General features: G+C 37.8%; 5 protein-coding genes across 11 annotated transcripts; 2 read left to right on the top strand and 3 right to left on the bottom strand.

The window, feature by feature from the left end:
• Positions 1 to 2,277: 2,277 nt before the first annotated feature.
• Positions 2,278 to 64,099, bottom strand: LOC116250105 (uncharacterized). The gene is made up of 21 exons (XM_031623498.2): positions 63,751 to 64,099; positions 61,944 to 63,094; positions 50,948 to 51,602; positions 36,232 to 36,318; positions 34,336 to 34,382; positions 33,717 to 33,826; positions 33,435 to 33,535; positions 32,596 to 32,688; positions 32,367 to 32,450; positions 31,278 to 31,361; positions 31,078 to 31,146; positions 30,701 to 30,760; positions 26,246 to 26,317; positions 8,278 to 8,385; positions 8,010 to 8,086; positions 6,885 to 6,968; positions 6,415 to 6,523; positions 6,220 to 6,309; positions 4,395 to 4,460; positions 4,130 to 4,225; positions 2,278 to 2,588 (listed from the first exon to the last, which is right to left on the bottom strand). The coding sequence occupies exons 1-21, from the start codon at positions 63,832 to 63,834 to the stop codon at positions 2,475 to 2,477; spliced, it is 3,441 nt and encodes a 1,146-aa protein (XP_031479358.1). The 5' UTR covers positions 63,835 to 64,099; the 3' UTR covers positions 2,278 to 2,474.
• On the top strand, positions 54,371 to 57,424 carry LOC126409898 (uncharacterized). The gene is made up of 2 exons (XM_050076682.1): positions 54,371 to 56,335; positions 56,617 to 57,424. Exons 1-2 carry the CDS (start codon positions 55,252 to 55,254, stop codon positions 56,652 to 56,654), a joined length of 1,122 nt encoding a protein of 373 aa, XP_049932639.1. The 5' UTR covers positions 54,371 to 55,251; the 3' UTR covers positions 56,655 to 57,424.
• Positions 64,100 to 66,349: 2,250 nt separating the features above from the next.
• LOC116250106 (uncharacterized) lies at positions 66,350 to 73,917 on the bottom strand. 5 transcript variants are annotated; one of them, XM_031623500.2, is made up of 7 exons: positions 73,285 to 73,917; positions 71,909 to 71,940; positions 70,468 to 70,679; positions 70,309 to 70,356; positions 67,488 to 67,936; positions 67,240 to 67,325; positions 66,350 to 67,018 (listed from the first exon to the last, which is right to left on the bottom strand). In XM_031623500.2, exons 1-7 carry the CDS (start codon positions 73,584 to 73,586, stop codon positions 66,858 to 66,860), a joined length of 1,290 nt encoding a protein of 429 aa, XP_031479360.1. In that variant the 5' UTR covers positions 73,587 to 73,917; the 3' UTR covers positions 66,350 to 66,857. The 5 variants fall into 5 exon arrangements, with proteins under 5 accessions (XP_031479360.1, XP_031479361.1, XP_031479359.1 ...); XM_031623501.2 differs by having other exon boundaries at positions 66,350 to 66,914; positions 70,468 to 70,704; positions 71,904 to 71,940; XM_031623499.2 differs by having other exon boundaries at positions 70,468 to 70,704; positions 71,904 to 71,940.
• Positions 73,918 to 114,207: 40,290 nt separating this feature from the next.
• LOC116250933 (GDSL esterase/lipase 7-like) lies at positions 114,208 to 120,574 on the bottom strand. Of its 3 annotated transcripts, XR_004171545.2 has the most exons (7): positions 120,456 to 120,574; positions 118,212 to 118,531; positions 117,972 to 118,099; positions 116,367 to 116,615; positions 115,347 to 115,599; positions 114,537 to 115,086; positions 114,208 to 114,229 (listed from the first exon to the last, which is right to left on the bottom strand). XR_004171545.2 is itself a non-coding variant. In XM_050076577.1 (6 exons), the coding sequence occupies exons 2-6, from the start codon at positions 118,447 to 118,449 to the stop codon at positions 114,866 to 114,868; spliced, it is 1,089 nt and encodes a 362-aa protein (XP_049932534.1). In that variant the 5' UTR covers positions 118,450 to 118,531; positions 120,456 to 120,574; the 3' UTR covers positions 114,396 to 114,865. The 3 variants fall into 3 exon arrangements, 2 of the variants coding, with proteins under 2 accessions (XP_049932534.1, XP_031480789.1); XM_050076577.1 differs by lacking the exon at positions 114,208 to 114,229 and having other exon boundaries at positions 114,396 to 115,086; XM_031624929.2 differs by lacking the exons at positions 114,208 to 114,229; positions 120,456 to 120,574 and having other exon boundaries at positions 114,396 to 115,086; positions 118,212 to 118,548.
• A 16,294-nt stretch (positions 120,575 to 136,868) lies between these two features.
• LOC116251453 (uncharacterized) lies at positions 136,869 to 139,107 on the top strand. The gene is made up of 5 exons (XM_031625741.1): positions 136,869 to 136,982; positions 137,113 to 137,171; positions 137,715 to 137,835; positions 138,415 to 138,494; positions 138,678 to 139,107. Exons 1-5 carry the CDS (start codon positions 136,889 to 136,891, stop codon positions 138,954 to 138,956), a joined length of 633 nt encoding a protein of 210 aa, XP_031481601.1. The 5' UTR covers positions 136,869 to 136,888; the 3' UTR covers positions 138,957 to 139,107.
• The last annotated feature ends 5,072 nt before the right edge of the window (positions 139,108 to 144,179 follow it).

Raw genomic sequence — 144,179 nt, forward strand, 5'->3', positions numbered from 1 at the left:
GATGGAGACAAAAATTGGCCACGTTGTGAATGTAGGGATACAGATATTTGCAATTTGCAGCTTGAACATGTTGGGAAGCCATGGAGCTCAATGGCTCTTATACCGTAACAGAAATAAGGAATCAAGAGAAAGAGGCATTTACATGATTCGGTGGTGTGTCCACCTAGGTCCATGAGAAACTGAACGATCTCTCATTAGAGTTTGAAAGTGAATATATTTCTGTTATATAGTTTTTTTTTTACAACACCACTAATATTGCCCACAAAATAGGCTGAGTCGTTTCCATTACAATCTTCCTCAACGCTCTTGGATTTGTTTCCTTTAGGAGTGGAAACCTTATCTTAATCGCTAGCACTGAATTTTTCTCCACTGAATTCATCCTCAGCGCTCTTGGATCGTGCAATTTTGATATACTCTTATCAAAATGACTCTATTGTTTGGTTTCTAATGATGTTAAAAAACTTACTGCTGACAAGATTTTTAATGATATCAGTTTTAGACGACAAGAAGAGAGCTGGCAAACAGAGATTTAGAATCCCAAATTCCCTCAAGGGAGAACAAGTTTGTATATATAGCATGTGAGAAGAGAATGACTACGGTAGATAGGCTCAAAAAGTACAAAGTGAGTAATGCCAATGCCTACTTCATGTGCATAAAGGAGGAGGAGAATAGCCTGTTAAGACAGGTCAATCAACTGATGGAAAGGCCATCTTCAATGAAGGAAACCTCTATCTCACAAGCGAAGACATCATGAATTACAAAAAAGGCAAGAAGCCAAAATTGCATGCCGTCAACCAGAAAAGCAAGAAGTAAAAGAAGGAAAATTATTTTCCGACCGTTATTGCAACATCTCAAAATTCCCAACGTTACAAAATGAGAGTCATAGTTAAAATGTAAAAGTAAATCGCTCTTAGAAGATAAGACCAATTGTATTCCAAGAATGAATAGAGAGAATTGATATCCTGTAAACATAGGTAATGACTGACCGAACCACGTAAATTTGTGTGTGTGTGTGTGTCTCTCTCTCTCTCTCTATATATATATATATATATATATCTTTCTCTCTCTCTTTTATCTCTCTTTCAATTTTGCTTTTATGGTATCAGAGACGACATTTTCAATCTGTGAAGATCCGTCACTATTATAGTCATTAAAGAGTGGTGCTCCTCTCCGACCAAGTTCATCTTGTGGTCTACGGTCATAGCATCTTCATCAGCAAATGAGAATGTAGAAGCCACCCTAAGGCGTCCAAACAAGAAATAGGTCACACCTTCGTGTTAAACTATCTTTTGAACAAAATCAAGAAGCTAACTGCTAAAATAAAAGCCACCCTAAGGCGCCCAAACATACCAAGAGATTTGAACCTTCCTATCCTGTCGGTTTTGGAAGGTCTTAAAGCAAGCAAGCAGAAGGGTGGGGTGTTCTCGTTATAAAAACTATTTTGTCATACCGATGACCTATGTGTATAAAATGAAAAAGAATGTTTTGGATGTAAAAAAATAAAAGAAACGTCTTTGTTGTACAAATATTGATTACAAAATTTGTATGCTAATTATCACTAAAGCCGTTTCTAACACACAAATCCTTTTACGCGATCCACGTTTTCTGCAGTTGACAAACGACACCAACAAGCATATTATGCATTCCCAACTTGCTTTTCGTGTCCTTATCATACTCTTATTACAAGAGATTATGATAATACATCATTTTCTATTCTATTGTAATATGAACTCTCACGGACTATGGGTCACATTTTGTTTTCTCTTGCGGATGTGTGTGTGTGTGTGGGCGCCCACAAAAAAGAGGGGGAGAGCGAGAGCAATTCGAAAATCACTGAATAGAAAAATGACAACTGAAAAGAATTCTCTCTGCGGGGATGGTGCAGTGCACTTAGTTCAAGAGAATAAAGTACATTAAAACGGATTCTAAACTTATCTGTCTGCATTAATTCCTTTATTTATATCCAATAATATTAATACATGTGTAAATTTTATCTAAATTAGTCAGTTTTCCATTAATATTCAAATTAAGGAAAGTTGGATAGAGAGCTTCCCAAGAAAGTTAGATGTATTAAGGAAGTTGTATATATTGTTCACTTCATTTGCTCAGAAGGCAAAACGTATACCTGATTAAGTAGAAAACGCAATTTTTTAAGTTAACGATGAAATCTTTTTATTATCACCAAATCTCTGTGGTCTTTAAAAATTTATATTTCTTTCCAGGGAGCTGAAATAAAGTATACAAGTCCTGATTTAAGTAATATCGCTGTTCAGAACGGAGAAAAAGGACCTTATTTCCATCATCTATTGCAATTTATTTAAGAAGATTACAACAGCTGTTACAAAATTTCAACAGATTATTTACATGAACTAAATGGAATTCATTCCTCCGATTTCTCTTCTAATGGACTAAATGTTACAAAAGAATCGGTGCTCTATTCTCCAAAAAAAATGATATTCCACAGTATGTCTTCATTAAGCTTCGCTCATGACCAAGTTTTTGGTTTTAGGTCGACCAATTTGTTTGGCAAACCTGCCGGTCAAAAACTTCAATGCCATTTCAATTGTGATGCGCTCTGGGTCTACATTCTGTTCATGCCAACGCAGAAAAATTAGAGCTGCCTTCCAAGATAACCACATTACGGAATAAACAATATAGTCAATGCATCTCCTTCTAAAATCAGTACGTAAATTGAACCTCAAGGAATAAAATGAATTAGAAAGCACTGAAGACAGCTAGATGCATAAAGTCTGCCAAGATACGCAGCTGAAGCTTAACAGCTAACTATCATGATAGTCTACTTTATACGATAAACTAACTTGCAGCTAATTCTACAGAGACACAATTTTTACGCATCTACGTATCTTTGATATATTAAACTGGAAAATAGGCTCCACATAGTGCCAGAACAGGCAACTGACGAGGGAGAAGTGTGAACACAGCAGTGTGTGTGTGTGTGTGTGTGTGTCTGTGTGCCTATGTGTAATCACTAATACTATGTGTGTGTGAGAGAGAGAGAGAGAGAAAGAGAGAGAGATCCACGGCATAATCATTGATTCATTAATCTATTCTCAGGAAATTACTAAAAAAAGACTTTTGAAAAACTATTCCTATTTTATTTTTACCAGGAAAATCTCAGGCAAACTTGAATCATTCAAATAATGTAAGATGAAAAAACCACAATAGCAGAAAAAGTTACAAACTTATGAATTTTCTACTATTTTCCTTACAACAATATTAATAAAGATTCATAACTTTTTAGTTCTAAAAGAATCAAAAGATGAAAAAACGCACTTAAAATATATATGAGTTATGACAAAAGTTTTCTTCTGAAAGGGAAAATATCACATTACTTAATCTTGGAAATATTTTGAAATTTCACAGTATTTTGTCAACATCATCCTTTGGAGCTATTTTTGCAATATTGACGTTGTCAATATTGGTGACTAATCTAAACCACCCAAAAAATTCAAACCATGAAGCAAAGCCCACTGCATGTCTAGCACCGGGACTAGGTAAGCCAGATGGTTCATTTCCCAGTAGTGTGCGGCCACGAAATGGCCTAAAAAGGCTTCTTTCTTTTTAAAAAACAAAATATTTAGAAGTCCAGAACATGGGAAAAAATGAACCAGGTATTTATTCATTAGACCTGGAATAAAATCTGCCTTAGCAAAATCCAGATTTTCAGCCCTTATTACCTAAACAGGCCCCAAAAGGCTAAAGTATTAGGGATATTGCACCTTAGTTGTAAGGGCGATGATAATCCCATTTCTGCAAGGCCTGCGCACATTTGCTTATGATAGGTAAAAAGAAGAATCAACAACCTTACAACCTCAAGGGGCTCAATACAAGTGTCGTTATAATACAGCTGTTCCACCCACAGAATTAATCATTTTCTTATTTTTTTTAAAACCATATAGCAGTTCTATTACATGGATGGCATGTACTATTATAGTCGTCAACTTAGAAGGTACAAGAGAATTAGTAAAATAAGACAAACAACAAAGGTTTGTCATATAATTGCCCCAATAGCTTTCAGGAACAGCTTAAAGTCCAAACAAGCCATACCGTGAGCTTGATTACATTTTGACAGAAGATACCATATCTAGAAAAAAGAACAGATAAATACCTTTGGCACAGGAGCACAAGTGCGTCTATGTCTAACAGAAAATCCATATTTAGAGATTTTTAATATGATTGGCTTCTTATCTTCAGGATGATTACCCTGTAACCACAAAACCAATATAATTTAAAGCCAAGGTGAATGCACAGTTTAAAATAGGAGCATAAAAAGTTAATGAAGAGACAAAATTGGAGATCAGCTTATTTTCTTCATTGCCCCCATTATTTTTAGATAAACAACTAGTACACAAGTATGATAACTTTAAAGGTACCAGAATCTTAGGGTACTGCAGAAGCTTCAGAGCATCATCTAAGCCAATGGATTCCACATCCTTAACCTGTACAAAATCAATAAGTCATTTTTCCTTTGGTAGAAAAAAAAAGGATACAGAATCAGTTGCAGCTAGCAATATGAAGCATAAAGAAAAAAAAAACATATGCTAGATAAATACAAACAGCAATTAGCCAAAAAAAAAAAAACAACTAGTGGTTCTACCATTTCCTAACATGAAGTTTGCTTCTCAAACTAAAGGCTGTCTAACTGTACGTCAAACTTAGGAGATGGAATCCCATTGCACAAAATTGTGTGTGAAAATAAGTACCAAAAAAGAGAAGGCTAACAACAATTTTTGCCATCATACAAAGAAAGACATTCATAGATGACAAATATCTCACCAACCATAAAAGCAAGAGCATATGCCCCCTCACCAATATATGATCCCTCCAGGAAGGACGGGCCTCCCTTATAAGGTAAAATAACTCAGCCTCAACTAGTTGAAATAACACAACAACCTAGAACAACAAATTTGTTAAAAAAGAAACAACTTAGACTTTAGTTCAGATTAGAACTTGGTGGCGAAATTTTCAATCTTTTTGCTAATCTTCTGCAATCCAAAAGACTCCTTTCAATTGAATACGTGATAGCAAACACATCCAGTTATTCACATGGGGAGATGTTTTAGGAGTTCCAGATTTCAATACAGATCAATTTCTAGGTTAGCCTCGGACTACAATAAGAATCAGATAAGAAAAGAAAATTGTGTATCCATATTTGTGAAAACCCAAGACAAATAACATAATCTATGAATTGGAAGAAACATACTAGAACTCAGTTAGAGGTTATGCAAGATTGTCTTTGATTTTCTGCAATCCAAAAGACTCCTTTCCATTAAATACGTGATAGCAAACCCATCCAGTTATTCACATGGGGAGAAATTTTAGGAGTTCCAGATTTAAACACAGATCAATTTCTAGATTAGCCTTGGACTACAATATGAAAACCTCTAATGGTTATGCTAGAATGTCTTTGAACCTGAGCAATTTCAGTTTTTGCATTCTTAAAATAAAGTACTGGCTTCTGACATCTCCAAAAAGTATATATGGCCAAAGTCAAATAAGGTGCTACATGGTCTATAAACACCTGTCTCGAAGACAGACTGTGAAATTGATCTGGCAATTAGAAAAAAAACCTAGTACATTGGTCACTAGAACCATAGCTGGCATAACATATTTAGAAAAATTTCTCAACCATGAAACAGAATGATGTACCATAGATGTAGGAAAGATAAGAAAATCACATCTATAAATATGCAACTATGAAGCATAAAAATTAGGAGGCTCACAAGTAACCTTGGTAATCAAAAGTGCTACAAAAAGAAGAGAGTTAAAAGAGAGAGAGAGAGAGAGAGAGAACAAGAAAATTTAAGACTTTTCTTCACTTGGGCACCTAGGTGGCCCAGCCTAATTGCAGGGTAGTCACCTAGGGCCTAGGTGGGCGCCTAAGTGCTCTTTTGAGTTTTGACTACTAAGCAAGTAGCAACATTTTGAGAATCCAGACATCAATGTGAATCTCATGACTGCAAAGTGTTAACCAATATGTAAAAATATAGCACAGCAGACACTGTCCTTTATTCTAATGTAGGCCCAAGGGAAATTGTAATTGCTGGCATAGGGAACAAATATATATGCACCATGCATGTTTGAGTACAAATGGCATTGACAGCTGCCAAATGTTATCAATTCATCAAAAAAAGGAATGTAAACTTTGAACGAAAGTCTGAATAAAACAAACAAAATTTGATTACAATGACTACATGCCTGCGCAAGGCTAGCTCTTTTTGGTGAATAGCCTTTTCTATCCTCACCGAGTTGGATATAAAACCCATATGGTCCATTTTTCAACAAAATCTGCAAAGAGAAAACAATATGCATGACAAACAACAGTCACAAAGAAAATGAACTCCCCATGGATTTCATTTGTCAGAATCCGAGGCACCAACATGAAATACCAACCTTTTCATTAGAGGTTGGGTGCAAACCTATTAACTTTGGTTGGAAGCACGAGTCTGGTTTATCAACCACATCATCATCTTCATCACCAATAACTGTTTTAGCAATGTACCTACGAAGGACATCGCATATTGTTCAGCTTGGCTAGATTGCTCAACAGTGTTCGGTAGCACAGATAGCATTATACTTTTACAGTTTTCACTAGCAGCTCTGACAAGGCCAAACAGATGCACATGAATGTAACATGTAGGTGTGTGGGGGAGAGGGAGAGTTGTACTATATCAAACTATAGCTCATGAACAAAAATAGGGATTCAAACGCTACTTGCAGGCAACAAAAGCTGGTCTAGCATAAAATGGACAAAAAATAAAATCTTGGTTGTTATATTTGACCAATATGAAATAAAGAACAACTAGTTTTACATGTAAAATCTGCAAGAGAAAAAGCAGGAGTAATTTTTCTAAAAAACTCACGAGCATTTTGGATGTTGATCGCAACCAATGAAGTATCCGGAACCATGTCTGCTGACTTTAAAGATCAAGCTCCCAACTAGACAACTGTAACAAAGGTCAGAGATTTAATTGTACAGAATATGACATTTCTTTGCCAATACAATAATACTTGATTCCTTCTTCAAAAGCAGAAAAAGGAAACAGACAAGCAGAACACAGGGCCATATACAAGCTAAGGGCCCCAGCATTGGCCTCTATCAAGCTCATATCAATAATGACAAATCCCAGACAAGCATGTAACAAGATCAATAATTCAACACTAAATTTTCCTTTATTTTTTCAAAAAATGGAAATATGATTTTGCTCGGTTATTTTGATGAGTTGCTGCATATGCTGATAACTCAATCTCTCAAACGCAGAGGATAATTGTCATTACCAGATAAGCAAATTCTGTAAGCTATAATTTTTACATATATTTTTTTGTTTTACTTTGTGATTCACTTAAAGATGGAGAGAGAGAGAGAGAGAGAGAGAGAGAGAGGAACCCTGAATCATCGATACATCCAAGATCATTTTCTGCACACAGTCCTGTGTCTGTGTGACAAGCAACACACAGCCACACTAGTGTCATTTTATATGACAGCATTTTTCATTATAAACATACTTTTGTGCATATTCTATCAGTTCTTGAGTACCTTGCTCTTTTCTAATTGTCTGTCCTTTCATGTTTAACTTGGTCACACACAAAATTCCTTAGCGCTGGTCGGAAACTTCTCAAGCAAATTTTGCAAATAGCTTAATAATATTTACCATATCAGCACATTACAAATATGAAAGTGTTTTCATGTCCATTCGTTTCCTTGTACATGCATTGGCCTGTGGGGCTCTGACTAGACCTCCTTGAGCACCCCAAAAGAAAAGCAAGATTGAATGCATTAGCCCATTCAGCAAACTCCCAACTCAGCAAGCTGAGCTGTTAGTATCAAATCTCCCTCTGCTCATCTTTGGTCATTCATGAAAGGTTGGTAGAAATTAGGTGAAGGAAATTATATCTGAAAAGCCAGATAACTGTGCAATAGGGTACTAGTTGAACCCAAAAAAAAAAAAAAAAAAAAAGAAGGAAGAAGTGTACACCAGCATAAGTACCTAGGACAAGTTCTGTGTTTAATAAGTAGAGAAGAGAATAATTGATCCTTAAAAGTCTCTCCCAACATCTGTTCCACCTGCAAGAAGAGTGGCCAATCAGAGAAGAGCAAGAAGCAGAGGTAATTACAACTTGCACCTTTGCCCTATTCAGGCATTTTCATACCATACAACTATCTGAAATGCCTAATATGAGTTTTACAAAGATTCAAATAGAAAAATAAATTTATAAGCAACAGCCTAAAAAAATTATCTTGGAAACAAGGAATACCTGTCGAATATCAACTTTGGTCACATGGTCACAGTACTTGCTAAACCGTGTCCAGTAATTGTTCAAAAGACTCTTCCATTCAGTCATACCCGCAGAAACATTGTCCAACTGATGAGATGAAAATAAAGTTAACACTATGTTGGCATTCAATGGGCAGTAAAACATAGGAGCAGCATAAAACAGAGAAGAATCTCAAAGCAAAAAAGATAACCAAATACAAGAGCGATGAGAAAAACAGACATGCAAGAGACCACTAATTGTTTAAGAGACTCCATTCTTTAGCTGGTGAGATGATGCAAAGAGACAGAATGTTGGCATACAATGGCCAACTAAATGTAAAGAGCCACAACAGGCATGAAACAGAGAAAATTTCAATATAAGAATGATAGCCAATTATATAGAGTCATAAGAAAAACTGGCACACAAAAGAGAAGAATCCCAAGCCAAGCTCCTCTTATTATGGCTCCTCCTACTATGGCCTATAATCTATACACAGCAGAAAGCCACATTCATTATACATGAATATCTAAATGCAGCCATGTATATTCCAGAAGTTTGTTCCAGTTATATAAAGTATAAACTGGATCCCAAACAACAATTTGTTCCGCATTCTTAGCAAGCATGACAGTGTCTCAATTTTTTTGAATCCTGTGAGAGAGTCCCACTAAGAAGACATCAATAAGATACAGTAGCAGTAAGCATCTGACCAATGAGACCATCAACACTCATGAGCAAGATAAATTATAAACATGGATCTTCAAACTGTACCACACTAAGCCTAACAATGTATTAATGTTTATCAGAGGTGGCTCCACATGAGTCCATCAGAAAAAAAAAAAAATTATGTAAGGCATCAAGCTTAGTATTTCACAAGACATTCACTCTTTCGAGTAGGAAACCCTAATTTTTACCTTAAGTTGTAAGAAAGCCTGCAAATAATTGTCCACAGAGAAGAATATTCTTTTCTTGCTTAGTAGCCTCAACATGCCTTACCTACCTAAAAATTACCATGAGAAAAATTCATCCTCGAAAATCATAAGGACACCATCTTTTTATTGCACCAATAAACAGATGATATAGGCTTACGGCCTACCTCTTGATTTAGTAAGGAAACAAATTCAGGCTCTCAAAGAACACAGACCATGTGGGGAAACACTTAACAGAAGGCCTTAGCAAAAGGAAGCCCTATTTGGGGATATTATACAGTATAATATCCATGTCTATAATGGAACCAGCATCCATCCCAAGGAATGCCACTAAAAGTCTCTCCTTTTTCATCCCTAATTGGCACAGGACTGCAGAAGGCCCAAAGTTGTGTCCCCTGGTGACGTAAGGTTTGACCTAGACCATTCTAGTCTCCTTGAAACCTCTACGGGCGCTTCTTATGCAGTGTGATATTATTTTCCTTGTGACCAATCACCAAACATCACCAGTTAACATGGCTCCTTCAGTCATTAGCAAGTCCTAGTCGTCATAGAAAATCATCACAAAGATGCATTCTTGGTAAAACCCTTAATTACTCCTGCTACCATCCAGTGACATCTTGACTATATAGAAGCTATATGGATCTATGTGATAGGATTTCTTACCCATCCACACACTTCACAAATGCGACCAGCATGCAACCATACATCAATTTTCTGAAGAACCAACTCACCCAGTTTAACTTTAGGAAAGCCAACTCACAGGATTTCTAGACCTCATGCTTCAGTCCTCAGCTCTGTCCTTGCCTCTAATCTGCATTGTTCTGGTATCCAAATTCTCCAAACAGACTCCCATGTCCCAATGTGAGAGTGAGAAGCCCATCCGCCACTTGAGTACATCTAACAATGAATGAAATGGAAGCGATTCCTACTGAATTTAATGACTGCATGTCTCTAGAAGTCAGCTCAGGCTGAGAATTTGAAGAAGTGGTGATCCACGTCGTTCCGCTCCTTGTGGCACTTGTACTGCCATACTGATACCAAACTGCCCATCTTTCATTGGCTGACAAATTGACAATCTATTCTGGCATCCTAGACAATGAGTCCTGCACACTTGCATGAATCCATTATGACTCAGTGACAATCTGTTGTTTAGTCATTATCATCATGAGGAATTGTTACCATTTAGAGAATTATCGCTACACATGCATCATGGACCATCCTCGTTACTTATGATCATCAACAGTCCTACTTGTCTTCATTCAATATGGGCATCACCAGAGCCTCAAACATCAATACTGACTATGTCACACGGGTACTCCTCCTTAAGAAGAGTACCCGCAAGATACCGGTATGGTACCGGTACCGGTACGGCCTTGGGTGCGGCAAAGGTGTGGTCAACGCAGCACCGGGTATGATCAACGTACCTGGGATCATTTTTGTCCATTTTCGGACTCGATCAACTTTGGCAGAGTCCAAAGTTGTCCAGTTTTGATTTAACGCTTTTAAGATTTTAACGTTTTAAACCATTCTAACGTTAAAATCTTCGAAAACCCTAAACCCCTGCGAGCGATATCCTTTGTCTTCTTCACTCACCGACTGAGCACCGTGAGCAGCGATCTCTCTCTGGGGCGGCAACCAGCGACTACAGTAGACGAACGGCGACGACAGGCGGCTACCGGCGACGGCAGGTGGCGAACAGCAACAGTATTTGCTTGCGTTTTATCATTTTTCATTTTCTATCAATGCGCTGAGCCTTTCATCGTCTCCGGTGCCAGCAGACGGCGCTTTCCATCATCTCCGGTGCCGGCATACAGCGCTTTTCCGGCAGCTTTCTCTGGTTCTTCAAATCCCATCTTACAGTCCCTTTCTTTGTTTTATTTATCTATTGTGTGTCGTATTGATTCCGTTTTTACGTTTTTCATTTTCTTTTTGTTCGTTTTCTCATTACATGTTAGTTTAAAATTTTTAACGATGCATCTTAATTTGGTATGTCTTCTGAATAAGTGAATGTTCCATTGACTGTTTTTATTTGTTTTCTGTCTCTGTTTTTTTGGTTTCGGTCATCAAGACTCAGCCAGACAGCCACTCAAGGCTTATGAGTGCTGCTAAGCCTGCGATAATGCTATTTTTCTGTTCTAACTGTTATGTTTTAATTTTTTAACATTAAAATGATTAAATCAGTATTTTTTGGCTGCAGCCTGTACCGACTTTTACCGTTTTACAGTTTGACTTGTTTAGCTTGTTTTGTTTACCTGTTTAGCATTTCCTCTTTAGCCATGGCGTGACCTGTTGTCCGACTTTCTGATAACTGTGCTTGTGGTCCAGATTCGGCTAAACTCGACAGGTTGCTTCTGCGCTTTCACCATTCACACGACCTACCAGTCCGAATAGATCCAGCTGATTCTACGAATTGTTTGTCATAATGTTATTTGTTAATCTATTTCAGTATTTCTCTTATGCCCGAGAGCGGTCGATGGGAGGCTGACGGGAATCGTCGACGGGCAGAAGATTTTTCCAGCGGTGAGCATTAATCAGGCATTCGACAAAGGCTGGCGGGCGTGGCGGTGAGCAGTGACAACAACCTAAATCAGTGATTTTGACTTTGGATAACTGGGTTTGTGTTTTACAAATCTTTCATTTTTTTTGTTTCTTACAAATGTTTTCATGCTTAAGAATGTTTCTAAATTTGTATTCATTTTATTACTACATCAATAGATAAGAATGTCAAGAAAGCTTGATCAGTCAATCAATGGCTGAAGGTACTGGTGATCACCGTGCTTGTGGTCCAGATTCGACTAAACTCGACAGGTTGCTTCTGCGCTTTCACCATTCACACGCCCTACCAGTCCGAATAGATCCAGCTGATCTTACGAATTGTTTGTTATAATGTTATTTGTTAATCTATTTCAGTATTTCTCTTATGCCCGAGAGCAGTCGACGGGAGGCTGACGGGAGGCTGACGGGAATCGTCGATGGGCAGAAGATTTTTCTTCGACAAAGGCTGGCGGGCGTGGCGGTGAGCAGTGACAACAACCTAAATCAGTGATTTTAACTTTGGGTAACTGGGTTTGTATTTTACAAATCTTTCATTTTTTTTTGTTTCTTACAAATGTTTTCATGCTTAAGAATGTTTACAAATCTGTATTCATTTTATTACTACATCAATAGATAAGAATGTCAAGAAAGCTTGATCAGTCGATCAATGGCTGAAGGTACTGGTGATCACTGTGCTTGTGGTCCAGATTCGGCTAAACTCGACAGGTTGCTTCTGCGCTTTCACCATTCACACGCCCTACCAGTCCGAATAGATCCAGATGATCTTACGAATTGTTTGTTATAATGTTATTTATTAATCTATTTCAGTATTTCTCTTCTCGAGCCATGCTTTTTCTGTTGCGGATGTTGTTCTTAGTTATATGTCAGTTATTAGTTAATTCCATTTCTCCACATAAATTTTTTTGTCTTAAGTTTTACTTTTTAATTTTACAAAATGCCGGTTTTAGTTTTTTGTTTTACAATTATCAATCTCTCATTGCTTGCTGCAAGAATTATCTAGCAGTCGTGCAATACACTGTCTGCACATGTAGGAAACTAGGTAGATTGGAAAAGGATAAGATGATGCATGGCTACATTTTGAGTATTTGACATATTTTTATGATTATATTTATTGACTAGTTATATGTTAAAAATTAAGAATTGCAGAATGCTAAATTTTATAATGCAAAATTCTGTCTAGCTAATTTTAATTTGTTGCTTATCTAGTCATTTTTCAATGTTTTTTTTAATTTCTCATTTTATTTTTATATAATTATTAGGATTTTTTATTTATTTTTTAAAAATTTGCCGTCTTTTTCCCATTTTATTCCCGAGATATACAACTTTGCCGTATTATACCCATCTTTTTTCTCACCATATAATACCCGTACACGTTTATACGGCGAAAAATTTCTCGGGTATAATACGGCAAAGTTGTATATCTCAGGAATAAAACGGGAAAATCGAAGCAAATTTTTAAAAAATTTAAAACATTTAATAAATCCTAAAAATAATAGAAAAGTAAAAAACCATAAAAATACGAAAAAAAGAAAAAAAAAATACGTATAATATGCATATAATACACATTTTTTTCATGTTTTTTATTTTCTGGTGTTTTTTTAAAAAAGACGTGTTTTTTTTACGTTTAATGCGGCTGACACTGTTTTGGCGTATTATACGCGTCTTTTTCCAATAAGATGCGTTTTTTGTGACAGTGGACTCTGTTCCTCCTATCAATTGTTTCATGTTCATTTCATGTTGAAGCAGCTTGCCCTAAAGTTCACTGAAGGAGGGCAAGATAGGCAAAACTTCAAGAGCAATAGTGAAGGCATAAAAATCTGGTCCAAGACCGCTAAGAGTCTGCTGTGATTGACAATCGACATTGACCCTTTGCTGATATTCTGACATTCCTTCTTCACATATTAAATACATGCCTCTGAAATCTGAGAATAGGTTTCGGCAAGTCTGACCCATAATTGTCTTGTTGTATAGTGACTATAGTCATCAGAAAGAGAAATCAACACTTCTTGAGAAAGCGTTGATGTGATATCTGCAACAAGACTTTGATCTTGTTTCATCCATGTTGTAAATTGAGGATTACGAATTTCTTGAATGGAAATTGTCTCCCCTCTCTCATTCTTGATCTCTTGTTGAATGAACTATGGTGGGATAGGAATGGACCCATCAAGATGCCCGTACAGATCTTGACTCCTCATGAAATGAGTGATCTGCCTTTTCCAAGTAAGGTAGTTGGAGTGGTTCAGTTTTTCAGAAATAAAGTGTGGTAAGAAGTTGGATGACATACTGGATTGGGAGAAAATATCCATGATAATTTATATATCTATCAATGTAGACATATACTAAGTACTAACAGAAATATAAGAATGTTGTCAAGATAGATGAAGGATTAGGAACAGAATGTTAGAAGGGGTATAAGAGAAAACGAATCAGGAGATTTCAAGTCTGCTTAAACATTCACTTCGATAGAACCAGCCAAATCTTGCTCTGATACCATGTAAGATTTTGGGTATCGAACTATAACCCACAATAAGTTTCAGCAAAGAAATGTTTAAGAGAGAGAACAAGAAAAGAAAAATGAGAAAGGAAGGTGAGTCTTTACATTCTCACGCAACCCACTTATATAATGATCCCTCTACACAATTTACAAGAATCTAGAATGAAACATCACAATAATCTAGAGACTAAACTAAAGCAGCAGACTAATCTAGAGTCTAGAAAAAAACAATTACAAAAATTACAATCATAACCCTGCGTAGATAAATGTGATCAGACATAGGTGTGTTGGATCTGGATGAGATTAGATCCAACATCTTATCACACAGGCCTAAGAAAATGAAGTTGAACAAACGACATATACAAACTGAAATATAAACTGAGTAAGAGAAGGTGGTCCAAATTAACATCTTTGATAAAGACTGGAAGAGTCAAAAGAAGTCATAATTTTTCATAAGGAACGTCCAAGAGAACTCTTTCTTTTGCACCAAAACTACAAAGAAAATTTAAGAGGTTATTTTCAAGTAGTGCTCATGGTAAACAGTAACAAAGTTTCCTTAATAACAGAGTTCACCATCATTGTTTCTGTTGCCCATGTAATCCAATCCTTCAAGGAAGTTATACTGCTTGAGTTTAGCGGTTGATTTATATGGATGTAGGGATGACACTGAACAAGTTAGCCTTGAGGTGGAGAGATACAAACCAGGAAACTGGAAAGAAAGTTGGAAAATTTCATTAAAACTTAGTAGTTGCAAAGTAAAAAAGAGAAAAATCAAAAGCCAAGCGAATGGCCATGAAAGCAATGCATAAGTATTATGATATGACTAGAGGAATCTGAAAGTTCTGCAGTACCACTTAATTCATCTTTAAGAGGCTTTGTACTAGCTTATAAAACAAAAATTGACAATACTCCATGAAAGTTTTGTTAAAATATAAATCCTTCACCAGCACGTTGAAGAGGAGTCTCTTAGGATTCCACCTCCTTGTAGAATGTGTTAAAATATTTAATGTCCTTGTAACATGTGAAGAGTCTCCTAGGATTCTATGTTATAGTTAATATCCTTGTTATATGGGAAGTCTCCTAAGATTCTATGTTGTAGTTAATATCCTTGTAATATGTGAAGTCTCTTAGGTTTCTATGATGTAATTAATGTCCTTGGAGCTTGTGAAATCTCCTAGGATTCTACGATTGGAGACTCTTAGAATTCTGAAAATGAGATTATAAATAGAGGCCGTGCAAACCATTTTGGCTACGGCTTCTTCTCCTCAGTTTCTTCTTGTTTTCATTCTCTCTCTCTCTCTCTCTCTCTCTCTCTCTCTCTCTCTCTCTCTCTCTTCCTGCGTGAGTGTTGTTTTCGGGTTACAGATATTGGTGCTACATTTCTATCATGGTATCAGAGCGCCAGGTTACGTTATCTCTACCAAACAAAATGCCCAAACAGGTCTGATCTGGTTAGAACTCTTTTCTCATCTTGTCTCTATCCTGAATTTACTTTTCTCTTGCGCAATTCTTGTTCCTTTTTCTTCTTGCTTACCAAGGACACATCTTGTTATATCGTGTCTTCTTTCCCTCTCATCTTCTACCTATATACCATTCCTTTCTGCTGTCATGGAAAACCTTTCGCATTCTGGCATGTCCTCAAGTTTTCTTCCTCACCTTATTACCGAAAAACTCAACCATGAGAATTATCTGATCTGGAAAAGGCAAATCATGCCTTTCATAAGAAGTCAAGGCCTCTTTGGACATCTCGATGGTTCAACAAAGGCTCCACCAATATCCGTCTTACAGGAAATAAAAAATGAGGCAGGAGAAGTTATTGATGTTCATGAAGACAACAATCCTGAACATGCTATGTGGATGAGACGTGATCAAAGTCTGGTTGCGTATATTTTGTCAACTTTATCTCAACAAGTGTTACTTTCAGTTTCTGATGATTGTACTGCAGAAGAATTATGGGAAACCCTTGCTGATACCTTTTCCCAAATATCAGAAGCTCGAATTATGTACTTAAAGAAAGAATTTCAGAATTTGAGCAAAGGTTCAACGTCTATCATGGATTATTTGGGGCGTATTAAGGCCGTCGCAGACCAACTTGCTGCCTCAGGGAATAACATTTCTGATAAGGAAAAGGTGCAGCAAACCTTGAATGGACTTGGGCATGATTATCATGCTTTTATTACAGCTCTTGAGGTCCTTCCTGTTCTGCCTTCCTTCAACGAACTACAAGGTAAACTTCTCCAACATGAAATGAATATGAAAAGAGTCATTGAAAGGACTGATCAAGGGAACTCCCAAAATGTGTTGGCTATGAATGTAAAGTTTGGTAAGAGCCATGGGAACTCCAACCATGGTGGTCGTGGCATTCTACCAACACCACATAACCAAGGTATGTCTCCTTTGGATACTTCAAGAAAAATACCAATTTGTTTTCAGTGCAACAAGAAAGGACACATGAAGGCACAATGTTGGTTTAATCCTCAAAATAAAAACAAAGGGGTAAGACATGATTATAAACAAGGAGGACAAAGTTCTAAATCCACCGCTGAAGATATGCAACAGCTATTGATGGCCGCATTCTCAAAGATGACTATAAAGCAAAATGAGCAGGGAGAATGGTTCTTGGATTCAGGTGCAGCTACCCATGTGACAGGAAATGCAGGTAAATTGACTAACTTATCCCCTCATTACGGTAGAAGTTGCATTATAACAGGTGATGGAAAATCTCATCCTATTACACATATTGGAAATGCACATATTCCATTGTCATCCTCGTCTCTATCACTGTCTAATGTTGTTCTTGCTCCCAATATCAAAAAGAACATCATATCCATTTCTAAACTCATTGATGATACAAGCTCTTCTGTTGAATTCACACCTTCTTCTGTCTATGTCAAGGACCTCCAAACGAAGAAAATGTTCGCTAGAGGGGAGCGTCAAGGGAATATGTACGTCCTCAAGGAATGTCTACCCAAGGATTCATCCACTTTTGATATAGGATTGAAGACATTTTCTCTTTCTCATAATGCGTCATCAGTGCCAAGTTCTTGCCATTTTCAATCAAAAGTAAGGGGCCCTAACCAATTTTTGGAGTCTGATTTGTGGCATAGTCGGCTAGGACACTGTGGTCGACATTTCATTGAAAAACTTGTCACAGATAGTCTCATTCCAAGATCAAGTTTACCTCTTACTTCAAGTGTCAAAAAATGTTCAAGTTGTGGACTTTGTAAGAGTCATGTTTTACCTTTCCATAATATAAATCAAAGGGCTTCCAAACCTTTTGAAACTATTTTTTCTGATGTATGGGGGTCAGCCCCTATTGATTCCATGTCTGGGTCAAGATATTATGTCTTATTCATTGACTCTTATTCACGTTTCACCTGGATTTACTTCATGAAACACAAATCAGAAGTACCTCACATATTTCGAAACTTCTATGCCATGATTCAAACTAAATTTTCATCCAATGTGGTGCATTTTCAATGTGATGGAGGGGGAGAATATTCCTCGCTTGATTTTATTGAATTTCTACGTGAAAAAGGGATAACTAGACAAATTTCCTGCCCTTACACACCACAACAAAATGGTGTAGTTGAGCGGAAACATCGACATATAGTTGAAAGCGCCATGAGCATGATGCATGATACTAATGTTAAGAAATATGATTTCTTATTGTTGTTATCTCTTAATTAGGTATTATCTTAGTTAAGAGCTAGTTTAGGATTAGTTAGGAATTAGTTTAGGATTTAGTTTATTTCTTTCTTTTCTCTTTATTTTTTATTTTTTATTTTTTTATTTTTTTATTATTTCTGCCAAACTAGCCGTTGGCAGTTCCAACAGCTCTATTAAGAGCTGTTGGAACTAGCCCAACGGCTAGTTTAGCTCATCTCTTCTTATTCTCTCTTATAAATATCCTTGTAACAGTCTTTGTAAAGGAGAAGCTGTGTTTTACAGCCTTTATATTGTTTATTGAATGAGTATTACTCTTCTTCACTTGGCCTTAGTGCCTTTTTGGTATTGTATGTATTCTTTGTGACTGTTATAGTCACTTTTCACATGGTATCAGAGACATTGGGCTGATTCTCAAAGCTTGTTAAAGGCTGCTGCTGAGATTTTATGTTGCTGGTTTGATTGAAGAGATTCTTTGCTGGAGGATATAATTTCTTGAAGGCCTTTTTGCTGCGGTTGCTCACCAACTGTTTGGTGAAATTTCTAGAAGAGTTTTTTCTTGACTTCCTTGGAGATTATTGTTTCAAGTATTGCTCTCATGGAAGACTCCAAAGTTTCAATTGAAGGAGGAAGCTATTATGCTCCATACAAGCTTGACGGAACCAATTATACACTATGGGCAAAATGTTTGGAAATGCATATCAAAGGAAAATATTTATGGGGCTTCATAAGAGGTACGTCTATCCCTCCCACTCTCAAGTTGACCAAAATAGAAAATGGGATTGAAAAACAACTAGATGGAGTGGAAAGACAAAATGCTATGAATGAATATTACAAAAAATTAGACGATTGGGAAGCTAAAAATTCTAGGATTAAAGAATGGATTTATGGAAGTATTGAACCTAGAATTGCCCAAAATCTTATGTATTATGAAAAGGCTAGTGAAGTTTGGGAATATCTTAAGGGAATGTTCACCCAAAAAGATATGGCCCGAAAGTATCTTTTGATTCAAAAGGCCCAAAGTATCAAGCAAGGAGAGAAAAATGTTAGAGAATTTTTCATGGAAATCTCTAGTGTATGGAATGAGTTAGATCAACTAAGTCCCGAACTAGGGTTGGACTGCAAATGCCATGAGATTAGAAGAAATGAAATAGATGAATTTCGGTTTTTTCAATTCCTTCAAGGGCTACGGCCCGAATTTGAACAAATAAGGTCAGCCCTTCTTTCTTCATCCTCTCCTCCACTCATTCATGAACTTCTTACAAAGCTAAGTGGAGAGGAAACTAGAATGAAATTATCCAAAGAAATGGATAAAGATAGTGTTCTTGTCTCAAAACAAGAAGAAGAAAGAGCCTTAGCCGCCTCTAGACCTGGAAACAACATCAAGTCTTTTAGACCTCCTCACTTTAAGAATCAAATTAGAGGAGAATATAAAGTTATTTGCCACTTTTGTCATGAACCGGGTCACATAAGACCTAGTTGCCCAAAGTTGAACAACAATGAAGGACAATCGCGGAATCTTGGAGGAAATTTTCTCAAAGGAGGAACTTCATATCCACAAGGAGGGCAACACAACCGGGGAATTTCATTTCCTCAAGGTGGACATTACAACATTAGACAATTTGATCAAAGAAAGGCCGCAAATGTCACAAATGAAGGATGTGATCTATCATCTATATCCACAACGTTGAATCAAATCATGACAGCCCTTCAACCCATGATCAAGGAGTCAAATTCCGGAGCACTAGCAACAACGGCATCCATCTCCAACACTCCTGGTATGTTTTCTTGGCTTTTAGATTCTGGTGCATCTTTTCATATGACACCAAATATATCATCTTTGACCAAATTTGAAAGAACAAGAAAAGAATCAAATGTTGTTACCGCCGATGGAACTTCTTTAAGTGTTAAAGGGATTGGGAATTTTGAAAAAGAATTTGGAAAACAAAAATTTTTTGTTCCAAAAGTTAGTTATGTTCCTAAACTTAATCTTAACTTACTTTCTGTGTCACAAATCTCAGATCTTGGATTTGATGTTGTTTTCTCATCAAATAAATGTTTGGTGCAGGATCACCAAACCGGGAGATTGATTGGGGAAGGTTTTAGAAAAGGGGACCTTTACTACATGGACAATTTATGCATCCCCAAAGAAAAGTTTTGTCACTATGTTGAAAATGTGGACATCAATGTTTGGCACCAAAGATTAGGTCATCCAAATGTTAGAAAATTGTCTATGATGAACCCTACCAAGAATATTTGTATTGAAAATTTTAAATGTAATGATTGTATACATGGAAAAATGAAATCTTTATCTTTTGGAGAAAGGAACTTCTTCTCTTCTTTGCCTTTTGAGCTTGTTCATTCCGATGTATGGGGACCCTCTCCTATCATGTCAAAAGGAGGGCTATCATATTATGTGATCTTTGTTGATGACTTCACTAGGTATTGTTGGATATATTTCCTAAAACATAAATCCGAAGTTTTTGAGATATTCAAAAATTTTCACATGTTAGTACAAACACAATTCAATGCTAAATTAAAAATTTTAAGGACTGATTCCGGAGGTGAATACATTTCAAATGAGTTCGAAAGATATTTGAAAAACTATGGGATAGTCCACCAAAAATCTTGTCCAAGAACACCTCAACAAAATGGACTTTCAGAAAGAAAACATAGGCACATAATTGAAACAACAAGAACCCTTCTTATTTCCAAAAATGTGCCTAAAAACTTTTGGGCTGAAACCGCACTTGCCTCTGTTTATCTTATAAACAGAATGCCTTCAAAAGTTTTACATAATACCACTCCGTTTGAAAAATTATTCAAGTATGAACCCGATTTCAATAGACTTCGTATTTTTGGATGCAAATGTTTTGTTCTTAATGACAAGGCTGATAAGCTAAGTTCAAAAGTTATTGAATGTGCTTTTATTGGTTATTCTGAAACCCAAAAAGGCTACAAATGTTATGACTCAATTAAAGACAAGATCATTGTCTCAAGGAATGTAAGGTTTTGTGAAGATGAAAGTGGTTTTAAAAATTGTGGGGAGTCACAACACAATAATGATTATTCCTTTTTATTTAAGTTCCTTTCTCAATGTGATGATGAAATGCATGATGGTGATGATAGCAACACTGGTGGTAATGATAGTAGAATGGCCAAGGATATAATCACTTATCATAGAAGAAACCGGCAACAAGAAGTTGGTGAAGAAGAACATCATGAGACCATTGATCTCCAACCAACTCAAAGTGGAGAAAACCTTAGGAGATCCACTAGAAATGTAAGACAACCCAATAGGTTTGTGTCTTATGAAACTTTTACTCCATCTCATAGAGCTAGAATTAATGCCATTCACTCTCACTTTGAACCTTCTACTTTTAATGAAGCATCCAAATATATTGAGTGGAAGAATGCCATGTTAGAAGAATTGGATGCCTTGAGAAAAGCCCAAACTTGGGAAATACAAGATTTACCTATAGGGAAAAAGACTATTGGATGCAAGTGGGTATACAAGGTGAAAACTAAAAGTGATGGATCCCTAGAAAGGTATAAAGCAAGGCTTGTTGCCAAAGGTTACACTCAAGAATATGGTATTGACTATGAGGAAACATTTGCCCCTGTAGCTAGAATGACTACTGTTAGGACCCTTATTGCTTTAGCATCTGTTAAAAACTGGAATATCTATCAAATGGATGTTAAAAATGCCTTTTTAAATGGGGATCTTATGGAAGAGGTTTATATGGAAGTACCACCAGGGTTGTCTGTTCCTCAAAGGAAAGTTCTTAGACTTAAGAAGGCTCTTTATGGCCTCAAACAAGCTCCTAAAGCTTGGTTTGACCGTTTTAATTCTGTTATTTCTGATTATGGGTTTCATTCTTGCTTAACTGACACTGCCTTGTTTGTTAAGTATACTACTGCAGGTATCATAATTCTTCTACTGTATGTTGATGATATGATCATTACAGGTAGTGATAAGGAAGGTATTAAAGAATGTAAGAAATTACTACAAGAAACTTTTGAAATGAAAGATTTAGGTTTTCTAACGTACTTCTTGGGTATTGAGGTTGCATACTCTACTAGAGGATATTTTTTGTCACAAACTAAGTTTGCTGCAGAGATCATTGCTAAATCAGGCATAACAGATGATAAGGTCACAGAAACTCCTGAAGCAGTAGGAAGCAAGATGAAGATTGATGATGGAGTTCCACTTGCCAATCCCACTCCTTACCGACAACTTGTGGGATCCTTGATGTACCTTAGCATCACTCGGCCTGACATTGCTCATGCAGTTCATACTGTGAGTCAATTTCAACATGCTCCATCAACCGTTCATATGGGAGCTGTTCTTCGTATCATCAGATATATTAAGGGAACAATAAACAAGGGAGTATTTATGTCTTCCTCTTCCTCCTTGAACTTGATTGCTTATACTGATGCTGATTGGGGAGGAGATCCTAATGATAGACACTCAACTACTGGATTTTGTGTTTTTCTAGGAGAATCACTCATCTCATGGAAATGCAAAAAGCAACAGAAAGTCTCACTATCCTCTACTGAAGCTGAATATCGAGCCATGGCTTCTACAACTATGGAAATTGTCTGGCTTCGCCAAATGCTCCTTGATATGGGAATAAAGATAGAAGAACCCACTGATTTATGCTGCGACAACAAGAGTTCTATCTACATTGCCAAGAATCAAACATTCCATGAACGAACAAAGCATATAGAAATGGACTGTCACTATGTTCGTGAAGAATTTTTGAAGAAGACTATCAAACTTCCATATGTCTCCTCCGAGTTCCAGCTGGCTGATTTCTTCACAAAGCCTCTATGTTCTCCCAGATTCAACTTTCTTTTAGATAAACTTTCGGTGATAGCACCGTAAGTTTAAGGGGGGTGTTAAGAAATATGATTTCTTATTGTTGTTATCTCTTAATTAGGTATTATCTTAGTTAAGAGCTAGTTTAGGATTAGTTAGGAATTAGTTTAGGATTTAGTTTATTTCTTTCTTTTCTCTTTATTTTTTATTTTTTATTTTTTTATTTTTTTATTATTTCTGCCAAACTAGCCGTTGGCAGTTCCAACAGCTCTATTAAGAGCTGTTGGAACTAGCCCAACGGCTAGTTTAGCTCATCTCTTCTTATTCTCTCTTATAAATATCCTTGTAACAGTCTTTGTAAAGGAGAAGCTGTGTTTTACAGCCTTTATATTGTTTATTGAATGAGTATTACTCTTCTTCACTTGGCCTTAGTGCCTTTTTGGTATTGTATGTATTCTTTGTGACTGTTATAGTCACTTTTCACAACTAATGTGCCCATTTCCTTGTGGACTGAAGCCTTCCATACTGCTGTATACATAATAAATTGTTTGCCTATGACACTCTTGATGTCTAAATCGCCATATTTTACACTCTTAGGCAAACAACCTGATTACAAGAACTTGAAGGTTTTTGGTTGTGTATGCTATGTTCACGTTGATGCTGCCTTGAGGAACAAGTTTCAAGACAAAGCTATTCAATGTAGATTTGTTGGATATGCTGATGAATATAAAGGTTTTCGATGCTATGATCCAACAACTAAACGTATCAAAACTTCAAGAAATGTCATTTTTGATGAACATAGTTTTGATAATACAAATGAAATGCCTATGACCATTGAATCTTATGATCCCTGGACCAGTACACAGTTATTCAATGCAGATCCTGTTATAGAAAATGATGTGCCTCAAAGTGAAGATTCAGAGAGAGCAATACAACCGTCGGATATGGCTCAAAGTGAAAATCAAGAAGATCCAACACAGACATTAAGTCATCACGAAAACAATAATGAACAGAGCAACGATGCACATCGGTATTCGGGTCTTATCTACAGTCGACGACTAAGGGACAGAGATGCTCACAGTGAAGAAGACAACATGCCCCACCTTAGAAGATCCCAACGCATTCGTCATCCCATTCACAGGTGGGTTAGCTATGATTCTTTATCACTTGATTTTCAGTTATTCATGGCAAAAGTTGGCAAGGAGGAAGAACCTACTTCATTTGATGAAGCATCAAAATCACATCATTGGAGAAAGGCTATGAAAGAAGAAATGGATGCCTTGCATGAATGTGGAACATGGGAGATCGTTCCGAGGCCACACGAAAAGAACGTAGTGGGCTCCAAATGGGTATACAAAATTAAATACAAACCTGACGGCAGCATAGAAAGACACAAAGCAAGGTTAGTAGCAAAAGGGTTTACACAACAATATGGAGAAGATTATGATGAGACATTCAGCCCTGTGATCAAAATGGGAACAATTCGCGTGATTATATCATTGGCAGTTGAATATGGATGGAGACTACATCAAATGGACGTAAAGAATGCTTTTCTTCATGGTGATTTAAGGGAGGAAGTATATATGGAACAACCTCCAGGATACACGAAAGGAGACTCTCATGCATGGGTTTGCAAACTAAGAAAATCTATTTATGGACTTAAACAGGCCTCACGTTCGTGGTTTGACAGTTTCTCTTGCAAGGTTCAAGAATGTGGTTTTCGGAGATGTCCTCTAGATCACTCTCTTTTCATTTATCGAAAGGAAAACATATTTACTTTACTTCTTATATATGTTGATGATATTGTTATCACAGGCAATTCAGAAAAACACATAGAAGAAGCTAAAGTTTTGATGATGCAAAACTTCAAAATGAAAGAGCTTGGTGATTTACGATTCTTTCTTGGAGTGGAGATTGATAGGCACAATAATCGCCTCACATTGACACAACAGAAATACACGTTGGATTTGTTGAAAAAGTCAGGTATGTCTGATTGTAAGCCTGTTGGAACTCCTAGTGTTCTAAATCAAAGACTAAGTGCTCAAGATGGGGAGTTATATGAAGATCCTACGCAATATCGAAGTATTGTTGGGGCACTTCAATATCTTACATTTACTAGACCAGATATTATATATGCTGTGAATCAAGTATCCCAATTTATGCATGCACCTAGAGATACTCACATGGATGCTGTCAAAAGAATATTAAGATATCTTAAAGGGACAGCAGGAGATGGCTTAGTTTATGGTAAGAGTGAAAATATAACTACTGGACATCAACTTATGACATTCACAGATGCAGATTGGGCTGGAGATCCCGATCAAAGAAAGTCCATTTCTGGTTTTTGTATTTTCATTGGACGTAATCTTGTGTCTTGGAGTTGTCGAAAGCAAAAGGCAGTAGCAAGATCCAGCACTGAAGCTGAATACAGATGCATGGCTGCAGGTACTGCTGAAGTTACATGGGTTAGACATTTGCTAGAAGACATTGGAGAAAAGATTAAAACATCAATGTTAATGTGCGATAATCAAAGCGCTATTAACATTGCCTTTAATCCCGTACAACATGGTCGAACAAAGCACATTGAGATTGATCAACACTTTGTTAGACAAAAGGTGGAAGACAAGGAAATTCAGCCTATTTATGTTCGTACAAATGAACAAGTTGCAGACTTATTTACAAAAGGATTAACAAAGGAACGATTCTGGTTTCTAAAAGGCAAGTTGTACATGGTGCAAAACCATGCACAACTTGAGGGAGGGTGTTAAAATATAAATCCTTCACCAGCACGTTGAAGAGGAGTCTCTTAGGATTCCACCTCCTTGTAGAATGTGTTAAAATATTTAATGTCCTTGTAACATGTGAAGAGTCTCCTAGGATTCTATGTTATAGTTAATATCCTTGTTATATGGGAAGTCTCCTAAGATTCTATGTTGTAGTTAATATCCTTGTAATATGTGAAGTCTCTTAGGTTTCTATGATGTAATTAATGTCCTTGGAGCTTGTGAAATCTCCTAGGATTCTACGATTGGAGACTCTTAGAATTCTGAAAATGAGATTATAAATAGAGGCCGTGCAAACCATTTTGGCTACGGCTTCTTCTCCTCAGTTTCTTCTTGTTTTCATTCTCTCTCTCTCTCTCTCTCTCTCTCTCTCTCTCTCTCTCTCTCTCTTCCTGCGTGAGTGTTGTTTTCGGGTTACAGATATTGGTGCTACATTTCTATCAAGTTTGAGAAGAATTCAGGATTAGCATCCAAAGTTACTAGCATCTACTGGAAAGTAAGAGGAAAATAAATAAATAAAAACTTAAAGATTAATGTTGTGCATAATTGGAATTTGGAACAGACAAGAAGTCAAAACAATCAAAGGAGGAGATAGATGAATAAATGACTTGATGTGGAAGCAGAACAGGTAAAAACAGGAGGCTTCTGCAACAGTGGTTAATTCATCGAATACATAAATATGATCAAATGATGCTGAACATGAAAAGGACATTGAGAGCACCTCATTTTCCATGTCAGATGTGAAGCCATACTCTGTCACCTCTGAGAAGTAATGTGAAAGAAATGCAGAAACCTTAAATAACAAGACATAGATCAGATATAAGCAAATTAAAGTGAATAAATTCAAATGAATTCAAACTGAGGAATAAATTCAAATAAATACGTTTGCATTGGTAGGACTGGAAGACTGCATCGATCAAACAAGCAACCAAGAAGGAAAAGGAAACACACAATAAAGGCGAAAGCATCTAGGCAAATTTTACATCAAAAGACCAAACCTTCTATTAGTTCAACATAAACAGAGAAGCTAGACAAGTGAGAACCATGCAACACACCACGATCTTGTTCTTTTTGTGACAACAAAAGACTATTTATAGTTGACGTACAACCAAAATGAAGCTACTCTGTTTAACATTACCATCTGAGAAAAGGAATGGAATCAAAGGACTGTCTTCCTGAAATATATACAGATAAAGAGGTACCACATATTATAACTCTTAAGAAGCTGAATACAGGTCAAGACATCAAATGATGCCAAGAGTGAAGAATCTATGAGATATATCCAAGCTAAACACTTATTTCATAAGTATAGTGTGCTGCTGTCCTCAAACCTGGTTGGTCTTCTCATCACATTCAATCATGTAAGGAAGTCTAATTTGATTTCCACTAACATAGAGCTAAATAGTCACAAACATTCTCATATATTCTAAGCGTATTAAGTAAGCTGTTTTACTGTAATGATGTTTAATGCAAAAGCTTGTAACAAGAAAAAAAAAGCACAAAAAAAAATTTGAACCTTTTAACAGACAGGATGTGAAATGAATCACAATTTTCCTTTAAAGATACACCATTTATTGACCATGACAACACAACAATGACTACATACATATGAAAAATATCTTATCCAGTTCATCTTAATTCGTAATTCTCATAATCACATAAGGGTGCTTTCTATGTCACATGGGTACGGGTACAATTCAGGTACTGGTACAAAGATACGGGTACAGACACTACAATTTTATAAAATGTGGGTACAGGGGTACGGTACGATATACATATGTATATATATGCAAAATAACACAAAAAAAAAATCAAAACACAAGCAAAATTTAAATAAACAAGTGATTTAAATTTTAAAATAAAAACATTACATGTTAATGAACAATCTAAAAACAGAATGAAATTGAGTTGGAAAAATTAAATCACGTAAAGTTAAGCAATTTGGATCGGTTTTGGTCTAAAAGTACCCAAGTGTGTCTAAGTACCCACTTTCGGTACGGGTACGGTGACACGGGTACGTGGACCTTATTGAAGTATCCATGTGACTTAGGGTGCTTTCAATAACTTGTAGAATTATTCAATAACTTGTAGAATTATACTATTGGGAAACTGTCAAAGTTATTTCCAGGAAAATCAAGTGATCCCAGCTGATTGAGCTGCTACAAATAATGTGCAATAAATTATTGAATAAGGTACACATTTAATGTTTTTTGTTGGGCCGAAGAAAAGAGGTGGTCAATTTATTCTGTAAGTGAAGGAGGCCGAGTGGAACAGAAGATAGAGCCGACACTTTTTCCAGTACGGGAGCTAGAGGAGAGACCTGCGACTTCAAACGAGAATCTCCCTTTTTGTTGGTGTCTAACCGCAGCAAGCAAGTAGAGCCGTGAAGTCAGCAGTTACAGGCGAGGTTGATTTCTCAAAGAGAATTCCTTTAACGGCTAGGGGCTAGTGATAGAGTCTATTTTCCGTCCCAGTGCAGTTCCTTACCGTCTTGGCAATTCCACTTTCCATCTCGAAAAAGCCATCTCGACTCACGACTACTTGAAAGTCAAGCTAACAAAACTTACTGTGGCCAACTCTCAACTTGGTTACCAAACCACCTACTAGTCTGTGGGACTAGTCGACTAGCCGGTGGTCTAGCAGCTAAGTCCTGGCCGAAAAGTAACCAGGGTTTAGTTGGGAGATTAGCGCAGCAACTAAGTTGACTAGTTGCTGGCTAGTTATTGACCAAACTGGTTTGAGACCATGCAATTTACATCTGGTTAGTCCTTTTCTTTTTTTTATCCCTTTTTAAGTAGGACAACTAGTTTTGTTCTATGTCACATAGGTACAGGTACGGGTGCCAGTACAGGTATGGACCGTTTTCAAAAAATTTGCGTCGAGGGTACGGCCGTGTATATATATAGAAACTTAATAAGAAATGATAAACAAGTAAACAACATAAGATTATCTATGACAAGTAAACAACATAGAAAACATATGTCAACATAAACAAGTAAACAACATAGAAGATATATACTAATGGCTCTTCGGGTGAGCAAGGGGTATTAATCCCACCGCCCGAAAAAGGCCCGAAGGCCCCCCCATTCCCCCTGCCTCCAGGGTCCTGAGCTGCGTCGGTGTCAGCGATAGCAACGGTGCACCCTTCAGCTTAGATGCCGCGCCCTACCGCCTTAAGACACAGGAACATAACGCCCACGGGAATCGAACTAGAGACCTGCCTTAGTACAGGCCCCTAGCTCAACCAGCTACGCTAGCAGTAGTGTGTTTAAGAAACGTATGAAAAACTTTAAGCATAGGGACAAAATACATATCAACCTCAAAGTCATTTGTTGCATATATTGCAAAGTATCAATGGAATGAGGAAAATCATCTACCAAACATCTGAGCAGCCCCTTAGACAATCAAATACGAACCACGACTCAGCATTGTCGAACTAGAATCTAAGTGCTAAATGTTGAAATGTAATGGGCAGTTACATAAAACGACATAGGAGCATGCACAGACACATGGTTATCTGAAATATATATATATATATATATATATATATATATATATATATAGTTGCATATAAATGTAAAAGAGAAAGGGCAGACAATACGATTTTCGAAGAAGAAAAAGAAGAATAGTTGATGCAGGTCATAGAGAAGGGCAGACAATTCTAAACATGTCGTTGAAAGTAAACGGATAGACTGCATATATATATATATAGTTGCATATAAATGTAAAAGAGAAAGGGCAGACAATACGATTTTCAAAGAAGAAAAAGAAGAATAGTTGATGCAGGTCATAGAGAAGGGCAGACAATTCTAAACATGTCGTTGAAAGTAAACGGATAGACTGCTGGACGACAGGAGACTACCGGGAAAAAAAAAAGCTTAAATATGAAGCTTTGACAAAGAATGCCCAAATCAGTCGACGGAGAAGTCGCTGAACAACAGCAGCTGCGTCGCCCTTCGCCAAAGATGTTGCCTCTCGCTGGAAACTGCTGAAACCAGTCGACGGACCTATATCTATGACAGAACTGCATGAAACTGATGCCTAGGGGAAAAAGTCATACCCTGCCACATAGATACTACTGATGCCATTCAGGTCTAGCTATCCTGAACTACAAGCACTTGAACAGTGCCTAAGACCAGCAGGGTCACACACTTAACAATATATTGCTTCAACTCTATGCAAGTAGAACCCAAAATGCACCATGAGAGCGCCTATTAAAACATGGTCCAACTCAGAAGCACCAAATCTATCTAGAAGAATATGCCCCTAGAAATATCCAAAACATGCTCACCCAGTTTGAACCATGTAGTTGCTCACATAGGCTTAAGCTGAGTGCAAACATTCACACTTGCAGCACAGCACAGTCACCAATATCATTTTCAGCAACATTTTCTTAAGTTTTTTAGAATGTGTTTTTCCTGAGAAAGTTCTTGGTAAATTTTTGGAAATTCTAAAATTGAATAAGGAAAAGATCGAAAGAGAAGCTCTTCAAGAAAATAACAATATACAATGTGTTTGACAATATCTTGAAAATATGACCATATCTTCCAGATACTATTGGTCGCAATTTTATCAAAGTTGGTCTGGATCAACCAATCGAACCCGAAGCAGTGCAATCGCAATTCAATGCACCACCAAATTTAATCATGCCATGTGTCATCCTTTTTATTTTCTATTACTATATTTTCATTTTCAAATTTTCTAAATTTTAAATCTTCTGCCTCTAATAATATTCATATTTTGCCACTTCAAAAATAATCTTCATTTCTGTCTGATTCTGCCAATTCATTGAGCTTTCTTGCTACATCAATCGCTTCAGAAACCGATTTTGACAGCATTCATTGGCAGGCTCTGACATAAAACACATACTCTGAATGCACATGTACCTAAGTAAACACACTGACTTGCAAAGAAGTAGACACAATCTCATAAAATGTGCACCATTCTGAAACTGTTCATAACATACTAATCAAATTAAGAGCATTGCAAGCACATGAATTATACATAAAGTCAGAGATACAAATAAATTTAACGTGAAATACACATCAGAGAAAGATCAAAATGGTGACCAGCAACATAGAATTATGAATTGCAAAAAAAGCACCACATAATCTCCATTGGCCTCAACAAAATTAACAGCTGGACACATAATGGTGAGCTACAGATCCTCACAAACCATGCGGCCACGAAATTCTGGAAACACCCGCTGGGTCTTCACTGTGATGTAGTTTCTTTCCTACATTACCACATTAACAACCAGAGATCAATACCAAAAGAGGAAAAATCATGTCTGGAAAAGCAAAGAGTTCAAAATTCTCAGGAATTTGACCATGCTAACTTCTATTTTATTCTTAAAACTAGAAGAGGTGAGTTATACTGATGTAAAGATTATATGCCAAGTCAGAAAAGTCTCAGATCAAAGTATCAAACAAATAACTTTACAGCAATAGTAGCATGTGCACATCACCTGAAAAAAAAGGCACACATACACAAAAATAGGAAAGAACAGAAGCATACTCCTATTTGTGCACACACACACACAGGGAGATCTACCTGCAATATTTTCAATATGGTAGCATAAGTTGATGGTCTTCCAATCCCAAGTTCTTCCAACTTCCTAACCTTTGATGTGCAATTTGAAGAAAAAGAGCATTCATAAAAAATTTGCTTTTATGCTGGAAAAAGTTTGCAACTATAACAGAAACATAAAACAAAGCCTAAAAATAGAGAAATTAGATCATTGCTAAACTCACCAGTGTCCCCTCCGAATACCGTGGCGGGGGCTCTGTGGAGTGCTGCTTTGGCTCCACCTTAGCAAAAGTTACTTGTTCTCCAGGCTAAAGTACATGCTTAAGTCAATTAATATGAATAACATGTTTTCAGAAATGATACACATTAAACTTCAAAAGTAAAAGCACCAATTGGAGCTTCATGTGCAACATAACTAACGTAAAAGACAAATGGATACAAGTATACAACAAATAAAAAACCATTTAACACTGACATGACTCTGACGGTTTTTTATTATCCTATTTGCAATAAAATTATATATTATGCCCATCTGACCCAAACAAGACTTGCAAAATGTGATATTAAAATGAAGATTAATGCTGAAACATCCTGCAGGGTTTTAATATCTCATTGAGCATGATACAAAGAATATTTTCCTTAAATGAGGTAGGCAAGCAATTCTTCCAAGTCAGTATCACAAGCATATAATAAACATCATAGACATCCCACATTCCAAAAGAATATGCAGTGTTCCAAACTTGCTCAAACAATCCAAGTGGATTGCAGGAGTTCAATTTTCCAGTAACTAATCACGTACAATCCTGGATGCAGCCATGAATATTTTAAATAGAAAATAGCCAAGATTAGTAGTAAATTTTCTAAATTGATGAGCAACTATCCTTTTGTTAAATAGTACAAACACGACAGCAGGATAGGCTTGCTTCTGGTGGCACATGGTACCTTTGCTAGATCCAAGCAGGGCCCTTAAGTGCCTGCAAAGCTTATGAAGAAGCAAAATCAGTGGCTGGCTGATTATCATAAGGTTTTGGCTGCACTTAGACCAGTCACAAGCCACACCAAGCTCATTAATTTTAATGCAAAACCTAAACAATAATCGAGCACGGATCAGCCTATTTCATCTGGCATCTTCATACTTTTGTGGCCAAGACTGAAGGTGCCCAAAGCCTGAGGCATGCCTTACTCAACGTCCATCCATATCTTGTCAGTCCCGTCAATAGAATCCATAGATGTAAGCTTGATTTGCTAAACATGATCCTAACCCTATGAAAATTGGGAAGTGCCATGTCATGGTTAAGGATATGAATGCATACCTTAAAAATAGAAAGCAAGTGAAAAGCATCCCCTCCATCAACATCATGTTCATCAGCTTGACCAAGAACAGTAGCTTCTTCATCCTAGAGAAAAAGGTTGTCACTAAATAGGCATTCAAAGGCTACACACACACGCATATATATATATACATATATATATATATATATATATAGAGAGAGAGAGAGAGAGAAAGGAGAGACATTTAGACAAGCAAAATCTTTAGGTTACCTTGTAAACAGCCTGACTTCCAAGGAAATCAATTTTAGAATCAGTTGAACGAAGTCTCAGGCTTTCTCCTGGGTCCAAAAAATCAACTTGCACCTGTTGCAAAAATTTGTCAAGAGGTAGAAAGAAACAGATAAGATATCAGCTAACAGGGAAACTTCCCTGCCAAAAGTTACCGTTCATAAGAAACAAAAAAAAATTACTTCAACAAGAAGCAGACAACTAGTTCAAGAAAAAGGATAAATTACGTCTGCCTGGCAAGATAATGTATCCATATAGGAAATTTTTTTCTTACAGTAAAATGATGCATAAGTTTCCCCATTGTGGCCAATAACAAAGTGATTCAACTTTAGTATACAAATCCTGTGTTTTCTTATTATTTTCCATTTCTTTCCTAATATTTTCTGAAAATATATTCTGTGAGGTATGTGACTCTCCCTTATGAGTTTACCCGTGTTCACATAAATTCCACTAACTATTCTATTTAATCAGTATCAGGCAATCAGCTCTTAATTTGGCAGCTCTTGATTGCTTCCAGAGATTTGCAGTAAAAATATGTGTAGCATTTCCAGCAAATAAAGGTGATGTGCTACATGTGTAGTATTTCCAGCTAGTGAAGGTTGATCCTCCTGCATATCTACAATGCAACATATATCTTCTTATCTTTTTCTATTTATCTTTCACTTCCAAAGATTCACAATGAGAAGTAATTATGCAACATATGCAGCAACAATTAATAATTCAATTTCGATTAGAAAACAGGATGAGCTAAAAGTGGAACTTGAGATAGAGAAATACAAACTAAGAGTATAAAATGCATACAAAGGACAGAAGATACCCACCTTCAAATAGATAGCAGGTTCCATCTGGCATGCCATGGTGCGGCACCATATAAGTGTATAAAGCTTCAAAGAATCTTCATCAAGCACACCAGACAAGGCAGCTAATAAAAAAAAAAATTATAGAATCACGGAATTAGGCAAGTGACTCAGTGTGTGTACATGTATACCTGCTTGCATATGTGCCCTTTGTGTGTGTGTGTGTGTGTGTGTGTATGAAAGAGAAAGAGAGAGATCAATGAAATTCTAGCCATGTGGAGCTGACTGAATATGACAAATGTATACATGGTAAACGCTGTATTTCAGTTGGTCTTATAGCTTCATGAGCCTCTTGAGCATTTTTCACCTTCTTCAGAAATTTTCGAATGCACGTTGAAGCAAAACCCTTCCCATATCTAGACAAGAAAAAACAAAGTTCACTAAATTGTTAGTGAAAATTAACAGGTAGGAAAGGAAATCAGCAACATATGTAATTCATACACTGAAGCATTATCAGTAGGTATAATAAGTTCAAACCTATTAATTACTAGCATATTTTTACGCTAACACATGCAAAGAAACTTTGATCACTATTACTAAGTAAAAAAGTTTGTAAGGATTCTAGAAATCAGAGGATATAGAACATCGACATGCTATGTGAAACATATATATACACACACACACACACACACACATATAATATATATATATAAATAGTGTACATCAATGCTCACCACTCACTTTTGCTTTATAAGAGGTCATGAATCAGCCCGCATTTCATAAAGGAAACATGGGTCATGGGTATGGGTGGGTAACATTTTTATCTTCATAAAATTTTTGCACTTAAGAGGAAATTGGATAGCCACATGAAGCAATGGAACACTAAGAACAAATGGACAAGCAAGGCAATGACTCAGACATTCACCTTTCAGAAACAAATTCAAGGATGGATTTTGCAGCTTCATCAGAAACCTAGAAAAACAACAGTCAAAAACAGTAAGAACATGAACAGAGTGCAAACTGTTGATGCAGATAACAAGATTTCAATATTGAGAGACACAGCATCAAGCCTCTGAACACCCAATTAATGAACATAAAGTCAAGTTGGCCAAGAAAAGAGAACAAACAGATCGGCCATGAAACCTTTATCTGTAACAAAGCTTTCACAGTTTATCTTTCTTCCTTTTCCTTTCTCCAAGAACTGGGTTCTGATGTGGTATTCTTTTTACATATTAGCCGCACACATGCACCGACTACGTAACTGCCTTCAGAGTAATGGGATGTGAGAAACACATACATCCTTCTAACTAACTATATCTGTTGTAAAATACCATATAAAACGTGGACTTCAGAAACCAAAACCATTGGTAAAAGAAAACATGAACACAGTCCTCCAGCTTGTGAACTTTGTGTCTAGGTAAAAATCTTCAATTTTCCGTCTAATTAAGTTCTTATCAATCTCAAATTACTATTTCTGCTGCTATAGTAGATCAGATTAGAAGAGATCTTAGTAGCATTTTGGCTGTCATGGGGAAGAGCAATTTTGAACCTTTTCTTTACAACTCAGCCGCCGTCTAATCCAACTAATCTCAAAATAGTTCTCATCATTGAGCTTTATTATCACCAATACTAGATCTGGCCGCCATTTGATGCCTTTGGCTGCCTCACGATGGGCCTGTCATCAATCAAATTCAATAACCTGGAGTATATCTTTTCTCTTCTGGATCTCTCTCTCAATCTGCACACAAGTGGGCCATAATGACCAGCGTGCCACATTATGTGAATTTGTCATAAACTTGGGTGGCAACTTATCTGCTCAAGTATCTAAGAAACTATTTTTATAGCTTCCATGTGTATAAATTCAAAAACACCATTTTATTACAAGGTAACATCAGGCCTTGCAAAGGTGAGATATCGATACCCTTGCTCATACTTATGTGGCTTAAGTGGTGAAAACGCAAGGCTCATCAGGCTTGCTTTTGGCAACAGATTAATGGTGTTTCTATATTGAGTCAAGAAAAGAAGATTTAAGTTTATCATCCACTAGCACAACCAGAAACTCTTTAAGCCACCATAGGCCTTCCACCTGGAATTCTTGCCCATGTGCTATTTGACTGCTCTAGTTTTGGCCCTAAGAATGACCTTTGATAAAAATGTGTAACATGTATTCATATACCAGCCAGAGGAGTGAGTTTAAAAATCACACCATAGATACGACCAATGATTGGTAGTCTCAACTGCCAAATCAAAGTGAAAATTTGCAATGCATGTCAATGTCACATATATCCTAATTTTGAAGACTTACAAAATTATGATAAATAGTGGTCAAGTTTAAAAATTTATCGATTACAGGAATATAATTGCAGAATATGCTATTCAAGGCATCAACCAGTGTCAGGAAAATCATATTCACTCCATTTTCTTCTCAAGCAGCAATAGCCTCACAGGTGTAGATAAAGACTTTCAGGTCCAGTCATATGCAATAATCTTTCCAAAAGAAAAGATAGACACAAAAGATCATAAGATGAAGATACATAAAGAAAAAAACAATTTAACACGCACATACTGTGGTAGAGAAAGATGGACTAAAAGAACTACTCAATATCTAGTTTCTATATTAAATTAGTATCAATTTAATTAAAATCAGTAAAACTAGGAAAAGAGCCTCCCATGGAGATGTACAAAAGTTGTCAACCAAGAAAATTAGCAGCTTACATAAATCACCAGACAAATGAACATAATTTCACCATAAAGTGTTTCTTCTGAACTATCTTTTTTATTCACAAACAGGATAATAAAAAGACTTCAAGAGTGTACCAACATGAAAGCTATCAGTACGGATATATGTTATCAGACCAGTTGCTTCATCATTCAATAACTTCACTCCCTCATAAAGCTTTTGGGCCAGCTGTAATCAAGTAACAAAAGATCAGGGATCTCAAACATATGTATCACAATAATAATAAAGAGAAACAACAACAAAAAAAAAAAGGAAGAACTTGGCCAATCTTCTAATTCTATACTTAGTAAACACATTACTTTATTTTAAAAATGTAGATCTAATAAACAAATGATCCAATGGTATTTGATAAGAAATGACAACAAGAATTATTTCTGGAGCATAAAAAGAGATTTCTCATTTCATTTTATACCCAAGTTTCGAGGCAAAATGATGCAGGGCAGGACCAGACCCGTCACTCTCCTGGGTGCAGTTCTTCGCCTCAGGTTCCACTTTCGGGCATCAATACAGTTCATGAACCTTCAACCGTGGGATTCCCTGTGGACCCAGAGCACACACGAGAGGAGGTGCCTCTGCGTAGGTATTCGAAGCAGACCAAGGGTTGAATTGTAATTTTGAGTTATGTAGAAATACGAACAAGATGAGGAAGAGAAACAACGATCACGATGTAACGTGGAAAACCCTCAACACGAGGGAGAAAAAACCACGAATGAGGAGGAGTTGGTGCCCACTAGCAACCAGACTCTCTCTCCCCTTAGATTATCATTAACTCATAAGGATTAGGGTTACATGACTTAAGTAGTGCCCAAAACGGGCTACAAGGCGGGTCGGGTATGGATCCGGACCCGAAACATACAATCTATCAACACTCCCCCTCAAGTTGGGCATACATATCAAACATGCCCAACTTGGATACATTCCTCTCAAATGAAGCTGAAGGAAGAGCTTTCGTCAGAACATCAGCAGTTTGGTCTTCAGACTTCATGTAAGGTAAGATCAACTCTTTCGCATCAATTCTTTTCCGAATGAAGTGACGATCAATTTCAACATGTTTTGTTCTGTCGTGAAGAACAGGATTGTTGGCTAAGTTGATTGCAGACTTGTTATCACAGTACATCTTCATAGGTCCTTCAATCTCTATTCCAATGTCAGTCAACAATATCTTCAACCATAGTAACTCTGACACTCCCATAGCAACTGCCCTATATTCTGCCTCTGCACTGGATCTAGAGCAAACATCCTGTCTCTTGCTCCTCCATACAACAAGGTTTTCTCCCAAGTAGACATAGTACCCTGTAGTAGATCATCTGGTATCACCACAACCTGCCCAACCCGCATCAGAATAGCCCTCGATGTCCACAGTCTCTTGTTTCACATACAGGAGTCCCTTGCCAGGATTTTTCTTCAGGTAGCATAGCACTCTGTCCACAGCCTTCAGATGTGCATCAGTTGGTGCATGCATGAATTGGCTCAAAACATTCACTGCAAAGGTGATATCAGGTCTCGTGAGGGTAAGATAAATCAGCTTCCCAACCAGACGTTGATATCTTCCCTTGTCTTCTTCACAGAGAGGCTCTCCATCTCTAAGACTCAACTTGTGCCCAGTGTCAAATGGGGTAGGAGTAGGTCTACATCCCAATTTACCAGTTTCTTCCAGCAGATCTAATGTGTATTTCCTTTGGTTTAGTACAAGACCAGTACTAGACCTAGCAACCTCCATACCAAGAAAATACCTTAGCTTGCCAAGATCTTTGAGATCGAATTCTGTAGCCAGTAACCCTTTTAGCTTGATAATCTCCTCCTCATCCTCATCATCTCCTGTGACAATCATGTCATCAACGTAGACCAGCAGGAGAGTAACCCTGCTCTCCTTCTTCTTCACAAACAGAGTGTGATCTCCATTTCCTTGTTTGTATCCATGACGTATCATCACTCTTCTCAGTCGTTCGAACCACGCTCTGGGCGATTGCTGAAGGCCATATAAGGCCTTTTTCAGCTTACAACATTTTTCTGGTTCTTCATATCCTGGAGGCATATGCATATATACTTCTTCTTCGAGGTCACCATTGAGGAATGCATTCTTAACATCCAGTTGATACATCTTCCACTCCTTCATCACAGCTAGGGATATAACCAACCTCACAGTCTTCATTTTCGCAACAGGAGCAAAGGTTTCCAAGTAATCAATTCCATATTTCTGGCTAAATCCCTTGGCTACAAGTCGAGCTTTATATCTTTCAACACTCCCATCTGGTTTGTACTTGATGGTATACACCCATTTGGATCCAACTAAGTGAGCGGCTTCAGGAATCTTCACCACTTCCCATGTCAAATTTCTTCTCAGGGCATCTATTTCTTCTTTCATTGCATCAGCCCACTTGGAGTCACTTTGAGCTTCAACAACAGTCCTGGGAATCACAGCCAAAGAAAGAATAGAAACAAAACACTTGTAATCTTTTTCAAGTCTGAAATAAGAAACAAAATTACCAATGGGGTGTTGAGTACATGACCTGACACCCTTTCTCAGGGCAATGGGAAGATCTTCATTCTTCTTTTCAACCTCATCATGAGTCTCCACGGTCTCCACGGTAGGACTTGGTTCATCCAGGGAAGGAGTGGCATTGGGATTGGAAGTAGATCTAGCATCACAAGTCATCATCTTTGTCTGAGTACCTCGTCTAGAGTAGAACTGTCCAAACAACTGAGGGCCTTCCTTCTCAATGCTAGTGTCACACCTTTCCTCCTTCTCAGGCACATCAACAGTAGTAAGTGATTCTGCTTTCTTGTAGTCCAAAAAATCTATAAACTGAAGTTCCTGTCTCTGAGAATACTCTTCCCTGCCCACAGACTGCTCCCCCTGAAGAGGATTCTCACCAAAGTAAGAGGCATGTTCCAAGAAGGTAACATCTCTCGTAACATAAACTCGACCAGTAATAGGATCAATACATTTGTATCCTTTTTGCGTAGGAGAGTATCCAACAAAGACACCTTTGATAGACCTAGGATCAAGTTTCTTGACATTTGGACTGTGATCATGGATAAAACATACACAACCAAAAACACAAGGAGGAAGAGGAAATGGTGGACGACTGCCAGGAAGCACCGAGTGGGGAGTCCTACCATTCAAAACATGACTGGGCATGCGGTTAATAAGATAGGCACTAGTAAGAACTGCATCACCCCAATAGTGTTTAGGAAGATTTCTCTGAAACAAAAGAGCCCTAGTGACATTAAGAAGTTGACGATTTTTCCTTTCAGCTACCCCATTTTGAGGGGGGGTGTAACTACAAGATGTCTCATGAACAATCCCCCATTGTCTAAGAAACTCTTCAACAGGCTGACACATGTATTCACGGGCATTATCGGACCTGAAAGTTTTAACATTCGCACCATATTGGGTATGCACAAGAAGAATGAATGTCTCGATGATACGAGGAACCTCACTGCGGTCTTTTAACAAGTACACAAATGTAGCACGAGAGAAATCATCAATGAAAGTGATAAAATACTGGAAACCTTGACGGGTATGAATTCCCGAAAGGTCCCCATACATCAGAGTGAATCAGGGAAAAAGCTTCATTAACACAACTAGAAGAAAGAGGGTACGAAGCCCTCACATGTTTGGCAAACTGACAAACATCACAAGAAATGGAAGACAAATCAAAGGAGGAACACAAGTCTGGAAACAAATGTTTCAAAATCCCAAAAGGTAAATGCCCAAAACATTCATGCCAGTACATAAAAGACTGAAGACAATCTTCTCTTCTCTTATCTGTCTTGCGGATCGCTGTCAACAGAGCAGTAGCCACACGTATGGGAAGACGATATAATCCATCAGAAGCTAAACCAATCACAATCCTCTTCCCTGTCACCAAGTCCTGCAAAACACAGCGATCGACAGAGAATATAAGTTCACAATTCAATTCTTTAGTAAGTCTACTGACTGACAAGAGATTTAAAGGAAACTGGGGAACATGTAAAGCGCCCTGCACATGAAATTTGTCCAACAAGGACAGAGTGCCTTCGCCTGCCACACAGGTAGAGGAACCATCTGCAAGAGAAACACGTTCCTTTCCTGAGGACAACTTATACTCATGAAACAATTTTGGATTACTTGTCATGTGATGAGTAGCACCACTATCGACAATCCATTCCCCCACAGAAGAGTTACCTTGATTGCCAATAACTGCAAGAGCATGATTAGCTGTAGTTTCCTCTGAGGTCTCAATCTTGTTGACATCGATCCTGCCCAAATAAGCCCTTAGTTCACGAAGTTGGTCAGCAGAAATGGAGACTTTTTCTCCACTGAATGCTTGCACCTCAGACACAGGCGTCCTCCCAATAGAAGACCTCCCTTTGTTTCCCTTCTTCTCTGGATGAAGATCCCAACAATAATCCACGGTGTGACCTGTCTTCTTACAGTGAGTGCACCGGCGAAGGGATCTAGACGGGCCGCCAGGACCACGACTCACGAGAGCGGATCTCTCGTGATAGGGTACAAGTTCCCTCTTCCCTTCCTTTGTAACAAGCCGTCTCTGTTCTTCCGCTTCAACACAGGAGTACACATCTTCAATACTAGACACCTCCCCTGAATTCAGAATCTGGCTGCTAACACCTTCAAATTCATCATTTAAACCTGCTAAAAAGAGGAACACCCTGTTTTACCATTCATGAGCAACATAAAGTGCCTGATCATGGGGACAATGCCAAGGAATATCAGAATGATAGTCAAGCTCTTCCCAAAGCCCCATAGTACTCTGCAACAGAAGAGTTCCCTTGTCGAATGCCATAGACTGTCTTCATTACTTGGTAAGTACGAATTGCCGTTTTCTTTTGGCCATACATTTGCTCTAGGACCACCCACATGTCTCTAGCAGTCTTCTTCTGAAGGATAAGGGGCTGAATATCGGCGGAAACGGAATTGACAATCCAAGTTTTCACTTGATTATCCTCAAGAAACCAAGTATGCCACACATCACTTGTTCTTGCTGGTTCGGGGTTGCTCCCATCGATATAGGCCATCCGACCACGGCCAGCAATCCCCATAGTCATAGCAGGCGACCACAAGAAATAGTTCTCCTTTGTAAGGCGAAGAGTGATGACCTGCATGGGAACATTCTCAGTTCTAAAAGCCCCGATTTCAGTTTGATTTGTGTTGACGGTTGACAAGGAAGAAGCTGCGATAATCACAGACCAGTCTAGCAACGGGCGAAGTCCGGTCGGCAGCAAGGGCAGCAGGGAGCAAGGCTCGGCAACGAGGGAGGCAGGAAGCAGCAGCACAATACAGCACAAAAATAGGCAGAGAGCAGGCAACGAACAAAAAACGGAGAACGCCGAAACCTCACCGGCAGTAGAGACAGCAAGAGGGCGGCGCTGGAAAAAAAAAACGAGAGCGGCGCTGGGCGGGTCGTCAGACCAGGCGGAGTCAGACCGCCGGAACAGGCGGAGGAAGAGGCAGAGCGGCGCTAGATCGCCGGAAAACGGGCGGCGCTGGGCGATGCGTCGGGTGACAGAAAGCGGAAGAGAGGAACGCCGCTGGGCAGGTCGTCGCTGGGCGGAGGCGGCCGGAACCTGAGCGGCACTGATCAGGGCGTCGCTGGGCCGGTCGTCGCTAGGCGGAGGCGGCGGGAACCTGAGCGGCGCTGATCAGGGCGTCGCTGGGCGGAGGCGGTGGCTGGTGCGACGGACGAAGCTCGGGCACGAGCGTCGGGCACGGGCGATGAACAGTGCCGGGCGAGACAATGAACAGTGCTTGGGCGAGCCAATGAACAGTGCCACGATGAATAGTGTCGGGCGAATCCTCCTCCAACACGGGCAAAAAACAAACCAGTAACGCCGGAACTTCACGGCTCTGATACCATGTAGAAATACGAACAAGATGAGGAAGAGAAACAACGATCACGATGTAACGTGGAAAACCCTCAACACGAGGGAGAAAAAACCACGAATGAGGAGGAGTTGGTGCCCACTAGCAGCCAGACTCTCTCTCTCCTTAGATTATCATTAACTCATAAGGATTAGGGTTACATGACTTAAGTAGTGACCAAAACGGGCTACAAGGCGGGTCGGGTATGGATCCGGACCCGAAACATACAATCTATCAACAAGTTACATATGCTATTTTGTGATTCACTTTGTACATATGTTCATGTGATATCTATGTGGGTCTATTTGGGTCGGGCACTTGTATAGGACCCGACCCGTTGCTACTCTCGCCCATATAAATGGGTGACGATTCTATTTTGCATACACTGGATGTTGAATGAAGTTAAAAGTTACTTTTGTTTTATGTTGTCTTCTAGTGTAAGTACCTTAGTTTGAAGTTTCGTTCATCTGCAAGTTAGATTACATCAGATTGGTATCAGAGCGAGGTTTCGTCCCTGCCGTGTCATGCCATGGCTACAAAAGAAACAAAAGAAAAGGAAAAGGCAAACGACTCTACTGTTACAGAAAAAAACTTTGCAAAGTTTACTTCCAAAGTAAATGAAGGAAATCCTGCAGAAGTCATGCAGTCTAAAGAAGAAAATCAAGAAAACTTACAGCAGACTGTGGCAAAGCACGGATTTGAAATCACCCGCATGAGACAAGATCTTGCTATCGTAACCAGAAACATTGATGAAATCAGAGGAATGCTCTGCTTGGTTTTGCAGAAAGCACAAAATAAAGATGAGAATCACCAGGCGTTTCCTGCTGCAAACAATGTTCCCAACTTCTGCGCAATAGGAGCTGAAGGAGGTGAACAGTCACGGAACCACCTTGCGAGAGACATTGACATTTTGGGGGAACTGCGTCAGGTGGGAGTTCAATCGGAGCTCCATCGCTGGGTGGCGAACCCTATCCGACATGAAGACCTCTCGTTGTTCCTCTGCATTCGTCTGGAGCGTCTTCCTTCCATCGTCAAGTGGAGGCGACAACCCTGCCCACCAGTCAGCAGGCGATGATGCTCTGTCCGGCGAAGGGAGCAACGGCGACGACAGCTCTTCCCATCACGATGGGTGGACCAGGTGAAACGCGGCGGGCTTGGCCATTTCCGTCGCCGGCCGGTGGTGGAGATGGAGACGTTGCAAGCAGCTCCGCTCGACAAAAGGGGGCAAACCTGGTGGCGCCTCCTTCCGACCGGCTGCCACCCGTCGCCCTGCCTCCCGCCGCAGATCATGGACCGAGGGAGAGTCGCCCTTCCCCTGCCGTTGGTTTCCCCTCTCTGCCTCACGCAGAAAGGGGAAACCTCGACCCCGACCACTCGAATTCTTTCGAGCGCCCCGACGGTCGAGCCGGTCTCTCATGAGACCGGTTCAAACTGAATCGGGAAATGACCCTGATTCGGATCCATATCGCCTGATTCATGGGTATATGGGTTCGAATCTGGGTCCAGTTTACATAAACACCCCTTTTCAACCCAGCTTGGATCCGATATTGTCTTCAAATCCAACCCCGCCCTACATATTTGGCTTTGAACCTATTCCAAGATCCAACCAAGACCATAATCGAACCCGGAACCCACCCATTTTGTTTCTTGGACCGGGTCGGACCAAACTCATTCTCTTATGGATTCTGGATCGAGTTCAAACCTAGCCTTCTATCCACAAAACCCGATCCACAATCCAACCAAACCACTCTGGGTCCGACGAATAGTTTAGGAGCAAACCCAATCCAACCCAAACCTTTATCCAAACCCCTATCCAAATCCATCCTTAAACTCATACCCAAATCCACATGTGAATCCTTTTGACGCCTCATACCCATTCCCAAATCCATACTCATATCCCTATCCAACTGCCCATGTGACCCAAGCCCCAGATCCAGTTCCATTTTGTGCAAGCACAGTTAGGGAACCGCCACTTCCTCAGGCTCCACAACAAAGGTGTCAGCGGATGGGTCCCCTTGCAAATCGGACCCACCCGAGGCCACCTCATGTTGAGCCGTACCGACACCATGCGCCAGCCGAGAATGACAGCAACTCAGCCTATTCAGATGATGACAAGTTTTGGCGCGCACATCCAGCAGGACCAGTTGACCATCGACACAAGCGTACCACAGATCGTCCAGATCGCGCCACCAAATATGGGGTGAGGTTGGACCTTCCGGAGTTTGTTGGGCGATTCGACGCACAGGAGTACTTTGACTGGGCATATGCAGTCCAGTTCTTCTTCGATTACCACCAGGTGGAGGAGCATCACAGAGTGCCACTTGCTGCGACTAGACTTCGTGGGCTTGCACAGACACGGTGGTTTGAGCTTCAGAGATCGTATGAGCGGCGCGGTCAGCGACCAGTGCAGGCTTCGGGCGAGATGCAGAGGCTGATGCAAACCAAATTTGTACCTTCGGACCACACTGAGAGGGCATACAAGGAGTACCTCAACCTTCGTCATGGCTCGAGATCTGTAGCGGATTACACGGCAGAGTTTCATCGACTGTCACTGCGTCTCCAGATTGTGGAGACTGAGCGTCAACAGGTTACCAGGTACGTTTCTGGTCTTCGTCCCTCTATTTCTGATGAATTTAATTGTACCAGAGTAGATACTCTAGATCAGGCAAGCAGTTATGCAATTTACATAGAAGAAACCTTGAAACGTAAGCATGAAACCCGATTGTCTATGGGTGACGCCTCACATCACCCCAAGTCAAGTTTTCCAACTAGGGGAGCTAGCTCCTCGAAACCTGTTGAGTCCAGGCCCGTACCACCTTCCTCTGGTAAAGGCGAGCAATCAGGTCCAGCCTATAACACCCGGTCTAAAACTCGTAATTCAGACCAGACCATCTGTTGTTTAGGTGTCATGAGTTAGGACACTTAGCTTCAAAATGCCCAAATTCCAAAAAAAAAAACTCATTTGGCAGAGACTATAGAGGAACCGCCAGATTCTGGCGGTAAGGAAGCCTCAAGTGGCTCGTTTGATGTGAGTTCTGATCCGGATGATGTTGTACACTTTGATGGTGATGACATAAGCAACCTTTTATCAATATGTCACGTCTTGACTGCACCCAAGGAAAAGTCAGATTCTTCATGGTTGCGTAGTAACATTTTCAGGACTCGATGCAAGTGTGGGATATATTTGTGATGTGATTATTGACAGTGGTGCGTGTGAGAACCTAGTTTCACAAGAAGCAGTTACTACCCTAGGTCTGAAGCTCGAGAAGTGCACTCAACCTTACAAGATGGCTTGGTTTAAAAAGGGAGAAGAAGTTAACGTCACCCAACGGCGCCTAATAAAATTTTCTATGGGACAACATTACCTGGATGAAGTGTGGTGCGACGTTGTTCCAATCAATGCATGTCACGTTCTTCTTGGTCGACCTTGGCAGTATGATCGAAAAACTATTCATAATGGGCACAAGAATACTTATTCATTTAGATTTAAGAGCGGTTGTCTTGCTACCCACTAAGGAAACCACAACACAATGAGTTGGTCGTCCAGTGCAACCATCCAGTTTTGTGGGACTATCTCATAAAGAATTCTTAGATCATTGTGACGAAGATGGGTTTTGCTATGCTTTGGTTGTTAAACTTGTGTCTATGATCTCATCAGACATTCCAAAAGAGGTAGTGCCACTCATTTCTGAGTTTCAAGACATTATGCCAGATGATCTGCCTCCAAGATTGCCGCCAAACCGAGATGTTCAACATGCAATAGACTTTTTCCCGGGAAGTAGTTTACCCAACCTACCTGCTTATCGGATCAACCCCATTGAGCATGCTGAGTTGCAGAGGCAAGTGAATGAACTGTTGCAAAAGGGTCACATTCGAAAGTGTTAGTCCATGTGCAGTTCCAGCTTTACTGACCCCAAAGAAAGATGGCACGAAACAGATGTGCATGGATAGTCGAGCTATCAATAAAATCACCATTAAGTACCGTTTTCTCATTCCGAGATTGGATGATATGTTGGATATGCTAGCGGGAGCTCAAGTGTTCTTGATGATTGATTCGAAAAGCGGATACCATTAGATAAGAATTCGAGAAGGAGATGAGTAGAAAACTGCGTTTAAGACACGAGATGGGCTCTATGAGTGGCTAGTCATGCCATTTGGATTATCCAATGCACCCAGCACTTTCATGAGTGTCATGACGCAAGTCCTTCGGCCGTACACTGAAAAGTTTGTTGTAGTGCACTTTGATGACATTTTGGTTTTTAGCCTCATAATTTCTGATCATCTTGGTCATCTGTGTCAAGTCCTGGAGACCTTGCGCAAGGAAAAGTTGTTTGTTAATGCCAAGAAATGTAGTTTCCTCACTTCGAACCTTGTCTTCTTGGGGTTTATTGTTTCGTCAGAAGGAGTGCAAGTTGATCCCTCTAAGGTGCAAGCTATCATAAATTGGCCAACGCCGAGAACAGTGAGCAATGTCAGGGGTTTTCATGGTTTAGCCACTTTCTACAGGAGATTCATAAAAAACTTCAGCACCATTATGGCTCCTATCAAGAGTGTCTCAAGGGTGAAACTTTTAAGTGGACCCAAGCGGATGAGGATGCCTTTTGCAATATCAATGATCGTATAACTCATGCCCCTGTATTGGCTTTACCAGACTTCACTAAGGTATTTGAGGTAGAATGTGATGCCTTCAAGGTTGGAATTGGAGTTGTGCTTAGTCAGAACAAGAGGTCAGTCGCTTTCTATAGCGAGAAGCTAAGCGGAGCAAAATGTCAGTACTCTACCTATGACTTGGAGTTCTACGCTATTGTACGAGCCCTTCGATATTGGAGACAGTATTTAATCTACAAAGAATTTGTTTTGTATACAGATCATGAGGCACTTAAGTATCTACATAGTCAAAAGAAGATGAGTGCTCGTCATGTCAAGTGGGTTAATTTCATGCAAGAGTATACATTCTCCATTCGCCACCAATCAGGGAAGATCAATAGAGTTGCAGATGCCCTCAGTAGAAAGAACAACCTACTGATGTCGTCCATGTCTGTGGAGGTAATCAGATTTGAAAATTGCAAGGACATGTATCATGCTGACCCAGACTTCAGCCACATTTGGTCTGAGTGCCCTAGTGCGTCTCAACCCCTAGACTCTAAATTTTCCATTCACAATGGCTACCTTTTCCGTGGGAATAAGTTGTGTATCCCTCAATATTCATTACGATTACAACTTATTGCAAAACTCCATGGTAATGGAATGTCGGGGCATTTTGGACAGGACAAGACATACTCTTTGATGGATGAACGCTACTATTGGCCCAAGATGAGGAAGGATGTCATCAAGTTTGTTCAATGTTGTCGTACTTGCCAAATCGCAAAGGAGCATAGTCAGAATAGTGGCTTGTATACTCCCCTGCCTATTCTAGATAGGCCCTGGGAGCACGTTTCTATCGATTTCATTGTTGGACTTCTCAAGACGGTCCGTAGAGTAGATTCAATCTTGGTAGTTGTGGACAGATTTTCAAAGATGGTCGTTTTCATTCCATGCAAGAGGACGACAGATGCGTCATTAGTTGTCTCTTACTATTTCAAAGATGTGACAAGGTTTCATGGACTTCCTCGCTCAATCACATCAGATCGAGATACGAAGTTCTTGAGTCATTTCTGGCGTTCACTATGGTCTCTGCTTAATACTAAACTTCAGTTCAGTAGTGCTTACCATCCTCAGACCGATGGACAAACCGAAGTAGTCAATAGAATTTTAGGAAATTTACTCAGGTGTCTTGTAGGAGAAAATACCAAAACCTCGGACTTAGTATTACCAATAGCTGAGTTTGCATATAATAACTCAGTCAACCGTTCCACTAGGAAGACTCCTTTTCAAGTGGTATATGGTCGGTCCCCAAACCATGTTGTTGACTTATCCCCAGTACCAGGTGCTGGAGAACATGCTCCAGCGGCACTTGATGCTATTGAGTATATGTGTGATGTCCACAGTCAAGTGAAGCAGAAGCTCCAAGAGAGCTATGAATTCTACAAGTCTCGTGTTGATCAGAGTCGTCGAGATGTCAACTTTGAAGTGGGTCAACAAGTTTGGGTCTACCTACGACCCGAGCGATGTCCTCTTGCTACCTATAGTAAGTTAAATCCTAGGAAATATGGCCCTTTCCGTATCAGTCGTCGTCTAGGAACAAATGCTTATCTGCTTGAGCTTCCTGAGGATTGGCATATTTCGCCGATTTTCAATGTTTTTGATCTGTTTCCTTACTCTGGTAACAATGATTCGTTAGATACAACTTCTCTCCAACCAAAGGAGAATGATGCAGGGCAGGACCAGACCCGTCACTCTCCTGGGTCCAGTTCTTCGCCTCAGGTTCCACCTTCGAGCATCAGTACAGTTCATGAACCTTCAACCATGGGATCCCCTGTGGACCTAGAGCACACACGAGAGGAGGTGCCTCTGCGTAGATACTCGAGGCAGACCAAGGGTTGAATTGTAATTTTGAGTTACATATGTTATTTTGTGATTCACTTTGTACGTATGTTCATGTGATGTCTATGTGGGTCTGTTTGGGTCGGGCACTTGTACAGGACCTGACCCATTGCTACTCTCGCCCATATAAATGGGCAACAATTCTATTTTGCATACATTGGATGTTGAATGAAGTTAAAAGTTACTTTTGTTTTATGTTGTCTTCCTTGTTGTCTTCTAGTGTAAGTACCTTAGTTTGAAGTTTCGTTCATCTACAAGTTAGATTACATCACTCAAAAATCTACATTCAAAACATAAGAAAGATATGATTGATGACAGTCTAGCACCAGCACCAGTCCACCTGGGGGTGTTCCAAGAAAAAGAAAGATCCTCATTTCTTTCAGGAGGATGACATGGCTCAAATCGAGCAAGGAATCCAGGCTATTGAAATGACTGAAGGTTTAGATATGTCGAGAATGCAATATAAATGTTTAAAGTTAATAATCATAGCTATGAAATGTCTAGAATCATTGATCTCCCGACTCTCCCGATGTTAACGGCATATAGATCAGGTACATCAAGACTCTTGCTTAAAGCTCCCCATGGATGAGAATCTATGACCCAGTCAAGTGGGAGCAGACATAAATAGATGGAGTATTACTCTTTTCTGGACGTTTCTCATGGTTATAGCATACTCACCGATATCACTCTCAGCAAGATATCTTCTGGAGAATTTTATTTTTCCTTCAGGAAATCTAGAAAATTTTAAAACTCAATAATTTTAAGAATATGAATAGTAGGTGAGTTCTGCAACGTGGGGCCTACGGGTGAGTGTGCATGGCATGAAGGGAAAAAGAGGTTACTGACATTCAGTTTGAGGATATTTCCACAAGGATATCTATTTGCATTGATGCATTAAGAGCCACAACAGTTTCTATAATTTCATCATTATTTAAAAATAATAATAAAAAAGCACTCCCAGTTTCCTGCAGCAAGCAAAATTATGTATAAATAAAGCAGGAAAATTTCTTGCATCAGGAATTCCTCTAAAAGAAAGCATAAGCATCAAGTAGTCAACAGAAAGTGCCTAAAATAGGAAACCTGAATCTTAGAAATGACAAGCGGAACCTGTAAAGAACCCAAATCCTAAAAACCACTGTTCCCTTGCTCTTGTCTTTTTCATGGACCCTTGATATCAAATTTCGATGACAATCATAGTTCCTAAGGTACTACTCTTAGTTTCACCCTTATCAGTATCTTACATGATTTTAGACATCACTTCCTCAAACATTTTTTATGTTGCTGTCAGTTTTTGAACTTTGCCTTTACCAAGTCTACTTTAGTTTTAAGAATTACTCATGAACTTAGAATTAACCAATTAAGTAAACAGAAGGAGATGTGGACTTGGCATATTCTTTTGCCATTGTGATATGGCTGGGATGCTTCTTGCTATCCCATTATTCAGACTTGATAATGCAACTCAAGCTCTGCTTTGAGCCAATGCATTAAGTTCTGCACTTAAGACAATATGGAATTAAAAAAGTTCCACAAACAAGAACTAACAAGTCTATGACCCTGCCTTCTAACAAAGAAAATACATCTAGACATATAGCTACTTAGCCATTGACAGTATTCATCAATACCACTTAATGTTGCCTAACAGTTTGTGGCTAAGAATTCCAAGTGGTCTAAAGGGGTATAGCCACTAGGCCGACTGATGATATGCAGTGGGAGAAATGTCCGATAAAGTAGCATGAGAGAGAAATGGCTAAGCACTAGGCAAAACAAGATTATGCTATCAATGTCTGATAAATACAGGAGCAATTTACATTTTTTTATGCCAAATAATTTCTCTTTTACTTTAGTTGCTTCTGGTGTCTGCTAGACCCAGCCTGACAATAAAAATAAACCAATAAACATAAAAAGCCATTTCATATTCATCTGTGTAAATATGTGGGCAATAGTAGGGAACCACCACACAGAATAAAGACTATTTTCCATAAAATTCCTCCACATTCACAACATGAAATCTGAAATGGACCAAGCTGCCAAGTCTAACAAGTGCAAATATGAAAAGAAAAGTGGAAAAGGTGATAAAACATCTCACAGGTCAGGAAATTGTAACACCATATTTGAGTTCAACATAAACTCTCAAGTTTTTCATTTGTTAAAGTCAAATGCTAGAAGAGCAATCTCTTAAGAACATCGTAAGTTAAAGTTAGATATTAAATACAAAGACATTATCAGGTCTCTGCACCACATATTCATCACGTGTCAACAAGGATCACCTACCTCTTGGCTAAAGGCTAACAAATATATGAATATGTGATGTGTTCATAGGGAGGAATTAAGATTAGTATATGCATAATAACACAAGTAGTTACGTCGAGGGTTGCAGGTTACTACTACTTATAAGCAACATATAACATGAAAAAAACAATAAAAATTAAGGTCAGAAGCATGTATGACCTTCATTGTGTATGCTGCAGAAAATGACAGCCTGTTTGCAGCATCCTGCTGAAGCGTAGATGTAATATATGGTGGAAGAGGATTTTTATGCATTTTACTGAAATTAACACCTTCAACTCTGAAGTTAGAAGCAGAAACATTCTGCACGATGCTATCCGCCTCTTCTTGAGAAGTAATAGAGAACTTCTCGAGCTTTTTTGAATTGAAGTGGGTCAAGCGTGCCTTTAGACAAGTGGCTTTGCTCAAGGAAGGTACTTCAATGGAAGATGACTCAGCTTCAACCGTCCAGTACTCTTGAGCTTTAAATTGCTCGATTTCTCTTTCCCTGTCACAGACAAGAGCCAAAGCAGCAGACTGAACTCTACCAGCTGATTGGCATCCAGGTAACTTCCTCCATAGAATAGGTGAAACATTGAAACCAATCAGATAATCAAGAGCAGAACGTGCAAGATAAGCATTAACCAAGTTCATGCTTATATCTCGGGGAGCCTGCAGTGCAGCTTTAATGGCTGACTCGGTTATCTCATGAAAGACAACTCTAGCAACTCTAATGTTTTCATGTAATGAACCCTGCTGGCGTAACATTTCAGCAATATGCCAAGCAATTGCCTCTCCTTCACGATCAGGATCCGTTGCAAGGATAAGATTCACTGCACTGATAAAAGCATATTACAAGAAAGAGGAAAAATCATTAGCAATGAGAGACATGAACAGAACTTCAAAATTATTAACAAAAGTATTTGGGCTTCCACAAAAAGTTACGGACAGAAAATTCCCAACTATAAATGCCAAAAAACAAGAAAATTAAGAGTTGTAAATTTGGAATCTGGAACCAAAAGAAACCGGAAAAGGTCAGCAAGCTGCTCCACTTTCTCTTATTCAAGCATGCATTAGGCATTTTAAATGATGAAGTGCTACTAACTGGTAAGCCAGATACAAGGTAGGCACTTAATAAAAGAAACTGTTGCAGATCTAAAGTCAGTGATCTCGAAGTACAAAGATTGCTGCCATCGGATAAATCTCCCATTTTGATTCGAATCCTGCATCCCCTTGTATAGAACTCATGCCGGAAACTTCACGAAATGGACATTAATGTATCTTCAACATTATCCATTTGACAAAGGTATTATGCCAAATGATCCAGAAAACAACTTGGAACCCCAAAACAGGCTAGCCACAATTCCACAATTAGCACTCATATGCTAAAACACATTCAAGCTAGAACATGTGGAAAATATAGAGAAAACAGTAAACTTTCCCCAACAGTGGCACTGTGGCACTGAGCATATGTTAGCAAATTTGCAATTTCATGCAGCTGAAGATGACGCACACTGCAAGAATGCTGGAGCTGACTATCCCTTGCAAAGAGACTTAAAGATGTACAAGCCACACATCAAGCATCAAAAATTTTTAGGTGAGACAACTTTGAGGTGCAATGTGCTCATGTGGAGATAAATAGGATGACTCCTCCTCATCAATGTACAATATGTTCATCTCGTGTGAGAAGGGGCAATCAAAGAGTGTGAACTGTTATCCACTTGAACCTTCTTACTCTACATTGGATTGTTCTCTTTGTGTTTGTGCTCTTATCTTCTAGATTGGCAAGTTCTAGAAAACCAAATTCTAGTAAAAAATTATACGAAGGGATAGTATCATGGACATTTATGGATTTTTTAGGATTTTATTTTTTATATTGTCAAGCTATAGAATCCTAGCAGTTTATGCCATGTAATGCACTTGAGAGTCAACACCTCAACCACCTTCAGTTTGAAGGACTCAAGCCAACCATTTGGCCTAGTGGGAAGAACTCATTGTGGCTTCTATGTAAGATGCTGCATTACACTAAGAGGCACATAAACTCATAAAGTATACGCTGGAGAACCAAAAGGATGTTAGCGCATTTTTACATTATGACAGAAATTTTGTCCTTACTAAACAAGGATCAAGATGAGTTGTTCAATCAACCAAAGTCAGTGTTGTATGTATCATATGATACAGGGCCGTATCATACGATACATACCATCGCACTTGGAAAACACAATACAATACACCACTTGTATCGTAAATAGGTGGTGTATCGTAACGTTTGATATAGGATCCGTAACATACGATACAAGGATACGGGTCGATTTCGAAAATAAGGTGTCTTAACCCCTTTTTTCATGAAACGTTTTTGAAAAATTGCCCTTTCATTTCTAACCTTATTCTAGAGTTGGAGGAGAGAGAGAGAGAGAGACTTTGCCACTTAGATGGAAAATCATCAATTTTTACTGTAGAATTGTCAATTAAACCATAGATTTGTGCATGGCTGGCTGATTCCTGTTGGGAGGAAATGGGATTTTTCGATTCCTTCTCTGTAAGATATGAAATCTCTTGTTTTTAGATTCATATATTTTTACCATAGGATTTCATTTTTTTGTGAAGATATCATTGTCTGACCCCACATAGTAGTGATACAAAAGGGTAAAGGAGAATGACCGGCTAAGAATCAAATATAGGTTTTTGAGACAACATATTTTAAGGAGGGATTATTAGAATGAAGCACCATTTTGCAAGGACACATTTTGATGTAGCTCCATGCAGTCATGCACTGGAAAACCAAAAAAACCTTTGCCTCAATTTATGTGTCAGCAATGTTCAGATATAGTTAATGTTTACATCAAAAGAAGGTACAAAAACAAATGGAAGAAGCAAATCAAGGCTATACTGAACAGATGTGAAGAGTTCAAGAGGTAAAGGGAAAAGAATCATGTATAAAGAACGTAGATCTGGTCCTTCAGGGAGGAAGAAAAGAGGTGCACCAGATATTAAGCGTGGTCGTGGACTTTGTGGTAGAGTTCCTGGTGGCAGGTTTAGTGTTGGTTCCATTGGGAACATTTTCTCTTCTTATACTGGCTCATGTTCTCAGCCTCATATTTGTGTTGCTATGTCATCTAAAGATATGTTATATCAAGCATAACTGACAGTAGGGAAATGGTTTTATAATACATGTATTCCCTTCAATGTAGCTAATTCCTTTCAGTTTCAGGCCATGGCAGATGTGATAGTTTCTAGGTCGTTGTATCATTAGTTGAGGGGCAAAATTCTTCAAGCTACGGTAAAAGAAGTAACAAAATATTGCGACGAATTGAAATTAAGCTGGAAAGAAATAGGTCACACCATGATGGCAAATGGATAGATTGATACACGGTCAAGAACACTTCTGAATTTTCTTGTTTATTGCCCTAAAAGTACAATGTTCTTGAAATCTTTTGATTTGTCTGATGTCCCTAAGACTGTTGAGATTTTGTTCAATGTTCCTGATAATATCGTACAAGAGGTTGGACCTGCAAGCATTGTACAGTTTATTACAAACAATGCAACAAATTATAGAGTTGTAGGTTTTATGTTGTTTCAAAAGTGTTAAAGATACAAAAAAGGGGTTTTCTGAAATATTAGGAAGTTAGGGAAGGTCTCTTTAAATGTTTTGTTACTTTTAGTGGACTTCTCTTGTAATTTTCCCTAACCCTAATCTCTTAATAGAGATTAGGGTCACGTAATGCAAGACAACTTTTTGCTGCCTCTCTCTCTCTCTCGTAACATGGTATCAGAGCGGGTGTGGGCGTCGACGGCAGAGTGCACTTTCCGGTGACCTTCTCCGGCGATCACCATCTTCTCCGACGAACAGCCAAGTGAGTTCGTTCCTTTTTTTTTTTTTTCTCTCGTTCTCTCCCTTGTCACCGCTACTCCTTATTCCCTCTTATCACCCAATAAGGAGACAGTGAGGGAATAGGGGTTGGGCGTGCCGTGAGAAGGAGGACCTGATCACGCCTATGTGGAAGGCGTGATCAGATCCTCATATTGGTCGTATGAAGAGACTATTGTGGATGCAGCGTGACGTGTGACGCTGTGGTTTGTGATGATCGTAAATACAGTTTCGGTAAAGTCAAGCTGCGTGAGGTGTTGTGGATGCTTTGTGGAGTCTATGTGCTGCTTATAAATTCAGGTTTTTGAATATGATCAGATTTTTTCTATAGATCGTGGATACAAATTCAGTAAAGAAAGGCTGCGTGAGGACTGTTGCTGATCCTTAGTACAAGTTTTTGTTTGATTTCGTGGCTTTCTTTGACACGTGGACAGGAAGTTTTATGAGAACTAGCTGCTGTTATAAGTGGCAGCAGTCTTCAGTCGTTGGGAGCAACAGTCTTCAGTCGTTGGGAGTTCATTCTTGTTTTTGTCATCGGCTAAATCAGATCTGAAGTGACAGTAATTTCCTAGCCCTCCTTCTTTAAACGTTTGCGTCAATCTGGTCTTCTTTATTTACTATGGCTGAAAACAGTAAATCTGAAGGGTCTACTGACTACAAGATGGCTGGGAATTCATTCTCTTATGGAACCACGATGAAACTTAATGGCTCAAATTATGAAATATGGTCTAGGGTATTCATAATGTCGGTGGCTGGTCATAGGAAGAAATATATTCTTGAGGAGGATGAACCTATTGAGAAAAAAGGAATATATGCTGCGTGGGATGAAGATAATTATATTGTTATGTCTTGGATTATGAATAGTGTGGAGTCTCATATAGCCCCAACTATTGCATATTATACCAAGGCCAAGGATATGTGGTCTTTCTTGAGAAAGACATACTCGCATGCCACTAATGTAATCAAGATCCTACAACTAGAAGAGGAGTTATGCAACATTCGACAAGGGGATCAGGACCTATCTCAATATTTTGCTACTTTGACTGCTGCATATGAACGGTTAAAGGCTCTTCGCCCACCTTGCCAGCATTGTTATGCATCACACGTTGAGACTGGTATGGTGGCAAAGTTCTTATCTGGCCTATCTTCAGAATACTCTGTGGCAAAGTCTCAAATTCTAACAGGCAGTGAACTTCCAGATTTAGCAGACACGTATAATAGGCTGAGTCGCTTTGCAGCCACTCTTTCTCAGACTACGCATGACATACCAGTCTCTGCACTTGTGATATCAGGAGGACGGGGCCCTAGTTCTTTTGGAGGCACTAGGGGGCGTGGTACGGGCCGTGGTGCTGGACGTGGCAGATTTCAGTGCTCTTATTGTGGCAAAATTGGTCATCTAGAGGACCGTTGTTGGGACAAACATCCTCACCTCAGGTCTAATGTTTCCTCTGGACGTGGTGGAGGTAGAATCACCACAAGCAGAGGTCCTTCTTCATCCCAGGCAACTCATTCAAAGGCAACAATATCTATGGTTGAGTCTTCTACTGATCCTTCTATATTTATGTCATATTCTCTTAACCTAAGTAAGGATGAATATGATCGTGTTCTTGCTCAGAGGTCTGGCTCTACATCTGCCTCTACATCTACCAATGCTGCTGTTGTAGATTCAGCATTCTCTGTTGGTGCTCCTACTGCTGATCCAGGTATGACATGGATGATAGACTCGGGCGCTTCTAGACATTGTTGTAATCAACCACAAAATTTTTCATCATTTGTCAGATTTTCTACACCACAGTATGTTAAGCTGGCCGATGGCAAGTTGTCCCCTGTTTTGGGTAGCGGTGATATTTATCTTCCACATTTAGGCACTATTACACATGTGCTATATGCACCTCAGTTTCCTGTTAATTTGATATCTGTGAAGCAGCTAGCTATCGACTTACAATGTAAAGTCATTTTTGAATCTGACTCTTGTTCTTTTCAGGACTTACCAACTGGGAAGATGATTGGTGGCGGCCATGAGCGTGAGGGCCTTTATTTTTTGTCAATCCCAGTTGATGTTGCTGCATCTTCAGTCCCTTCCAAGCCTTCTCCCTTCCAATGGCATCTCAGATTGGGTCATCCGTCCGTACCAAAACTTCGTCGCATGTTTCCAGACATTCCTGCATCAGAGTCCTTCTTATGTGATGCCTGCCAGTTGGGCAAGCATACACGGAGCAGCTTTCCTTCGAGTCAGAGTCCATCGAGTCAGAGTCCTTTTGATCTCATTCATGTGGATGTATGGGGTCCTAGTCGGGTTCCTTTTCGATCATGTTTTCGATATTATCTTGTTCTAGTTGATGATTTTACTAGAGTCAGTTGGGTTTTCTTGTTAAGGGAAAGATCTGAAGTCATATGTATTCTTCAAAAATTTATCAAGGAAATAAAAACTCAGTTTGGATTCATTGTCAAAAATATTCGCACTGATAATGCTCTTGAATTCAAGTCTTCCATTCTACTTCAGTTTTATGCCGACCATGGAATTCGACCTCAATATACTTGTCCACATACGTCCCAACAGAATGGTGTAGCCGAACGCAAACATCGGCAACTCCTAAACGTAGCTCGTACCCTCATGTTACATTCTCACATGCCTGCCTATTTTTGGGGTGATGCTATCCTTACTGCGTGTTACCTCATTAATAGATTACCCTCTTCCTCCATTCAAGACCGTATTCCAATTCAAATTCTATATCCAGGGCGTTCATTATTTCATTTACCTCCCAAAGTTTTTGGATGCACTTGCTTCGCACATATCCTAGCCCGAACAAAAGCAAACTGGCTGCCCAAGCTATCAAATGTATCTTTATTGGCTATTCAGCTAATCAAAAGGGATACAAATGCTTTGATCCCGTGACCAAGAAAGACATTATCAGTGCGGATGTTACCTTCTTTGAGTCTCGTCCTTATTTCCCTCCGTCAAGTCCCTCTTCATCTGAGATGCATGCACCTATACCTCTTCCTATTCCACCAGTGTCACTTGAGTCATTTCCATCATCTCAACCTAGGTCACATGAACGTTTTCTTGAGCCTCCGTTGGTTTACACTCGTCGTCTAGGTCCCTCTCTCGACCGTCCACCAGCATCGTCTCAAGAGGTAAGCTCTACTGATAAGACTGACTCAGGTTTAAGTGATGACTATTCTGCAGCAGATCTCCCTATTGCTATTCGCAAGGGCAAGCGACAGTGTACCTTACATCCTATATCTAATTCGGTCTCTACTGCTCATCTGAGTACACACTTAGTACAGTTTGATCAAGCTTTATCTAGTCATGTTATCCCGTCCTCGCACCATCACGCCCTGTTAGATCCACGTTGGCGACAAGCTATGCAGGAGGAAATGGATGCTCTTCTTTCTCGGGAGACTTGGGATTTGGTAGACCCCCCAACACGCTGTGATGTGGTTGGCTCACGATGGGTATTCACCATCAAGTATCATTCTGATGGGTCAGTTGAAAGGTTCAAGGCCCGTCTTGTCGCAAAAGGTTATACTCAGACTTATGGTGTTGACTTCTTTGAGACCTTTTCGCCTGTGGCCCGGTTGGGCACTATTCGCTTGATTATCTCTCTTGCTGTCCAACGAGAGTGGCCTCTTTTTCAATTGGATGTCAAAAATGCCTTTCTGTATGGAGACCTTTCTGAAATTGTTTATATGCATCAACCACCTGGTTTTGAGCGACAAGGGGAGTGTTCCAAGGTATGCAAGTTAAAGAAGGCTATTTATGGACTCAAACAGAGTCCCCGTGCATGGTTCCAAAAGCTTACTGAAGTGTTATCTAAGTGTGGATTTAGCCGATCCCAACTTGATCACTCATTGTTTATCAAGCGAGGCTCAGCAGGACTTGTGATATTGATTGTCTACGTGGATGATATTGTTCTTACAGGGGAAAATGATCAAGAGATAGCTCAAACAAAGGAGTTTTTACAGCAACACTTTGTTACGAAAGACCTTGGACAACTTCGTTATTTTCTTGGTATTGAGGTGGCTCGTAGTAATAAAGGAGTTGTAGTGTCTCAAAGGAAATATGCTCTTGATCTTCTACAGGAAACAGGACTATTGGGGGCTAAACCTGCCACACTTCCCATGAATCCTCGCATTCATATACATGATGATGACTCAGAGCCGTTTGACTCTAGATCTTACAGATCTCTGATAGGGAAACTGTTATATTTGACTGTCACTCGTCCCGACATTAGCTTTGCTGTGAATAAGTTGAGCCAATTCATGGAAAAACCCCGAAAAGTTCACTGGGATGCAGCTCTAATGATTGTAAGATACTTGAAATCAGCCCCGGGAAAGGGGCTATGGTTCAAGAAAGGAGAATGTGTTGACATCGAGGCGTATAGTGATGCTGATTATGCTGGATCTGTAGATGATAGGAAGTCTACTACCGGGTTTTGTGTCTTTGTGGGCGGTAATCTTATTTCCTGGAGGAGCAAGAAGCAGAATGTTGTGGCTCGTTCTAGTGCTGAGTCAGAATATAGGGCTATGGCTCAAACTGTGGCTGAAATGTCGTGGGTTAGATCACTACTTGTAGAGTTGGATGTCTCAGTGAATCTCCCAATGAAGATGTATTGTGACAACAAGGCAGCTACATATATCGCTAACAATCCTGTCTTCCATGAGCGGACTAAACACATTGAAGTGGATTGCCACTATATTCGGGACTTAGTTCAAGGAGGAATTGTTAGCACTATTCATGTCTCCTCAGAAGATCAGGCAGCAGATATTCTCACTAAAGCTCTTCCCATAGGCGATTTCCTGAGATGTTGTAACAAGCTGAGCATGATTGACATATATGCTCCAGCTTGAGGGGGAGTGTTAAAGATACAAAAAAGGGGTTTTCTGAAATATTAGGAAGTTAGGGAAGGTCTCTTTAAATGTTTTGTTACTTTTAGTGGACTTCTCTTGTAATTTTCCCTAACCCTAATCTCTTAATAGAGATTAGGGTCACGTAATGCAAGACAACTTTTTGCTGCCTCTCTCTCTCTCTCGTAACAAAAAGTATAGAACATTTTATTGTAGAACATGTGTCATTCATTGTGTTAGTCTAATACATCAAGATTTTGGTGAGATGTATGAAACGAAATCAACTGTTGACCAATGCCAAGATATTAATCTATCTATAATCATGTGTGTGTATTGAGTTTGAGGAGAAAATTTACAAAAAGAGTTGAATTAATACGACTTAAACAAACTAGATTTGCCACAAATGTGTTGATTGTGCAGAGTATAGTGAAACAAAGAACTCCATTGAGGCAGATGTTCTCTAGTGAGGAATGGGGCTACGTATCCACAAGCTCATAAAAAAAATAAAAAACTTCTCTAGTAATGGATATTATATTTAATAATGAATTCTAGGAATCATGTGTAAAACCATTGAAGATTTGTGTCCTATTAGTTAAAGTCCTCAGACTAGTTAACAGCGAGGATAGGCCTTCCACAGGGTCCTTATGTGAAGCTTCGGATAAAGCAAAAGAAGCAATTCAAGACAACTTGAAAGGGAAGAAAAAGTTATACATGCTCATATTGAAGATTATAGATAAAAGGTGGACTTGATAGCTTCATCAACGTCTTCATGCATTAGCTTACTATCTAATTTCTACCATCAGATGTTCTACTACATTTAAAAAAGACAATGTAGTCTGCAAGGTTTGCTAAATTGTGCTAAAGTGTTAATGATAGATTCTAGAGCACAAGATGTTGTGCACAATAAGTTTGATTCGTATGATAATTGTAGAGGTGACATGGGAATAAGCACAGCCATTCAAACCAGGACAACCATGCGTTCAGGTAGATACATAGAAATTTTTAATTTACTTTGCATTTGTTATCTTTTTTGTTAGTGTACTTGTACATGAGATTCCCTTAAATTTTTGTTTAGGTTTGTGTTGGAATAGGTTTGGGATGATTGTCTAAACCTTAAAACTTTTTGCAATTAAAGTCCTCAGCCAGACATGTAGTGCTAGTGGATGTGAAAGGAATTGAAGTTTTTTCCAACATATCCACAGCAAGAATATGAACACTGCTTGAACATAAAAGGTTGAATGACCTTGTTTTTGTTCGATAGAATATGAGGTTCAAACAAAGGTAATATAGCTTAAGATAGCATACATTTGTTTTATAATTCATATAATTATATACTAACAAGTTTTCTCTTATTTAACAAAGACAAATACAAAAAACATTAGCAAGAAGCACACATCTCAGTTTGATCTTATCAGCTTGGAAAACTTTGATGATCTAGAACCATGAATTGAGGAAGAACCAACTACAATATTTGATTATCATGATCTTCAATGCTTCAACCTTGAAGATGAAAGAACAGAAATTGTTGATGAAGGAGAGCCTACTGGATATGTCGGTGAGGATCTTCAACTTCACGAAGATGAAGATAAAGATGAAGATACAGGTGGAGATGAAGATGATGAAGATTATGAATGAGAGTTGAGAGTGCTTTCATTTGTTATATGTACTGACATTGAAAATTTTCACCATTTCATGATCACCTTGTGTTGTAATGCATAACATTTAAAATTTTAAAACTTGTTTTTGATGTGTTATCTCATAGACTTATGGTCTGACTCATGAATCTATGGCTATGAACTTATGAATTATGATATATATCTTGATGTGCTTACCAGAATGATATTGTTATGAATTATGATGTTTATGAATGATGAATCATAACTTCATAGCTATAATAAGTTTATCATTATGTAAAACATGTTTTTTATGAAGAACATGTTATTCTTGAATTTTTTGGATTTTTTTATTTTTCTTGACTTTTTGAATTAAAAATATAATAAATTTATGATATGTTACAATATAGTGTATCTTAAAGCTGGACCAATACGGCTTATGATACGCTTTTCACAACATTGAACCAAACGGCTAATGATACCAAAGTCATGAAGTGTACGACTCTATACCATAATTAGAGATAGAGAATACCCCAAACTTCCAAAATTCCACGCAATATTTCAATCAGGAAAGTAAGTACATGAGATTCCATTCCCAGCAGATAACAAGAATGCCCTATCTTCCTTGCCACATTCAATGAAATTCATACCAACAAGAAGCTAACTAACAATTGTAAAGAGTTTATGTTGAAGATTTGCAACTGTTGTGATGTTCAACAATATGCTTGAAAAAATTGCGATGGAAAATCACACCTTCAAGTCCCCTAACATGTGAACAGCAGCAGATCCCATGGAAGAGGCAAACCATAAGATGGCATCCAGAAATCAAAGTAGAAAGGATGAGCCATACCGATTAAGTGCTACCTTGATACTTGTCAGATGAGTCCATGCAGTTGAAGGAACCTCCCAAACCATACTGAAGTCATCATCAGGGCGAACTGATCCTGACCTGGCAGCTAAATTTCGAACATGGCCATAACTTGGTAAAACTTGAAACATGTCTCCCAGATAATTTTGAATAGTCTTGGCTTTTGTAATGGATTCGACTATAACAACAGTTTTTCCAAGAGGAGGATACAGCGGGCCCAGATGTTGCTGGGAATTCTCAGTTTCACTTAGAACTGGTGAAATCACAGGGCACGTTTTTCCTGCTTGTGATGGGTTACTTTGTGCACTCTTGGCTGCTGATTTCTTGGAAGGCTTCTTTGATTTAGAGGCTTCCAATTTTTCCACTGGTTGATGAATCTGAGGATCATCTTCAGATTCAATCTCTTTCCGGTCATTACTTTTTACAGCAACAACAGCATCTTTCCCAGCACCTTTACCATGTGATGCATCAATTTCAGGTTTCTTCTTCTTTGAAGCAGCTGTTGATTTCCTTTTTTTCACACCATTGTAATGGCTATCAGCCTTTGGGACAACCTCAGACTGCTGTGGAGCAATTTTACCATTAGATTTTTTGTCTGTGTGCTTCTTCTGATGTGAAGTCTCCTTCGATGCAGTTCCCTCACCAACTAATGAGGACTTTGTTTTCTTACTGTGAGAAAGATTTTTTTTCCTTTTGCCAACTTGAGAACTGCCTTCAGCTGTAGATTCTGGTGTTATAGCAGCTTCATGAATTATACCATTTTCATCTATGTGATTGTTTTGTGCTACAGAAGAACCAACTGCCTTGGAACTAAATTTGCTATGCTTCAACGTACTTGGACTGTTCAGAATGCATGACGATGAGACCACCAAAGAATTTATTTTCCTTGGAGCTCCTTTTCTTTGCAAACTTTGTGACCCTTGTACTAAGCATCCTAATGAGTCTTTTTGGGAATTGACATCAGCTAAAAGCGATCTAGAAGAAGAAACCGCAGTTACAGGAACCACAATATTACTGTTTTTCTCCACCGGCTTCCGTAACTTAAGTCTAATAACATTCCTGCCCGTATCTTCCTTCCATGACGAATAAACGAAGACGCTACCAAATGGGCATCGCAAAGCTTGAAATCGCTCCTGCAGGAGGCACCATAGTAGGTGGCAAAAAAGTGAAGCAAATTTAGCGCATTAGTGAACAGGAATATAAACTAATTCATAAGGATTCACCAAAAAAAATATAACCAGTCATGATTCATAAAATCAAGGAACACCTTAAAGCAGCAAAGGAACTGCCAAGCATCGGTTCGTCCCTCACCATTCTCACATACATCTAAATTCTTCTCATCACGCATCTTTCACCATGTTGGAGTACAGTATATTACTGCATTTAGCAGGGCTAAATCACGGACAAATTATTGCCACGAACGGCAAACGACTAAAGTTCTCCAACATTACAAACAGCTCCAGGGAAAAGCAAAACAATGATCTTTTTTCTCCTAAACTTGCGAAAAGCGTTACAATTCTCTTTCATTGTATTCAATGAATATTCGTGCGTAGAAAACCAATCTTTCATTAAACAGAATACTAAATTTGCCAATTCTTCCACGAAATTTAGCTTACGAACGGAGACCATTTTGCCGAAAAGCAATCGAAGGAGAAAAAAAGAACTCCAATCTTAATATTACGTAATGAGCATTAACAAATATTTTCAATAACTCACCTGCCATCATAACTTAAGACCAAACAGAGAAAGAGACTCGAAATTAATGCACAGCCACGGAGAGCGCACGTACCATTGGGAGTAGTCGAGAAACGACGTAGCAACGAGCACTTAAGCAGCTGCTCATAGCAAATATCCTCTGGAGGGGGAGTGTCATTGCCGCTAGAACGGAGCCTCCTCACCCATATAGTATGAGCTAAAAAGAGAAAGGTCGAAGAGGAAAGGCACGGGAAGCTTCGCTTCACCTGAAAGGAGAAGAAGGGGAGGGAGATGATGATAAAGAACGAGTTATATAGGTCTTCTGATACTCTCCCTCCCTGTACCCTGTAGAGAGAGAGAGGGAGACAGTAGGAGGACCTGAGGGAGCGCGAAAATAACGGGCTTAGGGCAAAGCTGGGCGGCGCGGCGATGGGTCTCGTTGTTCCAACTTCAAAAGTTAACAAATGGGGATCCAAATTTTGATAAAAATGCTCAAAGGTCTGCCCATGGACAAAAAAAAATCAAATATGTGGCCGATTCAATGGAGGAGCCACATAAATTTGATTAATTTTTAATGTATTTTATCTTATTTTTAATTATTTTATCTACATCTTTTCATTTTTTTTTTTAAACCGATTTTTGCAAACAATTTTGCCCTACTCACCTGAGTTGGTGAATCCGCCGATTCATCAAATTGATAGCCTCACCGATTCGGTTTAGAAATCGTTTTATAACACTGGTTGCTTCCCGAAGTTGTCAAATTGGAAGTTATCATCTTATGTTAGATCAGAACAACTTGAGCAATACTCAAGTAATTAAGATCTGAGAATCCTCCAATTTCGGAGGCATTAAAAGTAATTTAACAGAGAAGAAGGGGAGTTTGCCTGGATTATACATCGCTAACCGGAACGGTTTTTTTTCTGAGATTTCCTTCCTCAATAATGAACGCTTGGAAGTATAACATGGTGCAATTTTTGTGAAAATTTTATTAAAACTCAAGATTTCGGCAAAATTTTCAAAATGATGCCGATGTAACTATCAATTATCTGAGACTACATTCAAATTTTGATGATAGCGCCATTCATTATAGTTTCATTAGAAGCACATACTTCTTACTGTCTCTGATGAACGCGTCACATATTTTTTACGGTGTTTGGGATATTGCGAGATATTTTTCCTCTACCTTCCTAACACATACGTTTTTTTTTTTTTTTTTTTTTTTTTTTTTTTTTTTTTTTTTTTTGCAACAGCAAGAAACGGTGCCTTTTTGGCATCCATGTGTAGCCTTTGCTTATTTTGCTTATATTAAGGGGATGTGAAATGAAAGATGATCGGTTAGGTTGTGCAGACCCGCTTTATTCACATGTACGTATATAATTCTTAAGGAGCTGTTTGGGAACAATAACATTATGTTCCTCTCATACATGGAATAAAAAAATGGTTAAATTCATTATTCCTCCCATACATCTATTTTTTGGTCGAATTCATTAGACACTTTTAGAAGTATTTCATGAAACAGTAACATACAAACCACCCTTAAATAGAAAATAGAAAGCTGTCAGTGTTTTATGAACTAGAACACCTAGTTCTACTATTTCATGAATATATATTCTTTAGGTAAAATGTTCTCTGTCTAACGACTCGTAACAGCTTGCTTGGCAAATGAAACAGCTTGTAACAGTTTCATGAATCTACCTCAAATCTAAGGCAGACTTATGAATTACTTTTTATTTTTAGTGTTTCATGAATCTGCCTTACTTACTCATAGGATAAATTCACAGAGCCTTACTCTAGGTACATTCGCAGAGCGGTGAGTTGTTTGCCAAAGAGACATAAAGAATTATATACATATAACATGCATGCAAACCTAACCGATTCAACATTCACTTCACATCCCCCAATATCTTCAGCCCCGAAAGTGACACTTCGACTTAATAGCTTGGAATCCTCCAATCCATTGTTATCAGAACCAGTACAACCGATTCAGGGGTGTCAAGCATGGCGTTTCAACCATTTTTAAATATGTAACGTTTTTTTGTTTTTAATTTTTTTTATATATTTTTTCACCTATTTCTAACACTGCTTCAAAGACCATAGGTGTCATACAGCATTTTTGTGGGAACCTCCTGCAATCCCCGGTTTTCCTAAGAAATTTGAAAGTGAGTTTCAATTACAACTACTTTTTCTTTTTCCGATTGAAGGTGAGGCTAAGGCTTAAATTGAAAGCGAGATTGAATCACCAGGTCATATGAGAGTAACGAGAGGAAGTCCCTCTCTTTTTTGTTTTTTGACCTTGCACTTTCCAAGCGCATGAAAGGTTAATAATCCATGGAAGGTTAATAATCCACTACTCCCATATTTCCCCTGCATCCAGTTCCCCTGCATCCAGGATCACGAGAGATGACAACAATGTACCTTTCAACTTAGGTACTACATCCCAGCACTTAAGATACAAAAGCATCAAACCCAGGAAATTCCCATTAAAGTCCAATCCATTCCTAATTAAAGACCTACCATTTTACAGGCCCCTAGCCTGACAACTATGCTCCTTGAAGAGTGTCTTTCATGGTTTAGATTTGACTCGGCAATGCTTTAAGGTTTAAAGGGAAAAAGAAAAACACTCGTCGTACCACATGCACTTGCTCGCTTAAGAAGGAAAGCATGTATTGGGCAGTGCTCCATGAACACCAGAATAAAAAACCAAAACCACGAGGTTCCACCATTTTCTCTAACGAAACCTCACCAATTCCTCTTCTTCGCTTTAGTTCATAGGAAAACAAAATCTTGAAAAGATTTAAGGCTTTAAAATAAACCTGGATGGCCCCCTCTAGCTGAAGCACGGTATCCAGCCTCTTCCAGAACTCAAATGCAGGCCAGATTGTCCGCCAACTCTCAGCTGGGGACGACGGGCATTTAGAGCTTCAGATACTATACAAAACCCACTACCGCCTAGGCTTGCAATTGGATCGCCGCCCGCGTCAAACTTTCTGGCTATTTCCAGCTTGTGCCTGGTCCACCTGTGTCCCATCTATCGAACATTCCGACGTCTTCAGCAGCGGCACCTGATCCGACTCAGTTGGCAATGGTTACTGCAACTACTAACTTGAACCATCGGAGGCGTTCAGAAATGCTGCACCATACATGGGAGTTGCAGCAAAACAGGCGAACTGCATGGAGGAGACCAATGTTCTGGAAGCATGGCTAAAGGGGAAGGGAAGAGAGTCGCAGCTGCTCAAATTGCCTATGGCCGGAGTATATCTGAATCAACAGTTGGTATCCAGATTTGTAAATCCACCTATTTGAATGGACCATCCCCAACACAATCTTATGGGATGAGACGGGCCACTCCTTGGAAAAGTGAGCTTCAAGGCGAGTCTCAGGAGTTGAAAAGCAAAGAGAAGATGGTGATTAAATAGATGGATTTATTATTGCTCTCTACGAGTAAAATAGAAAATTACACTTTTCTCTTTTTCTTTCCTCTATCACATGGAAACAGCCTCAGATGATATACCAATCAATAATGATAAAGAAGACCCAAACCAGAAGATGCACACCCTCGCCACAAAAAATAAACACCACTAACCTTCTTTGTCCTCTAACACCCGAGAAGCCGAAATCCTGAAACAGTCAGTATTGCACAAGCCCACCGACCTCATCATGTCGCCAAAGCTGCCATCATTTGATTTCTAACAGTCAACATAACTAGATTTTGCCCAACGTAAATTGACAAGCCAGCAACAATAACCAGGAAAAGGAAAGGAAAAAAGTAAAAAGACATAATATTTATAACACAAAAGAAGGGACTCTTAAGATGTCCGGTTTCTATCCGACCGATCAATGCTGTTCCTTGCTCTGTCTGGAGGTTGATCCGTGCTCTTCCGAGGTTTCTCCACTTGGTCAACACTGGTCCTTGCTTTCTCCTGCCGGTCGACACTCCGCCTTGACTTGTCCCTGCGATCAGTACTCATCCTTGAACGCTCTGCCTTGTCTGTGCTAGGTCTGGACTTCTCCCTCCGGTCACTGCTCTTCCGTGCAGGTTCCAGGCAATCAGTGCTTCGGCGGGAGGGCTCTGAAATATCGGAACTCTGCTTTGATCCGTTCTTTAGTCCTGGAGATTTCTCAACTGCTAAAATGAACTTCTTTAGGTGTCTGATGTACTCAGGATAGACTTCCAAGTTACAGTGGTTCCCTCCCTTCAGCCATAGAGGTTCGTATTTCTCTTTGCAGAGTTCCCATAACTGCTTGCCATGGGAACAATCCACTACCTCATCTGCTGTTCCCTGAAATGCAAAATCATGACTTTTACCTATTGTAAGAGAGCACCATTTGAAAACAGACGAACGGAAAAGTATTCACCTCAAGGAACATAATTCTCGTTTTTTATAACATGTACAGAAAGAAAATGACAGGCCAATGTTTTGCAAAGTACAGACTACAGCATATAGCTTACCATATCTATCTCTCTTCTTTCCTAAAAAACAACAGAATCTCTTCCATAAAAGGGAAGAAATGATGGATCCATCAACGCAAGATACAAGTTGTTTAAGATTTAGGAAGAATGCTTTTGTTTCTGTAGGGAAATAAATGACTTGCACAGCAAAAGAAGCACAGGTATGACAAGAAGTAACTCTGCTAAATGCCGCACAACATTTAATTAGCCAGCTGTTTCCACTCTTTGACACACTGTTCACTCATGAAAAGACGCCTCAGTAAACTTAAATACACAATCATTAAAGGCCAAGGGCAAATATGTAGCTTCTGTCTGCGAAACTGACATGTCAGTTATGAAAGGAGACTGGAAAAAAAGTGGAACAATTTTGCAGTATTTACATCTTAATTTCCAAATGAAATATATGATTTTATCACTAGATTGCCATTATCGACATAACAACGAACAGGAAGCAGAAGGTACCAAAACTCCAACTTACTATACAGGAAAACCAACCCAAGAAACCCAGACGTCCAGCATGCAGCAAATTCATCATGTTAATTTCAAGTTTCGCATCCACATTCTCCAGTTGATAACCACAACTAATCCATACAGAAAGTTAACAACTTTCACCTATAAGCCTTCCTAGCGAACCATGAACCTCATATCAACAGGTCTTCAAAAACGAGGGGAAAAAAGTGGGAGGCAAAATGGAATTCACGATCTATAAAGTCTTTTAAAATGATGCAAAAGGAGTACAGAGGCACTTTTTTGTGAAAGAAATGATGCTTCTTAAAGAAGTCATAAAATCAAAAGAAAACTAACAAAACTCCTTCCCCGATTAAGTTTAACTAATGGGAAAAAAAAAAGATAAACATGCTCACGCTTTTTTGAGACATCACGGACCAATTCAAATGGAAAAATAAATAAGAAAGGCTACAGCCCGAAAAAAGTTGGTGGTAAAAGGTCAGCAATTTCTTCAGTCACTGTCTTGGACTGCTCGTAAAAGAATGTCGCCACAAGCCGATTATCAAAATATTTCTCCATAGGCCAGATTGTATTTTTCATCAATGCCTGGAGAACACCATTCACATGATTCTAGTATAAAGAAAACATTTGAGTTACAGAATTGCAGAAGAAGCTAAAAGGTGCAACAAAAATCCGTATGTAACCAAATATGCACTTCAGTAAAACATGAAAAACTGGACCACCTGGAGTTTTCATGTTCACCAATATAAGAAAGAACATGATGCCCATGCATCAGTTATTGATTGGTCTATTACAAATTATGACAACATACTTAACAATACATGTATGTTTGTTACTTCTTGCCCTCATCTTCATGGATATTAGATCTTTGTTATGCATGCCACCACTCATGGAGATCCATCCCAAAGCAAGCAGTATGTCCTCTCAACAATTTAACTTCATCCAGTTATGTATTTATAATTTTATCATATAGCTACAAGCAAAGCTAGAAATATTATGCACCTTTATCATGAAAAGTTGGCCATCATCAGTGAGTCATTCTTGACTTTGGTCATTCAAGAGCACAAGCAATAAGGTATGAATCCTGATGCCAGTTAACGTTTGTCTGGCAAGCCATCCACATTGCCAGCATGGGTACAGCTAAAAAGGCCAAGTTAAGTACCTATGTCCAGACGGGTCGACATGGGTGCAGGCCTGGACACAGCAGCCTTGATTTTTTTTTTTTTGAGTATATTTTAGTTTTTTTTGTATCATTTGTGCATATATTAGTATTCTTTTGTCCAGTAATACACTTTTATAAATATAAGCAATGAATTTATGTGTTTATTTAGCTAAAATCTTGTTGTTATACATATAAATATATATGTTGAAATCCATCATGAACATTTAATCACAATGAGAAAACAAAAAGGAAAAATATTTGTTCCAGCCACAAAGCTTGTAAAAAATTAACAAAAAAGACGAGGCAGAATGAAAACTACTTGGCAGTCCTACATGCCATTTGCAATCTACAGGACAGCCACATTATATGCAGAGATAGAAAAAGAAATACCCACATGTCTAGTAGTGTTTGAAAATAATTCAACAACTGAGGAAGAAATTTAGGCTCAAGACAAAACAACATCAGGAACTAATAAAAGATCCACTTATAAAGTAGGAAGAACAAACCATCAGAAACCAAGGCTGGTATGCTTACAAGGAAAAAACACTAGTAAGTACAAAGAATAAACTTACGTGAATGATTAACACAGGACAACTGACATAAGGGATCTTGTCTATGTTCTGCAAAGGGACAAAAAAAAATGCAAGTTACATCTTCAGAGGCTCAGCCTAATTAAGAAGCAAGAAACAAAGCAAAGAATAATATTTTCATAACAATATACTATTCCGAACCTTGTAAATGTCAAACCAATATGATCTTTTTACAGGATACATGACCCTTAAGCCAGACATTATTGGACTATGCAGCACAACAGCTCTTAAACGAGGCAAACGGGTCGCCAAATCCAAAGTTGGGCCACTTCCAACTGACTGACCATATAAAATAACATCTTCTTCCTTTGCTCCATAAGTGTCTTGGAGGCATTTGTAAGCTGCCTCTATATCTGCATATGTATTTTGTTCACTTGGCTACCAGAAAAGCCAGGAAAGTACAAATTTATAAAATAAATTAGTTTTGCAATAAATCAAAGAAATAATCTTTTTATGCATGTTTATGTGAACACAAATGTGGATGTGTGAGAAATCAGCAAGATGCCCATTTATGCATGTATACGTATTTGTATGCATGCCATTATTATACGTATTTGTATGCATGCCATTATTATACGTATTTGTATGCATGCCATTATCATAGCATTAAGAGCATTATTGGCAATTTATTTATGATTTATAAAGCAAGCTAAGAGGAAGGCCACTGCTTGATGAAAATGATAGAAGCGCTCAGACTGCCAGTAAGAGAAATGGCTGCAAGCCCTTAGAGTGCTGTGTTGTGCAAAGCATAGAAGATTAAGACTGCAACAGACTTCCAGCCCATCTTTCCTAGCACCCAGTTACGTGACACAACAATAAATATGACTTTCTAGATATTTAAAGCAAAACATGCCGTCCATGGACATAAGTAGCTGCTAAACTATGTCACATGGGTGCAGGGTGTGGGTGTTGGTGCAGGTGTCGGTGCGGGATGCGGCAAGTTCCAAAAAGCATTGGGTGCGGGTGCGGGGAGAGCATATATATATATATATATATATATATATATATATAAGTAATTTTTATTTGTCTATATTTTTAAACTCTTTTTTTATCAAGGTTACCTTGAATTGATATATCAATGAAAACTCGGCCAAAACATTTTTCAGAACAACCAACACTCATTTGATGCCATGTCGGGCCGCACCAGCACTGATGCGGGTGCGCCACCATAGTTGGTGCACAAGGTGACTTAGCTGCTAAAATGCTTACAACTCTATAAACCAGATAAGCTAGTAAAACCATTTTTGTTTACACATCAGTTACTGAGGACCTACACATTCCAAGAGTTCTATAAACAAAAAGTTCAATGATATTATGCATTTCAAAGATGTAGCTAACAAATGTCATTGAGTCAATGCAAAAATTGCTAAGAAAGCCATACTGTTACTACCAAATTGTTTCAGGATTTGTTAATCTTATAAAACACTAACTTGCTGATATCACACATAGCCATAAAACTGAACGATTTTCTCAGACACATCTAGTGTTGATTTCAAGTTTGCAGCACAGAGATGAGATTTTCTTAAAGTTGGTTTGAATAAAAAGAGGGGTTGACTTGTTAACACTTAACAACTTACCTTACCAGATGATTGTCCATAGCCAGAGTAGTCATACCTGCAAAATTCAAGCCCTACAAGTTAAAAATAATACTTCTATTGCGCAACATAGTCTCATTGGTTAAGCATAGTCGTGATAAAATTCAGGAAAAAGGAGCTAATAAATTCCCCCACATGTGAGCATGTTAGAATTGGTATAACATGCAAATTGAAGTAATGAGGACAATAACAACCCCGAAGTACAGAATATATTACAAATATCAAAAACCATGGCATATACGAGTTAGAGCCCCTTATGGTTAACAAAATAACAAAAAAAAAAAAAATTAAATATTTGACAATCACGTGCAATCTTCAACCTGCATCGTCAGGCAAGAAAACAACTAGCTCCAACCTTGACATGGAAAATTAAATTGCCATTATCATATCTTAATTGTATTCAAGAGAACTAATGATACTGAGATTTTCTAAAACACCAGAATATTCAAGGCACACAAAAATCTGAACCACTAAGTCAATAAGAAGCAATATGAAACACTATATAGTTGCAAAAATACAACTGCTGATTCTCAAACGTTAGGAGATCAACATTCATGAAACCCGCAATCAAGTGCACTTGCTGATTTATAAAACTCATCAATAACTTGAACTCTAACTGAAAGATGACATCAAAGATAAAGAAAAATTTTATCATGAAATTCTCATTTCCATGCGTTTGGTAAGTGTTCCGCCTTTGAAACATGGTTAGCACATGCTAGACAATATATTTTCAGAATAGTTAACGTCTAATCAGCGCGTAGATACCCTTATCTCAGATACGAAAACTAATGTAGCTAAAAATGAAAACCTTACAGATTTTGTACCAACTGTATCGTAAACCATATCTACCCTTCAAATATGAAGAAGCAGGACGGACAGGGAAGCGAGAGAGAGAGAGAGAGAGAGAGAGAGAGAGAGAAGGAAACAAGCCATGCGGAAGTAAATGCTATGCATGAAGTTTTGGAATTGGAGAATATCCTTCCGTAGGTTTTCAATATGTTTAAAATCCGAAATGCTAACAGCAAAAAATTCACAAGAAAATGATTCTCAAAACGATAATCAAGAGAGAAAATTTCGACAACATAAAATCTAAAAATAGTAAATTCTGGAACGGTAGCATTATGAAAGGAGAAAGCTCAGTTGCAAATTCAAGTTCCCTCCAAAACAAACTTTAGAGTCTAAAACCCTGAAAATGATTCGGTTTTTCTGAAGACTCCCCAAAAGACATAGATACGCATCGAACACCTAATGAAAGGGAAGAGCTTCCCAGAATGCGTTAAATTTGGAATCTCCATAATGGAGAAAAAAAAAACCCATCAATCCCACCGGAAACGATAAACCAAACAAAAAATTAGTCACTCACCCCATCAGGTTGACGCGGAGGTGAACACTCAGTTCCGTAAAGAGCTCATACATCTGTCCTAAATCCGCGGCGTTGCCGTGCGAGTAGAGTAGCGTAAGGCTCGCCATTGGATTCTTCACATACATCGCCACGATCTCCGTTCCCCGCCGAGTGCTCAGCTTCACAACGTCGACGTTCTCGCGGTGCGGCACGTCGGTGAGCGTCAGCCGCCCGGAGACCTCATCAGTAACTACCTTGTAAGAGGGAGGGTTCGGCGGGAAGAACGCAAACTTCGCCGCCATGGACGAAGTGACCGCCCCCATCTCTCACTCTCGCCCGACAGTAGCCACGCGGTCAGCCAGATGAAGAAGGATACAGAGGGGCGGGAGGTGGATCAGGCGCAGCAGAGGGATGGTGGTTTGCTCGTCATAAAGACAGAGGCCAGCGACCTGACCAGATGAAACGGCGATCGACGGCCGGCGTGCGACCGGATCTGCGGCGTGGAGCAGAAGCTCAAGCCTCTCCCTTTCTCTTATCTTCTTCTTCTCGCTCTTCTTTCTTCGTCCTTCCTCTTCCTTCCTCTTCTGGTTTCCCTGTGCAAAAGGAAACGAGGAGAGATGGGAAAAGCGGAGGAAGAGAAAAAATGAGGAGAAAAAGGGAAGGCGGGCTGGTGCTTAAATACGGGGGCGGAAGCTTTTTATCATCAGGTTGCTACGCACGTGCGAATCGGCACGAGCGGGACGTTTCCCCACTGAAGTCCCCGGCTTCGGCTTGTCAACGTCCTTCCTCCTTCCCTTCCTCGACTCAGGAAGACCGATTCGTATCGGAATATCCCGAGACATTTTCTCTTTGGCTATTACTAATATCGGACATATTTTTAATTGGATTTGGGAATTGGATATGGTACTCGGAAATTTTTTCATTTTCTTACCAAAATTTAACAAATGGGATTTGAGTCTTAATTAGATGTGGGAAGATCTCAAAATCCTTTTCATTTACTAGTAATTATGCTTTGATTTAATACTTAGCTTTTATATGAGAATATGAAATGTTAAGGTGGGTCCAATTAATGAACAGCTGATTGTGCCCCACCGCACCATGCCCATGCCAGACATGTTGTCCTGGTTCGATCGCTGACACATATGTTCAAAGTTAAAATCCAAGATATGGCAAAATTGTTCCCTGCGTAGTCCGTCTCCAATGAATGTGTGTCGTCTATAGTTTGCCCACACGCGTCATAAAATTTTTAGTAGTTTCTTTATATAATTCAATTTACTATATATTGTAACCCCTTAAAACCAAAACTTCTTACATTGGTGTTCCTTAGCTTTAAATTTCTGGGTCGACCACTTCTTGTGTAAAAACATAACATAATGTGTAGTTATACACTTAAAAAGTTTTTTTTTCACATGATTGCCGACCAAAGACCAAGCAGCATAAATGCTTCGGATAAGCACGGATCCAGGTCTGAATGTCAGTTGTTCCAGGAATTTTACGGGTCCATGTCCAGTGGAAAGTAAACAAATTCTGCTATGATGGTTCTAGTATCTACAGGTTTTCCTTTATTCGTTTAGTTTTAGTTGGTAAATTGAGATTTAGGAAGAGTAATATCATATATGTCCATTCATGCCTTCGGTATCAATGAGAAAGTCGGCTTGTCTCTCTCAACTTGAAGGAAGGTCTCAAGTGGAACCCCTCAAACCAAGTGGATCAGATGGACACTTTGTATGGGTTTGTCCTTCCTATTTTAACAATTCATATATGGTCTTTTTTGTAAATATTTTAATTTTTGAATGACATTTTTTTTGTTTAAAAGACTTGCAAAAATTTTGACATTCGATGCCAAATGTTGTTAGTATCTTGCGGATTCGATGCATGACTGATATAGATTTACATTTATCTTTATAAATTTTAAAATTATTTCCTAAAATTAAAAAATAAAATTAATACCGGTTGATGCATAATGATATGCACCCGATATGTTGGGTCGTTTGAGAATACTAATATATATATATATTACAAGTATGATTGATATCAACGTATATGAGCCTGTATCGGTTGACACTTATCTTGTCAGACATGGGAGTGAATTTATGCCCTTTCATATCAGCTTGAATCAACTTATTCAGCTTCATATTAGTCAATATTTTAATAAAGTAACAACAAAAACATTTTTTAAAATTTCAAAAATATTGTATATATTTCTCTAGTTGCAAGAAAGAGATTCAGTTATGAATATAAAAATGTCGCATCAAAAAAATAACTAAAGTGGGGGCAGCACTGCGTGCCCTCTTGCTGTCCAGCTTTAGTCCAAAAGCAGGAAAAAGAGGAAGGTGCAATAAACAACTTTAGAACTTTTCCATTAATTTGAAAATCCATGTCGCCCTCTCCCTTTTAATTTTCTATTCTGCCCCAATTATTGGCCGGCGTGGACTCCAAGGCCATGTTTGGCTGTCGTACCAAAATGCGATCGAGTTGGTGACTTCCGATGCGATTGTTCGGTAATATACACAAAACGTAGGGTCGGGAAACGCTGTGGAGTCCAAGAAAGAGCAATGCGCGTATTTTCATGCAAAAGATCAGGATCTTGTGCCAGTTCATGAACTTAGTTACGTTTTTTATCAAACCCGACGGGATTGGTTGAGATCTAGCCCTGGGCTTTTTATGCGACCTGCTCTGGTGAATATCCGTATGTGCTCCTAACTATGTGTTAATGATGGTACTCCAAATAAAAGCTTATCTCAGCTTTTCTTTTCAAGGGGCAGATTCAACTTTGAAACATTCTTAGTCTAGCTTTTCTTTTCAAGGGGCAGATTCAACTTTGAAACATTCTTAACTTCTGTCCCTAGGGTGGAATATGAGACCTGACATTATAACTCTCTCTCTCTCAAAAGAGAGAGAGAGAGAACCTATATGTATATATATGGGGGGGGTGGGGGCGGATATACATATGGAGGGAGAGAGAGAGTTCTAATGGCAGGTATCAAATTCCACCCTAAGGACAGAAGTAGACTTAGGGTTGTTTGGCAATAAAGCTCTACTGGTGTTTATGGATTTGTCCTAATGATTAGGGTAGCTTGAAGATACATTAGAACATTTGTCCTAACCTCTAGGGTAAATTCATAAAGCACTTACATAGTATTCATGCTACTGGATAACTTCTAGGGTCTTACATTGATAGACTATTGAATTTTGTCATATGAGTAAATGTGCTAGTTTTAAAGTTTTATGTCACCAAAAGAGGCGGCAAAATCTTTCAGCCTCGGTGCAGCTTACTTGAAATACATACATACATACATATATATATATATATATATATATATATATATATATATATATTTCAAAGTCATAAGATTGTTACTTATGTTGTGGATGCAAGGCAAGTATATGTTCCACTAAAATCTAGATAAATTAGTCGCATAATCCTAGAGATGCAATTCTTCTCCATCAAGGGAAAAACATTCATCTTTTTTACACATAATGAGTATTTTAAACCTCTTTTTAGAAGTTTTGATTTTCTTTATAACCAAACACCTATGGATGCGAAATTAGAGGGACTTAATGTTATAATACTGGCTTACCAACCGACACTGGATAATGATTTTTTTTTTTTGCAAAAACATGTTCAATCTTTATTTGGATGACCAAAACACACTTGAGTTTGGATTTATTTTATTTATCTGCTTGCTTTATGTGTAATATAAGTAATTAAATCAAAGAAATTATAACTTATGTTTTTGTTGTATCACTAAAAGTTGGGCACCTAAAAGGAAAATGACCTATCCAATATCATTCCAACCTTGTCGCAAGTTTGATCTAGAAAAGAGTTGAAATCATCATGAAACTCAAAATAATTGAAGAAAAAAGTGATAACTGTGTGCCCTTATGTGCTTAGAAAAACAAACACTATTCAAGTTTAATACAAGAACTGAAGGTAACATTTTTGTGAAGTTGAACATAACAAGTGAACTCCTTCAAAAGATGCCACAAGGATTAAAAAAAACAAAAGAAACAGAAGAAAGAGGACATTTAAACCCAATGCTATGAGCACAACCCCCTTTCTTAAAGCAATTTTGAAAGCAAAAAGGGAAACAAGTGGAGAGAATAGAAGGTGAAAGTGAAAATGAATAAGAGTTATGACATCAAGTAAGCAGAAAAGTGTACAAGCATGTGCAACACTTGTAAAATATAAAACACATGTACACAAAATGATAGGCATGAGAGGAGGACCAAAAAAAAAAAAAAGAAGAAGAAAGAATTAAAGAATTGATTAAGAAAGGAGAATGTCAATTAAGAATTGAAGGAAACCATGCTTCACATTCACAAAGTATATCTTCCAGCCAATGGCGGAGGCACCCATGTGCTCCTGTGTAGTCAATTGCCCATACAGATCCACACAAATTACTCATTTACATATTAAGCCCCTCGGCCCGATTGTTTGAAAGGTCTACCCATAGAAATTTCTGGCTTCGCCATTGCCTCCAGCTAAGGAAAATAAGCGGAACATAAAGTTCATCGCTTCCAAGGCACAAATTGAAGAAAACATTGTTCCGGCCTAAGCACGCTTTGTTCGGAACCTCGCAGTCTCATACTTGTTCCGAATCGGAGTGCCCGATATGGCAAGCTCCATGACAGCAAAGAAGACTTGGATGCATTTGTTTGCACGTACATTTCTTGTATTTTTGTCAGGTTTATCGAAGTTACAGTACATCTCTTGATCACCATGAATTATTAGCAATTATTGTTGCAGAGGAAGAGAATTCAAGGCCATCCATAATTAGTGAAACGCCTTGGCCCTTTCATGGAGCTCTGTAATGCTTGGACTTGTGTTGAGAGTCTTGATCACTGCTGTCATTGGGCGCTTGACATTTTCTGCTTGGCCTTTCTCTTGCCAGCAGCATTCTGAGGTTGTTGATCAGCCAATGAATCTAATTGGTTGGAGTATAACTGTACAAGGCTATGGAGACTCTGCATTTCCTGTAGAAAGCTGTTTGCCGGTGGCCCGCAAGGGCTGCGGCGGAAGACCGGTGAACGTCACTAAATTGACAAGAGGAGGAGACATAATTATTGAAAGATTCGTATTGCCCGAAACCGTTTCGGCTGTCGCTGGTGCGTACTTTAACGCGTATCGGTTCGACACAAAGCCTCTGGATGCGAAATCCACCATTCGGAATTTTACTTTTTGTTTAAACAGCGGGCCCCACAGTGGTGAAGATTCGGATTTGAGATCGGAGGACCTCGGGAGGCGGCGGGCAGCTACCCCCACCCCCTTGGGTCTTTTCGAAAATTAAAATTTTAGTGCTAAACATTTTAAAAATTTTAATTTGGTATAACGAACATTTCGAAAATTATATAATGGCCTCTGAATATGATTTTTTTTTTGGTTCCATCCCTGTCCAAGGCTATCAATTATACCTCAAAGGATATGAAAACAAGGGCTTAGTTAGGACACTGACAAATAAATGTACATTAATATTAAAGTTACCGTAGGCTAGATTGCAATTTTTGTGATTTTTTTTTGTGGTGAATACTCTTGGACCGCATGAAATTGAAACTCAGGACCTTGTTTAATTATGAGATATATATATCATAATCAAGGGGTCTTCAGTTTGAATTTCATAAATATAATAATATTTTTAATAAACAAGCAAAAATGAATTTTCAATAAATTACTCATGCTTAGATCTTCTGCTATTAATATAATAAAAGGAAATTCAAAGTTACAGCTTGGTTTCCTGATAAGATGAAATCAGCATAGTTAGTATTTGTTATTGGCAACACATAACAAATTATTTTTATTGCAATTTTCCTTCATGTCTGCTGCTGCCAAATTAGCGCGATAATGTATACTTGAAAAAAAAAGGTAAGAGGTCCTACATTTTCAATTCATGTTTAAAAAATCAGACCTAAGTTTTTCAACACCTCAGCAATTAATGCATTTAAGCTTAGCACACTAACTTTCAGAAAAAAGAAGCTTAACTAATATAAAAATATTTAACAATTAAACATTTAACTAATTTGTCTATACTTGATTATGCAATATCAATTAGACAAATGGATACCCAGTACCTGGCTCGAATAGATCCGAATACTGTCCTAGGCTCAACGGGTTATAACTTGTGAACCCTGGGCTGACCCGATAGAATAATGGGCTGGGCTTGGTTAGCGGAACCGGGTTGAGGGCCTGGCTGGACTGTTAGGTTCAAATTTTGAAGTCGACTTGGACTCTTCAAGCGATGCTTTTTTTTTTTTCTCTCCTAAGGCCCCTCTGCCACGGCCAACTCCTCTGCCTACTGCCTGTCTCCGTCGTCGCAACTCGCTGTCACTGTCATGGCCACTCGCCGGTGCTGCCTCCCACCTTCCCCCGAAATTTCACCCGCCTGATTCCTTGATTGCCTGTAGGCCAGTAGCTGCTGCCGCATCACCAATAGCCGTGTTGTCGCGACCACCGTCGCCCGTCGTGACTCATGCCTCCTTGCCGGATGCCGAGCGTCCTGTCGGACTCACTGTCGGATGCCCTCCCCCAATTCCCCCACCTGCTTGGGTTGCGTTCCTACCGGACGTCGCCCCTCGCAAGCTTGCAGCTGCCTCCCTGCCGGACACCGACTATGCTGCCTGACTCCCTACTGGACGCCGACCGCTGTCGCTGGCTCGTCCCTCGCATTTGCCTCTTAGCCAGACATCAGCACATTTGCCTCTTTGCTGCACACCGTCGGTCGGACTCGAGCCGTCAAACGGTCTGTGAGACTTATGGGCCGAGCTCATCTCGATCCGACCTGGCCCGCTTAACCAATTAGATACGGGCTGGGCAGGTCTTGGATAGGATGTTGTTAGCCTAGTACCCGGTCTGGCCCATTTAAAGTGGGGCCTGCCCGGTGTCCAGGCCTAATATCAATTATGTGTATGTACGTCTGAGTTGCATATAAGCAACCAAATTGATGGAAGTCATAACCTGAGAAGACCTAATGCAATTGGTTAATTTAACTTACTTAATATGCATGGGTTGATTAATAATTCTCTCTCTCTCTCTCTCTCTCTCTATCTATATATATATATATATATATATATATATAGATTCTCCAGCCATCCAAATACTCTAGCCTCTCATATTTGCAGCCCAACCCATTGCATGCACAACGCATTACGCAGTGCATTCGGTTGTGTGTGTAAGGCTAGACGATTTCAGCTGATCTTTCCTCCTCCCTCTCTCTCTCTCACTATCTATCTGCACACACACACATATTCCCCCGACAAAGTTTTGCTTCTTATTTCATATAATCAAATTTCCCATGATACGGAAGCTTCTGGAAAGGACATGCTCAAAAAGCAAACCTTTAATAGTCGAATGAGTTCCACTCAATTCTCAAAAGCTGGAGAGGTTTAGGTAAGGGGTTGGAACTCTGTTTATAAGATCTGCTTCTTCCTTAAAACCAGGTCCTTGTCAATAGTGAAGGTGGATTTGATTTTTTCAAGACGCTGTGTGGGCCTATGGAAAAGGATGTTAATATATATATATATATATATATATATATATATATATATATATATATATATATGGATTTTCAATCGAAAGAACTCAAATCAAATATACCCATGATTTAGGTTATGTGGCATCGAAACATTTAATCTCTACCCATGAACAAACAGTTTCCATGACTTTGATTCATAAGAATGCTCCTTACTGGCATTTCTTTTTCCGATGCATGCCATTAATTGTCCTCTTAAGCAAAAAATCAGTGAGGTTAAGTTTATCTATATGTGAATGAGAAAGAACCAAACATTTATAGGATGTTAAAGGACACTTCTCTTGATCATAGATGCCATGAGCAACCCTAAAAGTGAGAAATTTAGCTTACATATAAAGTCCATCTATGATCATCCTTTTCATTAGCTTCAGAGAAGAAGCATTAATGGGAGGCATTCCCCGGCATCCAGGCTTATGCTTTCTCAAACTTGTGGCTTAGCTAAGAAAAACTTTCTCAGGCACTCGACAAAAATCCTGCTTTCACTTTCTCAAATTTGTAGCAGCTTGTGAAAGTAGCTAAGCTATATAAGTAGACATTTTCTCAGGCACTCGACAAAAATCCTGCTTTCACTTTCTCAAATTTGTAGCAGCTTGTGAAAGTGGCCAAGTTAAGTGAACACTTTCTCAGGTGCTGGACAAAATCTTGCTTTTACTTTCTTAAATTTGTAACAGCTTTTGAAAGGGGTTGAGCTGAGAAACAACTTTCCCAGGTACCTCGACAAGATATATCGGCCGCCTTCCTTAAGTACTTGGAACTCTCATTCGTACTGTATGACAAGAAAACACATTTTAATACATCAAATCAAATGTATCTCGCCACCCACTAGCCCCACCTGTGTGAACAATTGGAAAGTGGGTGAAGGTGGGGAACAAAACAAGTTTCTTAGAGTTAATGCATTCCCCAGAATCTCTGCCAAAAGATCTAAAATTATGCCTCAACTTGTATATTTTTAAACAAGGAGATCATTGTTTAATCAACTCAAAGTGCAGATTAGGAAAATCTGGCAAGAAAATTATACTCGTTACAATTGATTAGGCTTCAGAAAATTCAGGCCCGGTGCTCCTGATCGGTATCATTATTATCGAAGCATCATAGGTCAAAGATCCGGTAAAGCTCATTATATAATTCATTTGAACTTCAGAATTTTCAGATCAGATTGCACGCCCTGTCCATGGTGTGTGGGTGTGATCCAAGGCGTGTTTTGAATAAAGAACGGAATGGACCAGCCTCTGTTGGCCTAATCATGTTTGTTTAAGTTGGCATGCATGTGAAGGATCCAAAGTATCATTAATTTTGATCTATACCAGCCATTTTTTAAGGGAACTTTTGCTTGTAGTTTCAGAAAAGGGACTACTTTTTTGCAATTTTTAAATGAATGGGTATGCTTTCATAAAAAACCCGTTAAATAAGAGCTTGAAATAGACAATACGTCAACCTGAAAAACAAAAACAGAAAAAAAAGAAAAACAATAGCTTATTCTTCTTTCTTTTATCAATTGCTAATTCGATATGGTAATTTGAAAAGATTGCAACTTATAAGGTCTTCCGTTTTTTTCAAGTTAATAGAAGTTTTTGCTTCAAGTCTTTGTTGGACAGTTTTCAAAAATGAGTGAGTCTAACGAAAAAGACCTCAAAAAAGGGTTGAAGGCGACTTGCATGGGTGCGTAAGGCATTCCACTATGGAATGCTCAAACCACCACCTAGTTTCTGACCCCACGCACATCAAATGGTTGGAGTACTCAACCATTGCAAGTAAAATACCCTAACAAATAATATACTTTACCAGATGTTTTTTTTTTTTTTCAATTTATAGGCAAAGGGCAGTACTAAAAATTCAAAAATTATTTTTTTTTGTTGAACATGAACAACCAAATATGGTGACTTTTTCATTTGTCTTTGATCTCTAACAAGATTGTTTTAAGATGTACATTTTGATATTCAAACTCTTAAGGATGATTATAGGCTTGTTGGGTGACCGGGGTTTTTCACCACAAAAAAAAAAAAACTGAATCTCCACCCAACCTTTTATCCCTCCACGGTATATGGCTTGCTTTCGGTGTCTCAGGTGTCGCTCCTACCGTGCTTTAACTTGCATATCAGTGATACTCTTTTTGCAGCAAAGAGGATGGTGCCATGGGAGTTCGAACTAGGAATCAGCCACCACCCGAACAGACTAGAGGCCTTGTAGTGGTCGAAATGCAAAGTCAAAGGTTTATTTGTCGGAGCAGCAGTTTTCAATATTCTCATTATTAGAGATCTTATTTTCTCTTTTTTTGTGATTCTACTATGAGCGCTTTGGAAACTAAGATGAACTTACAAAAAATTATGGTCAAAGCATGATCAGCTCCTAAAAAATGTCACAGTATTATCACCTTAATATTGGAACCGTGATCTCTAAGCACTACGAAAATTGAAATCTGCTGGCTGTACGATGTTGTCCGATGTCTAAATATGTATTTAAACCCATCACTAACAGGACCATAAAACCGTTGCCATATCATAAACTGTTACGTTGTGCTTTCAACGGTGGTTTTTAAGTAATTGGTCATTCGGCAACATATAGTAGCTGGCTTATTTCAAATCCTCTTTGAACTACATAAAAATATTATAAATTAATTGGGTTTTAGAGTACTTTACTTACAATTATTAACTGTTTAGAGACACTAACGGAGCCAGAAATTTAATTTTTTGATGAAGGCACTCATTCAATACCTATAATTTCAATCAAATATATCAAAACATTAACATATATATTAAATTAATTTTGCGAAGCACAAATTGGGCTTAGACAGACCTTCTATGAACAAGTTTTTATATCAATACCCAAAAATATTTACAATTTTAAGTCACAAGATAGAAGGAAATGAAGAGGAAAACTTGGAAAAAAGAAAAAGAAGCCTTCCTAGGTTCTGCCACCGGCAAGCCCTTTATGTGTTACGTGCTACCATGAGAACCCGTGTTCCACCGTCTCACCAAAGAGGTATTTTTATCTTTTTATAAGAATTTAGTTTTTTGAATTTCATTTTTATCTTTATAGTGGAAGGTTTTAACAATCAAATATATCAAAACATTAACATATATATTAAATTAATTTTGTGCAACATATGTTGGGTTTAGACAGACCATCTATGAACAAGTTTTTATATCAATACATAAAAACCTTTTTTGTGTTAGGTGTTACCATTCTGCCGTTTCACCAAAGAGGTATTTTTATCCTTTTAAAAGACATTAGTTTTTTGAATTTCATTTTTATTTTTATAATGCAAGGCCTTAGCAATCAAATATATCAACACATGTACGTCGACAATTAGAGTGTTATACATCCACCGCTTGTAATACACAAGAGTAGCATCTATATGAATTTATTTGAAGACTAAACTTTCATCTGTCCACCAACTATGTTATGCCCTTCTAAACAACAGTAAAAGTTATGAAATTAAACCAGATTCATCAAAATCATAAAATCATGGAAAACCTGAGAACAAGTAACCTTATGACAATATGTAATTTTTCTTCTTTAAAAGAAGAGGAATTGGCAATTCAGACTGAATTATATGATCTGGAGGGTTCCGCCGTCTCACCAAAGGGGTATTTTTATTATTTTATAAGAAATTATTTTTTTGAATTTCTCTTTTATCTTTACAGAGAAAGGCCTTCCTTAATTTATTATCAAGGGTATTTTTGACCTCTAACACACCGCCATCATATAATTTGTTCTGCTTTCCAAGGTTGACAGCGCGCAGCAGCAAAGTAATTCGATGTAAGAAGTGCAGCATGGCAAGTGGCCGACGGTCTTGTTGACTTTGCGGTCCACGAAATAAATAAAAGAAAGAAGCTTAGATCACATAGTATCATTATGTACCTATATAAAACCATGGAAGCTATAGACTCCGCCAGAAGTTTTGTGGTGGTGAAGTCTACAGCATCCAATTAAAGGAGTTAAGTTTATGATTTTCAAAATGAAGTCAGTCAAGAAAATTCAATATCGGCAATGAGTTTACTTAGCTCCAACTTGCCCAAGGGAAAGTATATATTTCCGAAGCATTACCCTTAAACATTTAGTCATAATAAAAAAAATTAATCATAATAAATAAACATATTAAACTCTTTTTATATTGTTAAGAAAACAACTTAAGTATCTAAACTTTATTAACTTAAATTATTATTACTAAGCGTTCTTAAGCAAAAATCAAGTATCACGTCGATTAATTCATACTAGCATTTTAATTATGTAGGGTAATACCAATTTTTTTTTTTTGCATTTAATGATATTTAGACTGGTTATTTTTCATTAATACAGAAAGAAATTAGGTGAATATTTTTTCCTTAACGTTGGAGTCTTTAGGCACATTCCACATTTTTCATTTTAGAGGGCAAAATAATAAGTTTTTAGTAACCTTACAAACAGATTCAAAGAAACAAATTAAGTTACGGGTCTTTTTAATTAACCATCAGAAAGACTAAGTCTGCTTTTTAAATATACAATATAGAAATTAGCTTAGGTGTGTTATTCATGACCACTTAAACTTTTACGTGTATCTTTGAAATTCCTCTTCAGCCGCCCGCCTTTAAAAAAGTGAAGAAAAAGACAAGTATGCCCCTCATTGCCGGTGTTTGCTAGTAGATGAAAATGATAGCAAAACTATACATGATAGATGAGTTTCCCTACCTTTCACTTCTTAGTCAATTAATATATTATTTTAAATTGAATTGGTCAAATGTTACTTTTCAATATTTAGCAAAATATTTCTTCCTACGGACAGTTTTTTTTCTTAATCCCGAAAAAGACAATCAAGTTTCAGAGTTTCTCAAATGCCATGCAGGTTCGAGATTTTATGTTAAAACTTTGGCATCTTCGAAGGTATCCTTTTGAAGAAGAAGAAAAAAGATGCCTTTTCCTGAAATTAGGAGCAAAGGTTGGCTCCAAATATAAATTTTACACTTCGTTTTCTTTTCGTAAAGTAGACTTCAGAACATTGCCTACGGTGCTTTTTGCCTGCCCCTATCCTCTCTAATGTCGCATTTTCAAAAGCTTTGCCACCAGATTTTTGACGAATGGATATTGGCAAGTGCAGCATTATGTGAGATAAGATAACAATCAAGTCTTTTCAGAAGACCAACAAGAGTGGTGCTTATATAAAAGGGTGACCACCGCCTCATTGACCACAAAAAAAAGTGAAATAATGAGATAATCTAGGATTATCCCAATGAGGTTCGGGACAGACTTGACACCCAGACATTTGTACATTTGCAGGCTACAGAATTGGAACTGTTGGTACTTTATCCCAATTAAGGCAATTCCTTGTCTTGGAATATATAAAGGACATGTATCCAAATCGGCCTAGATGAAGTGCCTCCACTTGAGAGACATTGATCAAACGGGCCGATGGCCGGGTCCACCTGTGGTGCCAAGATGAGGGAAAGTATATTCCAATATTTTAGCTACCTTTTCCCCTTGCATGAGTTTTATTCAATATGTTACCAGTTTTCTACTTGCTACACAGGGAACTGTACCTGCGTTGGCACATACTGTCGCTCCCTTATCAGCGTAAAACTCTACTTAGCCCTCAACCCCGACGCATTCTTTGGCTGGTATAGAGAACTGACGTCCACATAGCAAAACAGGTTATGTGCTGGGAGGTCATGCAGGGAAAATTGGTGCACTGGAAATGACCAAAATACCTTCATTGAATTAATAAAAAGAAACTTTAAAAATGGTAAAAATGGATTGTAAAAAAGTGACTATGTCTAAAATGTCTGATCCTTTATGAAAAAAAAAAAAAAATCAAAAATGCTACCATCCCCCTTTGGTGTATATTTGTTATGTGCACACTTCCATGCAAGCAACTCCATTTAGTGCTTGGACGATGCTAAGTTGTTAGCTGCAATAGTCACCACAGTGCCCGCTCACATCAACCTTAATTTGGACATGAGAAGCTCAATATTTTTCTTTTTGGGTTTAATTGATCGTTGCCTTTCACCTGGGCTCTCTTATCCTTTTTCATCTCACACGACACACATACACACCCACGAGAGTGAGTTGCGTGCAGAGTGGTGTACCCAAGATATATATGCAAAAAAAAAGAGGATAGGAGTTGGGATATTTTGAAAATTATTTGAAAAGAAATGTCATCTTTTAGTCTCTAGTTTTTTTGGTTTCCTTTTTTGTCCCTGCAAAAAGTTCTCTTTTCCTATTAGTTAATAAAACACACACACACAATCTAAGGAGAAAGAAGAGGACACAAGATGTAACCTGGTTCAGCTGAGAAGCAGCCTACGTCCATGATGGAGAACTCTCTCTTTTATTTTGAACACTCCCACAAAGGAGAGTAGTAGTATTTATTTATGCTCATTTTACACATTTGAGATCCTTGATTTTAGGAACTAGATTCATATGGTGATTAAGTGTTTGGCAACGTTATAGGAGTTGATATTGGAAATGATATCTTTCTTATTTAGAGAAGATTCTCAGCTTTAGATAACTCTTATTGTTTGGAAATAGTATCTGCCATATCTTTTCCCTTATAACCGTAAATCTTATAATTCTCCCACAAGCTAATCTTGGTGTCGACAAGATTGAACTTGTTCCTTAGATAAGTAAGCTGTGGTCAAGACAATGCTTTAGTTAAGATATCAGCCAATTGTTCCTTTGATGTGACGAACTCGATTTGAACCTCCTTTTGACTACTTTCTCTCTAACAAAGTGAAAGTCAATTTCAATATGTTTTGTTTTTGCATGAAAAACAGGATTAGCGGTAAGGTAAGTGGCTCTAAGATTATCACATCTGAGTATTGGTGGTGCTATAATGTCAATCTTGAGTTCTTTGAGAAGTGATTTCAACCAAACAAGTTCTAAACCGACTGTTGCAAGAGCTTTATATTAAGCTCCGGTGCTTGAACAAGCTATTGTATGCTATTTCATTGATTCCCAAGAGATAATATTTCCTCCAAGAAGAATAGCAAATCCACTAGTTGATCTCCTATCATCTGGGCAACTAGCCCAATCGGCATATGCTTCTAACATCATAGACTTGTTTCTTTGAATTTGAAGGCCATACATGCTCGTGCCCTGTAGGTACCGAAGAATGCATTTGACATGTCTCCGATGAATATAAATTTGCATGCTTTATTAACAACAAAGACAATATTTGGTTGAGTGAGGGTGACATACTGCAAGGCTCCAACAATGTTCCTATAAAGAGTGGCATCCACAAGTCTTTACCCTTCATGTCATGAGAGAGGTAATTTGGGAACAGCAGGGGTAATGACAACTTTACATTTCTCCATCACAGCCTTGTTAAGAATGTCAATGATATATTTCTTTGAGAAAGAACAAGATGGTCTTTGTCGAAGTGCATCTCGATTCCAAGGAAGAAGTCGATTTGCCCTAAGTCCTTAAGGGAGAAATGTTGTCCAAGCTTTTCTAAAAAAATTTGTATCTCTATCTTGGAGCTGCCAGTCAAAATACTGTCATCGACATAGATCAAGAAATAAATAGTGGTGGAAGTAGAATCACATATAAATAGTGACGAGTCAGATTGTGATTCTTGAAATCCTTGACTAATAAGAAACTGCTTCAAGCTATCAAACCATGCTCGAGGAGCTTGTTTGAGTCCATAAAAAAATTTTTTGAGTCTGCAGACATGATTAGGCAATTTTGAATCTTCAAAACCCAGAGGTTGGATCATAAAGACTTCTTCTTTCAATGTCATGTGATGAAATACATTGTTCACATCGAGTTGTTAAATGCACCACCCATGACTGAAGGTAATAGACAAGACAAGGCGAATAGTAGTTGGTTTAATAACCTAATTGAAAATATCAAAATAATTCACTCCTTTTCTTTGATTATATCCTTTGGCCACTAATCTGGCCCTATATCTTGTCACAGTTCCATCAAAGTGTTGCTTGATTTTGTAGACCCATTTGCATCCAATGACATTAAAGTGAGACTATCTTGACACAAGTTTCCATGTTTCATTTTTGTAGAGGGCATTCATCTCGCTTTTCACCCAGTTAGGATTCTGTTGAGCCTCTTTAGTTTCAGGAATGGTTTGGGTCAAGTGGATGAAGACTCTAGGCCGACGAGTTCCATCTTGGGACCTCATGTTGGGCTGCTGGATTAAAAGGGATTAGGATCAGTTTGGACTACTGGACAAAAATAATTTTGAGGGATGTGGTATCGACTTGGTTGGTTAGGAATAAGTTTGGGCAACTCAATAAGGGGTGAACTCATCTTAGACTTGACAATAGGTCTAGGTTTAATGCACTCATAAATAGACAACTTTAGGCAACTTGAAATGTTTGCTGAGTAACGGAGGAATCACAATGAGAGTATAGAAAATTTCCTTCATCAAATATAACATATCTAGATATGATGGCATGATTGGAAACTAGATTATAACATATATAACCTTTATGGCAGCTTCCATAGCCAATGAAGACAAGCTTGAGCTTTGAGTTCTAATTTTGAAGCACGTCTAGGACCATTCAAAGGATATATGGTACATCCAAAGTTCTTATGTGATCATATTTGGGAACTTCATGCAAGATCTTCTCATACAAAGTCATTTGCAAATCTGCAATGGGCAACTTGTTAATAAAATGAATAACTGTTTTAAAAACATCAAATCAGAATCTCTGTGGCATATTGACATGAATAATCATGGTAAGTCTCATTTCCACTAAATGTCTATGTTTTCTTTCTATTATTCCATTCTGCTGCGATGTAAAAGGACATATCCATCGACGAATACCTTGGTTTTCAAGGAATGTGGTAAACTCTTTGCTCAATTCCCCTCCTCCATCTGAATGAAAATTTTTAATTTTTTTCTCAAGTTGGCGCTCCACTATGTTTAAGAAAGCTTTAAAACACGGAAACATATCACACTTTTCTTGGACAAGGTAAAGATCCATGAGAACAGAGAATAGTCGTCAACTATTAAAAAATAATACATGTATCGTTCTCGTGAAGCACATGGTGCTGGGCCCCATAGATCAACATGCCACACTTCAAGTGGTTTAGTCGCATGAAATTCAACTTTAGAAAAAGGAATTTTATGCATTTTTTCAAGCACACATGGAGAACAAAGATCCAATTTATATTTGTCCTCAATAGAATTCAAACCAGCAGCTTTCAAGGAGTTCAATAATTGAAAGTGAGCATGTCCTACATGCAAATGCCATAACTGAAAATCAGAGCAAAAATTTTGTGAAATTAAAGAAGCATTACTAGTTTTTAATTGACCATCTTCAATGTTGGTTGGATTGCCTTTAGAGTTATTTCTCTCTTTCGTCCATCTATAGGGTCCTCCTTTCCCAATCAGTCCCGTGTGAAGGATCTCGCATGTCTGCACATTCTTAACAATAAAGCCATTATAGGAAAATTCAATAAAGCATTGATAGTTTGTGATAAACCTTGCTACTGACATAAGATTCTTGTGTGCCTCAAGGGCATGCAACACATTTTTCAAAACAAAGGATGATTTATTGTTTGGTAGGGACATGTTTCCTATAGTTTTAATTAGCAACTTACTACCATTACTAACAATAATAGAATTAGATCAATGATAAGGGACATTTGAGTTCGTCACATGGTGGGAGGCACCTCTGTCTGGATACCAGGCTGAGTCTTGAGTATTGTTGGCAATTTCTTGGCTACTAGATGCCTCATCAAATTTTCTCATGTTGAGTGCCATGGCCATGAATGCCTTCGAAATATCATAGCACTGTCGAGCTGTGTGATTTCTTCTTCCACAGTATTGGCAAGTCACTCATTGGCTGAACTTGTTATTATTATTGTTCCTACCACAGTTTCCTCTTCCTCCATTATGGCCTTTATCCATGCCACTATTGTAACCACTGCGCCCATGCCCCTGTTCTACAACAAAGGCAGTGGCTATGGCTTCAACCTGGGTTAGTTGGGGTGAGAAAAGCATCCAAAGACACCACTCTTGAGTGAACAACATATTATATAATTCAGACCGTGAAGGCAGATGTTTAAAAGCAGTAACCGCTGCAATGAAAGACTCATATTCAGAACTCAACCCATTCAAAGAATAAAGAACAAGATCTATATTTGAGACAAAGTGCTGCATGGTACTAAGAGAATCATTTAAAAAACTAATGTATTGAAGGTAATCAGTCATAGATGTTCCTTCTTTCTTGATGTTTTGTACATCTCTTTTCAATTGAATAATATGAAGATTATTTTGCGACATAGACTGTTTTTCAAAGATGCGCCAGACATCTCTAACCGTGCCAACACAAACTAGTTGTGACATAACTGGTTGAGTTGTAGTGACTTTGATCTAACTTAATGCAAGTTGGTCTTCACGATACCATACATCATAAGCAGAATTTTCTTGTGTGTGTACTTCATCAAGAAATTCAGGAGAAGCAAGACACTTCCCATTAACGTACTTGATTAGGTTTTGACCCTTCATAACACTTTCAATTTGAGAATGCCAGAGAAGGTAATTTAATCGATCAAGCTTAACTGAAACCAGACTTGAAAAGACATTCCATTGTAAACTTGATGCAACAGGAGTAGTTCGGGAGTGTAATCACCCCAATTTTTTTCAAAAAGACTACGTTCTTTTACCCAAACACAAAACTCAACTTTAGATCTAAGATTTAAATCTAAATTCAATTCTTGGATCCAAATTAGATCTGAAACCCAAGTTCAGATCCATGTCAAGTATTTCAAACTCAAAATTCGAAATCGAGTTCGAAACGACAAAATTTGAATTTATGAATGCCTCGCATGCATAGACCTTCCATTTCTTTTAAGGTCTCATTCTTACACCAAAATGTGTCACTAAGCCTAAGTTACAAGTTGGAATGAGTCGACAACCGATTGAACCCAAATCGGATTTAAAACGAGTTCAAAGTCTCTTAAAACCCGAACACAACTTATTAATATTATATGACCCGGTTTTTTATGGAGACTGGGACGAGACGCCCGAGTCAATAGCATTTAATGATCTGCTAAACTGGTTCAACCAAAAGAGCCCTGCGCGAAGACACTAGCCTCCAATCCCTGACACTTCAGCTTCCGACGGACCGCACAAGCTTTAGGCAGTCGACATCAGGTGACCGGCCGGAGACTGTGATGCTTTTCGGTGAAGCTGCTACACCTCTGTACCAACGACTCACCACCACTGATCAAGTGGAGTTCCTTGCTGCAGCAAAATGAAGCGGACGACAGACAACATTAGGTGAACAAAACTTCAGGCATCGAGCGCGCAACTCTTCTCAGGCGACCGATTCCAGTAGAAGATTCTGATGCACCTCATGGGAGACCAGCAGCAGGCAACTTGAGATTCTGGCAGGCATGGCCTGAATCATGGTCGGCATGGCCGAGCACAGTTGATGGGCAAGGCGTGCAACAACAGAGGGGCGGTGTGGGCGACCGGTTGTCTGCATCACTCATCCTGTCTAGTGGCTCCTTCCAACAAGCAGAGTTTCGATGTTCGGTAGCTCTGCTCAAGCGTCTGCACGAGCTACAGGAGGGCAGCGCCAGACAACCAACAGGCGAAAGGAAGCCATCAGGGTGTCTTCCTTTTGATCGCATCGCCCGACCCCAGGAAGGATGGAGTTCCAACAATGCAACAAACGACAACACTCATTCGATCGGGCAATACTCCTTCTCCTCTCCCACAGTCGTCAGCACGAGCCAGCCTCGCCTCTACATAATCTCCTCCCTACATTGTAGTTTGGGAGAGCTTCTGATCGTCGTGGTAATCCAACCAATTTCTGTAATAACAGAGGGGATTTTCAATGCCTAAACCACCAGAAATCTTGAACATTGGCTCACAAATGTTGTGATTCCACTTGCCCCAAAATACTCCAAAAATTTGGCGATTCCCCTAATCCCTGGTGACTACTCCAGCGGGCATTCGCCCTCTAATTGCCCAGACCAGGTTCTCTGCCTCCTGCAGTTCCAATGAGCCCAAGCTCATCCGGTGCCATGGCTCCCACCGGCCAGAATCAATTGATCTCCCATCGCCGGTCTGGTTCCTGCAGAAGCCCTCCCCTGTTCGCACGAGAGAGGAAACAACGGCTGTTCTGCTGGGTGGCAATGTCAGCTTTAGTGATCATTCACTGAGATATTGCACAGGCGTGACCCTAGGTGCGTTGCGGTTCCAACGGTCTGGAGCTTGACCCCATCCGATGTCGAAGTCGGTGAGAATAACAAGTTTTCCAGCAGCCTGTTTTTGTGATCGATGACCCTGCTACTGTAGAATACAACTCTATTCAAAAAGCCATATCTTTGGATCCCACATCAAATAATTGCAAGGGTGGACTCTTCATCTTTCTGACTCCCACACGGTTCCAATGAGCCATAGAGTGCGTAAATCCGAGCTGGAAGCAAAAATCTGTAGATCTGCAAAGGAGGCTCTGTCTTTCGACAGACCAAGCCTATGAACTTGCGACAACCACAAGAATAACCCCTGTTTCGTGGCCTCTACCATCCATCTCCACTGTGGTTTCTCTCTCTCATTGGGTCCATGGCGTGCCTGACTTTTCCACCTTTCCAACGCGCCATAGCAGGTCGCAATCCAAGCTTGGAGGAGGAAGTAGCGGCATCTGGAAGCTGCACTTGTTTGTTGGCATCAACAGGCACAGACCGGTGCCGGGGAGGAGCTTGCTACCTCGCCCTCCTCGGCTGAGTCATTTCCGCATCTTTCGGATGACCAATCCATGTATTGGTCTATGTTTGGTAACCAAATCTGCTTCTTTCCCTACTGATTGTGCTTTGTTGAAGAACATTGACTGCTGTCTTCTTGGTTGCACAACTGAGCTGAAGTGGAGCTGAACATACGGGTACCCGACTACTTTTCAAGACGCTCCTTTTCCAGCAATATCCCTAGTCACTGGCGACCGCTCTAAGATCTTTCGAAGTAAGAGTTCTTCTTCTAAATCAATCTCGTTGGAGGTACGTGATCAATATCTCATTCCATTTCTTTCTCTCTTCTTCATCTACCCATGGCCATATGAGATGACTCTCAAATCTCTTTTGGAGTCAAGAAGTTATGCTCGAGTGCGTCAGAAACATGAGAAGATAAGACAATATTTCATTTTATGATTGAAACATGTTTTCTCTTTTTTTTTGAATGTTGTTTTGAGAAATTATTCATGCATAGTTGCTTATTTTTTCCGATTTATATGTGAATACATGGCGAGAATGAGAACATGGTTTGAGATTTTCTCTTTATTTTTATGTTAGTTAAGCACCACTCTAAAAAACTTATGCAAGATGAGATGGAGTTCTAACTAGGTAATAACCAAATTAGAGCAAAATCTCAAACCTACTTAAAGTCTTAAGAGAACACTAAGGTGACTTCAAAAGTGATCTCCAAAGTTTTCCAAATATTTATAAAGATTCTTCAATTCAAAATTTCTCAAATCAAAATGTTTTACCATTTCAAAAGATTCTTCAAAACTTTCTCACAAGTTTGAAACATCAAATCTTCAGCATTTTTTCAAATACAACACCACTTTTAGAATGAAAAAGATGTTTAAGCAAAAATAAAATATATCAACATTAACCATAGCACTTGGATTGATTACCCCCGGTAAAAGTGCCGGGAATGGTCGATCATCGTACAGACGAGTGAGTCCATTTCTCTCTTATTTTCAAAATAAAACCTCATTTTTTTGGAGCACTCCAAAACCAAAAGAAATTTTGGCGATGCAAACTGAGAGATGCCATAAGAAGATGATGTAGCCATGACAAGTGAGTCTTTGGCTCTGATACCAAGTTAATAAAAAAACACACAATCTAAGGAGAAATGAAAGGACACAAGATGCAACATGGTTCAGTTGAGAAGCAGCCTACGTCCATGATGGAGAACTCACTCTTTTATTCTGTACATGGCCACAAGAGAGAGTACTGGTATTTATGCTCATTTTACACATTTGAAATCCTTGACTTTAGGATCAAGATTCATAGGTGATTATAGATTTTGGCAAGATTACAGGAGATGATAGTGGAAACGATATCTTCCTTATTTAGAAAAGATTCTCCAGCTTTAGATAACTCTTCTTGTTTGGAATCAGTATCTGCCATATCTTTTCCCTTATAACCATAGATCTTATCACTATTAACGGAGAGCAATTTGATCATTAAGCATACTGGTGCACAAAAAAAATTATGCACTAGTGTGTGCATATAACCAGATTCATACACACACTATACTGGATGAAAATCATTTAGACATTTCCCACGAGATCAAAAGATGAAAATTAAGTTATAAATATAAAAGTCAAATTGTTTTTATAAATATTCAAAATATGCCTTAGAGAAAACACTAGATTTCGTTTAAATAAACTCATTTTTTCCTTCTTTCCTTCTTTTTCTTCTCCTTTGGAGTCAAACTCTCCACAAAACAGCTTGACTTACAGTTTACAACTCAATTTCAATCTCTCATTTTCTTAGAATCAATGACTCAATGATTGATGGGTCCACAACTCTCTCTCTCTCTCTCTCTCTCTCTCTCTCTTTCTATATATATATATATCTATATATAAAATTGTCAAATGTTAAAAGATCAGACAGCTTTGATAAAAGGCGACGAGGGTGGAATTTCAAACTTCTGTTTTCCCCTAAATAGATGTGGTGCATTTTAGCATTTGCATGTAGATGAACACAAGCTATGTTAGTTTAGGCACAAACTTATGCTTGCCAACAAATATGCTGGCTAAGCCTCCACTTGCATTAGCAAGTAGCAAAACCACACCCAAGTTCAACCCATTGGACATGGGCTATGAGCTACTTGAGGGCTGCTGATTATATATATATGAACTAGCATCATGGTACATTCTCTCTCTCTATATATATGCCATCACAGAACTAGCATTGTACAAAAAAAGTAGATTAGCTTGTCTTTGAGAGTGTCCAACAAGTCACAAGATGCTTGCTTAGCCTGAGTTGGGCTAAGAGGAAGACCCAAACTCAGCTTAATTTGGCAAGTGGAAGAATCCCCATGCACTCTTCCCCGGTAGGATGTAGGATGATGCTCCATTGGTGTTCTAGATACTTAGTTATGTCCCTTGGCATCATGGAATCAAGTGCAAAAGGGCACTTGTTGCATACCAGTCAAATTTTACGTACTGATATTGGGGTAATAAATTCTCAATTCATGAAGTAGTTTGTTTTTAGTTTCTAGGCGCTAGTTTTGGTGGGAAAGTAATGTTATGATTGTTTTTTGGCATGCAGTCTATAATTTTCTATTATGCTGTACAATTTTTGTTTCTTTACAACATTAAATGACATAGAGCCATCAATGGCATGAACATGTGGGTTCCTAGCACATTACTAGCAGACTTGAAGTGGTTGCTAAGAAGGATGACGAACAAATTTGTCAACCAAAGGATGGTTGCAAGTCAAAGTAGTCAACAGAAGGAATCACAGCCACATAGTTGAACGAAAGGATAAAGCTATGTACTCAACCTAACTTGCACCATGTATTGTTTGATCCCACCCTCGAGATTGGTAATCCACTTTAATCCGCCACTGTGCCTGGCAACAATGCGAAAAACTTGGTGCAGTTTGTGAGTTTAAACTTTAAAAACAATATGTAGATTAATTTCAAATGCTATTGGAATTAGAAAAAGCAAATATCTTGATGTAATACAAGTGAAACTATACACCAGTTATATTTACAAGATTTCACTAGTAAAGAGTTTGGGTCAAACTCTAGAAACAACTATTTGAATTCAATACATAGCGAATGCAAATAGAATCAAAAGAAGTTAAGAATTGTGTTACTCAAAGAAAACACTTTCATTGCTGAATTTAAAGTTCTACAAAAGAGTTCAATAGTGTTGTGCAGACTCTTTCCAAATGTATACAAAATGTTTTCACAAAGTACAAATAAACAAAAGGAAAAAAATGTTAACTAAAGTGCTAATACTGAATAATCAACAAATGAAAGAAAATAAAATCCTAAAACTAAGGGGCCACATCTCCTGTACATGCTAGATCTCCTTGATGTTCAATCGGCTCCTCCAATCTCCAACACATGTGACCTTCAATCTCCATGTTATTCCACTTTCCCTTTGAATGAGTTATGAACTAACCAGGAAAGTATTTGGCTACACAGTATGTTAGAGAACAAAATGGCAGTGAGGTAGCACTGCTTGTGCACAAAACAAAGAACAATATATTATATGTATGATCATGTATGTGTGTGATTGCTAATACAAAATGTCAACCAATTATTTGCAGTGCATTTCATGTCAAAAAGTGTCAAAGACTTGGTTATGGTCGGGTAATCTAAATCTAGACTCGGTTGCATATGGTTTTGCACTTAAATTGGTCATCGTTAACCTAAAATATATAACCCCTCTTGCTCAGGTGATTGCTCACATTCAACAGTTATGATGGCAATGGTTGACTACTCACTAGAGGTCGACAACTAGTAACACCTCTTGCTCAGGTGATTGCTCAAAAATAGTCCATCCAACCCATGATATTGTGTTTCTAGAACACAAAATAAACATAAAACTAAGTTAGCAACACAAGAAAAACAAAAAACATCCTGGCACAGCACTGCTACACCAAGAAAATTGTATATACTTGATCCAAATAGCTCTTCAAGCGATATGCAGCAGTCCACCTCTTTCTAACAGGCTAAACTCAAGTTAAAATAATTTAACACACAGTAAAACATAGCTTGAACATATTATACACTATTAAACACATGCACAACTGAATATAAATATTAAAAACTACGTTAGAAAAGTTAACTAGAGTTCAACAAGTAGTAGCTAGTTGTGTATAACAACCTGCTGGTCAGCTAGAAAGTGGTTGAGGATTTTTTTTTTACTTATCTCCTATGTTAAACTAACCATAAATTCAAGAAATAAACCATGCAAGGCTAAAAAACTTAAGTCTACAGCTAGAACAACATGAAACATAATAAACTAAATAAAAAAACTATTGTAAAAATATAATCTTACCAGTCTATGATGATAAGTAGGCAATGGAACAACCCCAAAACATAATCGTAATGCTTTATAACATTTTTTTCCTATTTAATAAATAACTATACAGTAACTAAAACATTCAAGGCACTTAATTAGCTACTGCTAATGCATCAAACATAAAAAAATATAAAGTAAACTGGTGTAAAATGTAATAACTTGTAAATATAAACTAGTAACTGCACTAAAGAACAAAACCAAACATAAAGCCTAACTTTGAAACTAATTTTAACTCTAAATTACTCTACAAAGCTATAAATGCAACTTTGTTAAAGTATAATGCTACAACAGACAATAAATTTTTTAAGAATAAAGTAAAACCTGCATATACTACACTAAAAACCTAAAAAATAGTAGGGAACAGTACTCCACTCACTCAATTAAGTATAACTAAAAATTGACAACTAATTTTCATTTAAAACTGATTCAAACACAATATAGTTACTTAACGTATTAAAGTATAACAGAAATTGTAGTAAAACATGGTAAAAAACAAAACAAAACACATGCACACCAAGCTAAAACCAGAAAAACATTAAAGAGCAGTCTGCAAACTTAAATTAAGTATAACTAATAATTAACAACTACTTTTGGTGTAAAACTGACCAAAATGGAACGTAATTAATAAATAAACTAAGAAATAAATATTTAAACCTAAATATATAGTTTACTACAACTGGTGGTATCTAACACCTCCCGGCAGCCTAGCAAACTGTTGAATGGTTGTATTTACACTAATGACTACACCAAGCCATAAGCATGTAACCTAGGCATAATGTAATTACTAATTCTAACCTTAGGTTGCACTATAAAATGGTAAATATCATAAAGTTAGCGCCTAAGCTATGATGCTATAGTAGAAGTTGATGTAAAACTGAATACAAATTAATTTGTTGAGACTACACTTCTATTACTAAAATGTAATCCACATACTAAAACACTACTTACTGCAAGTTTAGCTAAAACTAAAAAAGTTCAACACATTATACATCTAGGTACTAACTGGTACTATAAGAAACATAACAAAGCAATACACAAAGCGCTGTAATAGAACAAAAGCTCAGTCTGACACTTGAAAACATCCTTAAAACCTAGTCCAAACAGTAAAATCAAGCACACAACACGGTTAAACAGCTAATGTACTCAATCTAAACTATTTAATAGAAAGACAAATATAAAATCTTCCTAGGGCAGTGAGAATTGACTGGCTAGCATGTGTTGGACGTCTTTGACATGTGCCAATTGGATGGTTTTACGCAGTTCTTGCTGACAACCACACAATCGCCAAATTCTAACTAATAAACCTTAAACGTCTAACTAAAGACATGCAAACAACATGATACTCATTAAAAATCACACAATAACCCCACTTAATGACTAGATATAATTGCAATAAACAATAATTAGAAAGAAATTTGGGCTGGATGCTATTTTGCACCTAGCTAAAAATCACAAAACCCAAATTTACAGCCTCATCACTGCTTAATTAACAAAATATTCACAAGAACCACATAATCTATACTAATGCACATTAAAACTCAAGCAATTGATGCTGCAAATATATGAAGTTAAAAGAAAAAAAGAGGGAAGAAGATGCTAGATGCAACTAGCAAACTAATCGGATAGCTTATGAGCTGCCAGTGAGGCTTCTTCACACAATTCCTATGCTAACACCCCATTCTAATAAAACTGCTAAACACAGCACTTTTATGCAATACTACAATGTAGAATGAAAGAAATATGGTTACCTCATGAATCTTCTTTGCTGGAGAACAGAAGACCTACAACTACATAGTAAGAAATGACATTCCTACACACTCTACCATGATATCTAACCAAACTAGCTAAAACATGTAACCTAAACTTGAAAAATGAAGAATGCAACATGATTTTTGACAATAAAAAATAATCTAAATCAAAATACATAGAAAACAGTGATGTGAAAGTTGGAAAATGCAAATATTCAGCTCTAGCTATTGCAAAAGTCGAAAGACACATGAAACCTATCTAAAATTTAAATTTGGCCAACTTGAATCCCAGTTTTGAGCTGCAACCGTATCCTAAAATCTTCTTTTGCTTCAATCTTCCATCCATTGACCTTAGCTTTAGGGTTTTGGCAAATGAAAGTTGGGAAAGAAGTTGGGTCATGGTGAGAATGGAAGATGTCCTCCAAAGGCCTGTCACTTAAGTTTTTAGCAAACTCCTCTTCCTAAGGCCCCATCAAGGACTGAAAAGAAGGAAAGAAGTGTTGTCTTCCCCTCTTTCAACACGACATAGGGTTTGTGCCCTAGTTCTCTGCTTTTTCGAAAAGCCCCTTCATGATGTTGGGCTTTCAGAATAACTCTTATTTACTTCTTCCTAAACTAAATGCCTCACTCTACTTCTATTTAACTCATACTAACTTTACTTAATACCACAACTGCATAATGACAAAACGTGAAAATAGTAAAAACATGTGCTACCTAGAAGTAGAGGTGGAGCTACATCCTTGTTAGAGTTACAATTGAAGTTGAACTAGACCCAGCTCCAGCCAAAAAGTGGCACCTAGACCAGGCCTAGGTCGAAGTGCATAGAGATAATGACTCAGCAAGACAGTGGACCTGAACAAAATCAGCCAGAAAACCATCTCCTACCCATGTCTCCAACCTTTGACCACTCACCTCCCTAGTTTGCAAGGAAACCTCATTCTCTGCCATTGCTAGTGCAATTTTTCTTCTTCTTACCATTAGCTAACAACCAGTGCATTGCCAGTGGGTAGTGGTTCTTGTCGCTGGTTCTCCCCATTGATATTGGGCATTGCTGATCTTCAGTCATTGTTTGACCCCCAAGTTCCTAACCAAGTCGAGCAATGGTGCTGCACCTATAAGTTGTCCTTGTGCTTTTTTCTTAAAAGACAATCTTGGGTGCCGACTATCGAGTAAATATGTCTCTCTTTCTTTCTTCTTTGTCCTATGATTTGAGCATTCTAATTCATCCATTTTGACTGTTGATTTGGTTTGGTTTCTCCCTTTTGATTGTGGATTTGAAATTTGAGGATTTCAGTTGCCCCTTTGATTGTTGTTTTCTGGGGGTTTCAGTTTGCCCATGCTAAACATGTGATTATAGATGTTGTTTACATCTCATTTAATAGACATTGGGGTCAGATATCTCGTGTTATTTTTCTTTCATGTGTAATCTCATATGCTATTAGTTGTTGTTCTTTTTTAATAATTAATTCTGAGGGATATGCCTATTTGTTTGATTTTTTTGGTGTTCTTTTTTATGAGATTAAACTAGTATGATAAAACAATGATAACCATCATTTTTTGGCAATAAACAAATGTACTGTTCTTGTTGATCTCTTTTTTAGTTGAAATGTAATAGCTTCCTGTTTTCCTTTCATTGAAAGCATTAAAAATTTAGGGCTGTCCTGGATGACCCTTCACCACAATGTAGAATAATCATGTATGTCATGTTACAGACTTTCTCTTCTATGTTCAAGATAAAATTAGAGCATTCAATGTACGGAAAAATTTCAGATATTTAAGAATATCATATTATAGACAAAATAAACTTACTTCTAAGATGGTGATTGGATTTTTTTTTGAAAATTTGTCTAGCCACATTTTTATGCTCAAGTACGTACATATATCTTTTATGAAGGTCTAGTAAATTCAATTTTCAGTTTAAGTATGTCAAGTAAAATAGATAGGAACTCAATCACGTTGTTAACCCAACGTTTGAACCATTGACTTTCAACTCATATACAATTGGATTTGTAGCATCTCAAGTGTGTTTTTATTTGCATAGAACTAGAATTCTAGTATCTCAACTGTGTCAATGTTGATATTTATATCACTGTATATTGATGTGCATGCTTTTCCTACTTATTGATTGGCAATAATAATCTAGTGAGACAGTGTTTGAAAATAGATGTTGCTAAGTTCAAAATTTGAATAAGGTTACTGGATTATATAAATTCTCTAATAAACTTTTTAGTGTAGTGACACTTGGTGTTTCCAATTGTTTCATTCTTTTGAATTCACTAACATTATTTTGTAGTGGAGTTAGATATATATTTGTTGTCCAATATATGGACAAAGAGATATTCAAAATGGTACCCATATTTGATCCAACTACATCACTCTTATGACCCCTTAGTAAGTTTTAATCATTTTGAGGTGCAGGTATTGCAAGTTAGGTTCAACATGTTGTATGGACTCCTTTTTGTTTGTTAAACTGATGTTCAAAATGGTAGAAATTTACTATGTTTATCTAGTGCTAGGTTGATGATGCTTGTGCTTCAATGCAAACAGCCTGAACAGCTCGATATGAATGGAAGATATCAGTTTGAGGCCTCAATTCTTTATTACTTCAATTATTACTTGTATTTATTTTCTCTTTTTAATGTAACATATATTGAACTCTTGGTCTTTTGTATTTGACTTATGAAGTGCTTATGAAAGTCTATGTGCTTTGACTTTTACAATGAACACGACAATTGAGATTTTAATAGCAGTTTGAAATAAAAGAGAACAAAGTCTAAGATATTTGTTTCGAGTTCCCAAGACATTAAACAAATTGAGTCACTTGTCTTTTTACATATATAAGACACTCTAATAAAATATATTTGTTTAGGATAGGAGATATATTAGACAAGCCAAAAAATTATGATAAAAGATATTTTTTTTAAGCACAAGAGATAATTGAGACAGACCAAAAGTCTGCAATTCTAATATATGTTTATTATATGCTTTAATAGAAGACATTTGTTTAAAACATGAGATAACAGGCCAAAATCCTAAAATTTTACATCTATTATTTTTTTCACATGTTGCAATTGTGGTATGTTTATCATGAGAAGTTTTTTACATGCTTGATGGGTGATACTTTTTTAGGATAGGTGATGGATGAGATAAACTAAAATCTGCAATTGTGATGACACTTTAGCTAATAAATTAATTATTAAAAGACATATTTTTTTGATAATGTAGTTATAAGAAAACTATGCAAATTACATATTACTGCTCTTTATATACTTATGATTTTTTAATTTATTTTTAATGCACAGGCATATATAAATTTTTAGTCTTAATGCCTATATTAAATAAATATTCTCCAAAGTGAGACAATATCAAATTAACTAAAGAAAGAGAATCAAGCAAGAAGCAAAACAATATATAATTTGATGAAACAAAGTCTCCTATATATCATGCACTTTACCCTCTTATATTAACTTATCGTACCTATATTAGTGAAAAATGTTCATAAAGCATATCTTTTGTGAGGCTCTTGTTAACATCGCAATTGTGATTTTCAACGAAACAATCAAAAGTGAAAGTTTAATCGAGCTTTATATGATTAATATAATTGGCAGACAATAATAATAAACATAAAACATACTGTCCGTATTGAAACATTTTCAAGGCAGAATATACATACAAATTTATTATTGACGAATTTATATTGGAAGGATTTGATAATTAGAAAAAGAAGAAGATACTTGATATTAATGTTGGAGGTCCTAGCAATCATCATAATATTGCACAAATGGAGCGTGAAAATTTGGTATAGCAAAAGAAGAAACATATTAGTATGATATTTCAGAAGCAAAGTGGTAAAATATATATATATATATATATATATATATATATATAGAGAGAGAGAGAGAGAGAGACTCATCTTTGGGTAATTACTAATGTGATTAGAGTTCTGTTAAAGCACAGATTGACATTTCGAGGGCATGACGAAATTGAAGTCTATAATAACAAAAAGATATTGTTAGTGTTTGTGCTATGAAAACTACAAAATGTTATTATGAAGGAGCTTGGATGTGGCTTTTTTTCTCTGTCGCTTGATGATTCTCGAGATATATCAACTAAAGAAAAAATGGCTATTGTGTTATGATTTGTTAATAAAAAATGTGAAATAGTTGAACGATTTGTTGCCCTTGTACATATTTTTGAGAAAAGTCCCATGTCGCTCAAAGCAGTAGTTGAAGAAATGTTTTGTAAGCATGGATTGAATATATCAAATTAGCATGGACATGATTATGGTGGAGCAAACAATATGAAAAGAACATTTAATAGATTAATGGCTCTTATATTTTATGATAACGAGTACGCATATTATGTTCATTTCTTTTTGTACATTAACTCCAATTAGCAACAATTGTCGTTGCTAAAAAGCATCTAGCAACTTGATTCTTTTTTGGAATATTATCCAGTTGCCAAATTTTTTCTATACTTCATTAAAGATAGCTAAACCGATTAGAATGTTGAAGAATTGTTCAAGCACTTGAGTTAGGTGAACTTCAAACAAGATAAGAATTAAATCAAGAGATAAATCTCAAACAACATAGTGATACTCGTTGGGGTTCACATTATGATGCTTCAGTCGATTTAATGGACATGAATTGACACACATATATTGTAAGACTTCAAATTTGTATTTCGCTTGCATTTGATGCATATTGTTATGAAGATAACCGTCATACCACTAGTACTTCCACAAAAATATAAAAAAAATATGAATGCTATGAATTAAGTTGTTGTATCTAAGAAATGCCTTCAAACTCTAAGAGATATGGTTGAGACTCTTTTATGAACAAAATCTCTATATTTTGCAACAAAGTTGATATTCCATTGTCTAAGCTATAGGACTCAATGGTTGATACTCTTTTATGAACAAAGTTTTTAAAGTTGATATTCCAATATCTGCTATATGACTCATATAGACCTCAAGGATGATGTAGACGTGCATTTGAAGGATCACATGTTTGAGTAATCTCATGTTAAAGTGTTTCATACTATTATTGTATGTAACTTCAAGAATCAAAAAATCATTTCATTGAAGCAAATACAAAGTTTTTCCTTTCAGTGGTATGTTTAAGGCCAAAATATTGCTTTTCCCCTTTCGATAAATATAAGTTGATTCATCTTGTTGAGCTCTATCCTAGAGACTTCAATAGAGCAAACTTGCATAGACTTGAAGCTTATTGGAAGTATATGAAAACATAAAACCATTAAAGAGTTGTTAGATTTAAAATCTTTTATTGAGCTTTCTAAAAATGATGGTAACAATTGAAAATCATATAGTATTTCTTTGATGTATTTGCTTTTAAGTTGACACTAACCTTACCAGTTGTTTTATGGAGCTTTCTAAAAATGACGGTAACAATTGGAAATCATATAGTATTTCCTCTGATGTATTTGTTCTTAAGTTGACACTAACCTTACCAGTTGCAACATCAAGTATTAAGAAGAGCATTTTTAGTTAGGGGGCACATTTGACAATACAAAAGATGAAATGATCATGCACTGTTTTCAAAATATGAAAAGTGTAATTTTAAATTTTGTTCATCGCTATAGTTTTTTTATTTGTTTTTGGAGGCAAATTGTAAATGTGTTCATATCTATAGCCAATTGATTTGGTTTTTGATGCTTATTATAAATTTATTCATAACTATAGTTTTTGTGTTACTATTTTGAGGACAATAGTAAATTTGTTCACAACTATAGTTATTTCGCTTAATTTTTTAGACTAATTATAAGTTTGTTCACAATTATAACTATTTGCTTTACTCTTTAAATAATATTTGTTTTAAGTTGTAAGTTTTCTCATGTAGTATGTATCAATGCCCCTTAGCTAAAGATTCATGGATCCACCACTGGCTAAAAGTCGAAGACCAAATCAAACCTAACAATTGGGTTTTATGGATAAAAATAGATAATTTGACTCTTGGGAGCAATATTTCATTATTTGGAGCATATTTCTTTCATTTTGACTCTGTTTTCTTTCAAATTTGAACTGCAACTTTTTGGTCCTTGCACAAATACAAACACAGGGATTTAAGCATTACATCTCATCAAAATTACATGAAAATGAGGTCAACAAACAAGATTTTCCATGCATTATCAATTGATACCCATATATTTTTCCCATTGTGGATACAATACTCAAATAGGTGTTCATTGCATTGCCTTTATATTAGATAGTTCAAATCATTTTGTCCCCCCATATAATTGGTATTCACCATGTCAAATATGGAAGCCCCCTTCCTAGCTTTTCAGGCCATCCCGCTTTTTATGCTCATCCATGCAAAGAACTAATATCCACCTTTAGCAACCTACCTTCATGCAAGAAGCTCAACATTAGGAGACAAAAAAAGGGTTACTAAGGTACAAAAAAAAACTCAATTAAAAGAAGTAGGGCTAGGTGCCTGACCAGGATGTCCCTAAGCTCTTTGTCCCCAAGTCCTCTATATTATAGGAGGAGAGAAATCCTGGCATTGTAATATGCTTAAGATTCATAGAACTAGGTTATATAAAGAATGACAACAACATAACCATGCCCATGAAGGTATGGTGTTTACTTTCCATCATATATTGCAAGGTTTCTTTGACTCTTCTCCACCTCCATACAGGATATGCAGGATATGTATGGTTCTATGTTATTGCAGGTGATGTCTGTTTCTTCAATAGGGTAAGATGAGTTTTTAACTTTTTTTTTTTCACTTTTGGCTGGGTTATGTTTTGGGATCCCTTAGCATACTTAGCGTATTTCTATTATCCTAGCATGTGTCCATTTGCTGTTGTACACATTATATAAGTTTTCTATTAATAAAGGTTAGATGTGGTTTACCAATAGGCATTTACCAACATTATGATAAATATTTTTAGTTTGATTTACTTTATTTTAGATAGCTTGCTTGTTCTATGATTACCAATAGAGTGGTAAATCAACTAGATTTAGGGTTTGACTAAGAGTTAGAAGCAAGTTATTGCTAAAGGTATGATGTTACTTGTAGATTGGGCAGAGTACTTGAACAAATATTTGTTAAAAATTGCTTATAACATCTTATATGAACTCCCTAAGCTTGTCTCAATCAATTTATTTTTAATTGAAAAAAATTGAGTTAGAATGTTAAGTTCAAAATGTTCTTTATTTTTCAAGACATGTGAGATTTGGTTGCTAATATATACAAATATTGTTTGTTAAAATAATAACTCACTTGAAACATCAGTAAATAAGTCAAAGGCATCCCAAGAAGAGATGTAAAAACATTATTAGTATTGCAACAAACTTATACATTTTCCACTTTCCTGATAATCTTAAAAGCAATCACTTCTAAGAAGAATACATTTATGGTGGTAAGAAAGGTAATTGACTAATGTCAAATTACAAACCTTACCATCCAAGGCATTTTTTTATGAAAAGTGGTGAATTTTGTGTGGAACTTTTCTAGACTTTTAATAACTAAATGTTTTGAACTTTTTTTGGTTAAAAATTGTGAAAATTGTTTTAATTTTTTTTTTCTATCCTAAGTTTGATTATATGTTTGCCACAATTTAGGAATCTAAGGATTTTTCATTTTAGTATTCTCAATAAGTTGCATATGAAAGTCGTATGAACATAGCCAAAGAAAAATTAGTTGACCATGTCTTTTTTGGGTTAAGATAACATGTTTGACAAAAAGAAAAATGATGAATGGTTCTAAGAATCAGTCTTTCAAAATTTGAGAATGCGATATATGAGGATCTAGAGGCAAAGTTAGAAGAGGGGGTTATGAGAGATCTATATAGTATAATTTTTTCTAAGAAGTCAACATCAAGGGCAAAGTTACAAAAAAACCAATATTTAAGTAAATCTAGGCATGGTAAAATAAATTATTTTTGAAAACATAAAAACATGCAATTATTTTAGAAAATACTAGTGGCAAATTGTGAAGAGAATGATTGATATTTGAATAGTGGTTGTTACAACCATTATAAAATACACATGCTTAAATAACATGATGAATTACTGAAGTTAGAGGTCTAATTGGGTGACCATAAAAGTCAAAGGCAAATGGGCTATTAGATGAAAATGAAATAAAAAAACTTATTTGATATGCTTATTTGGTAAATTGGTACTTAGTTTACCTCATGATTTAACATTTTAGTTAGCTGATCCAAAAAGGCAATTCAACTTGTTTTTGTGGCGCAATTCATGATAAGATTGGTGATTTTAAACATTCTCAAACTTCAAAATAAGTTGTTTATAATTGAAATTAAAAAATGTGGATGCATGTGCACTTATAGCTAACATTGGTAATTAGTTAAAATTGTGGATCTAAGATATAACTCCATTTCTAGTGGAAAAAAAACATAAATAACAGATCACTTGAAATTGTTTATATGCACATACTTGTGATTTATTGAGAATGTTACATTGAATAAGAATAAAGATTCTTTTATTATTTACTGATGTTGCATATAAATGAGTTGAGTTTATTCTCTAAAATAAAGTGGCTATTTTTAGTTTACTCCAAGCTGCTTTATAATAGCATTTGCAGTTTCATAGCACTTATTCTCACAATATCCATTTGTATATCTAGAGATGTCAACTTGTTACTTTTTGAAGCATACTCAACACAACTTTATCAATTTGACTATTGATTTTTAGAGAGTACTCCAGTACCTCAATAAAATTAACCCTATAAAGGGAGATTTCACTTTCATCATGCTCTCAAAATGTTAATTTTTGCTTTAGTAGGACTCTTATCACATTAATAATTTTCCAAAGATAAGTTTGATATGCATTTTTTGTCACATAAGTCTTCACACTCATTTGTGTTACCTTATGATGGATGTTAGGGCCCTAGCATGTATATCAAATATCTTTTTTTTCTTTTTAATTATCAAATCCTTCTGACACAAATGCTTCTATAATGTATATATTTATATGTTATGGCTAGAAAGGTAACAATATTGACAATAAGGTTTATATTTGCTGGGAATATACACCAACAACCCTTATATTTATCATATGAAGCTGGATTAAACTTTCATTTTTGGTGGTTTCTTTAGAAATCACAATTGTGAGGTTGACAAGGGCCTCACAAGAAATATGCTCTATGAATGGTTTTACTATTAGGATAATAGGTAAACATAGGAGGTCAATGTGCGAGATTCTGCTTCAACAAATTCTACATTGTTCTCCTTCTCTACTTGAATTGATATCATCTTGCTTTGAAGAATATGTAATTGAAAAATATGCATTTTGACCACAAACTAGTCTATGCCTATCCATTAAAAATAAAATAAAAATTAATAAATCAAAATAATATAAGGATCAATGATTTATAATTTGTCTTATATTTTTATAGTTATATTATCAATAACAAATATATTTTAACAATTATACTTGCTAAAATATCAGCATAATTATAGACTTTTATCTTATTTCAAACATGTAAAATAATAACTTCTCATGATAAACATACATAACAGTCATAGGCTTTTGGCTTGTCTCAGCTATCTTTTATCTTAAACAAATACATTCCATCAAAGCATGTAAAGAAAATATTTACCTGGTGGCCTGTCTCAAGTATCTCATGTCCTAAACAATACCTTCTTTGAAGGCATGTAGAAAGATATATATCAAAATTGTAGGCTTTTAGTCTGTCTTAGTTATTTACTATTATAAACAAATACCTTCTACAAAAGCATATAAACCAATATACATATCGTAATTGTAGGTTTTTAGCTTGTCACAGTTTTCTCTTGTCCTAAATGAATACCTTCTATCCAAGCATCTTACTTTTAAGAAAATAAATAGCACAATATGTTTAATGTTGTGGAGAATTTGAAACAAAATTATTAGGCTTTGCTCCTTTGTGAATCAAACTACTATCAAATTACCAAATTTGTTGTTTAGTATAACTGACAAAACACTTAGAAGTTAATAGATATTTCGTAAGATAAGTATAAAAGATCAAGAGTTCAATATGCATTTCATTAAAAAAAGAAATGACATGTACAAGTAGTAAGTAATGAACAATTAAAATAATTTCCCACTTATTTCTTTAACTAGTTTAACAAATAACAACTACTTAATGATCTAGGTGGGAGGAGTAACTCACTTACAATATCAAAAGTCCAAAGTCATGATCTGAACATCAAAAATTTAGGTTGTCATAGACTATTTATTGCCTTCCACTCATATTGGACCTTGGAGACTACTAGCTTCAAAATATAAAACATCATCAACACTAACAATCGATAAACAAGATATGAAAATGTTACTTTGAACATCGTCTTAATAAATAAGCTAAAAGAATCCATACGGCTACGTGAACCCTGACTTGAAATACGTGCACCTCAAAATGTTCAAGCTTACTAAGTGGTCATAATTCATAAGAGTGATATCATATATTAGAACATCAATCCTGAGCAAACCAAAACACACTTAAGATGATATAAATCCACTTTTTCATGAACTCAAAGTTAATAGTTCAAATTTTTAAGAATGTAAATTGAATTCAATTTGTTTAATTAAACTGAGTTTATATATGCTACACATGATTAAAGACTTTGTGCTAAAGTTGTCAATTCAAACTATATCATACGCTTTGAAGTCTAGGAGTCACAAAAGATGGCGACGTCAACCTACTTTTTCCAAGAAAAAAAAGATTCTAGGTAGATGAAATGCAATGGAAGTCCTCAACCATCTTCAAAATTGAATTCAATTTCTTCATAGAGCTATTCTCTTCCTAAAAACAATATATATAAGTCAATCATGAAAATAATATGAAAATTGTTGTCAATATTAGATTAGAAAATGAATAATTTAATAAAAATATAAGGGAATAAGGCAATGTCCCTAAGTAAAGAATTTCAGTTATTTTCTTGAAAAGTAAAAAAAAATATTATTATCTCATTTAATAAAAGACCAACATAAACAGAAACAACTGATTATGTCCCTAAGTGACCTATAGTTGAGTACTGAGATTCGATGTTTGACCTTGAAGACTTCTGCAATGCAATCCGACTGGGGGTTAGGCCCCTGACCATACTATTGATGAGATGTAAACATAATTGTAAAATTAGTGGACAGAGTATACAAAATAAAATGAAAAACCAGAAGCGTTGCATAGAACTATGCACTAGGCGAAAAATACACATTCCATCCATAGAAGTAGGATCCCAATGGAGCAAAACATTGGAGCAAAGCAAGAGAGAGAACCATCCTCATTTCTTTAGAGGGTTTTTGTCAACAAATTTGATGAGGTTTAAACCCTATTCTGCTAGTTGCTAGCAATTTTGGTTCGTGCCTCGGAGCTCCATCCACATTGACTTTACCCATTTTTTTTTATTAGTGGACAGGACCTGAACGTTTTGCTTATGAATGTTCAACTTCGATAAAGTACACTCCGAGCTGGCAGTCTCAAATGATGGAAAGAGGAGAGGAAAGGAAAAGGTAAAGCCAGAAATCGCTTCCTTAATTCGGATTTGTTTATGTGTGGAAGTTATCACACCAACCTTGAGAAGGCAAGCACTCCTCAAGCTAACGATTTATATCAGAATTTCATTGTTAGACTTGAGGAGAATGTGGCCTGGGAAAAGGTTAATCCTTTGCCACAGAGTTATCTTCCTTAGCTGATCCGACTTTCAAGTGAGGAAATGGTAGATGAGGCAACACTTATTTCAGGCTCTCACAATGTTTTACTAAGGCTGAATGGGAATGTCCTCAATGACCACAACATTTCTCCAAGCCCAAACTTTTCAAACCACCACCAAAAAAGCATACGCTAGCAGCGACTAACCCAACCCCTCTTCAAGGATGAAGCAAGCTACCAGCCAATTTCTTGAGGAAAAGTCTTCCAAACCTCAAGAGTGACTGAACTCTCGAAGAACAGATGTTTGTTGGACTCCTCCGGAGGCAAGCATAGGGGACATCTATTGGGAAGCATAAATCCTTTTCGTTTGAGATTGTCCATGCTACGAAGTTTGTTTTCGCTTGAGATATAGGCATACCATTGGACACGCCCTTCTAAATATTTTGTCAAGAAGTTTTATCTCAGATTTTTCTTTTCCACCTCTAAGAATCTAGGGAGGTGAAGAGGGGAATGGAGCTGAACCTAGGCATGACATTTCTTATCAATTGACTCATCAGCATTATGTTGCATTAGATCCTATAATTTTTGTATTTCAAAAAGATTGAGTAGCCTTCAAAACGGGAAAGTCCAAGCTAGGGACTTTATGCATCAAGATGCCCTCCCCCTAGTCTTCCAGCCACACCCGAGCTGAGGAACCGTCCTCCACAACCCATTTTGCATCCCTTTTGATGGCTTTCCATCTCCATTTTAAGCCATTCCAGAACCAAGAGTCGCTGGCTTTACAATTAAGCGTCCAAATGTTGTAATTTTTAAGATATTTTTCCAAGACAAGATCAGCCCGCGACGCCTTCAAGTGACCAATCTGTAGCACTATAGCACCAAGCAAGCTTGGTTCATGGTTGACAAACCCCTCAAAGCCCACACCGCTCTTAGCTTTGGGCCGACAAAGTTCTTTTAGGCAACTAGATGATGTTTATGGCAATCTAGATTGGAACATCATAGAAAGTTTGCCGCAAGAGATTAAGTGCCTTGATGAAGTCGCTAGGGAGTTTGAAGGGGCGACAACAGAAGAAGATGAGTGGCATTAAATTGGCTTGGATCAGACACAATATGCCCGTATTGAAAAGTGATGTAGCTTTCCACGCCACAAGCTTTATTTGGGCTTTAAGAAAGAGGGGTTGGTAAAGGTTGAGATCAGTTGGCCTATGAACAATAGAAGCCCCAAATATTTGAGTGGGAGATTGACTAGGGGCCACCCGTGATGTCTGTTGATAAGCCTCTCATTCTTTTGTAGCATTAAAGGTCACCATTCCAGATTTGGAGGCATTCACTTTTAAACAGTTATGATTTTGAAATCTCCGTTGATTGCTTTAATTTCCAAGAAGAACTCGACCTTGACAACTTCATGGGCCATAATCACTTTGTCATGCAATTTTCTTCCCTTGGTGAAAGCCCTCTGGGAGTCGACAGTAAGTCTAGAAAGGATAGTAGTCATGCGACTGCAGATAACTTTGCTAATGAATTTGTATAGAGTATTGCACAATGCAATAGGCCTAAGGTCATTAAACGATTTGGTGCTCTAATGCTTGGGCATAAGAACCAGATGTGATTTGACTAGCCTGCCTGATTCCAAGAAACCTTTGATAGCTTTGGTGACTTCTTTGCTAACAATATGCCAGTAGTGTTGGTAGAATGTGGAGAACCCATCTAGGCAAGGTATGCTATCTGCCTTGAAGCAAAAAATTCCCTGTTTGATCTCTAAATTCGAGACTAAGGCCATAAATTGCTGATTTTCCTCACTGGACTTTGTGGGGCCTGGAGTTAAAAAATCAAACATGGACCCAGTGGCCTCGTCTTCACATAGGAGGGCCTTAAAAAATTTAGTGCACTCTTTAGTGATTTGAAGCTGGGAATCAATAGTAAGATCCCCCAAAGAGATGATGGATGGGGACTGTTTATCTATCCTTCCTGAGGCAACCCACTGATAAAACGTTGTGTTTCTGTCACCATTTTTCAGCCAATTGATTCTAGCATTTTGGACCTAAGGCATCTCCTTATCTTTCATCGCAGCTTGGAATTCTAATCTGATACAACATTCAAGATCTGCAAGGAAGTGATCACCACTGTCAAGCCTGGCTTGGACATTGTCAAGCCCTTTTTGTAGGGAAGAATTTTTTCAAATATGTTACCATAGTGCAATCGGTTCCAAGTTGATAGCTTGCTTTGTGTGATCTCTAGCTTGCCCAAGAGCGGACAAAGGCGAACCCTAAACCTCTGTAGTTCCAGCCTTCCCTAATATATCCTTCACATTCCTCCCTCAAGCCATTATGAGTTATAACTCCCAATTTTTATACTCAAAGAATGGAAGAATTGATATTAGGTGATCACTCAATGTTTCATAGAAATTGCAATAGAAACCAAATTATATTCCTAATAACCTTGGTGTGTAACGATGATTGTCAAAGTATCTAGGAGTCCTTCAGTGGAGCCAGTCTGGCCCCCATGGCCCAAGCTGCCTTCAGGAATTATGAACCAAAAACGAACAGCTGAACAGGGCTACATGAACATTATAGCATGCCTTTAGGAATTATGGAAACTGAAAAGGAATACCCAAACATGGTTACATGAACATTATAACATCTGGCAAGTGGCAACAATAGCATCAACATCAAGTCTTCAACAAAAAAAAAAAAAAAAAAAGTAGGAGCCTAGGAGTAATGGAAATGGAGACTTCTGTTCAAGCCTTCATGGTGAAAACAGAACGAACATTCATCATTCATTCTCACCAATAAAATTGAGGAAGTCCAATTATTTCATTTTACAAATTAGTAAGTAAAAAATATCTATTAAATTTATTTGACAGCAGCATGAAACCTCTTATAGAAGTGGAACATGTTTCATGTATCTGCCCCAGAAATTGGAATAAACTCATACAACCTTATGTTACAACATTCCTAAACCTACTCTAATTTTTGACTTAGATTCATGGAACCGTAAAAAAACCTGCTGTTACCAAAGGGCCCAAAAGAACACGGGATAGTAGTTGGACTCCTCTTTCGGCATGAGCGACCAATGCCAAAAACAGGACTCTGTTAAAGAGAGAGTGAGAGTGAGAGATGAAAACGAATTCAACTAAAATAAAATCATCCAAACAATAGTAGATGTCAACAGAAACAGAAATTCAAAAGAGAGAGAGAGAGAGAGAGAGAGAGAGAGAGAGAGAGAGAGAGAGAGAGAGAGAGAGAGAAACAGAAATTCAAAAGAGAGAGAGAGAGAGAGAGAGCTTTATATATAGAAATGAAAAAGATGTCTAAAATTTATTAAATGAACATCAATGGATGCTGAACGACATAAATGAGACATCAGTGTATCTTTAGATAAAACACAATTACGCACGTCCGAAGCAGAGTTACACGTGATCTCCCGATCATAATGCAGGATGGGCAGGTGAACAACTTTATGAATATCAACCGCCAATCCAAGCTGGGGCCGGGGCGACCCGCTACAAAAATCTTCCAACAGTAACTAATGAGCAGCTGCAGCTTCTTTGAAGCGAACAAACTAAACCTTCATTTCAAAGAAGAAGTGATCTGCCTAACCAATAACCAACTCTAGTGAAGAATACAAATGCTACCTCTCTCTCTGTATATAGATCTCTCTTGATCTCAAAATCTCTCTCTGTATTTAATATGGTGGGGCTGGAGCAGTCATGTCTTCCCCTTGAGTTACAGTCTTGCTAGTTCGAGAAGGCCAACTGGTTGGCACGCAGATTGTTGGCCGCTGTAGCAGCTTTGGGCAATGATCTTGTGTACAGCTTGGGTTGGGTGGAAGGCGTCCCAGAACACGTGCTGGTCCCTGTCTTCACATGGCTTCTCCAAGGGCAGGCAGGTCAGAGCCCCGCCATACATCCCAACTCCACAGCACGCCCTGTTTGACACTGTGAACCCTACAACATCACCCAACCAACACCATTAAATAAAACTCATATATAAATACAAATCCTACATTCAGCTAGCAGATTTGAACTCCCTATATATATATATATGTGTGTGTGTGTGTGTGTGTGTGTGGAAACATATTCCAAATCATGAACGATATTAAATGAGCCATAGTGCATTCAACTGATGAATTTTATACTTCTTAACATATACCCCAGAAAGAAAGGATGCCAAAAATGTAAGAGAAGTAGTGAGATGCAATACGTACCATACATTGCAGGATTGTCAACTATGTTCATGAAGGTATCGTAGACATTATAGTGGACGAAGGTGGAGCCTGGGAGGGTGGAATTGATGTTTTTTACAAGCTCAAACAACTGGGTGTTGAACGCCGAGATTGCCTGGTTTACGTGGTCGACGCATTGCCCGTTGGTGTCGGCCTTGGCGAGTTGGCTGGGCATGCACCCAAGAGGGCCAACATTGACCACCACGATCTTCCTTGCACCTAAACTGTAAAGTCTCTGCATGAACAAGCACCACAAGTTCAAGGAAGGAAGAAAGGGTTTGATGGTCCAACCAGTACTAACGCTGCCTGTTCAATTGGGGAAATTTATTTGTTTAGTTTTCGTAGGTGAAACTTAATAATGTGATAGTCCCGCTTAATTTAATAAGCTGAGACATCGTATCAAAAACTAGATTGAATTAATCTACGAGTTAAAAGACTAAAATACCCCTAACGGAAAAGAGGAAAAAGGAAAAGATGCTCCTTCTGTAATAACAAATTTGGAAAAGCAAAAAAGTTAACTTTTTCGACAAAGACAAAAACACCCTCAAAACAGAAAGAAATTACCCTGCTAAGAAGGGTAAAACGCCACTAGCATGTTAAAGTTAATCAGATCCCCGAGTTCTAAATTATGGATTGTAACTTGGGGACAAGGCTGAGTTTGACGATATATGGTCAATTACCAACATTTTTTTTTTTTTTTTCAGAGGTTGTTTGATTATTCTGGATTTGAAATCCATGACAAAAGATTTTTGTGGAATTAAGGATTCTAGGTCAAAGCTATAATCTACATTTAAGATCCATATTTTTACTTTTTGCATTGAAAAAAAGTCGGATTTAAAATCCCGACAATTAAATTTACAGTACTTGAATTTTGAGGATCTCAAAACCCAAAACTGTCAAACACCCCTTTACTTGACAATTTATTGAAAGGCTAGCTGAGGCTAGATCAAGCAACTGATTGGTGCTGATAAAAAATGAAGATAAGGAAGGAAGCAGAAGTACCTGGAGCTGCCGGGTAATGACCTGAACCAAGATTTGGCCGTAGGTGTGAGGGTCGTAGAGCCGGCTGGAGGGATACAACTTGGGCATGAGGTAGTTGTTGATGTAGTCATTGCTGCCGAAGACCACAATGTACATCGATTTAGCGAGGTAATCGGAGAGCGCCTGAGGGTCTTGAAAGAACGGCGAATACTCCAAAGCAATGGTCTTTTCAAACAGCGTCAACTGCTGATTAAACGTAATCCTCGCCACCTGCGTTAATTATGAAAGTTCATGTCGCCCATACTTAAAAAGCACACAATAATGGTGGACAACTTAATTATAGGTAGAGATTCTATGGCGATTCGCTGTCCCAAAACACAAGAACACCTAAATGTGGCACCAAAATACTGAAAAGAGGCCAAATTGGAGATCAGGTCAACACATGAATAGTGTAGTCAACCTCTCCCTCTCTCTATATATATATATAACATAGAATTTGTAGATTTCTCCGTCCGGTGTAGACGGAAAAATTATGTTTTATTTAAAAAACTTTTTTTACTGCCATGGCTTTTCCAATAGTAGCAGGAGTTATTGTGATAGCAAAGGCAACTATCAGAGTAGCAGCGTAGGAAACTTAAATGCTATTTACTCATGCGTCAGAACGACGGCCGACTAACTACGACAGCAAGTGCAGGCGTTAATGTTGGCAGCGTGTGCGGATTCGTGTGCCGTTTGGGGAACTGGAAAGGTGCAGAGACATGGCTGACCAATGGTGTGGCCTAATGTGCACTGTTTAGAGTGGAAGGGAACACTTTTAGTTCGGCCATGATCTACCTTCTCTATCTTCATTGGCAACTGCTGTATTAGGAAGAATTTTGTGTAATACCACAACCAAGGGGCAGAAAGCAGAATGTCTTAACTTGGTCAAATGAACCCATATGCTGTTTATTTTAAAATTCAGACGACCTCAGTGTTGCAAAGGGTGATCTAAGAATCAAGTACATATATGAAGTTCTTTTGGCTCGTAAAACTTTATCTATATATGTCCAAAAAAATATTATATTGAGTTTGTTGTTATTTTTATGTACAATAAGGTCACATTTGCTAAGTCAGTTTTTGAAACTCATAAGTGACTGATAATGCCTGATCTTCAAATATGCTAGAAGGAAAACAAAAGTAAACATAAGAAGAGGAAAAGATCTGGAAAATTCGATGTTCAAATTGAAGTTTATTATCTAAAAAAAAAGTTACAAGCACATGTCAATTTAGAAACCTTACAAAATCTAATTTGTCCATTCAATTTACATAAACTGCGGAGCCATGTTTATTCATATATACAGTTTGATTTATTAAAAACAGTACTCATATCATAGTAATTAAAAGCCAGGGAACAAGATTTTGTGATATATATATATATATATATATATATATATATATATATATATATATATATATATATATATATATATAGCTCATTAGCTTCAAACTATCGTTAAATGGCAATATGTGATTTCTTTTATTATATATGTTTAAGCCAAATATCCATGTTAGAGATCAAGCTTAATTAAGTAGTATGTGCTCAAAGTAACAACGAGAAGGAGGAGGAAGACTTGGATGTGTAATTACATAGTTGGCTCCAGTTTCTTCCAAGATCCCCGCCGCTGCAGAAGCAAAGCTTATTCCCTTGAGCATATTCAGCCCTTTCAATTTAGCTTCTAAGTAGGGTGGCACCAGCGGCAAGCCCAACGACATGGCTGCAGTGATCGGAAAAGTTGATTAGGCAAGTGAAGAACACGAAGGTAAACATGCTGATGAACTACCAACGAAGAAAAAGCTAGAGATGGCTAAAAGATATAGCATGTATACCTCCATAATCGACCACAGTAAGGCCATTAGTGAAGCGGCCAGTTGGGTAGCCGAAATCAATGCCGTAAGGTGGGTAGTTCGCCCGGGCGACGGACGGAATGTAGTTGTTGTTGCCGACGTCTATCAACGAGTCGCCAAATATGAACAAAGCCGGTACGAGCTCCTGGCTTAGGACTCCATTGATGAACTGAAGGAGAGGTAGAAGAAGCACAGAGAGTGCAACCCTGCTGCTCCCCATTTTATGCTTTCTTTAGATCTCCCTCTCTCCCTCTCTTTTTCTCACACCTTTCTTCTTATAGCTGCCACGGCTGCATCCTTGTCTGTATTCATGGAAGACCAACGTGTACACTCATTGTATTGAGGAAGCAACAAGAAAAGTGAAGGGAACCCTCATTCTTTAATGTTGGTGCATTAATGGAATTAGTTGTGAGGTTGATGACACCATCTTGTTCAATTCGTACTCTGCGCATCACTCACGATTCAGCTGGCACTCATTTTAAATAAAGAGTATTTTAAATAAAATGTATAACCTTAACGTGTTTATGAATTATAAACGGTAACTTAATACAAATCCTGTTTTAGTTCAAGTTATTTTATAAAAGATTTGATTTACTACTATCAAAATTTTGATTGTTATATGAGTTTTTTATTTTTTTATTATTAAAAAAACATTATTAAAGCAAAAAATGACTAGCTTAGATCACATCTATAAGGTTAAATTGCAAAAAAAAAATTTCAATATTTAGTTTTTAATGGGTGTGGTTTTTGTCTCTTACCCAAGTGGATTGATGTTTATCAATAAATAATATATATATATATATATATATATATATATATAAGTAAAAAATATTTCAAGAAAGTTATTATGTTTTATAAAGTGTGTTTTAGTCCTTTCTAAAATTGCAGCATGAAGTTTTTTATCACAATCCAAGTTTAACCGGATTCTTAAATAAGAAACATAAGTTTGCGCCGGATTTTTGAGGTACTAGTCAAAATTTGAGGTTGGTTTCAGCGGATCATACCAGTCTCCTGATCCAAGTTTGAGCAGGATTATGCTAAATGCGTGAGCAATTAAGTCAGACTTGGTAATGCCTGTAGTACCCGAACCGAATGCGACTTAATTGCTCGGCCACTTGACCATTTAAAATAGTTTCTGCGTAGAACTAATGCAGCACATGGTGGTGCTCTCACTGTCACCTGCTTTTGATATCATGGTAGCAGAGTAGTTGGAGCAGCTATAGGCAGACATTTAAACCACACAGACTAAAAGGTGGCCGAACCAGAAGGAGTACTGGACCTTGAGAAACGAGTAGTGGTGAAATCTTGGGCATGATGGGGCCAATGGGCTCCGAGACATGACAACTTCTTAAAGAATCTGGTCGCCCCATCTCCCCTAGTTAACGGATATCAAAACTTAGAACACCAACGCTTCCGCTCACAGGGGCAACGCCATGTGATCCTCTGTGATCTGGCGTTAATGGCAAGAAGATAGCAGCTGACGGAACAGTGTTCGCATTTAGTAAGTGCAGGTAAGAAATGGAGATGAGCTCCATTAATGAGGCGTCCATTACCACTGTGCACGCAGCAAGGGGCGATCCAAGGGGATGTAGTGGAAGTTGGCAAACATTGTTTGCTGGGTTTGGCTAATGGGATGCCTCATGATCTGGGCAGCCCATTAAGGCCGCACCTTGAGGATGGCTGTTTGGGAGGTGGGAGTTAATTAAATTAATGGAGAAAAACGTTCACCCATGTTTGTGTTTGCATTGACTTGTAAATTTTAAGTCAGAAATAATTATTTCCTCTTAGATGTGATGCAATAGATATCCAATCAGTCAATGATTTGGCTGACCATACTTTTCCAAATCTGCAAACTCCTTGCTTCAATTAGCAGTTCCATGTCTAAACAAATATAAAAGGCGAAACTAAGATAGAGAAAGAGAGAGATGTCTTGCAGCATCTTAACTGGGGAGACAAGGAAGAAGCTCTTTAGGTGTGTCTTTAATAAGATATGGGTTTCATTTGACCTTTTGAACAAAAGATCTGGGCTTCCTTGAACCTCTTGAGTAAAACTAATCTTCAATAACATGTTTTGGCACAAATTTTGCTTCTTTTGTTGCCATTAATTGAAAAAAAAGAAGACAAGCTGCTAGTATTGGTTTTGTTCTCGGTTAGTTCTCAAAGTGGGTACTTTTTCAATTCAGATTTTTCTTTTCCAACTCTAAATATATAAGACAAGGAGCTTACCTGAGAAAAATGCAGACCTGGCTGAGCAGATGTTTCCTTTCAACTCATTTCCGGCTTGAAACAACGCAAAATGGTGCAAGAGCATGGACCAGCTGTATACCAAATGAGCAGGCTGGAAAACACACATAATGAAACCTGCTAGAACAGCCTCTCATATATTGCACGTTTCCACAGAGAGAGAGAGAGAGAGTTTGAAGAAGCCTTTTCCGGCGCCCTCTTTTTTTGTTAATTCTTTTTTTGTATTAATTTTGAAAGTTTTTTTTTTTTTTTTACTTTGAAGTCCTTCATGTAAAAGGAGGTGGAAATATAGGCGTAGTTAAGGAAAGATGTCATCAGATCTGAAGGGTTGTTGGGGGGCCAAGTCATACTATAACTTCTTTCTGATCCCCCATCTAATTCAAAGACTCATTCAACCCCCTGACCGAACCGACTCTTTCCACCATGCACAAGGACCCCAGCTCACCTGCCACCCACTGTGTCACATCATCGTCATGACCTGTTGTTCAGTTTAATTAATATATAGGGCTTTTGATGTATTTCATGCTACCAAAGGCTAGCTTCCCTTAGTATGAAAGGTTATTATGATGCCCAAGGACTTTAATGTCCTCTACCAATATTGGTTAAATGGACATTAAATCAGTGGCAAACCAATTGAATTAGGTGGCCTTTTCAAGTGTGCCACGGGTCAGCGTTTAAATATTTGCAGATGTTATACATTTAATTGGCTGTTATATGCGCTCTTTCATAAAATGACTTTTAAAAGCCAACTATCTATGAACCTAGCTAATTTAAGAACAGGATATGGATCTGTATAGAGTTTAATAAATCATGCCCCTCGATTCATGAATACTAACCTATAAACCTGTTTGGCTTTGTACATTGCTTCATAGGCCATCTTGGTGCGTTACCTTCTGTCATAGTTCTGCTGGTTGTTTCATTTTACTGTTCAGCTGACATCCAATGGTACAGAAATTTCAATGGTGCCTTGATCAGGGAGAAGTTTGACCGTGCTGGGGCTCTCGTTGGTGTCCTTCCCAAGGCACGAGTCGGATGGCACCTTGCTAAATGGCATGACAGAGGACCATATATATTTTGCTAAGTTCATGAAAAGACAAGAGACCGGCCGATTTGATAACTGCGTAACGGAAATTACTTGTTTTGGGAAAAGGACACGCTCAGAAGAGAGCACGAACATGCAACCCTCATGTTCGACCCTTAACCTAAGGGGGTGTTTTCGTCACTTATGACTATTTAGTCGCTTTATGAAAACATAACTTTTTTCGTTTTTTTATTTTTGCCCGCTAGAAATGGGGCCCGATTAAGGGTATTTTGGTCATTTTACGCCCATAAAAAAAATATGATCCAAGCCCAAATTGTAACCCTTCCCGCGACTTTAAATTGTGCCATGTCATTCCATATGACATTTAAATCACTCGCGGAAAAACATTCATTACAAACCAAGTCTTCCCAACCATCCAAGTAAACAAATCAATAAGCATAGATTCAAGAGCATGTTTGACAAAAAGAATAATTCATGACTGTTATATGAATATAATGAGACTGGTTTATGAAACATTTTTCGTAAATATATCTCAATTTTTTTTAGCATGTTCATGAAGCATTTACAAGCTATCCTTGTCACTAATCCACCCCTACTATATGTGTTGATATATCCCAAATTTAAGATTTGAAGTGATTTAAGCATTGTTGGCCAACTCAGTAAGTTGACTCGAGAACCGTTCGAGTTGGCTTGGGATCGCCCTCTCATTGGCTACGAGTTAGAGCGATCCCAAGCGAGTCAGCATCAAAACTCAGGCGTCTCGGCCAAGAATTGGTTGACTCGCTAGATTGGTGACTTCGACCACAATTGTTCGAGTTTAGTTCAATTGTTTTAAAGTGTAAAAATTCATTTTCGTTCTTACGTTTTTATCCTTTTTTTTTTCCTCTCATGAAAGCTTTTATAAGGACATGAAAGAAGTACTAGCCCAACAATTCATAAATATATTCTCACCTTCAATTTCTAAGCATCTAGATGTTCATGGAGAATCAGGTGGTTGATGTAGAAAAGAGAAAGAGATAAATAAAAAGAAGGATAGAGATAAATACAAGCTAAGCATGTGTTCTTAGTTGAGTGACCTCCTTTACAGTTAAGAGTTATTGATAAATCATAACCAAGATCATATTGCTTCATGTTGGGTGGAGAGACAGCAGTTTAAACTACAAGATTACTGTAAAAATGCACTATAAAAATTTACAACTTGACCTGACCGAGTCGTTGAGTCAACTCGCTGGCCCACTAACCTGTTCATGTATCGATCCGAGTCCGATTCCCGAGTTTACCAAATTATGAATTCAGTCAGATGCCCCCTCCTTTGAATCAGACTTCAAACACAGGTTTTAGCTAAGTACTGGACATATCAAATCACACATTGGTGATATCCAGTGTTTGTCTAGTCTATGGAATCCCACATCAATATATCAAATCACACAATGGTGATATCCAGTGTTTGTCTAGTCTATGGAATCCCACATCAAAGAGATTTTCAGATTCATTTTCCAATAGAATGGGACCAGCCCAGATCACTTTTGTCGGAAAGAGATTTCATATTAGTCTAGGATCAGAGAGCCGAGATGTCAGGCACACCTTAGTGAGTGACAGGGAAGGAACAGAGCTATATCAATCTATGCATTTATATATCAAATTTTAGCAAGTTAGCTGAAGCACACGTCTTCTTGATGTATATTGCTTCGTCACTGGTAACGGGCATTCAGGTACACATACACAAACTTTTCAGTTGTGAAAATAAATACGATTGTATGTCTCGTCACTTACAAGTATGCATGAGCCATTGAATGGTGGTATCCAAGTTTTAATTTATAGGCCCCATTTTCGCCTACTCTGATCAAGTAATTAAATAGCAGTGGTGAGGGCATGTGTGGGCTATTGTCCACACTGACCCACCTTATTCGCTTATTTATATATTAACGTTTTATAGCTCTTTGAATATTTACATATTGGTGCTTCTTAACGGTTTAGAATTTCAATATTAGTTGGCTCCGCCATTGTTAGATAGCCCAGACATTCCGACGCATTACCCTACACATTTTCTTAAAGTTAAAGTTATCATTAGGAACATCCGAAGCATATCATTTAAGAACTAAGAAGGAAGAGTAAATAAAAATTGGAAGGCTTGCAATGCTTTAAGGTTTCATGGGCCAAAAAATTTCAAGATTTAATTCCCAGGCCGGACAGAACACAAAACATGTTTTTAAGAAAATTTTGTTGAATCTCTGCAAATTATCAAATGGAACAAAGCCATTGTCTTGTAAACAATAAGGTTTGGATGGCACCTTCAAAAATTGTTGTTTTAAAAATGGGTTTTTATTTTTTTTTCACATTTTTGTGGAAAACCCTAGGGTGGGGGGAGGGGGATTCAGATTATTCACTCATTTTGAAAATATATTTTTGTCAAAATTGGTTTTTCATAATAACAAATTGGGTTTTTCACAAACCAGTTCTTGGCCGTCACTGAAACATGTCTTAGATAGTAGCATTTTGCATCCAGGACAAAAGCCAGACTTTCACTGCCAGAAATCTGGTTTTTGTTTGGATAGCAATAATGATATAATATGGTAAATACGTAGATAACATCCTCCTAGGTTGCCTTTATATGGCACCCTCAAAAATGAAGTTTTTTGGGAAGCTTGTTTTTTATGAACGCCTTGTTTCTTAACCAGTTTTGGGATCTGGTTATTTGTGTAGGTGACAAGACGATCACTTCTTGAAATCTGTTTTGGTTAACAACAATGAATGAATATAGAAAAGTCAGGTTTTTCAGGGCCCTTTGAAACAAGAGGTTTGTTAAAAATGGTTTTACAAACACAGCGTCACCCAAACATACATATTGTTTTAGTGGGAGTCACATATGAGTAGTGACGGAGCCAAAAAAAATTGGTTGGAGGGGGTACTTGTTTAAACAAACTCAAAACTGGTTGGGCACTTTTATATATATATATATATATATATATGAATAAATATTTAAGATTTCTATTTAAAAATAAAAAACTTTTAAGAGACTGGTGCGACCCACACCAGCAACAATGTGGCTATGCCATGCATATGGGTGCCTTCACCAGTCCCTCAATGTTCTTTTTATAATTTTATTTTGATCATCAAATATTTCCTCTGTTATATATATGGTACCATTTCAAATATAAAAATCTATGAATAAATGCCGCTCAAAAAAATTTTCTCTTCACCATTGACTTATTCCTAAGTGCATTAACATGGACTCCAACCTAAGTGCCAACATGGTTCTAAAATGTGAAAATAGAGGGGAAGGGAGCTTGTTTAATTAGTTATGTGCACACCTTTTTAGTGCACAGGATTATGCAATGAAAAAAATGCCCTAAATTTTTGAAAGGAATAAAAAAAGATTGTATAAAACGAAAAAGTCTAAAATGCCTACTGCTTTATAAAAAAATTAAAAAAATACCTTCTCTCCCTTTTGGTGCATACTTGTTCCATGCACTGTGGTGTGCACACCATTCAATCTCCTTCCCAAGATCTCAACGATGCACTATGCTGCAAGAGTAGAATGCCGATAGGATTGGAACAACAATGATTTCCCTCACTAAGTTAAATGTGGCCAATGGTAAAAGGTCATGAGAATCTGATCTGTAGATTGAATTTAGTGAACAACAAATATAAGACCATTAAGTGGGCTTATTTTATAAGATCTAATCAATATGTTGGATTTTCATGATTTATTTGTTGACATTGCAAGCACATGTGCACTCTTAGATTCATCCCATGCTTTCTTTTGTATGTAAAAGGTCTGGTGCCCACCTCCCCGAAACACATTCTAAAGATTGTGGTTCGAAAACCTAAACTTATAACATTGAATTTAAAATGCCAAGAAGTAGATCAATAAAAAAGTTCATAACTTTATTTTGGTACATTAATGATGAGATTTTATACTTTTTTAAAATCAATATAATAGATCGAATCTTGATTTCGTTTGGCCTTAAAAAAATTATTATGGTTACTTTTTTTCTTAGGCTTAGACAGTACAATTTGCGTGCAAGTTTGAAAAATAATTAAACACATTGGTTCACATACTCAATTAGACATTCCAATTAATTGGATGACATGACCGTAATATATAATGTCAGTATGCACTAAAAGAAAATCAGACGAATGAAACTGACTTTCTTTATTAAAATAGTTCAGACAATATTGTAGAGAGTAAAATACTTAACTCCCAAAATGACTTCTTGTCCATGCATGTTAAAGACCCATTATCTTCTATTGTGGATACTAGTCGCAGATCGAAACTTGTTGCGTGCACGAGAGTGTGAACGAAAAATTGGTGTACGGAAGTGGCAATGACCAAAATACCCTTATTAAAATAAAACACAAAAAATAAAGGATAAAAAAGGATTGTAAAAAAGTAAAAATGCCTAAAATGTTCACTTCCTCTATAAAACATTTCAAAAATGCCCTTACCCCTTCGGTGCATATTTGTTGCGTGCACTCCTCTCGGCACGCTCCTCAATCTGGTGTGGGCATGTGCTAACTGCATGTTAAATTTACACATTAATTTAGTCCTTTTATATATTAATTGGTGCCCTTCAAATTTAAGCGGCCTTAAAAGCTATTTTATGTGGGTAAACCTCAAATCCATCGTCACATTAAATGAATTATAATGGTTTACACTCAGTTCTCATCTTTCCACATGGGAAGGGCCCAGGAGCATGTGCCACATTATATAAGGATGTGAATTCAAATACAATGTACCTTTTACCTTATCAGATTCATTGGATGTTCATATATTTAGATTTGAATACGAACGAATGAAAGTCCATATCATGTCTGAATTTAATTTTTAAATTCGCAATCCCAATCTGATCCAAATCCATCTTTCAGATTCACATCTGAATCAGAATATGATTTTTAAATGTACAATCGAATCGACGTGATGATAACTTCTAAAACCAAAGTTGAAGATATATAGACATTAGATATAGGAACACTTTTTTCTAATTAAATATGAATTCAAATCCAAATCCAAATCTTATGGTCTGATATTTCTTTAAAAGTATTGAATCCAGTGGCAGAGCTACATTATAGCTGGTGTGGGCAATTGTCCACACCAGCCCACAAATTTTGCTGTATTTAGATATGGAAACATCAATGATAGTTAGCTTCTTTTACATATGAGTGGCCCCTCATTTTGAAATTTAAGCTTAAAGTGACCCTCAGCCAGAAATTTCTAACTCCGCTACTATTGAATCTGAACCGATCAAATGCTGTTTCTCAAAGTTGAATCCAATATGATTTTTTAATCGGATGTTATTATTATTGTTATCTTTTTCTATCCAATCCTAATCGGATCCCTTAATATCCCTGCACGTGAAATCACCTTTAGTACAAAGAGGTTAATTATTTTGAAGATTGCAGGAGAAGGAAGATGATAGTAATTAGTTGCAGATTCCTAATTTAACCACAACTGCCCGTATTAATGTTTTATGGTTCCAATGAATTCTCTGCTGGAACTTCTATCTTAGTGGATCAATCTCCTTGCCTAATTAGGGAAAGAGCATATCTAAGGCAAGATACGCGGGAAAGTTCATCAAAGATGCAATGCAGTTAAGAAGGAGCTTCCCATAATTAAACGCACTCCTACCAAGATGGAATCATATAAGGGGGCAACGTTGCTTGGACGAAGGAGATCGATCCACCTCCATCCACAGTCCACGTAAAGATTCAGAATCCCTAAACCTTCTGTCACATCATCCCAATGGCACCACCAAGTTGATCTGTATCAGCGAAACGAGAAAGAACGTGTTATAGTGATCTTTCAGATCTTTTTCCCCTTCATTCGTTACGGTATCTATGACATTGAAAAATTAGAAGTTGGAGAAATCGATGCGTTCTTTTTTCGTTTTGAGGAAGAAAAGATTCTTGCAGAAACAAATGAAAATCATGGAGGTAGTTCCCTAAGGCACAGTTATAAGCTAAGTAAAAGGCGACGCTAGCATATCATTATCATTATGATTATGCATCAGATGCTTGGATTTAAGACAGCAGGCGGCTAGCTCAAGCTCGACTCAACTAAGAAAACTCAAGCTTGAGCTCAACTTGAACTAGAGTTGAGATCCATAGAACAGGCTTGAGCTTGACTCGATTATACAACGTGGAACTAGCTCGAGATTGACATGCTTAACTTGTTTAATTCATTTCTGTTCATTTGTCTCATTTCTTTGAATTCATTTAACTCGTCAACTCGTTTAACTTATAATTCAACTACGCTGAACTGGTTTCTCGAGTCGAAATGAGATTAAACAAGTCAAGTTCTTTCATTTCGAGTTTAAATTTATACTCGAGCTCGATTTGAAGTTTTCTTGAACAAATTCAAGTCGAGTTCAAGTTGACTTGTGCAGTCTTACTTGGATCGCCTTATTTTTAGATTTGTGAGTGAGTTTTAGAAATAATCTAAAACATTTTAAGTTGACAAAAAATTGAAAAAGATAAAGACCGGTATGCCGATCAGTATCCTCTGATACAGAAACAATGTTTTGGACAACATATCTAATTCCAAATGGGTGCCTCGCAAAAATACTGTTTTCTGCTTATATATATATATATATATAGACACACACACACAAGATTTGAAGACAGAACTGCCAAGATCTGATGTGTAGGATCCTTAAAAATTTGCAAACATGTATGTAGAAGCATAAGAAAAAGTGAATGTATGCTATATACAAGTTCCGAAATTTTTTTGGGTATTTCAAGATCTTTTCTCGAAACTTGTCCACAAGGAGCATTGGAGACGGGAGAGACCCTTGGCGTGCAGATGAAGGCAGACATATACATATGAATGTGGAAGATTGCAATCCTGTGAAATTTGTGCAGTTTAATCTTAAGACATTTGAATTAGTTTCACGTTGAAGAGATTGATAATATTTTTCACGCCTCCGTTTTCCTGCTAATTATTTATGCACCACCCATGTGCAAACCTTCAGCCTTTAGGGCACTGCATTTGCATGAATCCCTAAAAGCTGTCTTTTGGGTATGTCACCAACATATAAACGAATTTTAACAAATGATTTAGAACCGTTTTCACAAAACTAATTCTTACTAAACAGCTTTATTTGAGGGTGTCATTCAAACATGCCCTAAGAATTTTGTGGTAAACAAACAGTGCCATAGGTACCCACTAAGAATATTGGCCACTATGGTTTTGTGCAATATTTGGGCTTTCATAAGTACTTAGAACCTAAGTCGTCGCGGTGAAACCGTTGCCGTTGAAGATGTTGTATACCCTTGAGAGTGCGACCAAGTTAATTTCATGTCCGGAATGAGTTTAACCAGTCAAAAGCATGTGATTGTATTTGCCTGTTCAAGAAAAGGTTCGTTATTGGCAACAAAGATATTTTGTGAGCGTCTTATGAATCTGTTTCAAAGATTCATGTAGATTCATGGAACACTATAACTAATGCTTCATAAATCCAGCATAATTTTTAGAGTAAATTCATAAAACACTCATAAAATGTCTCTATTATCCAATCACCCAAAAGGAATTATAGTTATAATGAGAGAATATGTCACAAATTAGGCATTTTTGATACGCTAGAAAGTATAAATATACTATTGCAGTTATTGTTATTTGCCAGTTACTGAAAGTATATTAGCTTCAACCAGCCTGAATGGGCCGCATGAATCAATGACCTGAGATTTGTTTGCACGTCAAGATCCTTTGCAGCCACCAGCTAGTTGAGACCAATAGGGATGTAAATGGTTCAAAATCGGGTCGGATTCAGCCTTTACCAGATTTGACTTAGTTGGTTTTCTTGGCTATCAAGTTTGGATTCAAATTCCTATTTGGGCCATACTTCTTAAAACTAAATTCAGATCTGCCTAGCATGATATCCAATCTTCATATATAATTGGGTCACGTCTTCATTAAATTCTAGCAACAACAAATTGATACTCAATTAAGTAATTTCACATAATGAACATATTTGATAAGTACCTGATCCTAAATTTGTTTTATCAAATTCGACTAAACAAATTCAAAATTGAGTTGACAAGTGCACCTAGAAAACCCTAGAAAGCAGAAGAATTAAGCTGCTTGGGCCGCAAGAAGAGTGAATATACAGCCCTCCACACAGAGAGAAAGAGAGAGAGAGAGAGAGAGAGAGAATCATGTGCAGGATCTTGGGTAGGCCAAAGACCAAAACCGACTTTCACTTTTAGCAAGGCAATTGCCTCCACATTTTAGTTGGAGAGCACGCCCTCGTGTTCTTAAACCCTCGCCATCTTACCAGCTTATAATTTATTTATTAAGCCCCCGCAAATTTTTGAAACATATTTTAATGATTTTGTTTACACATATTTGATTTTTGAGGCAACAGCTAAGAGATGATATATCCGAATGAATTGCATTTTAGCCGCTTGAATGCTTGAATTATGCACTAAAATGGTTCTTAAGAAAGGTTTCTAAAAAAATTACTGAACGTTTTTGCCATATGAGTAAAAACCGATGTAATTAATTTTAATGGTTTCTTGCTAATGATGAGGTTGAGGCTGGGATGCCAAGACATACAACAAATGGACCATGTTCTGGAGGCTCGAAGTGTTATGCAGATGCGCTCTCCGATGCACCACACGCGACCGAAAATAGTATATTAATCAACACATAAATAAAGTTATAAATTAGTAGTAAGAAGAAACTTACCGCGGTAATTAGTAAGGACATACGGTACAAAGAAGAAAAGTTGAACAATCGGCTTCTTCGCTCATGACTTGGCTTGGGTGACGGAGCGATGCTTATGGTCCCATACGTATACACGTCTGACTTCAATTAAATAACACCAAACGATCGAATTTCTTTGGAAAACTAGCGGACAACACTTAAAAAAATTTTGAAAGTTTTTATTTACGGTTGCGTAACGTGCATTTTGTCTTGCATGGGGAACATAAACTGCAGCAACTTGAGTAGAGACAGACAATATGTATCTGCTGAGACTAGCCATTAGATCCATTGCCGACAAGACAAGTTCATTGTTTGCGAAAGAAAAAAGAGAGGAGTAAAATCACCGAAAATTTTCTGTGGTAGATGATAAACGTGGATAAGAAGAAACAATTCAACGTGGCTGAAGTAATTTCCAGCTAGCCCATACAGAGGGCTACTTCTGATTTTTACTTGGTTATATATATATATATATATATATATATATATATATATATATATAGTCTTCAGCTCCTTTGATTGTCCTATTCACTGGTATATTATCATGATTAGTTATGGTTTTCGGGAAGAATCCTAATGAATTTCGTGGGCGATATATGGGGACATTTTTGCTTGTCCAATCTAAGTTGATTAATTTCGTATGAAATCCTTGGGGCTTAAATGATTAAAATGCCTTTAGAGATTCTTTCCTCTGTGATGGCGAAAATGAAATTAAAGAATTTTTCTTTTGGGTAAAATGACAAAAATATTCATCATTTTTTTAAAATGACCTAAATACCCAAGAATCCAAACATGCCGTTTGGTGTCCATCGTGTTGGGGCCTTTGGGGGTGAACTTATGCATGATTCAGTATGACTAAAATACCTTTACTTCACACTAAAAAAAACAAAACTTTTTGTAAAAACAAAATTAAAAATGAAAAAATAAAAAGACTTGAAAGACATTTCTTTTCAAAAATTACTACAATGTCATTCCCTTCATTACTGTGCATGGTGCACTCGCGCACATAACTTTCTCTCCTTTCATGGGGCTCTAATCGAGTGTTTGGCTGTTTCCCACCCCTCGACTAAGACATAAGATGGTTGTCTTAATCCGAGCGTCGTGCTCTAATCGAGTTTTTGGCTGTTGGCCACCCCTTGACTCAGACACAAGATGGTTGTCTTAACCCGGGCGTCGTCCTTGGGAGGCCCTAACCGAGTGCTACCCACAATCCGTGCTGTCTGAGGCAAAATGACTAATATTTTTGGGTGCGGAGATAATGAAACGTCTGTAAAGAGACAAATGGAGAAACCAAAAATCATTTCCCCGCAAACGTAGTGCATGGAGGGTATGTGCGTTCCACCCATGGACTGGTTTAAGACGGCATGCCTTGGATGCACAAGCAGAAAGGTGCCTAAAATGTGAATTGAGAAGCCTATTTGGATGTAAGGGAAAGGAAACGAGAGGAAGAAAAAGGAAAGATGAATGTAAATCTAACCCTTTCAAATAGTAGGGGAACTATCATGTGATTGGTGAAGACCATTGCCCACATCTAATGGAGCTGGACCTAGGTCCAACAACATGAGTGCTACCACTCTCTAATCCTTGGTCCGTGCCCCACAGATACCCAACCCATTCAACCAAAAACTGGTCGGTATCCCTCAAAGAAAATTTTTTAGCTCTCCCATTGCGGCTCAAAAATTTGACAGATTGCAACATAAGAGAAGGACATGTGACATCTTTTCATTCCCTTACATTTTCTCTTATTTCCCTCCTTATTCCCTTTTCCTCCTTTGCTTTCCATTCAAACGTGGTATAACTTTAAAGAAAGTAGATTTGCATGTTACAGGGGGAGAGGAGAAAGCGTCTTCCCTTATCCCCTTTTTTGGCAGCACCCCGAAATGTTTTTATAGGAGTCAGAGGAATACATAGAGCTACAAAATTTTGGCCGAAAGACACTTGAGTCATCGACTTGGGTTCAGTGTAGATGTCAAAGGTGGCTGGATCTGGGTCTACCTTCAATCCCAATGAAACATTGTACACCAGCCCACATGTTAGATCTGTTGAAACTCTGGAGATGTATAAACTCGTTCGGTAACTTTAGCCTTCATTATTATTGTTTTTACTATGAAAATGTAGTGTGCCCATAGTAAGTTCTGACGCTTCCTTGAAACCAATTTGACATTTCAATCTAAAAGAAGACAACCACTTCTGCTAGCTGCAGCTTAGTCTAATCAGATGACAATCTGAAATTGTTAATAAAAAACTGAAAAAGTGTGACTCTTATGTCAGACTTTAAATATATGTGATCTGCAGTTCTTACTTTCATATAAATCATTAGGTTTTCTTGTTAGACGTGGTTGCTTTTCAACATGGGCATATGCGGCGATGCCACATCAGATCCATAAATTTAAGATCCAAGGTTGGTAGGTGAACATTATATTCAATTTCTAAAAATAAGAAGCATCTTATAAGCCTCTAGTGTTATATTCTCTTCTCACCACTGAAAGTCAAAAGCTTTGGAAGAAAGCGAGAACTTTGCCTCATTTTTTGAAAGAACTGGAATCTGAGTGACGAATGGTCAATTTCAACTAATCATTTACAGAAGCCAGTCAGAGCCCCTAGCTATTAATTACTAGTTATTCTTGAAATTCAAAGTTTTGAATTTTGGGCAGAACTGTGAGGACAAAGTCAAGCGTGCATGAATTATTAACAGTTTTCTCAATCTGTGACGCGAAAGTGTGTAACTTAAAATCCCCTCGCTCACTTTCAAAAAGCACCATTGACATGGTTTTAGCCACCAGCAACCAATACCTCCAAGACCCATTTATGTTCACATCAAATGTCTTTTTCTAGCTGAAAACTATTTTATAAATAGAAGTGATGATTTTTAAGGCTGCTTCTTCTCTTCCGCCCTCGTCTCATTTGTTTGAGGAGAATTGCAAAACGCTATCATCCTCCATATGAAGCAGATATGAGTCGTCTGTTTTTGACAGAAGACACGCTAAGTTGAGTTCAACGTTGATCTTTATAATCAATAAATAGCAGAGCTCACAACGGACATCTCTCGACTTCTACAATAGCCATAGTTGCGGCATCCTGTAGTAACTTGTATTATGCACTTAATTTTTGGAACAGAAACTATGTAAAGCAGACTCTTCTGAAAGGTAGAAGTACCCGTTTCAAACACAACACAACACCAATGGTGGTACGAGAGATAAGATATGACAGACTCAATTTTTGTAAATTTTTGGTATAATTTTATATTTAAATATGTTTTTTTTATCTAATTTAGCATTTCGTTCAGTAATATATATTTTATAAATGTAAACAAAGAATTTTTGTTTGTCTAACCATATTTTTTATACCCAATTTTTTTAAAAGTACTCCACACCCACACCCATACCAGCATTTGACGCCGTATCTAGCATCCATTTGACATAGGCATAACCTTTCTCTTGAATTCTGGAGATTTATGTGCAGCTTCAACGAGTCATGGTTCTAAATAGAGTTCAGAAGCCATCAATAGCTCAGTCTCTTGCCTCACGATCGAGATTTGGATTTCAAAATGTTCCCCAGCTTGGTGGACGAGTTTAGTGTGTTTGGTGTTCATTGATTGGAATTTTTTTTTTGGATTAAGGTTCAAGATAAACTTATTCATTGATTACGTGGTGTTAATTAATGGCCACTTGTGGATACATATAGTCAATTTCTTAATTCCACAAGTGGGTATGAATTCCAAGCTCATGCTTAGCTAGAGCTGCAGAGTTCTTGCTTATCTAATCCTATTAGACATAGCAAAAGCGTAGATGAGCTTGACAATGGAGGTTTCAAACTCCAAAGCAGTTTCTTAGCAGAGGCAATGCTAGTGAAGAACGAGCCTTCCACCAGCTAATTTAATGGTGCCCTCAGCATCGTATTCTTATGCATTCTCTGTTCTCTCAATCTTGCCTCTTATGAGAAATCTTGTTCCTGTTGTAAATATCAGTACACATTGGTTTGTATCAGCCGATATGCATCATACTGTCCCTTCCCTGCAGCTTGGCAGGGGGGTGATTCAATCCTTGTACGATTCGGCCGACATGAGCCGATGCAAAACTAAGTGTATTACTAATATAAGTTGTTTCTGTTTTATGAAACACATTGAAAAGTATTGTATGACTTAATGTTATGAAATGACATTATGTAACTGTTCCATGAATACTGACCACACATTGAGGTAAATTCATGAAACACATAAAAAAATATTATATGAATCAGCTTTATGAAACTATTTATAACTATTTCATTTGCCAAACCCCTTAAGAGCTTGTTTGATATAGTGACACTGTGTTTCTGTCCCATGAATTTGTTCTAAAAAATGGGGTAGACACATAGAACATTATAACAAGTGTTTAATGAATCTATTTCATTTTTTGGGTCAAATTTGTGGGACAGTAACAATATGTTACTCTCGCCAAACAACCACTAAAGTAAAGTTTTAACAAATTTTTTTACAATAAAAATAATTTTTGAATCTGCATTTAGCTTAGAGAGTTCATATGCATATCTCTTATTCGGTTCCTTGAGTACTGGGATCAATTAATGGGCCTCAATGTTTTAGATTTAGAGCCCCTTTTTTTATCCCACTTTTTCTTTCATACGATCAACTTTCATGGAACCACAGATGGATAGATGGATATACTCGCAGTTGAAGGCTAAGCTAGTGACTAATTATAGGCAATGTGGATACGGTAGATACTTTAGTATCCTTATCTGCTTGAACGTGTTCACCTACTTCAGAGATGAATATGAGGAAACAGGCTGCTTGAGAACACATCAATTTAATATCTTTCTAGAGCAAAAGGCTGTTAGTGTCAATATGCCAAGCAGTGGACAAAGTCAAGTCAAAAGGACAAGCATGCTTTGAAAATCAAACCAAGTGTTTCTAATCATGTGAAAATAAGCCCAATGTCCTAGGAGAAGAACATGCAAGCAGTACTAGAGAACTTGCCAGACATTCATTTTATAAAACTCTGCCCCAGCAAGTGCATGCCTTGGGGGATAAAGATTGACAATGTAACCCCTTGTTCATACCTTTCCTACATGCTGAATGATGAGATCGAGCTGCTCAAAGTTTAGCTGGTACATTCCGTCCTATTTGTTAGGTTAAAGCCAACGGAAGTTATTAAATCTATGTGATCACTTTGAACCAGGGGGCGAAACTAGAAATTTTTTGTTGGGCCGAATAGCATTTTCAAAATTTGTATGGAGCCCGAAGAATATTTTTCATGGTTTTTACATTGGCCAAATACAAGTGTTCAAAAATATATATATATTTTTTCCCCTAAAATGTGAGGGGCACCCCTGCATTGATCAACATCCAATATCTTTTGCAAGCATTGCTAGTGAATTTGAGCTGCCATTTGCACAAGTATGTGGATATATATAAAGTTGGCTTACTGACCGCTTTCTAGTTAAATCATTTCTTTTGAGCCGAATCTATTAAACCAACCTAGAACCCTTGTAAAAAGGCTTGCAATGAGTGTGCTTTCTAAGCTCATAAAGGGAGATCAAATGACAGGTTAGTTTGCTTGAATATGAACGGAGAAAGTTCGAGATAAGTTCTGAACCCATTTTAATTAGCACCCAGCAGAAGTGGATTCTAACAAAACCAAGCTAGTCAGCATGACTCAAGTTCAACTTGAAAATAAAGACCGAAATACAAGCCTAAACAACACTTTCAAGCTCAACTATAGCCAAGTCAAACTGGGTTTTGGGAGCTCAAAGGCAAGCTAATTAACAAAAAGAGGAGTTGGAGTTTGAATTCTATAAATCTTAACGATTCTAAATAGCTGAATATTCAACAATGAGCAACTAGCGAAGAAGAGATTATATTAAAGTTGTAAAAATCAACAATGTAACGCCTGTTTTAGACTATCCGTTTTTTGAAAATAAAGTAGAAACAAACTTGGACTAACCTTTGTTTCTTGCCCTGCATAAAGTTTTCAAAATAAAGGGCATCCCAGTCCTTTGCGAAGGTTAAAATCCACGACCGTCCTTCAAGTCAAACCTCGACAAAGGGGACGTCCATTACCCTATGGAACCGTGCCATCTGGGGTATGTGATCTCAATGGGAAGGCTACCACTCTTTTTAAAAACAAGCAAAAGGAATAAAAATGTGGAAGAAAACGTAAAACAGCAGGTGGAGTGCCCTACGGCAATGTGCTCTTCTCGGGGACGACGCCACTAAAAAATGACTGGTTCATGACACACAACCCTAAGCCCATGGTGGGTGGCCACCAACTTTCAGACTGGCAGTGCGTGCATGGCGGCAGACCGGCGCTAAGCACTCGTATCTTCCATTCCACGCATTCATACCCGCAGGCATCCCCTTACCATCATCGTTTCATGTCACACCAACAGTACTGCCCTTTTAAAGAGTTGAACTCTTTCCGGTCATCTGTCTGTTATTGCTTAATCATAAACAGATGACACAGGCGTGTCATAGCTTCAACTTTTTTTTTTTTTTTTGAAGAAACTAAATCCTGCCACAGTGTTTCCTGCATTATATTATTCATAAACAGCAGAAGCAGACTAGAAAAAGAGAGCTTTTGTCTCCAGTTTGACCAAGATCGATTCCTTGGTCTATAAAAGCCTTTCTTCCGTCTTGCTGATCCTTCTCTTTTGTTGATCTTCTAGTAAGAAGAAGTCATGGGTGGGCTTTACAGGCTGATAATAATGCTGTACTTTTCTCTGATCCTCAGTTTTGCTGCTCTTTGTGCCTTTGCTCTAGAAATCCAAAATGGTACGCGCCGCGCTTTCTGCAACTGAGTTGTACATTTTGTTCTTGATGTTGTTGGTGAAGATGGCACTGTTGTTTCTGCTAAACGAATGTGGAAGCTGATGGTTTTGTTATCTGTAATGCTTCAATGCAGATCAGGTCAGGGTGACAAGAAGCGGGAAGTACTTGAAAATTCAACCTATGCTGCTGCAGGTGTGTGCCTAATTGTGTTTGTGTGTCTGTATGTAAAGTTGTGTCAAAATTAAGGAGACTAACTTACGCAAGCTAGAAGATTAAATTTGAGTAGGATTTCCTTGTTCACAACTTCAAAAAGCTATTTCAAAAACTTAGGAGAATTGAAAGGAATCGATTACAGTTAGAGCACTTGCGCCCTTTATAGAAATAGAAAAATCTCAAGCTAAAAGAAACTTTTACATAAGAAAAGTTCTACAGGAGCTTGTATGAATCGTTTTACAAATAAAAAAGGAGAAAAGGGGGAGGTAAGAAGATGGAGGAATCTGTAACCTCAACTTCCAAGGATGGGAGAAATCTACCATACGGCAAGCTTTCCACTAGAAACTCTTTCATGGAAATTTCTCCCTTTTTGGGGACCTTGACAAAAAAAAATTGGTGTTTTCGTTTTCTCTCTCATTTCAAAGAAAGCAGTGTGCTTCTTTTAGTGTCTGGTTTAGCGGCGGGGAGTTTCAGCATTTACCACCTTCTGTGTAGCTAATTTTGGAGTTTCTTCGATTGCAGAGTCGTTCAAGTGGAAGGAAATGGTTGAAATCAAAGACGATGGTGGGCTTTAAAACGAAGACAGAGACGGAGAAGATGAAGCAAGCAGATCAAATGAAAGATGGGCCTTCAAAGATTTCAGGTGCCGACCATTCTAATGGAAAGAAGGGCCATTGTTGCAATTTGAGTAACAAGCGTCTAGTTCCTAGGAAGGTCAAGCCGGTTGGTTTTGCATCATTTAGTGCTGATTACCGTGGTCCAATGACACACCAACCCAAGCATAACTGAGGGAGTTGCATGCTTTCGCATTCAACTCACTAGCTAATTGCTTGCTAGTATCGTATACACAACATGTTCATGAGCAAAACAAAAAGAAAGAGAAAGGAAGCAGTGGGATCAATACTATAGATTGTATGTATCTTGTCGAATTTTGGCACTTAAGCTTTTCAAAGGAGTTCTTATACTGAAAAAAAAAAATTACCATTCATTGTTAATGGATTCTGCCAATCATTCTTCGGTTAAGTCAATATGTCATCCCTATGGAAGCTAAAGATCTGGGCAGCAATTTAGCTTTTGCAGCTAAATATTTCGGATGTAATCATTTTAGATCCGGTACCATATATGATGGAAAATGGTAAATATGAATTGGGGATGTGGGTGTTAGAGAGGACTAAAGGCGGCTTATGGTTTTTCCTTTGAATACTTGGGTTTTTAAATGCAGGAAAAGCCATGAAAGCAACAATAAGCTATTTGGGAGGTTCTGATTCAGGAGAAGGCTCTTATTTTTTTCACAAAAGAGAGGTAAAAGTTCTTCCTCGTCTCTACTTTTGGCAAACCCATCTCTCTCATTCTCTCTCTCTCTCTCTCTCTCTCTGTCCCTCTCTCTCTCAGGGAGACAAGACATTATGTTGAAAAGTTTTCTGAAAATTCTCTGCCCCTCTCCCAGCAACTTGAGCTTAACGTGGTTTTCCTGGTGCACCACAGTCTGCAAGTAGGTCGCACATTTTGAGGACACTGAGCTCTATCAGGAGCAGCCATCATGAGCCACCTCTCTACTATCATGAGTTCAGAATTCGAAAGCATAGGAAATCGGCCTTCTCTGGAAGCTCTGCAATTCCTCTCCACACCAACCCTACGCTGAGCGAGAGTGGCATCGAAGAGGAGGACGGTTCCATGTTTAACATGGATTACAATCACTGCCCCCACCATAAGCCTCCAATCAACAACGCACAGCCTCGAAGTTTAAGGCTCTGCCGCCCCTAGATGTAGATCACCAATGTAGAAAAACAAAGTATGATAATCTTCTATTTCATTTTAGACTATGGATTTTCTTTATTAATAGTAAACGATACATATGTAGAATGATATAGGGAGTACAACATCTCCACTCTGTTCAGCGTAGCTAAACAAGAACCTCCAGAATTAAGCATGCCACTCGTGTCCTACCTGTACCAGAGAGTTTACACTACAGGAACAGCGAGGGTTCGACCAAGTGCTGCAAGGTCACACATTGCACAGTACTTTAATGGGGAGGAAGGTACGCTAGTGCTTTGTTTGAGTACGTACTAGATGTTCTCTCCCCTACAGTATCTCCATCTAACAAGGTTTGACCGCATTCAAGAAGTTGAAAAAGTTCGACTGTGGAGTTTACTTTGTAAAAACAATGTTTTCAGAGCAAAATTTTCAGTGTTTGGTGCCAAGATGTATATTAGAGATAACTATCTCTCCCGAAAGCTCCCAAGGTAGTGTTTGAAAAGCAGCGAAATTCTTTTAGGGTACACTTTGGTAAAAGAAACTTTTCCAGGGAAACAAAGTCTAACCCTGTTAATTTGTTATAGCTTGAAAACATTTCACCCTCTCGTAGAAGCGAGATAATGTTTTTTTTTTCCACTTACGATTCTTGCTCCCCACATGTTAATTTTTAATTTTTTCAGTTATTTCTTTGACAAATTCTGTTATGTTTAATTAACTTCGGAGGCAATTTAAATTTGCATCTTTTTTCTCATTGGAGAAACTGATGTGATGATTTGGTGGATCATTCCAGAGAATCTACCTTCTCAGTATGTGTGCGTATGGTCAATCGGACTAATTGCGGGTTTTGTTTGATGGCATTTTCTTAGATAATTCCAGATACAAACTCCGGCTTCACACATATATATTCCCATTCCCTCTCAGAGTTTGTAGACCGCACGATTAACATTGCATTACTAGCTGCTTACACTCTCTCTTCACCATTTATTTAATCTATATTATAAGTCATATTTAAAATGATTAGAGAAGATGAAGGCACCAAGATGTTGGAAAACTAGACATCATAGACTCACCTATGACATGTATGCTCAATTTTAAAAATTAAATCCTTGCTCAGACATTGCTATATATATATATATATACATATATATATATATATATATATATATATATATATATATATATATATATATATGGTTTATATGCTTTGACATCTCACACATGAAGCTCAGTGACCAAAGATATCCAAGTCCTATATATATATATATATATACACACGTTTTTTTTTTAAAAATCTATAAAATGACTATAATTGCTGACCAAAGTTCATACATCTTCTGAAAAGGCCCACCGGGGGGGGGGGGGGGGGGGGGGGATCAGGGTTCGAGATTAAGTTGAAAAGTCAAGCCAGGCTCGATCTTGGGGTGGGGGTGTCCCAATAGTGGCATGGTGCGAAAGGCCTTTCCCAGCACTTAGGTGGCCCTTTTTCCAGATTCGCCCTGAATATATGTCGAGGTTTTATACTCCTACAATAAACAATGGCAGACTAACAGGGTTTTAATGTAAAATACGAGGATATGTGGGATGAGCCCGGATACCATAACTAAATAAATCAGAGAAAGAGAGAGAGAGCAAGGTTGACATGGTTCCACTTAGTATGAGCCTACATCCATGGCCAGAACACACACAAAGAGAGAGAGAGAGAGGGAGATGATCATAACATGCTGTGCCTGGTCCTATATATCATGCCTACAACTTGACGATGGACTTACATTCAAAAGAAAACATCTTCTATCAACAATAAGCTGATTTTTATCAAATTTTTCGTCACAGGGAAGACATGTCTTCCATTATCTTCAAATTTATTTCTTTTATCTTCATCTTCAACCCCATGCTGAATATTATTGCTTTCATTAGAAAGACCGTGATCTCTTTCTTTGCATGAGGAAATATTCTCTTGCTTGACACAACTTATTCCCTTGTTTATTGGTCCATTTGGATCAGTACTCCACCTGAAGTCCAGCCTGGGCTGTAGATCGAGCTTGCACTTGAGTCTATTGAACCTCGCCTTTTCCAAGGTCTTGGTAAAAATGTCAACAATGTTTCAGTTTGAATATATGTGTCATCAGCTGTCCTGGTGAAACTCTTTTCCAAACATAATGAAGTTTAGGGTAGGCGGTTCAGGTCATGGACTCGTGGCAGGCTGCTTCTAGGCTCAGTTGCAAGCAAAAAGCACTCCTTTCAATCTGATCTTGAGTACATACATGTCAGGGTTGGTATATATGCGATTTGGGTATATTCACTTCTATTGTGAAAAACAAGATTTTCCATCACATGATGGGAGCTCTTGTTGTCATAATATAAAACAAGAACTTTGAGATCTAATGCTAATGTTTTTTATTAACAATTGGATCCAAGTTAAACTCTACCATATTCGACGCCATAGCCTTGTATTCGGCCTCAACACTAGAACAAGCCGTACTATTTTGCTTATTTGCTCTCCTTGAAACACAATTTGCTCCAAGAAAAACACAAAACCTTGTCGTTGATCTCCTGGTTTGGGAGTATCCAGCCCAATTGGAGTCCAAAATGACATACAGAACCAATGAACTTTGAGATAAAATGTGAAGACCCTTATGCATGATACCTTTTATGTACCTCATAATAATCTCAATTTGATAGTGTGCTTGTAAAGGCAGAGGCATGAATTGACTCACAAAGTTCATACTTCCGACCTAGAGTGTGTGTGATAATGCAAGTAGCCAATGATCTGTCTATAAAGAATGGGATCACTAAATCAATTATTTTCATGCTTGGCCTTTGGCATCTTTGCCCTCATGGGAGTATTACTTGGCTTGTAATCTTGCATTTTTGCTCGTTCTAAAAGATCTTTGACATACTTTGATTGGTAAAGGAAGAGTGCTTGTGGTGTCCCTATTAATCTCTCTCGGGAAAATATTGAGCCGTCCAAGATCTTTCACCCAAAACTATTCACAGAATTTGTCAAAAAAGGTTTTTACGAAAGAGTACTTCCAGTTAAAACCATATCATCAACATAAACAAGAAGAATAAGAGTTTTAGAACCTTGATTATAACACAAGGATCAGCAATTCTGGACTCAAAACCATAGTTAAAAAGAAAACTACTTATGTATGCAAACGACACAGTGAAGCTTGCTTGAGCCTATGTACATAGAGCCAATTGGAGTTGGCAAACATAACCAGCTTTTTGCTGATCTTCATATCCCAAAAGTTTCCCTATGAAGACATCCTCATGAATGTTTGATTGATGAAAAATTAAATTGCATGCTCGATGCGACTTCCTTCTTCATATTGTGCCAAAAGGCCACGACATGCCAACTCATTCACTGTGATGTAAAGCAGCAATGGTCTACCCAACATCGAGGCTTTTAGAATTGGTGGATTTAAAAGGTATTTCTTGATCTTTTCAAATGACTATTGGCATTCAAAACCCCACTTAAACTTGATGCCTTTTCTCAAGAGCTGGTTGAATGGTTCGTATCTCATGGCTAGATTGGAAATGGAATGTCTGATAAACTGTATTCGCCCTTGCAAGCTTTGCAACTCCTTGATATTGGTAGGTGTTGGCATATCGATGATTGCTTTAGCTTTGATAAGATCCATCTTGATCACCCTCTTACTGACCATGAAACCCAAAAGTTTACCCGATTCAACCCCAAATACACATTTTTTGAGGCTTCAAACAAAACTTGTACTATAAGAGTCTCTCAAACACCTGGGCAAGGGTTTCAATATGGTCTTCTCTTGCCTTAGACTTGATCAATATGTCATCGACATATGCATCCATGATTTTGTGCATCTGGTCATAAAAGATAGCACCCATAGCTCTTTGATGAGTTACTCCAGCATTCTTCAACCCAAACGACATCACCGTGTAACAAAAAGTGCCATAGGGTGTAGTAAAAGTGGTCTCAGGTTGATCCTTGATTGCTAATTTGATTTGGTTATATCCCGAATATCCGTCCATGAATGAGAACATGGCATGACCTGCAATACTGTCTACCAACAAATCAATATTTGGAAGTGGATAATAATCTTTCTGTGTGAGTTTGTTCAGGTCTTGAAAGTCGATGCAAAACCTGCCTTTGTCATTTTTATTGAGGACAACCACGACATTAGCCAACCATTCGGGTAATCGATAGTATGAATGAATTTTGCCTTTAGTAGGTACTCTAACCTTTCTTTTACAGGCCCTTCTAGTCGAGGATCAAGCTTGCGCAACTTCTGCTTAACTGCCTTGCAACTAGGATTTAAGGGCAAACGATGTTCAACCAACTAGGGGTCTAAGCCTTGCATATCTTCATATGTCCAAGCAAAAGCTTCTTCGTTACTTATAAGAAAGTCCACCAAACTTTTCTTCTCGTCCACTGACAAACTGTTATCAATTTGAAGGATTTTTGGATTCTCACTGGTTCCAATATTAATCTCTTCAATTGGATCATTAACTGAGGATGAGGGATGTTCTTGCTTCTGAATCTGTGTGAATTCTAGTAATTCAGACTCGGGTACTACCATAGATTCCGTTTTATTGACCATTTGTTTGACAAATTCTTTCTGGGGGGACTTTCGAAGAAAAGAAGAAACTAAGACATGTTGATTTCCGACATCCTGTAAAGAAGAGGATAAAGGAAAGAATTGGGCGAAATTAAAATTGACAACAAAAGATCACTTGCATTCATAAAAAAAAGTTCTTAGTTCATAGAAGGGGGTCTTCCCATGAGATCAGACAAAAAGAAGTTTAAGATTACAAAATTCATGCGAGGATTTAAAACAAAGGTGAATACTATCAGCTTACAAGATCTTCAAATTTCTACATGATATCTCAATCCTCTGGTGTTCATCTAAAATGAGATACTAATCAGCTGCAAGATGCCATCTTCGTTCTTCTCGAGGCCAGTGAATGAACGATAGCCACCTTTTAGAAGCAACTCAAATCCCTCAAGATTTTTCATGAAATAAACATACAAGGGGTGTTTTTGATAACTTGCACGATTGCTTGAAACAGTATAAGCACTCTCGGACGATTAACCTATCTCTATGGTTAACATCCATTCTTCCCAAGGTTTGTCCTTCGCTGTTCTTATGCTAGGCACATCCACCGAATCAATTGGCCTAGGGAGCATTGGTTGCACCAACCTTTCGACTTTGAGGCACTGATGAAGAGTGGATGGAATTCCTCGTACTTTGTGGATCC

Source organism: Nymphaea colorata, chromosome 3 (assembly GCF_008831285.2).
Source record: "Nymphaea colorata isolate Beijing-Zhang1983 chromosome 3, ASM883128v2, whole genome shotgun sequence".
Taxonomy (NCBI): Eukaryota; Viridiplantae; Streptophyta; class Magnoliopsida; order Nymphaeales; family Nymphaeaceae; genus Nymphaea; species Nymphaea colorata.

Coding starts and splice junctions, on each gene's coding strand:
- LOC126409898 (XM_050076682.1), top strand. CDS start 55,252: ATGGCTGAAAACAGTAAATCTGAAGGGTCTACTGACTACAAGATGGCT. Junction 56,336..56,616: donor TGCTCCTACTGCTGATCCAG/GTATGACATGGA, acceptor TGTTCTTTTCAG/GACTTACCAACTGGGAAGAT.
- LOC116250105 (XM_031623498.2), bottom strand. CDS start 63,834: ATGACACTCCCCCTCCAGAGGATATTTGCTATGAGCAGCTGCTTAAGT. Junction 6,524..6,884: donor GATCAACATCCAAAATGCTC/GTGAGTTTTTTA, acceptor TGTCCTTCGTAG/GTACATTGCTAAAACAGTTA. Junction 4,226..4,394: donor TGCAGTACCCTAAGATTCTG/GTACCTTTAAAG, acceptor TTGTGGTTACAG/GGTAATCATCCTGAAGATAA.
- LOC116250106 (XM_031623499.2), bottom strand. CDS start 73,586: ATGGGGGCGGTCACTTCGTCCATGGCGGCGAAGTTTGCGTTCTTCCCG. Junction 70,357..70,467: donor ATTGGTTTGACATTTACAAG/GTTCGGAATAGT, acceptor GTCCCTTTGCAG/AACATAGACAAGATCCCTTA. Junction 67,019..67,239: donor GGTGTTAGAGGACAAAGAAG/GTTAGTGGTGTT, acceptor CTCGCCTTGAAG/CTCACTTTTCCAAGGAGTGG.
- LOC116250933 (XM_050076577.1), bottom strand. CDS start 118,449: ATGGGGAGCAGCAGGGTTGCACTCTCTGTGCTTCTTCTACCTCTCCTT. Junction 116,616..117,971: donor AAGAAACTGGAGCCAACTAT/GTAATTACACAT, acceptor TAATTAACGCAG/GTGGCGAGGATTACGTTTAA. Junction 115,600..116,366: donor TCATTACCCGGCAGCTCCAG/GTACTTCTGCTT, acceptor TTGTTCATGCAG/AGACTTTACAGTTTAGGTGC.
- LOC116251453 (XM_031625741.1), top strand. CDS start 136,889: ATGGGTGGGCTTTACAGGCTGATAATAATGCTGTACTTTTCTCTGATC. Junction 137,172..137,714: donor TTCAACCTATGCTGCTGCAG/GTGTGTGCCTAA, acceptor CTTCGATTGCAG/AGTCGTTCAAGTGGAAGGAA. Junction 138,495..138,677: donor ATTTTTTTCACAAAAGAGAG/GTAAAAGTTCTT, acceptor GGTGCACCACAG/TCTGCAAGTAGGTCGCACAT.